The following is a 140,766-nucleotide window of genomic DNA, read 5'->3' as shown; positions in this document are numbered from 1 at the left end:
GAGTGAGGTGGCACAGGCCAGGAGTGGCCCCGGCAGCCATCGTCCACGGTGGGGCGGAGGGGGACGTGACGCTGTCCTAGAGGCTCAGGTGTGTCGGCCGCTGGTCCTGCAGCTGTGTCAGCCGCGGGGCTCGGAAAGTGGGTTCTGGTCACAGACGCGAGGCCCAGAAAAGCCCAAGTTGACGACACAGACTGTGGTGGCGGGTCCTACGGTGACATCCCGAGAGCAGGGACCATGTCTGATTCACCCTCAGGCCCCTGACACGGGACGGGCGCTCTGCCAACGATTTCTGCTCAGTGGCTCTAATGGTGACGCTGGTCGCAGCACCGGTCACAGGTGCCTCTGACTGAGCCCCGGGCCCGGGCTCCGTGCTGGAGGGACCACAGCCAGGACCGTCCCTCGGGCGATGGAGACACTAAGTGGGGATGTCTGCCAGGTCTTCCATCCAGAACCGGGGTCCTGGGGCTCCCAGGAGCCTCCGAGCCTCATCGACAGCCACGTCCCACGCCAGGACCCCGACACCCTCGGGCACTCGCCACCCCCGGGCTCTGTGGCTCTGTGAGGCCGTTTGTGCCCTGGTGTCTCCTGGCCGGAACGCCAGCCCCCCAGAGGCACCCGTGCTCGGCAGCCAGCCCAGGCCCCCTGTCCTTCCCGACAAACAAGACCACCGTCCTGGACAGTCACACTGCTCTCTGCTGAGCGCGCCCAGCGTCCGGCCTGTCCCGGCACCCTGCCAGCTTCCGCCTGCACTGCTGGCCCCACCGGCCCCGGGACCTGGCTCTCAGGAGGCCCTCTGTCACCCTGTGTCACAGCCACAAATCTGCTGTCTGCGAAGGACAGCGTTGTGTCTACCCTATTTACCGTTCATGCCCCTGTGTGCGCTCAGGGACGTTTGTGGAACCAATGAATGAATGATGCTTTGCGGAGGGAAGAAAAACTGCTTCAAGCAAACGACTGCTTGCTAACTCGTTGTTTATGGGAATTAGGATAGTTTATGTTGGGTTTCTTTTAAAGGGGACACACAGATTATACGACTGCTGGAATTACTTTTAATGAAGCAGACGCTCGTGCTGAAGTTGTTCTTGGCTTCATCTTTTAATGCTGCCCATTGCTCGGGAGCACCGCTTCTTGTGACTCCCTCCGGCGAGAGGGGACGCGAAGACGTTCACCAGGAGATCTCGTTATTGGCCCCCAAACGAGGCCAGCTGGGACTTGAGCAGACACCTGTCTCCGTGGCTCTCCTCGCTCGCAGGTGTTGGACGGGCTGGGAAGGCAGGGCGCAGGCCGGTGGGGGTGCCTCTCCCCTGGGAGCTGCTGGGAACAGGGTGGCCCCTGTCAGTGTCCTGTGCAAGGGCTTGTTCTTGCTTTGTCAGCTGCTCTCTGACCCATGTGGTCACTCACTGGCTCACTTTCAACTTGCTCTGGGCTGGCATTCGAGACCCATGACAAGCGAGACACAGCCCTTGTCAGCATGGAGCTTAGCATATCCTTCTGTGGTCCCCAAAGTGCTTAGCCCATCCACCTACTGCCCTACCCCATAGAACACACATGTGCACACACAGCCACACACATGTGCACACAGAGAACCACACAAGCACAACACAAGCTACACACATGCGCACATGCACACAAGACCCACATGAGCACAATGCATAGCCATGCACACACAGCACACACACGTGCACACAGACCCGCATGAGTACAACACACAGCCACACATGCACACCCACACAGAAGCTCACAGATGCACACACATGTGTACACACATACGCACATGCACAGCTCAGACCCAGAGCTGGGTGGGTGGGCTGCCGTCCCCGGGGACTCGGGGCTGCGGGAAGGCCCGTGCGGCTGTGGGAGCTGAGCCTGCAGTCGGTCCCACACTGGCCATCGAAGCCACGGCGACCACGAGCTCTGTGACTGTGACGTGGTGACAGGTCCCCGAGCCCGGCACTGCGTTCAGCACAGAGCGGAAGGACATTATCTGCTCTGGGGAATTTTGCCAAATGCTCTTCCTTCTCAGCTTCAAAGGAAAACGCAGGCAGCCCGCAGGCCACGTGAGCGGACCATCGGCTCTGCTCCGAGCCCCTTCCAGGAGTTGGGTACTGGGGGGGGGGGCAGGACCCCGGGCTCAGACTGCAGCCGTCCCGCTCAGCCCGCCTCCCGCGCCCTCACGCCCTTGGGGGCGGCTTTAGGCGCCAGGCGGTGAACAGTCTTACTTCGGAAACTAACGGAGGTGCCTTTCATTTTACGTGTTGAAGATTTTCCAGCGCAACCAGCCGAGACAGCTCTACCCTGAGACACCAAGTCACAGTTTCCAGATTAGAGAGCACAAAACACTGAGCGCCCTCAAATACGGGGCATGAGGCACACGGGGCTGCGGGCCCGCACTCTGTTCCGAAGGGTGACATTCTCCTCCTTCCCCCCAAACCACAAACAGCGGGTGACGAGGACAGGACGGGGTGTCACGAGGCCAGGAGGCAGCTGCGTGCATTGTCCCACGGGCCTGCCCCGAGTCCCCTCCACCCCCCGCCCCCTGCAGCTGCTGGGACCACATGATGGGCTGGGATAGAGAGGCCGAGACCCTCAGAATTCAACGCTGAGCTCCAGAAACGGAGGCGGGGAGAGCCCCTCACCCCCCCTCTCGGGGCCACCATGCTCTCCCTGAGCCAGCCCATGTGGTGTGGCGGCGGAGCCCTGAAGCCAGCAGGACGTTTCCCGTGGTCGTGGGGGTGGGGGCCGCTGTGCTGAGTGGACACATTCCCTGCAAATCCGCAGTAATTGATTTTTAAAGCTCCTGGAGAAATGGGATCTTCGCAGCTCGTCTCTCTGTTGTTAAGATACTGTTTCGTGCAAGCACATTTCTGACCCTGCCGCGTCTACTTCTGTGCAATAACTGATAATTTGGTCGGATTCCCCTGCCAGGATATGCCCTCGTTTTTCTTCACCCAGAGCTTCGTCTGCTGGCAGCAGGCCCCCCGGAGCAGGGCCGAGGGAAGGCAGAGGCCGTCTTTGCAAACGACGATTTCCAACCCCCTGACAGCTAACGGACGGAGCAGACGGCTCAGTCTACCCGGTGCCTCTCCGGAGCCTGTAACCCGGGACAATCCAGCTGGTCTCGGGGCGCCAGGACCCCACGTTAAACCTGGCGGCCAGAACAGGCTTCCCCAGGGGACCCGGTGATCCCAGGGTCCCCCCTTATGAGACGTGGGTAGCGGGGGATCCCCTCACAGCATATGTGACGCAGCATGACAGGACGATCAACTCTGATGGCGCCACCCGTGCTGCGGCGGCACCCACAGGTGGGAGGCTGCGCCTGGGTCCCTGAGGCCCGCGCGGCGCGGGCGGGGGCCTGCCTCCCTCCCGGGGAGCTCCGTGTTGGGGCACAGACAACCGATGCCATGAATGTAGGGCTGCAGGGCTGAAGAGCGACATTTTCCCAGCGGGAGATGTCGCCTCGCATTTCCGTTGGACCGGCATATTTTTAGGAAGCAACCCCGTTGGGGGAGCCCAAGCCCCGTGCTGGGCCAACCCATCCTGGCTTAAATTTTTAAAGGTGCTTGGAAATTTCAGCGCCAGTAGGATGTGGGAATCAGTTTCCAGTGTTTGGGATCTTGTTATCAGTCCTCCTGGGACCCTGTCTCCTCTCTCTTGACCTTGGTCACACTGTCACTCATCACCGCCTGGGTGCTGGGAGAGGCACACGCAGCAGCCCCGGGGCCGTGTTTCCTGACTCGGAGCGAATCGTTCTGGGGTGAGAACACTGACCGGGTCCAGGTCCCAGAGCGAACGCGGCGGCTCCGATGGCAGAGGCGATGCACATGGAAACAGCGGGTGGGCACGGCTGTCCCCCAACGGGAGGCCTGCCCGCCATTCTGCAGAGAGCGGACAGGCCCCTCAGCCACTGGCTGCAGCCCGAGGGAGACCGTTTCCCCTGCTGCCTGTCACTCGCAATTCTGCGCTGAGCGACTCTCACAGACTGGCTGCTGCTGTTCCTGACGCCTGCTATGCGCGGCCGTGGGCTGAGACGGCCCAGGTCGGAAGGAGGACTGGGGTCCGCACGTGGCAGAGCGGAGCCAGAGGCCACAGGCTCGGGCTGGGAAAAGCCTCCGTGGACGGGACGCTCGCTGCGCCCGGCTTCACAGCTCTGTCGGCTTCGATGTTAATAAGATGACATTGAAAACAAACCCCAATTTCTTCAAACACTGAGAAAATGACAACTCTCTCCTGATACTCCCTGACATAAAAAGGCCCAAGTGTTAGGTGAGGGGTGTGGGATTATAAACATGCCCTCCTGGGTCACCCTGCGGCGCGGAGCCCCCGATGGCGCAGCGGACGCGATCCTTTCCTGCCGGGCCCAGGAGACGAGCAGCAGGGTGGCTGGCCGACTGTCTCCGAGCTCTGCAGCATCAGGTGGGGAGGCGGCAGAGGCAGCTCTGGCCCAGACTCCAGCGATGCCACCAACTTGGGCTGCAATGAAAAAAGCTCACGGTGCCCTGGCTGGTGTGGCTCAGTGGACTGAGCACCAGCCTGTGAACCGAAGGGTTGCAGGTTCGATTCCCAGTTGGGCACGTGCGAGAGGCAACCACACACTGATGTTTCTCTCCCTCTCTCTCATCCTCCCTTCCCCTCGCTCTAAAAATACATGAATAAAATCTTTTAAAAAAAGAAAAAAGACAAAAGCTCACTGTGCAGGTGCAGGTCGGAGCTGGGGTCCCCCGTTAACAAGGGGTCACCAAGCCTGTCGCTGAGCTTGGCGCAGTCCCAGGTGCTGACGCTACGACAGGAAGGGGACAGTGAGACGCGGCCTCTGTGAGGGACGGGGGTGAGTCCAGCTGAAACCAGCCACCTGGCCCAGGTCACAGAGCTGGGACTCGTGGGGACAATAAACGCGTGACGTGTGAAGACAGAGAGCCCAACAACAACAGAGTCCTGTCCTCCCAGGGCTTACAGCTTCCTTTCCAGGGCGTAGAACCGCCAGTGGACAGGAGGCAGCAGGAAGCCGCAGTCCGCCCGCGGTAAATGCTACGGGGGAACTGAGCAGACGTGAAGGGGGAGAGCCCCGGCCGCCCGTGCACAGCAAGGGCTCAGCCCGGCTGAGCGGACGCCTGGTGACCCTGAGGGACGGCGAGGAGGCTGTGTGGAGCTGGACTAGTGGCGGGAGGGAGGGACAAGGGCCGGCCATGCAGGAAAGCCTTGGCCTCACTCTCGGCAGGACAGGTGCGTTTCTTGGTCTGTGAGCCCCAGGGGTCCCTGACAGCAGGTGGACATGTTCCCCTCTGGGTCCTCTGGGGCGCAGGAGCACAGGGGAAGGGCAGCCCCAGCTCACGCTGCACATCTGGGAATAGATGTGGTTTCATCCAGCATGTCTTCCCCTGAGCAAGGACAACAGCAGCCGGGCCCGCAAGATTTACGGCCAATAAAAAGCCTCATGTGCATAAAGAAACGCCGCCCGCTGCCCACAGTGCGCCGGCAGCGGGCGGTGGAGTGGGAGCAACGTCTCCGGACAGACGGACGGCGCTGTGTCCTCCCGCTGCCCTCTCCTCTCGGGCTGTGTCACTGCGTCCACGGCGAGAATGGAACCGCGTCATCACTCAGCCGGCCGCACTGGCTGGGGGACAGTTGAGGACTCCGGAGAGAAGCAGCTTGAGAAAGCAATAGCCCGACGCCGGAGGATGGAGAGGACGCCACGCGGTAAACCTTGGAGACGCGCTGATCCCGGGCAATCAAGACTGAGCGCACAGGCGTCCTGCAAGGTGACCCGCATCGCTCATTCGGAAGTAGGCTGACTCCTCTGCACCACCACTGAACGGTCTCCTGCAGCTCTGTCCCCACTCACGTGGCTCGACAGCACCCGCCCTGCATGTCAGCGCGCGTCCCTGTGTCTCCCGGCCGCCTCGGCTGAAGTGCCCTCCGCTGAGGGTCTAAAAAGACATGTTTCCAAGGCGAAATCCATGGCGATTACCAGGGGAGTTCAGTACAGATCCTGCCCCCGAAGGCTGGGCTGGGGCCCAGGACTGTGCATTCCAGGGTCTGGGCCGCAGCGGGCCACGGACTCTGTGCACAAGCGCTGCCCTGGGGGGGAGGGGCAGCCCCCGGGCGTCCTCTTCCCCACGTCTGAGTGCTGCCTCCCCGTGGGTGTGGGCGGGCCGAGGCCGAGGGCCTGCGCTGTCAGAACCGGAAGGAAGAGACAGCCGCCTTTGTGGGGTGGGCAGGGGGCCCAGCGAGGGGGCAGGAGGGGTCAGCGAACTGTCCTCACACCCGGCTCTTCGGCTCCTCCCAGCGGCCGCGTGGGCGGTGATGCTCGGAGACTCTAACCTGCGCCGTGGCGGGCGGTCAGCTGGTGTTCAGGGCGCAGGTGTTGTTGGAAGGACCAGTTCCGATTGTTCAGCAAATATTTATTCGCCGGCTTTTCTCCGCTTAGCTCAGCACCTGCGGCCGGCCTGGGAGGTTGCACAGCACCCAGCCCCACGCCGCCTCGTGTGGCCAGGCCTGGTGCCCCTTTAACACGGGCAGACCCAGCGTGGCCTCTGGCTTCTGCCGTCCTGTCAGGGGGCCCCGGCGATGCTCCTTCAGCAGCTCCTGACCCAGGCGGCCGGGGCTGGGGGAGCGGCCGCACTGAGGGCCGTCTCGGGCCACCCTGCAGGCCCGTCTCCTTGGAGCCTCCCCGGACCCCGTGTTACTAAACAGGGACAGCGAAGCTGAAGCACGGAGCAGAACTCACACGTAGGACGTGACCAACCTGGCACCTCGAGGACACTGTGGCGTTGGAAGTCCTGGCGACATGCCATCGGCATTTTACATGCCACCTGCTGAACATGTGTGCATCTGTATTCCCTGAAACATGCATTAGCATGCATGCAAAACCCGTGTTTCCCACAGTGACCCTAAAGAGCAGGACATCCATTTGCCATGCGGGACTGGGCCTAGAGGGTCACAGGCCACGTACCTGGTGTAGGAATGAGCAGTGTGGGACCCAAAGGGACCCTCTCCCCGCGATGACAGAGGCTGGTCCTCTGGGACAAGCTGGAGAACAGGCACCAAGTCCCTTGTCCCAGGGCCTGGCCGTGGGGAGGGGCCTTTACAGGCGTGTGAGGTTGCCTCCTCGCGGGACAGCAGGCGAGGGAAGGGTCCCTCCTAGGGTTCCTAGCCCACTGCAGAGGGTCAGACTCAGGACACACCGCCGGGCGTCCCCACTCTGAGACCCCTCCCTCGGCCACGGGACGCCCGTCCAGCCCAGCACCCATCTTGTTACCCTCGTCCCCACTGTCCTGAGGGTCCGCCACCCCCACCGCTCCTGTTGTTGAAAACTGAGGTGTGGTGGCCGTGTGCCGAGGCTGGGCCTCCCGGTCCACGTGACGGGCTACAGGGGTCAGGGCAGCTGCTCTTTGTCACAGCGGCCAGTGAGTGCCCTGGGGGGCTGGGGGGGACCATGCACAGAAACAGAGCGGCTCCCGCGCCCACCCGCCTCACACCGAGCCCAGCCTGCAGGCAGGAAGGACATCGGCCGGGGGAGGCCACCGTCTCACCGGAAGAGGGTGCTGCAGTGGCAGGTGGTGCCAGGCTTCCGACATTGCCTGGGGCCACTGCCCCGCCCGCCCTGTGGTGCCTGTCCACGCCAACGCCACAGCAGCCAGGACAGGCTCCACGACAAGCAAACCGGATGGACGCAGTGGCCCGGGCGGTGCTGCGTCCAGTCCGCCCTCTCCTCGGCCAGAGCAGCGTGACCTGAGGCCTGTGCAGGACGTGACACGTGGCAGAAAGCCACTGCAGCCACCCAGACAGGCGCACGAGTCCACACGAGGCCAGAAGGAGCAGGGCCACCATGGGCATGTGAGCGAGGTGGACATTTATGGCTTGAAGCAGCTGAGAGCGGAGGTCACGTGTCAGAGTGGACGCTCTGGTGGGAGGTAACTGAGGCCCAGGACGGTCTGAGTGGGCAGCTGCAGACACAGGCCCAAGGGGGCCTCTCCCCCGGGGGCAGGAGAGCCGGCAGGCAGAGACCTGCCTGGCTGGGGCCTGGATCCTCCACCCCTGCCCAGGACAAAGCTCAGAGGACACTCTATTGCTAAAGGGACAGGACGCCCCTGCAAGCCCTCTGTTGTAAACTTACGGGGGCTCCATGGGGAAAGACCAGCCAGGGGTGAATGTGCTCCCTTCCAAGACCCTCCTGGGGGAGGGTGAGGCCTGCCATTCCTTCCTGCGATGGAGCATCCGATCTCAGCACAGACGCAGCCGTGGGTCCGGCACGTTCCACGGAGCAGTGATATAATAATCACACCGAGAAGATAAAATGATGTATTTGGACAGTGATGAACCAGTGAAGAACAGGATTGGTGGAATTAAATTAAACAAAAATCGGAACCAGGAACAGGCAGCGACTTCCCATTATCTGAGCTATAGAAACATTCGTTTCTGTAAACATTTCTAAAAAGATTTCATCCCGTTATTCCTGGATCTCAATTACTCTTGAAAATGAGACAAGCTGGCAATTTAAACCAGCTTTCTTTTAACTATTCCGTGCCAAAGCAACCCATAAAAATGACTCTTTTATTGAGCAAACTTTCCATATGCTCTTGACCTTGCAGGAACCCGGGCTGTACAGGAAAGTCCGCTCACGGCGGCGTCTGAAGTGCGGGTGACGTTTCACAGTGCTTCTTGGAATCAGGAAAAATACTACACTGATCTTGCTTTTTCATAATCTGGAGAAAGAGTCAGTGACCATTTCTTACTGTCAAGGGGGCACAAAGTCAACCATCCCCCCTGGTGCCACTGTCCCTATGTGTGTGGCTCCAGTGGGAACCACAGTGGGGGAGGGGGCAGAGGGAGAGGCCCCACTGAGAGGAGACAGAGCCTGAGGAGGGTGAGCACCTGCTTCCTTTCAAGCAGGTTGCTGAGTGGGTGCAGGACAGATGCTTGTGACCTTGGGAGGCCCAGTGTGCAGCTCAGACACGGTGTCACAGGCCAAGGAGGCCAGTGGGGTGGACGATTGTCCAGCCCATGCCCTGTGCCCGCTGTCCACTGACTCACCAACCGTAGCTTTGCTGGGGTGCAATGGTGTCCGACCGCGGGCTGCCTGTCCGGCTCTGCCTGAGAGCAGGCTGGTCCTTATCCAACTGTGCTCTCTGCTGGGGGAGTTTTGGGGCCTGGATTTCTGCCTCTGCCCCTGCCTAGGGCCTCTCTCCCCATTTGGCCTCAAATTTGTGAGAACATGGGCCAGTTTCCCCAGTTCCTCCTCTGATGAAGAACCAAGTATCCCTGCTGTGTGCCTGTCTCAGACCCGTGAGCACTGAGGCAGAGCCTCTGCATCATCAGGACAGCAGCACAAATTCATCCATCCATCCACTCATCCATCCACCCATCCACCTGTCCATCCATCCATCCATCCATCCATCCATCCATCCACCCATCCTTCCACCCATCCATCTGTCCATCCATCCATCCATCCATCCACTCATCCACTCATCCACTCATCCATCCATCATCCATCCACCAACCATCCATCCATCCTTCCACCCATCCATCTGTCCGTCCATCCATCCATCCATCCACTTACGCACCCACCCACCCATCCATCCATCTATCCATCCATTATCCATCCATCCATGCATTCCTTCATTCACCCATCCACCCATCCATCCATCCATCCATCCGCCATCCATCCACCATCCATCCACCATCCATCCATCCATCCATCCACCATCCATCCACCCATTCATCCATCTGCCACATATGTAAGTCCCTAGTAGACTGGCCCTTACATCCCACTGACCATGGTTCAATATGTCCCTGCCAAAGTGACCCTCTGGTGAGTGGACAGGACACAGCTAACATTCACTTTCTGAAGGTGGGAGGAGCCGTGTTCCCCAAGTGCATTGCCACCTCATATCTGAGGAGGGCCAAGAATTTTGCCAACAAAGACTATGTGCAGAGGCCTCCAGGCTGCTGGGGAGACAACAGCAAGCTTCTGTACTATATGTCAGGTAAAGAAAAATGTTCCAAGCATTGAACGGTAATTATCCCTATGTTATGGTTATGGTTGAATGAGAACTGAGTTTCATTTTTGCCTTTATGGGTCTGAATCCTTACAAATATTCTTCATCACATGTGTTTACTTGAAAGTCAGAGAACTAGTAAAAGATCATTTGAAAAAAACTGAACATTTGTATGAAGAAGTCTGAGTAAGCGTGAGATTTGCGTGGACTGTCTGTGACGAGCCAGGGACAGTAGGGGAGGCGTCTCCTTGCCACCGGCCTTAAGTAGCTGAGCCAGTGGGCACGCTCTCTCTTTAACGGCGTCCGAAGACGGCGGGATAACGAGACGTGGTGTGGGCTGCCAAGGCCGAGACCAGATGCTGAAGTGACATGAATAAGGAGTGAAAGGAAAAATAACTTACTCATGCCATTACCATGAGAGTAAGAACGTGAATACAGAAAACCAGGTTTTAGAGAAAAATTAAAGATAAAAGCAAGGATATAGAAGTAAAATTTGGTGAAAAACAGGGTGCAAAACCAGCGGAGGGCTATGGCTTTAAAACTGAAATATTTCATGATTAGAAGTGATAATAGATAATTTTAAATAAAACACATGTAAATAAAACGAGTATGTAGTAAAAACATAAAACAGCATTATAGGATTTATATTCCAAGTCCATTCAGGGCAGATCAGCTTACGTAGACTCACCGCTACTCCACGAAATATAGGAAGCAAGATTTGGGAGTCTTTCATTAACGGGCAGAGGGGAGGTGAGCAAACGAGGTCACCCCAGTGACCGACTCATCCTGAGTCCCTGCGGGTATTGTGCAGCCTGGGGCACGCAGAGTGGGTCCTGGTGTGCCCGACAGCCTGGCTGGGGCGGGGACGCAGGCTGGAGCTCGGCAGCATGATGTGGCTGGGATTTGCAGAGCAGGGCACCAGAGAGGAGGAAGCGGGGCAGAGAAAGAGCTCCGGAAATTGCCGTGGGGTCCCCGTGTGCATCTGGCTGAAGGCTAAGCCGCACACGCACAGCGGAGAACGTCATGAAGCCAGCGAAGGGGTTTGCTGCATGGCTGTGCCATGGGCAATGCCCAGGCTCATGCCGTGGGAAGCTGTGTGGGTCCCGGCTGGCCAGACTGCGTGGCCTTAGTTCACGCCACATCATTCGTCAAAGTCAAGGGAAAACACGCACAGTAGCAACAGCAGCAGGGCAGTGCGTAGCAGGTCACGGAGTGACATGGACGGTGACAGAAAGGGCGGACAGCGAGGTGCACCGTTGTGAGTTTCTTACAGTAAATGTAAGTTGTATCTTAGCTGAAGGCTGGTCGGGATATTCTAATTCTGCGTATTTCTCAGCCTCACCAGAAACACAAAAAGGGGGTATTGCTAATAAGCCAGTGGGAGACAGAAAATGAACCCAAGAACTTCTCAGTCCAAAATAATGGCTAGAAAAGGAAGAGGAAAAGTACTAAAAAGTTAGGAAAGAGCAGGTGGGAAAAATAAAAAACAAATGACAAAATAATGGAGTTTGGACTTCCAGCCAAAGCGGAGGCTTAGACACGCTGCATCTCCCTCCACAACTAAGAAGGAACACAACTACCTCAAAACTAGACACAACCAGAAGTTCCAGAAAACGAAACTGCGTGGAAGTTCAACAAACAAAGATATAAAGAAGAAATACTCACCCAGACAGGTAGGAGGGGTGGAGCTGGGACAGAGAGGACACAGTGTGGTGGTGGCAGTGGTGGCAGCAGAGGTGGCAGTGGCAGGCCAGCGGAAAGCACAGTCACATGTTTTAAAAACTAGGGAGGGACACCTGGGGAGCGTTCCCAGCTCCTGACCTCACAGCTCATGGTCCCAGTGCCGGGGAAAATCAAGCCTCATTGCTTCTGACTGTGCAGACCAGTGGGGGTTGGGGCGGAGGCAGAAACTGCCGGTCTCTCAGCAGAGTCCGCTTGTTTAAAGGGCCCCCATGATCCTAGAACGTCCGCAGACCCACCCACTCTGGGAACGACAGCCAGGGCAGCAGCTAGAGATGTGCCAGTCCCATACGGAAGTGGGAGAAGTGCCTGGAAAAGGGGCAAGTGCTGGGCAAGCAGCATTGTTCCCTCTCAGACCCCTCCCCCACACACAGCGCCACAACGTGGTGAAACGGGTCACCATGTACTGACGAGTCCCTAAGGCTCTGTTGTTGCAGGAAGACAGATCTCTGGGTAGGGGCATTCTCATGCCCCACCACCCAGGTGACATCCCGTGACTCAGGAGACGATGAGCAACTCTCGTCTCCGCCTTCAGCTTTAGGCTGTCGAGGCCACTGAGTCGTGGAATCCTGGGTAAAACAGGTTCTGTTGTGTACTCCGTCTGCTTCCTTGTTAATGAAGTCTTGATATGGAGCTGGCTTTGAAGATTAGAGTGTCTGTCTGCCTTGCTTCCCTGATAGGTGCTAGACATATCAATGATACCATCACTTGTAAAATTCTCCTATTGTTGGCTGTAAAGCTCATACCCCCTGTTCTATTTTTAGTAACTTTTGAAACCCTAATAAAAGGAGGATGAGGCTTCTCGCTCTCCGCTGATGGTCTGAGCGAGCCACAGCCCTCCGTTCGTTACTGGCCAATCATCCTGCCTGCCGGATTTATTTCAGCGTCCGAAACCACAACCAAACGCAACATCTGGCGCTCGAGCACGGACCAGAAGGTAAAAACCGGGACGGGTAGGACCGAAAAGGAAATCGCACGGGTCTAAGCAAACTTTTCGGAAAAACGCTTCGGAGTAATGGGGAACAATCCTTCAGTTAAGGAAGAATATATTAGGCTTTTAAAGTCTTTACTTAGAAGTTCAGGTGTACAAATAAAAGAGAGTGCCTTAACAGATTTATTCTTGCAGGTCAAGAAACACTGTTATTGGTTTACTCCAGAGAGAAGAAATCAGTTAAGTTTAAGGGTGTGGAAACAAGTTGGTAAAGCTCTTAGAGGAGCTCATCAAACTGGTCCGAAACACAGGCCGCTTTTAACCAGGTGTCGAAGGCCTTACAGCCATTTCAATCGGACTTTGAGCCGCTTGGCAAGGAGGAGCAATTGCCTTCTCGAATTTATAATCAGCCCGAAATGGCTCAAAAGAAAAGTAAGGAGGCGGTGGCGGGAGGAGGTTCCCACTGCGGGCGGGAGCTCGAATACCCGAGGGGCCGGCGGCGGCGGCGGCAGCAGCAACGACTCTGGACACAAGTCGGGCCCTTCCTGTGGCCCTGGCTGTGGCGGGCGCCGGCGCGCATGCACGCGGGGGCTGGGGGTTCCCCCTCCGTGCCCCTCACAGCGCCGCCAGTTCCACCACCGGGGCCGCGGTTCTGCGCAACGCCTCCTCTCGGCCTGCGCCTAGCAGCCGACTTAAAACTGGTGCGGACCAGGGTTATCTAACAAACAAAAGATTTATTTTCGGTTGTTACAGCAACTGGTAAAAGGAACTAGATGCCAGATTAAAGAAAGGCATCTTGCTAATTTAATATATTACTCAAATACTTAATATCCAAAAATTCATGTTTCTCAATTCTAAAAACTGAATTTTTGTCAGTCTATATTAATATTATATACTTTTTATTATCACTTTAAAGTCAAATATTATTTCATAATATATATTCCTTAGTTGACAAGGTTTCCAAAATTTAAAAGTTAAAAAACTTCCTTGAAACCTTGAGGTATTTCAAAGGGCCCTTGAAATATCTCAGGAATTTATTATTTTCTTCTTACCCAAAAGAAGAAAACTAAACCAATCAGGCTTAATACATTTTAAAATACTTGGAAAGCTTTGTCAAATAAGAAAATCTTACAAAAGAACTAAAAAACAATTGGCTTTTAAAAATGCTAATAAGAATTACAAAAGGGCGTTGGCTCCTGTGAAACAAAAGGGTGGAATGGTTGAAGATTATATCAGAGCATGTAGAGAAATTGGATCTCAGACTTATGGTATTAATTTGTTAGCCTCGGTTATGAAAGAAAACTCTCAGAATTCTAAAATTAGGTGTTTTAATTGTGGTAAAATTGGGCATACTAGAAAAGATTGCAGGAAAGGAAAAGGAGAAAAGGGGGTAGAAAAATCCTCCCAGCCTCCGGGACTGTGCCGAAGGTGTTACAAAGGAAGGCACTGGACCAATGAATGCCATTCCAAAAAAGATAAACAGGGCAATCCTCTGCCGCCCCTCCCTTCAGCAGGGTCGGGAAACTGGCAGCAGGGCCCAGCTCGGGGCCCATCAAACAGTACGAGCCTAACTACTCAGTTTCCTGTCAGCTCGGGGCAAACCCATCAGCTGATGAATTAAAACCTAAATCTAAATTATTTATCTAAGTCGTATTCAGCAACTAAGTAATCTTAAGTTAATCATTATCCACAGTGCTCATTCTCCCACTGGGGTGTTATGTCAAGAAGAAAACATTATTGAATGGCTATTCTTACCGCACAAATCAACCAAAAGACTAGAGACTTATCTCAGTAAAATTGTTCAAATTATAATTCGTGGCAGATTACGTTTTAGACAACTTTGTGGTCAAGATCCTGATGAAATCATTGTTCCTTTTACCAATAAAGAAATTGCTAATCATTGGATATTATGTGAAAATGGCAAAATGCCTTTTCTGACTTTCTAGGTAAAATTCATAATTCATATCCTTCCTCCAAAAGGTTTCAGTTTTTAAAGCGGACTCAGTGGATACTTCCCAAATGTGTTGTCTCACAACCTTTATCTGAGGCAGAGACATATTTTACTGATGCTAATAAATTTGGTGTTGCTGGTTATAGTAACCTGAAAAATAACAAAACTATTCAAAGCCCTTATACTTCTGTACAAAAGGCAGAGTTATTCGCTATTGTTACGCTTCTAACTGATGTACTTTCAGTTCCTTTAAACATCATTACAGATTCACAGTATGCTGCCCATACTGTTCAAGCCCTGGAGACTGTAACCATACCTCAGAATGGTTCTGAACTTAATACTCTTTTCTTACAGTTGCAGTTCCTCCTTCGAACTTGCCATCATTTAATTTACATAACCCATATTCGATCCCATACAGGTTTGCCAGGACCCTTAACTGAAGGCAACAATTATATAGACACTCTAGCTGGTTCTGTTATCAAAGCTCAAGCTGAACATCAGCTCCATCATGATAATGCTCGGTCACTTAGACACCGGCATAACATTACCTGGCGTCAAGCACGTCAAATTATTAGGGACTGTTCTACATGTCAACTTATTAACCAACCTTCCTTACCAATAGGTGTTAATCCTAAAGGCTTGCTACCTAATCAAATCTGGCAAATGGATGTTACTATTGTACCTAGTTTTGGAAAGCTTAAATTTGTTCATCATTCTATTGATACTTGCTCTAAATTTTCTTGGGCTACAGCAATGTCTTCTGAATGTGCAGGATGTGTTTATTACACACCTCCTCGAAGCTTTCGCTGTTCTTGGAAAGCCAGAAACTATTAAAACAGATAATGCTCCAGCTTATCTCTCTAAAAAATGTCAGGAATTTTTTTCTCAACATGATGTTAAACATGTTACTGGTATTCCATATAACAGCACTGGACAAGCTCTCATTGAACGTCATAATCGAACATTAAAAGAGCTTCTTGAAAAACAAAAAGGGGGATATAGTATGGACTCCCCTAAGAAAAGATTAATGAATGCAGTATTTACTCTAAATTTTTTGCAAATTGATGATGATTCTCTCGTTCCAGCTCAAAGGCATTGGGCAATGAAAACTGTTTCACCAATAAATCAACCTGTTTATTATTATGATGTTTTAACCTCCAATTGGCTCCCAGCAACTGTTATTCGATGGGGCCGAGGTTATGCTTATATTTCCACAGGCACTCAGAATATTTGGATTCCTGACAAACGCCTTAAGCTGCATCATGTCCTCCCAGAAGAGGGGACAAGAGGACAGCGGCGAGGAGGATTGAAGGAACCTGCCAACTTAAAATCAAATTAAACAATTAGTAAATCAAGGAAAAGTATTAGTAAAAGCTAATCATAGCCCACTTACAGCTGAGGCCTTGTTTTTGGCAATGCTTGCAATTTTATCTATTCAGGCCCCTGGAGCTAATGCTGAAAATTATACTTACTGGGCTTATATTGCTAATCCACCTTTAATGAGAGGGGTCTCGTGGTGGGACCCTACTATTCCTATATATCATAATGAAACAGGTTGACTTCCCGGTCCTTTTGATATACGTGGTCCTTTAAAGCCTGATGAGGAAGGAACAGTGGTTCCATATTATGTTACAGGAGTTTCTGGTCCACCTATTTGTTTTGGTGCCGGTTATCACTGCTTTAATATTGGTCTCCAAAAGTGGCTCACAGTAGAAGGAAATACCACTGAATTATATAATAAGCTGTTAATAATGCTCTCTGCTTATACTCCTACTGGTTATATTCCAAATCATTGTGAGTTTTGTTCTCCATCGAATGAGCCACTCTGTAAAATGCCAACATTTCTCTCAGTAACTGATTGGGTCCATTGGGCTCAGTGCAGGGGAGAACAAGTACGAGTTATTGTTAATACTTCCTATGGAAGCGTCATTACTTGGAGTCCGTATGGCTCCGCTCGTACGGCAGATCCTAAGCAAAATATACAATGGACCAATAACATTACATGGATGACCAGTACTGCCAGAGATTCCATTGTTTGGCAAGAAAGTGGTTTTTCACCACCATTACCCTATATGAAAGGCTTTTATTCTCAATCTCATTTGTGGAAATTAAGTGCAGCTTTTGAACCTCTTAATGCCTGGACGGGACGGCTATATCAGGCCAATGGTTTTCATAACCTTACTTTTGTGCAAAATGTTACCAGATATTTTCAGGCTTGTGTTAAACTTCCCTATTTACTACTCAAAGGGAAAGTTACCTGGGTTCCTGAGACCGGCGAAATCTCTTGTTTTAATTGTACTCTGCATACCTGTATTAATCATACTATGAGTTTGTCTCCCAAGGAAAGTCTCTACCTCCTGAGAGCCCGAACTGGAGTCTGGATGCCTGTTCAGCTTGGCCGTGCATGGCAAGACAGCCCTGCCTCTGGACTCCTTCATAAGGTGGCTGAACGACTGCTTCGCCGGAGCAAGCGCTTTATTGGCCTCCTTATTGCAGTCATCATGGGACTAATTGCTGTCACCGCTACCGCTGCGACTGCTGGTGTTGCTCTTCATCAGTCTGTGCAGACTGCGGATTTTGTAAGGACTTGGCATCAGAATTCTGAACAATTATGGACTGCTCAACGCCAAATTGATGCTGAAATGCAGTCTGAGTTAGCTGATTTAAACCAAGCAGTTGTTTTAGTAGGTGATCAACTACAAAGTGTTAAAAGACAGTTATAGTTAAAATGTGATTGGAACCAATCTTCTTATTGTATTATTCCTGTTCCTTATAATGAAACTGAATTCCCTTGGGAACGGGTTCGTAAGCATTTGCTAAATCATGATAATCTAACCCAGCATATTATTACCTTACAAACTAAAATTCATACTACTTTTGAGAAACATTTAGAACAATTATCTGGTCAAAGTATTTTTGAAGATGTTATGAGTGGAATTGATAAAATGGATCCTGTTCCCTATATTAATGGGTTCATTGGAACTCATGTTGGAACTATTTCTTTATTCCTTATTTTCATTTTAGTTATTGTTATTGTGTTTTTGCGCTATAAGAAAAGACGGAAAGTTAAGTCTGCTATCTCCTCAGTCATGCTCCATAAGACGTCTGTAAAACAAAAAGGGAGAGATGTTGCAGGAAGACAGATCTCTGGGTAGGGGCATTCTCATGCCCCACCACCCAGGTGACATCCCGTGACTCAGGAGACGATGAGCAACTCTCGTCTCCGCCTTCAGCTTTAGGCTGTCGAGGCCACTGAGTCGTGGAATCCTGGGTAAAACAGGTTCTGTTGTGTACTCCGTCTGCTTCCTTGTTAATGAAGTCTTGATATGGAGCTGGCTTTGAAGATTAGAGTGTCTGTCTGCCTTGCTTCCCTGATAGGTGCTAGACATATCAATGATACCATCACTTGTAAAATTCTCCTATTGTTGGCTGTAAAGCTCATACCCCCTGTTCTATTTTTAGTAACTTTTGAAACCCTAATAAAAGGAGGATGAGGCTTCTCGCTCTCCGCTGATGGTCTGAGCGAGCCACAGCCCTCCGTTCGTTACTGGCCAATCATCCTGCCTGCCGGATTTATTTCAGCGTCCGAAACCACAACCAAACGCAACACTCTGTCCCTCACAACATAACAGGAGTGACAGCTCTACCTAAGACACAGCAGCAAACAAACACAGGAGCCTGTCAAGATGAGGAGACAGAGAAGTATGGCCCAAGAGAGGGAACGGATCAAGGTTCCAGTGGGAGAACTCAGCGACGAGGAGACAGCCAACCTAACAAACAAGGAGATAGATAACCTAACTGATGCAGAATTCAAAACACTGGTGATAAAGATACAGACTTGACAGATATGCCTGAGTATGGCAGATGCATAAGAGAAGAAGCGAAGGCTATGCTAAATGAGACAAAGGAAAATCCACACAAAACCAATGGTGAAGGGAAGGACGCCCGGGTTCAAATCAATGATTTGGAACAAAAGGAAGAAAAAAACAGTCAACCAGTGCAGAATGAGGAAACAAGAATTGAAAAAAATGAGGAGAGGCTTAGGAACCTCTGGGACAACTTTAGATGTGCCAACATCCGAATCCTAGTGGGGCCAGAAGGAGAAGAGGAAGAGCACAGACAGCAGTTTTCAGTGACATGCACCCAGTAACAAAGCCTCAAGCACTGGAGGGGTTAACACTTAGAATTTCATTAAGAAACAGAGAAATCAACAATTATAGTCAGATATTCCTCAACTTTTCCTCAGTTGTCTAAGAACAGGTGGATGGAAAATCAGAAGGACCCAGGAAGCTTGAACAACGTGAACAGCCGGGCTGACTCAGTGCTCACTGAATCCTCCAGCCAGCAATGGCAAAACACATGTTCTTTTCACAGAAAACTTCACCAAAATATACTATATACTGGGCCTGAACAAATAAAAATAAACTTAAAAGGACTGAAGTCACACAGCTTATCTGTTCCAGACAAACTAAAGTTAAATTAGAACTCAGTAAGAAACATATCTAGAAAATATCAAAATATTTGAAAATTAAAAATTTTTATTTCTGTGATAACACAACATATCAAAATTGGTGGGATACAGATAAAGCTGGCACAGAGATAAACTTAGAGTTTTAAATGCTTATATTAGGGAATAAGCAAGTTTTAAAATGAGTCATCCAATTATTTACATTAAGAAATGAGAAGGAAGAGGAGCAATATAAACCCAAAGTATGCAGAAGAAACGAAATACTGTAATGAAGAGAAGGGAAAAAGTCAACAAAATAAAAAATAAACAAAAACCAGAGGAAATCAATGGAAAGTGACATTTAAAAAAATCAATTGCATTGCCAAGTCTCTACCTAGGCTAATTTTTTAAGACAGAAAAATACAGATATCAGGAGTGAAAGAGGCGAGAACCGTATTCCTACAGACATTGACAGGCTAACAGGGGATTGGTAGGACAACGGTATTCCAACAAACTTTAAAATATAAATGAAACTGGAAGATTCCCTAAGAACAGTAACATACCAAAAACGAAACAAATAAATGTTATGTACTAATGTATTTCAATTTATATTTAAAACCCACCCACAGAGGAAACGGAGTTAATGGTGCATTCTACCAAAAGTTTAGGAAAGACGTTAATGCCAATATTACGTAATCTCCCTCAGAAAACAGAGGAGGAGGGAACACTTCCCAAATCACTCATGAAAAATATTGCAAGGAAAGAAAGCTATGGATCGATATTTCTCATGAATATAGATGTGAAAATTTAGCTCAGTATTAGCAATTCAAATCAAGCAGTATATGAAAGAATAACATTATCGAGTGGTGATTATTCTCAGAATGCAAGAGTGGTTTTTACATTAAAAATCAATTTTAATTTACCTTATTAAAAGGGAATTCTTTGAAAAGTGGCCTCAACCTACGTGAAAAATGGACTTGATGGAAGGCAACATGCAGCCCCAAGGGACAGTGTCCCCGTGCGTGACCGGACAGGCCTGACACCGACCAGGGCCCTCAAGTCACTGGAAGTTCTCAGGTTTTCGTCTCTTCTGAAATTATTTTGGCTCCTCTCGTTATTTTGAATTTCATGTGATCGTACCATCTGATTTTAAAGCTGACGCTAACACTACCTTAATCAGGAAAATGTGCAATTTGCAAGACAGATGAACCGATAAATGAACGGAATGTAATAAAGGCCAAGGCAATTCGGTGGAGAATAAACAAACACCCTCCGGGAAGCCACGTTTGGAACCTGGGGATCTCTGAATCCACGCTCCCCACGAGCCAGGGCAGCGCTGTGAAGAGGGGGCCACCCCCTGGTGCTCGGGGCTCTGGAAGTCAGCCCAGGATTGCAAGAGGCCGAGGAGCGCTGGTTCCAGAAAAGCAGCTGCATCTTGGAATCTTATGCAAAACGTAAGTAACTCACCCAGCGCAGCGAGAAGGCAAACCGGCTGGTGAAGGGGGCAGAGGCTGGGCGCCCGTGCCGAGAGAGGGCGTCTTGCTATGGTCATGGAACTTTACACTTTCAAGGGGGGCCTTGTATTCTTTGTAAATTAAATCTCCGTGGAATTGATTGCAAATTTTAATATTAAAACTCAGCAAACTATTTGAAGAGACACTTGACCAAGGGAGGAATGGCCACTGAGCACATGAGCAGAGGCCTGGTGCCTCCCAGGAACCGTCAGGAGGCACATCGAGCCCCCGGGCAAGGACGCACTAGCGTGGACGAAATTGAAAAATAACGACTTTAGGTGGATGTGAGAAGTGGCTGAAACTCTTCTGCATTTTCGGGGTGACTGAACGGGATATAATCACTTTGGAACACAGCTCAGCATTTTATTATAAAGTTACACATACACTTTCCCATAACAACCTATGTTGAAATGAAATGAAAATACATCCACATAATGACTTGCACACAGATGTCTGGAGCGGTTTCACTCATTTGCCCCAAACCGGAAACGTCTCTCAGCCCGTCATCAGATGAAATGCTAACAAGGCCTGGCTGCGTTCACTGCGGAGTATGACTTACTAATCGAAGGAACGCTTTTCCGGTCTCCTACAAATGGGCTTGAATCCCAGACATTATGCTGAGCAAAAGAACCAAAGTACAAATGTGTGAATTCTGCAAAAATGTTTTCACACGCAATTCTGGGACAGACACGAGTCCACAGGACAGAGCAGGCCAGTGGGTGCCTGGATCCTGGGTCGGGCTTACAGGGGGAGTTTGAAGGGCACTTTTGGGGGGGGTGGGCATGTCCAATATCTGGATTGTGGTGTGTTTACATTGTAAAGACATTTAAAGCAACTCCACTTTATTACATCGAACATATACCCCAGGAACATTTATTTAAAAAGTAAAAAACCCCAAAACTTCATATTAAAAAAAATTAGTGTTTCCCTATAACAAATTCAGCCACTGAAGAACTTTAACAGGAAAAATACCTGCGCTTCCCCGTCCTCTAAGACAGCGATGCCCAGCGGGGCGCCGCAGGCGTCTTTAACACGTGCGACGCCAAACACGCAGCCGGGGCCCCTGACCTCTGTTCCCTCAGATTGTCAAATGCAAAGTGACAGCAGCCAACACAACAATAACTGTCTGGGGGGAAGGAAGGAAAATTAACCCTATCTTTTGTCAGAGCAACAAAAACGTATTCCTGGTGTGCGGCGGAGTTTTAGCACGTAGCGTACGTGCACGTTGGATGGCCACGGCGGGAATGTGCTGGTCTAAGGGAAGCGTGTCTTGTTTGCCGAGTGTAAATGTGGGGGACAGTCTCCAGGTTGACGTTGCTAGTTGTCATCTAAAAGCCTCTTTCCTTCCTGTATATTCATTGAGTTTTGAGCTAAGACCCCCACCCCGGAGCCGGTTAGATCTAAACACTGCGTTTCCCAGAAACCCTTGCAGGTAGTTACGGCCACGTGGCTGCACAGTGGTGGCAGGCAGGCTCTCCGTGGGCGCGGCGGGCTGCGCGCCTGTGACTTCTCTTCCTCATCCTGCTTGTCCTGAGGGTGGGGCGCCATCCGGGACCGTCTGGGGGGCACATTCCCAGTGTCCTCTGGGAGTGCAGCCCCAGCCCTGGGTGGCATGCCTGCCTGTGCGTGAGACAGCCTTAAACATTCGTGTTTAAATGAAATACAGACAAAATGGACAGATATCTATTTTTGCTACTTGTTAGCTGATCCTAACCTTGGTAGAGAAGTACTTTCTTTTTTTTTTTTTAAGTATATTTTATTAATTATGCTGTTGCAGTAGTCCCAACTTTTTCCCCTTTGCTCCCCTCTGCCCAGTACCTTCCTTCCCACCCCCCTGAGTTCATGTCCATGGGTCGTGCATGTAAGTTCTTAGGCTTCAGCCTTTCCTGTATTATTCTTAATGTCCCCCTGTCTGTTTTGTACCAACCGATTATGCTTCTCAGTCCCTGCACCATTTCCCCATTTCTTCACCTCCCCCCTCCCAGCTGGTAACCCTCCAAGTGACCCCCACACCTATGATTCTGTTCCTATTCTGGTTTGCTTACTTGGATTTTGTTTGTATTTTTTAGATTCAATTGTTGATAGTTGTGAGTTTGTTGTTATTTTAGTGTTCATAGTTTTGATCTTTTTCTTAAGTAAGTCCCTTTGACATTTCATATAATAATGGCTTGGTGATGATGAACTCCTTTAGCTTTACCTTGTCTGGGAGGCACTTCATCTGCTCTTCCATTCTAAATGGTAGCTTTGCTGGATACATTAATCTATCTAGGTTGTGGGTCCATACTTTTCATCACTTTGAATACTTCTTGCCAGTCACTTCTTGCCTGCAGAGTTTCTTTTGAGAAATCAGCTGACAGTCTTATAGGCACCCCTTTGTGGGTAACTCTCTGCTTTTCTCTTGCTGCTTTTAAGGTTCTCTCTTAATCTTTCACCTTTGGCATTTTAATGATGATGTGTCTTGGTGTGGTCCTCCTTGGGTCTAGCTTGTTTGGGACTCTGTGCTTCCTGGACTTGTATGTCCATTTCCTTTGCCAAATTTGGGAAGTTTTCCTTTATTATTTTTTCACATAAGCTTTCAATTTCTTGCTCTTCCTCTTCTTCTTCTGGCACCCCTATGACTCAGATGTTGGCATGTTTAAAGTTGTCCCAGAGGTTCCTAAGCCTCTCCCCATCTTTTTCAATTCTTGTTTCATAATTCTATGCTGGTTGACTCTTTTTTTCTCCCTTATGTTTCAAATCACTGATTTGAACCCTGGTTTCCTTCCCTTCATCATTGGTTTAGTGTGGATTTTCCTTCATTTCACTTAGCATAGCCTTCACTTCTTCCCTTATCCATTTGCCGTACTCAAGCATATCTATCAAGCCTGTGAGCATCTTTATCACCAGTGTTTTGAACTCTGTGTCTGTTAGGTTGTCTGTCTCCTCATCTGTTAGGTTGGCTATCTCCTCTTCTCTCAGTTCTCCCACTGGAACCTTGATCCGTTCCCCCTTCTGGGCCATACTTCTCTGTCTCCTCATCATGACAGGCTCCGGTGTGTGTTTGCCTCTGTGTCTTAGGTAGAGCTGTCGCACTTGTTATGTTGTAAGGGGCGGAGCCTTAGGGATTTGTCAGTACAGGGCGACCCGTTTCACCATGTTGTGGCGCTGTTTGTGGGGGAGGGGTCTGAGAGAGGACAATGCTGCCTGCCCAGCACTTGCCCCTTTTCCAGGCACTTCTCCCACTTCTGTATGGGACTGGTACCCCTCTAGCTGTTGCCCTGGCTGTTGTTCCCAGAGTGGGTGGGTCTGCAGATGATCTAGGACTGTGGGGGCCCTTTCAACAAGCGGACTCTGCTGAGACCGGCAGTTTCTGCCTCCGCCCCAACCCCCACGGGTCTGCACAGTCAGAAGCAATGAGGCTTGATTTTCCCCGGCGGTGGGACCATGAGCTGTGCAGTCTGGTGAGGAGCTGGGAACGCTCCCCAGGTGTCCCTCCTGACTTTTTAAAATGTGTGACTGCACTTTCTGCTGATCTGCTGCTTCTGCCGCTGCTGCCACCACCACACTGCGTCCTCTCTGCCTGGCTCTGTCCCTCCTACCTGTCTGGATGAGTATTTCTTCTGTATATCATTGTTTGTTGAACTCCATGCAGTTTGATATTCTGGAACTTCTGGTTGTCTCTAGTTTTGAGGTAGTTGTGTTCCTTCTTAGCTGTGGAGGGAGATGCAGCATTTCTGTCTAGGCCTCCATCTTGGCCGGAAGTAGAAAAGTACTTTCAATAGAATTTCTTGGGATTATCTTAGCTACAAAGTACTTACATCCTGTGCACTTACACAGAACGCCATCTATCCTGCGGATGGAAGCGGTCAGAGCAACGAAGGAAGAGGGAGGTGTGCGGCCTCCCTGCAGAAGGCAGGGTGGCCCAGCCGGGGGGCTCCGCGTACCCCGTGTTTCCTGGGACGCAGGGGCTGCAGAGGCCTGCCCACATGCCCTGGAAGCGGGATGCTGATTTTCCCCGAGGGAACGTCGCCGTGGCTTTGCCGCCATCACTACAACTCAGCAAGGGAAGTGGGAGGGTGTCCATGCTCCCTCCTAGGGGCCCGGCGCCCGCCTGCGTCTGCACCAGTGGCTGAACCCCACTTAACCCAGACTCAGAAGATATCACGCCAGTGGCGTCCAGGCAGCCGGCGCCGCTTGGGGCTCGAGCGCTCGCTCGCTGAGGATGAAGGAGGGGGAGGCCCAGGAGCGCGAGCCAAGAAGGACGCCATGGAGAGGCCGCAGCCACGAGGCCGGCAGCTCCACCGGCATCGGCTTGTGCGCGTCACAGGGCAGAGGCCCAGAGGCCGGGGGAGGGAGTCCCTGCTGGTTAGGGACCCGGTCCGGGGTTGATGTGCAGAAATAAGAGCAACCCCCCACTCCGGCCACAAGAAACAACCCGGTTAAAGCACGGACCGAGGATTAGCACCCACAACCCGGCAGAAGAGGCCACGGAGGGCGACGAGCACGTGGAGACGCTGAACGTCGTTGGCGCGGGAAACGCAGGTCAGAGCCCCGGGGGGCGCCCTCAGCACCGCGAGGCCACCGCCGCAGGGACAGGCAGACTGGAAGTCAGGCCGGGCGAGGCCGCGGAGAAGCCGGAAGCCGCACGCACCGGGGTGGCGGTGACACAGCGCAGCTGCAGGGGGACCCAGTGGGGAGGGTCCCCAAAGAATTGGAAATCCGGTCACCGTGGGCTCCAGCACTTTGACTTCTGGGTATGGATCCAAAATAATTAAAAGCAAGTCTCCCAGCGATGTCTGCGCACCAAGGTCACAGCAATACAAGTCACAAGGAGCCAAGAGGTGGAAGCAATTCCGGGGTCTGCCCTGGATGAGAGGACAAACGAACTGGTGGATCCAGGCAACAAAATATCACTCAGCCTTAAAGAGGAACGGAATTCCGACAGGTCCCAACGTGAACGAGCCACGAAAACATTAAACTCAGTGAAACCAGCAGACGCGGAAGGGTGAGTGCTCCGCGGGGTCCCTGGAGGAGTCAGACCCAGGGCGACAGGGAATGGATGGTGGATTTCAGGGGCGTGGAGGGGCGGGGCGGCGAGGGGAGGGGCGTGGAGGGGGCGGGGCGTGGAGGGGCGGGGCGGCGAGGGGAGGGGCGGAGCTCCGGTTCTGCGTGGTGACAGCCTGCAGGGAGCGCCTGCCGCTGCGCCCCGGGGTGAGCGCGCTCTGTGCCACTGAGCCGCGCGCTCCCCCGTGTTTGAGACGCTGAAGGCTGTGTTCTGTGTGTTTTTACCACAATGTAAAAAAGTAAAATAAAAAGCATGAATGGCGGTAAGTGAGGCACTGGACCAGGGATCTCCCTGCGGGAAGTCAGAGGCAGAAAAGGGAAAAAGGAAACAGGTTCACGCGTTGAAGAACAGGCGAGGCGTGAAGCGCTTGCTTGAAAAGTACGGCGCCTCCAACGCATCTGCCTGCGCGGAGCTGCCGCGGGGGGAACGGAAGTGACTGTACAGATGACGCGATAATCGGCGCCCCTGCTCCCCCCCGCCCCCCCCCCGCTGCGTAAATGTCTTACATAACTTCTAGGACTGCGCACCGACCTTGCCCTTGTGCCCCTTCTTGGTGATTTGTGAGAACCGGTGGAAAGGCATGTGGGGGGTTGGTAATGCGTCTGGAAAGGTCTGTGCCCCGCACGAGGCACGATTCCCTCCCGTCAGCGCAGGGGGCGCGGGTGTGCTCCGCGGCACTGGCGGTGCATCTGGGGGCGCGTGGGGGGGGGTCTCAGCGGGGCTGGGAACCCTGCCACCTGCCACCCGGGCAGCCCGGGGACGCCGGGTTTGAAGTCGCCTGTCCAGAGTCGGTATTATTGTGGCGACGACGCGGATCTGGGCTCGTGGGGCTGGAATTGGTGTGCAGACAGCGAGGTTCAAAGAGGAACGAGCGCGTCCCGTCTTTGTTGAAAGTGTTCGCTGTTTTCTAAAAGAGATCTTGCATCTTCTTATTTCTAGGTAAGATGGCTGGAAGGGCGAGGGTGCGCTTAGCCAGCTCGTCCCGTATTCCAGTTCTGTCGGCAGAACGAGGTGGTCTCATTCCTCCCTCCATTCACTCGTTCTTTCACCCACGCATCTGCCCGGTGTGGGCGGATCATCTGTTTCCGCGGCGCTGCTCCAGGTCCTGAGGAAACCGCAGGCCCTTGTGTCTGGGGCGAAAGACCAGCGAGGACCTTCCATGGCCACCGGCTCTGTGAGCGCCCTGCCTGCAAGTGCCAGGTGCACACAAAGGTGACTTTGAGGTGGACCTTGGAGCGAGCTGGCGGGCTGACGTGGATGAAATAACTCCTTCCGGGAAAGGACAGTGAAGCCCAAAACCAAACCAAGGGGGTCGCAGGACAGAGAACTGGCCCCCAGGATGGCCCTGCAGTGGGCCGCTCCGCTCTCCTCCCTCCCGACTTCTCACCTATGAGGCCGGTCACCCTCCTCTGAAGAGACTCGTCCTCTGCTCCCCTTGGATGCAGGTCCTGTCCCCCGTCTCCTAGCCAAGGGGAGAAAGTCTTGTCCCACGGAAGGAGCGTCTGGAAGAGGGGTGGAGGAGGAAGCCACAGAGCTGGCTCAAACCATGTCTTCTCCGTGGCTTCCATGGCAGGCGTGCTCACGCGTGGGACTGCAAGGCATGCCTCTCCGCGGAGCCCCCCTGAGGCTTTCTCATCCCTCCTGCTTCTCCCCAGTAGGCATGGGCTCAGTCCCCTGGAGCAGCTGACCCGACACCCCGTCGGGATCAGGACAACTTGGTCCAGAAGCGTCCTCCTTCCTCAGCGAGGGCTCCCGGGAAGCAGGCACAGCTCTGAGGTTGGCCTGGGACAGGGCCGCATTGATCCCGGGCTTGGGAAGGTGCTCAGCTACCTGTGCAAAGCTCTGCCCCTCCCCCTCCAGCTTCTACTCAGCCCAGGGAGGACAGGGGCTCGGCATCTTTTATTCATAGGCTCTTCTCAAAGCAGGCTCCCCGGGGACAGCCGCGGCAGCGTGAGTGATGGCGTTTAAAAGCGTCGTGCCACTTGATAGCAGAAGTGGAATCATTCTTGTAGAACAACTCATCCATCTGTAACTCCGGCTTTTTAATGCGCGTTCCTGAGGAAGGCCAAGTGTGAAGCAAACAGCAGGAGTGGACCTGCGTGTTTACTCATTGCTTTTCCTTAAGGACTCTGGGCGGGACTTCTCATGGGATGTTGTCCAGGAGAGGGTCCTCCTGCTGTGGCAGGAGGTTCTCAGGGTTCCGAGGGGGGTTCCTCTGCAGAAGCCACGGAAGCTGCTGTTCGACCCAGCGGAAGGACAAGAGGACCGAGGCTGGGCCTCCGTCAAAGCTCAGCTGTGCTGGGTAAGACAAGGGGCGAAAGGTGGCCTCGGACCTAAGGCTCGTGTGCTGTTCAAACATGGGTCACAGTGACCCATGGGCTTCATGTAAAGGATGAGCCTCAAAATTACAGTAATTTGCTCTCTGAAAAACCTTGTTAGGAGGACGAAAAGACAAGGAAAACACCAAGAGGAAATGTTTGCAAACCATCTGTTCAACAAAGAATGTTTACCTAAAATATATAAAGCACACTCCAACTCAACAGTAAAGCCGCAGAGAGCCCCATTAGAAAACGGGCAAGAGACGTGAAGAGACACTGGAGTGAAGGGGACATGCGGTGGCTTCTGTAAGAACTGCGCTGTTGCGCGACCCAGAAGCTGCACTTCTGGACGTTTGTCCCAGGGAAACACAAGCCTGTTCACACAGAAGCTTGTGCGTGAGTGTCAATAGACGCCGCTTTCCTCCTAGCCAACCGGCTGGAAACGTCCAGAAGTCCTCCGACGGATAAGGGCGCAAAGAGATCGTGATCACTACTCAGCAAGAGGAAAGGGGCCAACTCCGAGTCAGGCAGCAGCCGGGGTGGGTGTCGGGTGCGTCTGCGTGAGAAGAGCCGCCTGTGAAGCTCGCCTGCCCACGGACCTCTCGGCTGACCTTTCCTCAGGACCAAATGCCAGAAACGGAGAGTGGGCTGATGAGCTGGGAGTTTCGGTGATGAAACGTCTGTGTCTTGACTCTCAACCCTGACATCCTGGGGGTGACGCTGCTCTGTGATTTTGTCCCCATCGGAGGACCCTGGGTCAGGACACAGGGCCTCTCTGTATTATTTCCTATGTGAGCACATGTGGAGGGACAACTTTTTTGGCATTAAAATTATACATCAGTTTGGGGAGGATTGACCCTTTAGAATATTGAGTCTTTCTAACCATGGATGTGGTCTTTCAAGACTTTAAGGTTTAAAAAAAAATGCCTAATGAGATTATAGAATTTTATGCATAAAGAGATTAGACATTTTTTATTGGGTTAGTCTTAGGGCCCTCATCATTTTTGCTATTGTTTGAAATACAATTGACTCTGGACCAGCATGGGTTTGAAGTACATGTGTCCAGTTTACGCAGATGTTTTTCAATAAATACTGTGAATGCATTTCTCTTTCTCATGAATTTCTTAATGACGTTTTTTGTCTCTCTCTTACTTTATTGTAAGAATGTAGCATCTGCTGCCTGTAACACACAGATTATGTGTTAACCAGCGAGGACGGCTTCCCATCAACGGTGGGCTCTTAGTCGTTACGCTTTGGGGGAGTCAAAAGTTACACATGGGTTTTGACTGTACGAGGGTGAGCGCCCCTAACCCCTGTTGTTTAAAGATCAACTGTATTGAATATTTTAAAATTATATGTTCCACTTGCCTGTGCTATGGAAATGCAAATAACTTTTATATATTGGTTTTTTAAAAAGCTTGTCACACTCTATTTTAATTTTTAAGTATTCTGTCTAGAAATTCTAACATGCCTGTTCGGTTGAGATGAGTTAAAATTGAATCAAATCTTTACAGCTTTCCAGATTTGCGTGCTGCTTTGGTCCAGCATGTGAGCCAGGGCTGAGGGGAGGGCCAAGTCCACCAAGCTGCCACCGGCTGCTGGCCGTCGCGGGGCAGGCGCGCACCTGCTTCCTCTGATCACTGCCCCTGCTGGTGACTCCACCTCCCTCCTGAATCGTTTACTTTCTGTCTCTGAAGCCTCATACTCTCCCCTCTCATGCGCGGCAACTGCAGCGAGGCTCTCAGATTTCATTAGTTCTCCCAAGTCTCTATTCTGCCCTGTCTCTGTGGTCCTTGGGGGCTGGAGCTGTGCTCCCTGTTTATCAGAAAAGTTGAACTCTTACCATCTTGTCTATTTCTTCCTTTTTTTAAAGTGTATTTTATTGATTATGTTGTTATAGTTGCCCCAATTTTCCCCTCTTTGCTCCCCTCTGCCCAGTTCCCCTGTTCCCTCCAGCAATCCCACCCCCCTTAGTTCATGTCCATGGGTCGTGCATATAAGTTCTTTGGCTTCACCCTTTCCTATATTATTCTTAACTTCCCCCTGTCTATCTTGTACCAACCAGTTATGCTTCTTAGTCCCTGCACCATTTCCCCATTTCTCCCCCTCCCAGCTGATAACCCTGCAAATGATCCCCACACCTATGATTCTGTTCCTATTCTGGTTTGCTTAGTTGGATTATTTTTTATTTTTATTTTTTAAATTCAATTGTTGATAGTTGTGAGTTTGTTGTCATTTTAGTGATCATAGTTTTTATCTTTCTCTTAAATAAGTCCCTTTAACATTTCATATAATAATGGCTAGGTGATAATGAACTCTTTTAGCTTTACCTGGTCTGGGAGGCACTTCATCTGCCCTTCCATTCTAAATGGTAGCTTTGCTGGATACAGTAATCTATCTAGGTTGTGGGTCCGTGCTTTTCATCACATTGAATACTTCTTGCCAGTCCCTTCTTGTCTGCAAAGTTTCTTCTGAGAAATCAGCTGATAGTCTTATAGGCACCCCTTTGTAGGCAACTCTGCTTTTCTCTTGCTTCTTTTAAGATTCTCTTAATCTTTCACCTTTGGCATTTTAATGATGATGTGTCTTGGTGTGGTCCTCCTTGGGTCTAGCTTGTTTGGGACTCTCTGTGCTTCCTGGACTTGTATGTCCATTTCCTTTGCCAAATTTAGGAAGTTTTCCTTCATTATTTTTTCACATAAGCTTTCAATTTCTTGCTCTTCCTCTTTTCCTTCTGGCACCCCTAGGATTTGGATGTTGGCATGTTTAAAGTTGTCCCAGAACTTCCTAAGCCTCTCCCCATTTTTTTCAATTCTTGTTTCATAATTCTGTGCTGGTTGACTGATTTTTTTCTTCCTTATATTGTAGATCATTGATTTGAACCCCGGTTTTCTTCCCTTCACCATTGGTTTTCAGTGGATTTTCCTTCATTTCATTTAGCATAGCCTTCACTTCTTCCCTTATACGTCTGCCATACTTAAGCATATCTGTCAAGCCTGTGAGCATCTTTATCACCAGTGTTTTGAACTCTGCATCTGTGAGGTTGGCTATCTCCTCGTCGCTTAGTTCTCCTACTGGAACTTTGATCCATTCCCTCTTTTGGGCCATACTTCTCTGTCTCCTCATCTTGACAGGCTCCTGCGTTTGTTTGCCTCTGTGTCGTAGGCAGAGCTGTTGCATCTGTTACACTGTAAGGGGCGGAGCATTAGGGATTCATCAGTACAGGGTGACCTGTTTCACCATGTTGTGGTGCTGTATGCGGGGGAGGGGTCTGAGAGGGAACAATGCTGCTTGCTCAGCACTCGCCCCTTTTCCAGGCACCTTTCCCACTTCCGTATGGGACTGGCGCCCCTCTCGCTGCTGCCCTGGCTGTCGTTCCCAGAGTGGGTGGGTCTGTGGATGTTCTAGGACCGTGGGGGCCCTTTAAACAAGCGGACTCTGCTGAGAGACCGGCGTTTCCTGCCTCCGCCCCAACCCCCACTGGTCTGCACAGTCAGAAGCAATGAGGCTTGATTTTCCCCGGGGCTGGGACCATGAGCTGCGTGGTCTGGTCTGGTGCTGGGATTGCTTCCCAGGTGTCCCTCCTGACTTTTTAAGACACGTGACTGCGCTTTCCACCAGCCTGCCGCTGCTGCTGCCACCACCACACCGTGTCCTCTCTGCCCTGGCTCCGCCCTTCCTACCTGTCTGGGTGAGTATTTCTTCTTTATATCTTTGTTTGCTGGACTTCCATGCAGCTCGATTTTCTGGAACTTCTGGTTGTGTCTAGTTTTGAGGTAGTTGTGTTCCTTCTTAGTTGTGGAGGGAGATGCAGCGTGTCTGTCTAGGCCTCCATCTTGGCCGGAAGTGCCCATCTTGTCTACTTCTTGGGTACACTTGCTGATTTCTGTATTCATTTGGCTGTCCTATCCATTACTAAGAGAGAAGTGTTAAAATCTCCCACTATGATTGCTAATGTGTCTACTTTTTAAAAAGTTCTGCTAGTATTTATTTTTTGTATTTTATGGTTATGTTACTAGGCACAGACGTTCAGAACTGTCGTGTCTTCTTGTCACGCTATTATGGGCTGCCCCTCTCTGATTTGTAATAAAGGTTCTTACCCTAAAGTACACTTGGATAGCAGTGTACCTAAATCAGCGTCCTCTTGGCTGGTGTTTTCCCTGGGCAAATATTTTACGCGAGGCCCTGTCTAGAGGAATAATTTGATCTAACAGCATATTAGAAAACCCACGGGTCCACCTGCAGTGTTGCGATTCGTCCATGAAGATTTAGAACAATGGACAGAGCAGAGGGACCGGGCAGTGGTGGGTTCTCCAGTCACAGGAACTCGTGGTGGCCTGCAGGTGCCATCTCTGCCTGTTCAGGTCCAGGAATCCTCTCTTCACACTATTTGTTGCCCAGTGCACCTGGCCAGTTCCCTCTCTCTCTGCGTGAGGAAAGGACGACAGAGCTGTTGTGACTCGCGGGGGTGGTCCCTGGGAACCTGTGCCTGGAAACCATCTTCTCGCCCCCAATGTGACGCCATGTGCAATGCGTTGTGAGTGCTGGTGGGCAGGGAGCCCTCAGGGCATGGCCGTGGGCCTCGTCAATGACGCCCCCACCCCCATGCATGCGGGACCGTTGTCCTCGCAGAGACTGAGGCTTGTCGTTCCCATAAGTTCTGGAAGGTGTTTGCCGTCATCACCCCGAATATCGCTTCTCTGCCTGCCTGCCCAGCACGGCTTTCTGGAGCTCTCACGAGACTAGAATCATCCTCCTTCCTCATCCTCAGTCCCCGTCACCCAGCGTGTTCCCTCCGGCGGTGTTTTCTGGGTGACGCCTTCATCTCTGGTCCGCGAATCGGCTCTTCAGCAGCGTCCCGCCTGCTTTTCAAGGCAAACGTTATGTTTTAAACCTCCAGCATTGTCTTTCATGTGCAAAGGCTTTATTAAGTCAGTTTAAAATTCACCTGTTGTTTTTATAACGGCTCATTCTTCGGCTGCGCCTTTGGTGCATTACTTTAAAATATTTTTTAAAAAGCATGCACTGGAATACTGGAGTTTTATTTGAAGAGATCAAACACACATATATTATATTCCATGTGCTATAATTCTAATACTTCCTGTCTTTTGGGGCTTGATTCTTCCGTTATAAGTTTTTTCCTTCAAACCTCAGCTGCGGTGGCCCCTTTCCTCTGGGCTTTCAGATACGTTCCCTCGTTCTTCTCCTGCGGCATCTCTCTGGGGCCTGGACTGACGATGTCTTCCTTCCGAGGGCTGCCAGGTGCTGGGGGCCGCCCCTCCTGAGGGACAGCGTCACACGCTTTCTGCGTCACACAGGTGATGAGGCCAGTCCGGCTGTCAGGGCCCAGAGGGGGCCTCTTGTCCCCGCCACGCAGAGTCACCTGCAGGACGAGCACTGCTCTGACCATCTTTGGTGGGAGGTTTCTGCTCGTTCACACTGAGGCAGCCACCTTCTGGGGGGACGAGCTCTACGGGGGCGGCACAAGGAAGAAGGGACATGTGGTGGTCGCCGTGGGCCGCGAATGTCCAGTCAGAGGGTGGCTTCAGTCCCATCCAGCCCTCATACGGGTGTCCTGGTCAGTTTTGGCCCCTCAGGAATCCCTCCCCTGTTTTTTAAGCTGACCGAGTCCTTGTCTTTTAGGCGTGATCTCCACTTCTTTCGGTCCCGCCTCATACTAGAAACTGTGTTCAGGGTGTCAGCCCCTCATTCAGCAGCTGTTGGGTGCTGGCCTCCTGTGTCCCTGGTCCGCAGAGTGTCAGGCACCTGCTCAGGGGAAAAGCGCTCTGGGAGCCAGTGATGACAAGGACAGGGGGTGACCCCTGGCTCTGGGACAGTGTGTGGGTGAAGGCCTGTGTGAACGTGTAGTCTCCGCAGCAGCTGGGGCTTTGGCACTGAGGGCCGGGCGGGGAAACGCCTTTGGGGACTGTGAGCAGAAGGGGAGGACGTGCTGTCTCTCCTCGTCCTGAGAACGTTAGGAGAGGAGGAGCGGGTCTCAGCGGTGTCACCAGGTTGGGTCTGAATCCGCTGCCGAGCTCAGGCCACGGTCTGCACACCTGGCCTCCGCCCGCTGCGTCTGTCTGCCGCGAGCAGGTCCCCGGCGGTCCGCGGTGAGCCGGCAGGTGCCGAGCGTGGGGTCCGGGACGCTGTGGCACTCTGTTCCAGCACTAAAGCCAGAGAGAGCAGCTCTGCTTCCGTCTGCCAGGTCTCCTCTGTCTCTGCCCCTGTCCCCCCGCCGCTGGCTTTCCGTGTTGGCTGAGCTGCTGTGGGACAGAAGCTGCAGAGGCCACGGGGGAGCCTCGGACCCCAGCCTCCTGGTGGCCGGTGCTTCTGCAGCAGGAGGCTCCCTTCCTGCCATGACTTAACAGTCACACATTTGAGGGGTCACGAGGTCAGAGGAGAAAGTGGGAGGGGAGGGGCCGAGGGAGGGAGGCCCCCACGCGGGCTCCTGGGGCACATTCTGCCTGGGGCTTGGCTGGCTCTGACAGGGCGGGACCTTTCGCGTGTCCTAGCCCCCAACGGCCCGTCCATCTGCAGCTCAGCTGCGTCTTGCTGAGAGAAGACATTGGACTGGGTGTGGGGAGCCAGGCTCTGGCCCCGCCTCAGCTGCTGGGGGTGCCGGGGCTCCAGGGCCTCCGTGGCATCTCCAGAGCGCAGGTGCTCCGGTGGGTGAGCCTCTGGGCGGGTGTCACTGTGGGTGCCCCGCAACCGCGTCTCACGACACAGCGGCCCTTCTGACAATACGAGGTCCTCGCATGGTGCGTTACGTACTTCGGGGCAGCGCTGGGAAAGCCTTGTGCCTGCGCGCTGGTGTAGTCTGGATGTTTGTGGCCGCTCCACCCCTGCTCCCAGTTTGTGTGTTGAAACCCAGCCCCCACGGGGATGGTGTTGGGAGGTGATTAGGGACCAGGTTTCATGTAAGCAACTCTATTTTACCATTTAGCTCCTTAAATAATAAAAACTTTTGCCCTGTGCGATTCTGAACATGGAAAAAGGGCAGAGGTCGGGCGCCCCAGAGATGGGCCCCAAAGCAAGTATATTTCACCATGTTTATTAATGAGCTGGGAGCCACAGGAAAGGTTAAGTGGAAGAATTGCTGAGCACATAGAATTACTTGGGTAACTCTTTGGGGATAAAAACACAGACTATCTTTTAACAAATTCTGTTTTTTTTTCTTATTCTAAGAATATTTTACCAAGGTAAAAAATATTAAGACAATGACGCACAGACATTGCCCTTTTTTTTTTCCTGTCAAAAAAAAATTTACAATCATGAGCAGAGAATTCAGATGAAAGGCTGATGACTCAGAGCTGTGACCCCTCGGGGGGTGGAGCTGGCTGGGCAAGTCCAAGGCCAGGGCCCAGGCGCCCCAGAGAGGAGGAAAGAGTGGGGTCGGGGGAGGACAAGGCTGGACGCCCACCTAGGTGCTCCCGGCTCCGCTGGCATGGACGCTGGGCGGACCCAGGTGTCAACAATCACGTCGCCCAGCAAGGCTGCGTGGGGGTCTACATCGGGCAGCTCAGATGCCCCCCCACTGGGGGAGGCTGCTGAGACCCTCCCGGTCGTGGTCAGCTCTGCAGGTGCGGCAGCCTGGCCGGCCTCCCCGCCCCACGGGCTCTTCTGCGGCTTCTCCACCGACGCCCTGGGCTCCAGCCTGAGGTCAGACCCCACCCTTGGCAGCCGGTGTGGATCTGAACTGGTCGGAAGCTGCGAAGTGCAGCCGGTGCCGCAGGAGGCTGAGGAGCTGGGAGGGGAACGGGCGCCTTCAGGGCTCAGGGCCGGGGTCCCAGCCGCTCTGCGGGGGGCTGAGCGGGGCTGCCCGTGACCTCCTGTTGCCTTATCCAGCGGGACGGCGCGGTAAACCCTCATTGATCACCTCCGCTCTTTCCCAGCTCAGACCCAGCCGCTCGCCTCGAATTATTGCCACTTAGTGGCTTTGTTGTCACACGTGTCCAGTCACGGCCTCTCTTACATGTCAGCAGGTGGCAGGGTCACGTGCAATTAGGCTGGGGGACAGCCCAGCGTGCCGCCGGCCGCACAGGGACGCGCAGGGTGGCGAGTCTGCACCGTCGTCGCGCCGGGGAGAGCGCGCTTGACGCGGGCCGCGCTGGAGCCGGTGGACACGGGGGCTTCGTCCCGTAGGACACCAACAGGCTTGGGCGGAATAAAATGAAACCACACATAAGTAAATACAAGGGTTTGTGTCAAAACCGGGCGTTTCCGGGCTGGCAGAGGCCTACTGAGCGCACGCCACGAAGGCTTTCTAGTGTTTGGTGGGCGTTGGAGAAAGTGCACCCCCTTTCACTTCTCCACGCCCACAAATCATGCCGCCAGGTGTGTGTGCTGAGGACAGGCAGATAAATCCTCCGGCTCCGAGGACGTGCGCTCCAGCCCCTCCGCTGCCGTCTGGGCTGGAAGTGCCTGTAAATCAAGCTCCGCAAGATGGAAGGCCCCGGCCCCTCCCCCGCAGCCGGAGCTGCCAGACTGCCTGGGACAGGAAAGGGCACCAGAGGAGCGGGCACGGATGCGGGGAGGGGGACCCACCACTGCAGGAAGCAGGTTCCGGGTGCCCAGCTCCCCCCGGGGCCCGACCCCCACCTCCCCGGGACTCCCTGGGTGTGCGGAGCAGGAATAGTGGGGGTGAGGGCCCCAGAGCGCGTGCTCGCCCAGGCCCCGCTCCCGCCCTTCCCCTCTGGACCCGGAGCATCAGGATGACCAGGGCCCACGGCTGTCCAGCGCCTCGTGTTCGGTCCTGTCCCCTCCCAGGCTCTAAGCTTCGTGGGGGACAGCTGTCTCACTCCCGTCGTTCTCCCCGCCCGGCTCCCAGGCTGCCTCTGCGTGGACACATTCGGCGCCTTGGCTGGGCACCGCCTGCAAAGCCTGGGGGACGAGACACGCTCAGCAAGCAGATCTGCCTTTACATCGGGGGGCTGAGCGAGGGGCTCCAGTTGAGCAGGAGGTTCTGCCGCCCAGTCCCCCGGGCATCTGATGTCTTACCAGGCGTCCTGGGAAAGAAGAAGGGACTGGAGCCTGGTTCCCACCACGGGTCTCTGCCTCGGCCGTCCCTGGGAGCCCAGCCCTCGTCTGTGGTGTGTGGCCTGACGCGACCTCGCTCTGCCCCACAGAAGCTCCGGGCACTCCAGCGTGTGGGGCGTGTCGTCTCTGCCTTAGAGAAATAGACAGGGGGACAGGGGGATGGACAGACAGATGCTACAAAACGTGGGACAGGCTCTTGATTGGTGTGTCCCCGACGTCGGTCCCACAGCTGGCTGCTGAGTTCCCACCAGGGGAACACGTACTCGAACTCCCAAACATCCTCAGTGAGGCAGTCTTCTGCTTTTGATATGGGGGGGGGCCCTCGAAGAATCTTTAATAAAGAAGAGAAACGCTACTGCTGTGATATCGAGTGAAAAATAAGATTTAAAGTTACATGTAGCACAGGCTGAATTAAAACTATTTATTATAAAATGCGGTGTTAGGAGCATCTGTTATAATCTACACTGTGTATTACCGTATTATACTCAGAGAGAAGGGACACGGGAGAAACACGGCCAAGGGACGTCGCTGCAGACCCCTCGTCTCCCTGGGCGGCTGGCGTTTGCCTCCCTGTGCTCCCAGACGCGCTCCAGCTCCGCACGGGTAAGAAAAGCGATCACAATGCCCTCTGTCGACCAGCGCACTCTTGTCCATCCAGGGTGGTGTCGTGGCCACTGCCTGCCTCAGTTTACCTTTCTGTGCTCCCATCACCTGACTCCACACATAGCCTCTCCACTTCTGGTCTGCTGGCCGGCCGAGCCCACCCACGCCTGGATCTCAGGGACTGGGGACAGCTGCCCCCACTCAGTTCTTGCACGGATTCCAGTTCTGTGTCCTCACCCATGACTGGACCTTGAGCCCCAGACCGGAGTTGTCAGCTGTGACCCAGACATCCTTCCCAGGGGCCCCAAAGTCTTCCTCTCTCCTCTGCTCACCCCACAGGCTGCCCACACCCTCCCAGGCCGAGAAGCTGTGGGGTCCACGTCTACCCGCTGAGTCGGGCACCAAACGCTGCTTCTCCGGAGCGTGCCATCTGCCCCACAGGCCCCGGCTCTCACCTGGCTCCCGGGCCGCAGCGGGCACGTCTTTTGGAGGGAGGGGCCCAGGGGGGCCAGCTTTTGTTTCGAAGGATGTTCTGGCCGTACGCGCGGGGCAGAGCGCTGCTGAGGCGACATCTGGGTCCCCCACAGCCTCTCCTCACGTTCCACTGGGTTACTTTTAACTCTGCAGGCCTGGGAAAAAGCATTTTCATCTCTCTCTCTCTCTTCTTCTATTTTGCTTAAAACAATAGAGTAAAATAATTAAAAACAAAACCAAAAACCAAACCTTCTACAAGCTACAAAGTCTTATGTTGTCGATCTCTCCCTAACACCCGCCATTATTCTTCCTGAAGGTAAAAGTCGTTGGCATGTGTGGGCATTTGCACCTTTCTCCTGGTGTGGGTCTACCCTTGCTCAGGGGCTCGTCTTCTTCCCTTAGCTGGGAATTTCTGCTGGTTTTGCCTGAATAATACGGACAGATTTGAGGTGGTTTTTACCGGGTCAGAGAACTTAAGGCTCTGTTGTGTATAAAGCCTTTATACACAATTTCTCACTGGTTTTTACAGGTGGGTAAAGAGACTGAGTCCATGGGACACCAGTCGAGTGCCCTGCCCAGGTCTGAGCCCTGGGGGCACTGATGGGTCAGCGGACCTGCCGGCCAGCAGCAGGTCTACCTGGGTGGAGCCTGATGGGGACCTGATGTGTGGTCCTCTGGGAGGACGGCTTCCTGCTCCCAGAGTCTGAAACCCCAGCTGGGGTGTGCGTCTCCCATCCAGGGGATGTAGGGCTGTTCCTGGGCTGAGTTGGGGGTTGGCCCTGAGATGACTCCGGCTTAAATGAGAGCTGGAAACGGTGAAGGCCATGCCTTACTGGTTAGTTCCTTTGGGGAAGTTGTCTGTGCTTTCCTGGCTGTGTCCCTAGAATGTAGCCCACAGCAGGATTTGGCAGAGGGGCTCAGCGCTCTCGCTTAGGTGGGCACAGCGCAGCGCGCGGCAGGAACTGGCAGAGGAGCCTGGCTGCCCGAGGTCTCTGCGTGGACAGTTACTCGTGACCTCCAGCTTCTGTTCAGAGTCCGGCGGCTACCCAGCCGTCTTGCCCTCGGGAGGCAGGGAGGCCAGGGCGGGGTCAAGTATCACCAGTTGATAAGAGCTGACTTTAGCAGACCCACTCTAAAGACGACGCTGTGTGGGAAGGGGGCGAGACCCCCCAGTGCCTGCAGAAGCACCCACAGATGGTTTCTGGGAGCAGCACAGCGTGAGTGGGTGGAGCGCTTTGTTTGTGCAGAGAGCAGTGTGCAAGCCAGACTCTGCCACGATGGGTCCCCAGGCCCAGCTTCCAAGTGACAGAGAAGGGCCCAACAGGGTGCTCTAAGGGGCCTGCGTTGCCTGCCTGAAGGTGCCTCCCCAGTACCTTAGTCTGGCTGTGACCATCACAATGAGGGGACATATCGCTGTGTGGGCACCTACAAATATATGCAAATATATGCGCATTAATTAAAAGCTTCCGCTGAATAGTAACAGACTTCATTTCTGCAGAGCTTTCTGATTTTAGGTGAGAAAAAAACAAAATCTTGCCAGAACTTTTGCATCAAAGAAAGAGAAATTTGCTAATTGAAAAAATGCTTTGCGTGGAGAAGACTATGGAGCTGCCAGCTATGCAGATTAACATATGCCCAGCTCTGAACGGGACACGCCAGAGCGGGAGAGACGAAGCTAATCCGTGGCGAGGAGACGACCCTGGCCGCACGCTCTCTCGCCAGGATGGTGCGGGCCAGCTCAGAGGTGACGCAAGCGCATGCTTGGAGAGCCCCAGGTGTGTCTGTGGGTGCACGTGGGTGGGCGCGCGCTGGCCCGCCCAGGTCAGGGAGAGCTTTTCCTACAAGCTTATACTAGCACCTTCGCCCGAAGCAGCACGAAGCCCCTGGGCTTGCGCTGCAGGTGGCTGGTCGGGCTTCCTCACCGAGCGACCTGAGGTCTTGATTCGCACAGAGAAGTCTCCGTCCCGCCCCCCGGCACGAGTTGCCCTCGGCTGAGCTAGGTCAGCACTGCTGTTGCGGACAGAGAACCACAAGGAGAAGACGACTGGGCGTCCCGGGGACCGGGTCTGTGGCGGGAGGGAGGTCGCGGGAGCGGCTGGGACGCACGCCGCCTGGCGGTCACTGCTCGTGAGCAGCGCGGAGCCAGGCCACGGGCCGAGCCAGGGTCCTCGGAGGCAGGGTCGGTCCTTGGCCCCAGGCAGCTCGCGGTGCCCCGCAGAGGCCGTGTGCGGTGCGGAAAGGGGGAGCACAGGTCTGTGCTTGTGGGAACTCAGGACCAGTTCGCAGGGCGCTGCCACGCGACAACTGGGACGTCCTGCGCAAAGGCTCGGAGACGACCTGCCTGGTGCGTCGCACCCCAGCCCATGGGGCGTGGAGTAGGGGCCGCGGGGAAAGAGGACCCTCTGGGGGCTTAGTAAAGTGTTTGGCAGATTTTCCCGGGAGAGAAATCTACCCGTCCCCCGCAGCCATCAGTGCCACCTAGCGTCGGGGTCTGCAACCAGCATCCCCTCGGGGGCCCCGTGCCCTTGACCCGAGTGAAGCCAGGCAGAGAGCGGACCTCGGACCTCGTGTGGTCCGGGCTGGCGCCCCCAGCCCCTCCCGGCGGCAGGACGTGCCGGCTCGTGCGCCACCACCTGGGCCTCCGCCTGCCGCCGCGTGTGGATTCCGGCTCCCGGGCCAGCCGTGTGTGCCTCCCGCGCCGTGCGCACCGTCCGCGAGGGCCAGGAGCTTCCGGCGGCCGCCCGGGAGTCCGGGGGCACGATCTGCGGGATCCCGGCCAAGCACGCCCTCAGCCCCCCCCCCCCCCCGCGCCCCCACCCTACCCATCTGCCCAGAGGCCCAGAGGCGCGGGCGCGCGGACCAGGGGAGGGTGCTCACCGGCGGGCGGGGCCGGGAACCAGGGGGCTGGGGGGTCGGTGCGGGCGGGCGGAGCCTGGGCTGAGATCCGGGGTGCGCGCAGGCCGAGCCCAGCGGGGGCGGCGGCGCAGCGTCTGCGCTGGGAGGGGAGGGCGGCGCGCGGGAGGAGGGGCTCCCCGCGCGGGGCAGGGGCGGAGCGAGTGGCCGCCTCGGAACCAAGTGAGTTCGCTCCGGAGCCCGCGCCGCCGCCGGCCAGCACCTCCGGCGCCCGCCGCCCCCGCGCCCCCGCCGCCACCGCCGCCCGCGCGGGGATGCAGGATGCTGGCAAGCGCCGGGCTCCAGCGGCGGCGGCAGCCTCTCCTGTGGCCGATGAATGCAGACCCGCCACCGCCGCCGCCCTGGGTCTGGATGGTCCCCGGCTCCGCCGGGCTGCTCCGTCTGGGCGCCGGGGTCGCGCCCCAGCCTGTGCTGCTCGCCATGGCCCAGCCCCCCGCCGCCCCGCTGCTCCCGGGGCCGCCCGGCTGGCAAGCGCCCGGCGAGCCACTGCTGCCGCTGGTGCCACTGCCCTCTGCGCCAGACCACGCCGCCGCCGCTGCCGCCGCGCACCACCCCCTGCTCCACGGGCAGGTAACGTGTCCCTGTCCCCGGCCTCGGGCTCCGGGGCTCCGCGTCCCCCTGCCCCTGGGCGCGGCCCTCACCAGCCCCGGCCGCCCCGGCCCTGGGGCTCCCGCTCCTCCGCCCCGGCGTCCTGGCTCCCAAACCGCCAGGACGCAGCAAAGGCAGCCAGGCATCGGCAGCAAAGTTCCTGCCTCGCCGTCCTGTTCTGCCTCCGGGCAGTTTTTCCAGTCCATTTCGCAGTCTCTCAGCCAAGCCTTTTAGAGACCCGCACCCGAGTTCTTAGCGGGGACCCCCCTGGCCGGGACTTGCGCGGGGGCCGGGGTCGCTGTCCAGAGCGCGGTGCTGAAGTCGCCCCGCCGGAGCCGAGCGCGGCCGCCGCGCACCGTGGCGACTTATCGCAGAGAAGTTAATACTTTCACAGTCTCCGCCAGACTTGAAAAGCGAGCTGGGAATCAATAGCTATTTCTGATGCTGATCTGGTGTGTGTCTGTGTTTTCATGTGAAAATAGGCTCAGGACAAGGCTCGAGAGAATTCAAACCAATGGAAGCCGGCAGGGAAACCCTGCCTTCAGTGCTGAGAAATGTTACTGGTGATAACCACTCACCCCCCCGCCGCCTCAGCCTGGGTCCGCCGGAGCCCCCCCATTAGCCAGCTCAGGCCACGCTGCGCTTCGGAATACCCGGGCGTTGGAAACCTGGAATTCGAAGAAAAAGTGACTGCACCTTCCATTATTGGTGCAGCCGAGCGAGGCAGGCTGGCGTTGGCAAGAGCCATTGTTTGCTCTCTAACTATGCAGATGCATGTAAATCGGGGAATAACATGCATTTTAGTCCAAGGGTAGTCGTCATTAGCATATCCAAGTGAGTGGTGTGTTGGAATACACCGTTTAATTAATTTTATTTCGGTATCTTGGGAGCTTTTCTAAAAGATGTGAAACTCCTACTCTGGTCTTTAGCCCTAACGCCACGTCGCCTATGCAGTCCTAGATATCGGGTTTTGAAGTGCGATGCGGTTCATATTGGGTTTTATTGAATAAACGTTGGGAGCTTTTTCAGTGTTTTCAAGGGGCTGCAGTACCAAAGCGCTGCCACTGGGGGCGTCGCGCGCCCAGGAAGCACAGTGTCCCCCCTGTACAGAACGCTGCGTTTTTTCTGTGTAAATTTAGAAGAGAAACATTTAAAAACCTTATTCATCTTTTAACTGTGTTTGTACTACATGTTTTCTGTTAAACGACAACATTTAGAACCAAAAGAACATTGTCACGCAACAGGAAAAATAAAACATCGTCTTTATGATTCTGAAAGAAATAGGCGTTGAAGCCTTCCATGCCGCTGAGCAATGGTTTTGTTAGTTCCCGACTGATGGAGAGTCGATTATTTTACTCAGGGAGACCGTCCCCGAGGGTCTGCGCCTTCCCGCACGCGCTCTTTTACTCTGTGCACCGGGGTCTTCAGTGAGCGATGAGCTCCCTCACATGTTCTGAGCCTTGGGCAACTTTCAGCCTTAACCCCTTAGCCAGTCTTATCTTGAAAATGCTGTGTTTGTCTTTCAAATGATAAGTATAATTCATACAAAATGTTACATTGAAAGAGCTATCACGACATACAGCTCTGTGCTTGCTTATGAAGAGAATTTGAGAACTGGAAAGAGAACACCCAGCCTTTCACCGTGTGGGTCCTCTCTTGTCTGGGACAGGACCCACTCCTTATGGCGTCCTCATGGCTTTGCGCTTAGAAGTTCTTTCTCAATATTGAAGGATACAGGGTGGGCAACGCTTTGTGATGATTCTGATGTGAAAACATAAATTTTTAAAATTTGTGAAAAATTGTGTTTTTTTCTTTTATTGACTGGGGAAAGGGAATTTTTCTCATAATCAAAATACATAAAATACATATATTTTCAAGTTCCCTTTGTTAAAAAAGCAGCCCCCCCCCCCAGCATCTTTTGGTACAAAGTAGAGCTGATGGACAGGAGCTGACCAGCACCCCTCTCTCTCCTCTTGTACCAGTGGCTCTTCAGTGGCCCCGCCCCACCCGTGCGGCTGTCCCCCTCGTCCACGGTGGAGCTGGTGCCTGTGCTCCCACATGTCTGCCCATCTGCTCTCCCAGCTCCTGTCGGGAAAAGTTGGATAGACAAACGGATACCTAACTGTAAGGTAAAAATGCGAGAGGTTTCATGGGGTAAATGGGCTCCCATTCCGAAGTTGGGGGATTTCCGTAACGACAGAAAACAGTGCGTTTTCTCTTTGTTAGCGGCACTGTGTTGACCGTCTAGGTTTAAAGAGAAATCTCTCCAGAATAAGGTCTTCCTGTTCAGAAGCACCAGCAGACAGCGGGGGGCCTTTGGTTTTAGTTTAAAAGATTTGGATTCCATAGAACAACATAAAATTTTCAATTGTGTATCAGAATCTACTTTTTACCATATTTAGTTTTTAAATCTGCAACAATTGATCAAAATGTAGCCTGAAGCATTACATAATTCAAGCGTAAAGTTTAAAAGTGAGCTGCTCTTGCTGTTCTTGCTTTAACTGTTCATCTTTCTGATGGTTTGTTTTGGATCTTGAATTCAAATTTATTGGCTACGCTTTAATTGGAAACTAAAGAAAATGAACATAGCGCCTTGTCTGCGCCGCAGAGCGCGCGCGCTGTGGTGATTCCTTCTTCTGTAAACCGGCCGCTGAGCGGAATTAATCACGTCCTTAGCCGAAGTCCGAGCAGACGACGTTAACTCACGGTGATTGTTATCGGAGCCCGTGGATCTTTAGGTCGGAGAACAATGTGTTTATAGAGTCCCCACTTACAGACTCTCCAATGTTTGATCAATGGGAGACAAGATAAATATTTTGCAGTGGTCTTTAGCCTTTTATCACGTGCCTGGTCTGAAATGTTATCCTTGCTTTCTTTGCGGACAGATCTTTTTAAACAATTCCTTCGCTCTGGACTCAGCCTGGATGTATCCTGAGGACTCTAGATGGTTCCCTGGGTATGAAAAGCCTCGTTTCCTGGCCAGCCCAGTGGCCCTGGCTCTGTCCGGGCCGGCTCCTGCCTCCAGGCCACTTCCCGCCGTGGTGTTAGCCCCGCAGCCTATACCAGGTTGGTGCCCAAATGTCGGTGAAAATCTGCTTTTTTTTTTTTTCATTTTGCTTTAGCCACAAGTTAGTTTTAGGTATGAAAACTATATTTGTCATTGTAATGAAACAGTTTTTAAAATTCCTTCAGTAATATGTTTCTTTCCATGGGCATGATTCCTTTTGATAAAGAAATTGAATTTTGAGTAACCTCTTCATTGTGTTTTGGGGGCATGGAATTTGTTTTAAGATGAAGTGCTGGCTGAGGGATTTGCCCAGAACTGGATTTTCGGTGCTTTATTTTTAGAATTGGACAGAATCTTCTGCTGGTAGCTCTTAATAGGGGCACTAAATAATCAGAAAAGTCATTTAAAAATGTTTCTTGTGTGGGGTGAGGTGCACGTATCAAAGCTCCCTGGTCTGCATGACATGGGAGACTTCTGTGAATTTTGCCGTCACATTGTGGGTGGTATTGGTTATGGCCTATAAAAATAGACTATTTGGAAGATGGATTTTGTTCTATCTTTGGGGTCTAGTGACCTGAAAGGACATTTGTTCTGGCAGAAACTCCCATGAAATAACCCCTGGATGAAAGAGTGTGTAATAAACCCATATAGTAACAGGAGAGTAAAATCATCATATGAAATTTTAAATTGATTTTTAACATCACCTTAACATACGATCCTATCATAGAAGCACATGTTGCCTGTGCCAGAATTAGCTCACAACACCTTCCATTATGGGATGTTTTACGACTTCAGAATGACATTAGCTTCCCGTAATTTCCTCCCTGCCACGCCTGTCTCGATCCGCGTCTCCGAGATGCAGGGACAAGGACAGGCAGCTGTGAAGGTGGTAAGTGCAGGGCGGGCGAGGGCCCAGGTCTGCCTGCCCCGCTGTCTGCGCGCCCTCCCCGCGCTGCTTTGCCGTGGGCCTCGTGTAGTGATGATGCGGCAGGAGGAACAGTTCCACTTCCTGTGTTGGTCACGGGCCTTAATGCTTCCTGACTGAAACCTGCCTCTGTCCCTGTCATCACGCAGTTACTAACATCTGCATGAGCACTCCGCATCCGTGCAGTTGTAAACACTTCACGCTAAGATGATCGTGTTTCCTGTTTCATGTAGTGAGGATAAAAGATGATTAGGGGCACGCATTATACACAGATTCCAGGCCACTTACATGGCTCTTCTGGTCTATGTAAGAGTAATATTCTGCAGTCCTCACGCATTGGCAGTAACTGTTGCCGGAATAATTGGGGATTTAGTTTAAAAATAGATAAACTGTTCAAGCAAATTCTCTGAGTGAACTTTTTGCCTCTCAGCCTGGTCTTGACCGTCACATACACGTTTTGCAGCATCCAGGGCTCCGCAACCCTCTTCTTAGAAAACTCGTACTCTGAACATGCTCAATCCCTATTTAGGTGAAGAAGCTGTCAGCGCAGCTAACGTCTAAGCCTGTAGAGAAATTTTAATGGGAATTTATTTGAGCCAAACAGATGACAGTTGCCGGGAACAATAGCTCCAGTGCCCCTGAGAATAATGCTTCTGCTGTGTCTTTTATGCGTTTGAAACGAAGGAGGGAACCTAAGGAGGCTGGAGAAGGCGAGGGGGGATCAGGTAACCAGGCCGTTAATGAGATTACGGGCTCTCTCAAGGGTGTAATACCTCCGAGGGGGATTAATTCTGCCGTTTCAGAGGTGTGTTCCCCTAGAGGCACAGGAACAGTGGGCGGGGCCGGCCTAAACCTCTCACCAAGGCGGGGTGGGGGGGTGGGGGAGTGAGTGGTGGTAGGAGAGATTTTACTTGGGGTGGGGACCTCAGGATGCCGTGTGCAGACGGTGTGTCATTGGGGTACATGTGAACCCTGTAGGGTTTACTAACCAATGTCACCCCAATATAGTCAGGAAAAAAGAAAAAATGGAGCTCTAGGGCGTGGCCACCCGCGGTGACCGGCCCAGTTAGGAGTTCTGGTCAGATCGCTGTGGGCCGTCGGTCACTTTCAGGAGAGCCCGTTTTTGTCCCCAGTTCTCTTTTTCGATTATAAATCCGTCTGAGTGAGGCGTCCATGGCCAGCCTTCTGGTTGGGTCGAGCGGCCTCCCGGGGCTTGGAAGGCTTATTTCTGGAAAGTCTCAGCATCGATGTCATCTTGTAGAAATGGCGCCTGATAAGGGCCCCTGGGGATGGGGCGATGCTGTGACCGTGAGACGTGAGGCTGACTTTCCCCTCAAAGGCAAGGGCAGGTGGATGGAAGGTATCGGGTCCTAAGGGTTTCTTCGCAAAAAAGCACCCTGGACCTTCCCTGTCCTGTGAGCCGTTGTGTGGGTTTTCCCCTTGGTCTCCCGTTTTCTGCATTTGGCACCTTCTGTGCCAGGAGAGTGTTAAGAGTTGTTTCCCACCTCTTCGGCAACCATGAGCAGGCGGACCACATGCAAACCCACAGACCCAGGGCAACTACTATCAGGACTAATGGCATCAGCAGACAGTAAAGACAACTGTGTTCTGCGTTAAACAGCAACCTGCGGGTCTACAGGCCTCGACGGTGTCTTGGCGGAGCTTCCGACTCTGATGCCGGCAGCTTCTCGCTCTCAAGGAGGCTTGGCTGTCTGTTGCAGCTGGAGGCGCGTGTCAGGGACAAGGGCAGACGTCCATTCGCGGTTAGGCGCCTGATAAGGTCCGTCCCAATGAGGTTGGAGGGTGTCTTTTATGTGATGTCCTTTCCAATGAACAGTCTTCAGGTAGCAATGAACTCCGAGGTCCCTGCCTCCTGAGAGCTCACAGTGAATGGAAGTGGTCACCTAGTTGGTTCTTTCTTGAAGTGACTTTATCAAAACTTGACAATAGCTAAGATGTTTCCTTTCAGCAATGCCACCTCATGAGTCTCTTCCTCCAAGGCCAGCTTAAATGCTCTGTGAAAACGGGTCTCCCAGGGGGCCTGGGAAGGGCCAGGTGGCTGTCTTGGGCTTCCTGTCCCCTGACCATTCACTTAATTTACAACCACTGTTTGCTCACACAATAAATGATACCTCAGACCTTTTCCATCACTTATTCTGCAATGATTCCCATGAAATTTAACGTACAAATAAAACTTTTGAGGTATTCCAGGAGCCCTTCCAGGAACTGCTAAGTTATTCCTCCAGGTATTGAGAGTTTAACCATTAAAAACCTCAATTTCTAATGAAAACTAAGAAGGAAGCAACTCGCATTTTTTAGCCTGGCAGACTTATGGAGACTGTTTATAACTTCTAGAAACATGTTCCATTGTCACCATCAAAGTCAATTATTAACATGGACTTTTTTGGTAAACCTGGGCAAAATATAAACGTTATATTTATTATCAATAATTCAAAAGATATATCTGTTCTTAAACCAACAGGTTTAAGCTAGCTTTTATTAATAAGAATTGATCTTAGATCATGTGAACTGGAAAAGCATTTGAGTTAGAGTCTATGTTTTTGAGAATTTTAGAATGCCCAATTCTTATAAGCACTCGTCTTTACATTAATTTTAACGCTATCATCTGGAAGTTGAGAATTATCTTACATTTACAACATTCATATGTAGATACACATAGACAGACAGAAACAGACCTTTTAGTCATGAGAAAAAATCGCTAGTTTATGAAAGAACAGTTGGATCCAGTTTTCGTTTTGCAGGCATCTATGACTTATATCTGTCCTTCACAAGTCAAATGCCAAATGACCACCCCCTCTGAAAACGAAGACGGCCACTTTGAACACCTTGAAGAATTGGGCTGACTTTTAATGACATCATAGTTTGAACTATCTATCTAAGTCTTCCTTTTGAAGCTTGGAGAGACCAATTAGATATGTTTTTCTAATTTGGTAGCCAGCTTTCCGACTGTGCGTGTAAAACCATTAACTGAGAAGTAGCACAGGGTCCCCGTCAGCTGTTCAGCATTAACGGGGGGCGGCGGGGGGGGGGGGGCTTGTTGGCCCTGAGGGCATGACTTCCCACCCAGCCTCCGTGTGCACGTCTCCAGGGGAGCCGAGTGTGGCGGAGACCTCTGTAGGCCTGCGTCGTGCCCTCGCGGGTGCCAAAGACTCTCAGTCCCCCAAGAGCACCTGAGCAGGGGCCCGGGGGACGAAGTTCCCCAAGGCGCAGCCCCTCCCTCAGGTGAATAGCCTTTCATGATTTAAAAAAAGAAAAAGCCCTCAACAGATTGGGTCGGGAAGAGACAGACCCAGCTCGACAAAGAGGCCACACAGCTGACAAAGCCGCAGCTGACCTCACACTCGGGAACCAGAATCTCCCCGTTCCCACTCAGCACAGTGTCGGACGTCCTCAGTAAAGCAACCAGGGGAAAAACTAAAGGCATCACACCAGGAAGGAAGAAGCAGAGTTGCCTTTATTGGCAGACGATGTGATATTACGTATCAGAAATCCTAGAGACTCCACCTACGCGCTGCTGGACGTAACCAGCAGATTCAGCAAAGTCGCAGGACGCGCCAGCAGCGTCCGGAAACCAGCCGCGTTTCTAAACAGTCACAGCAAAACACCTGGGAAAGGAACAGAGAAAACAAACCCGTTCCCAGTAACAGCAAAAACAATGAAATAGTTAAAAACACCTTGAAGCAAGGAAGGAAAAGATTTTTACACTGGAAACTACAAGACTTTCACAAAAGAAACGGAAGCAGACACAGGCAAACGGAAAGCCGTCCTGTGTCCCTGGGCCAGGAGAGTGAATACGGTTTAAGTACTCATACACCCAGGCCATCTATAGATGCAGTGCAACCCCCACCAGAATTTCAGTGGCATTTTTCACAGACATAGAAGCAAGAACCCTAAAATACTTACGGACCCCTAAACGACCCTGACCAGCCAGAGCGATCCTGAGGACTGGCCAAGCAGGAGCATCACACTCTGTTACTCAGGCCGCACTGCAGAGCCATGGCAAGCAAAGCAGCGCAGCACAGGCAGCGGCGTGGACACGCAGACCCACGGAGCAGGAGAGGCTCAGAAACAAACCGCACACGCAGGCAACTAACGTTTGACACGGGGGATGGTTCCTTTCATAGATGACGCTGGGAAAACTGGATCACCACACGTGAAAAATGAAATTAGACCCCTGTCTCTCACCGCTTACACAGCTTACCTCTGAGGGAAGGAAAGGCTTAACCATCAAATTGCCAGAACTAAACACGAAGGACAATCTCCTTGACACTGGTCTTGGCAACACGTTTCTAGTGACATCAGGGCACAGATCAACAAATGGGATTGCATCTGATTAAAAAGCTTCTGCACAGGAATGGAAATGAGCTAGAACGTGAGAGGTGACCTATGAAACAGGAGAAAATATTTGTAAATCATATACCTGAGAAGAGGTTAATATCCAAAATATATAAAGAGTTCATACAACTCAATAACAAAACCCCCAAACAAACAAACAATCTGATTAAAAACTGGGCAGAGAAACTGAACAGTTACTTCTCCAAAGAGGACACACCGACGGCCGACAGGCACGTGAGAAGATGCTCAGCGTCGCTCATCATCACGGAAATGCGGATCTGAACCCCAGCGAGTCGCCGCTTCCCTCCCGTTGGGGTGGATATTGTCAGAAAGACGCGTGAAAACAAGCCCCTGGCGAGGACGTGGGGAAAAGGGGCCCCCGCGCACTGTGGCTGGGGTGTCAGTTGGTTCGATCGTTATGGAAAACAGTGAAAAATTAAAAACAGAGCTCGCATAGGATTCGGCGATACCATATGTTGAAAGGAAATGAAAACAGGATATAAAAAAGGTGTCACGACAGCATTAGCCGCAGTAGCTGAGACGTGGGAGACCACCCTGGTGCCTGTCTGTGACTGAGTGAAGAAGCTAAAGTATATGTCACACAACTGAGTGTCATTCAGTCATGAGACAGAAAGAAGCCTACCCCTGGTGGCCACGTGCGTGGACCCTGAGGGCGTGGCACTGAGAGGAACCAGACCCAGGAGGACCGGGCCCGTGCCATCTCACGCATACGCAGAACCTAGAAAAGCAGACAGGGGGTGCCAGGCGCTGGGGGAGAGGAGATGCGGGCAGACGGGGACCCCAGGTGCAGACGTGCAGTTAGAGGACAGACACTTCCTGGAGCTCGGACCACAGAGCATGAGCAGAGTCCGCAGCGCTGTCCTGTCTACCCCAGAGCTGCCCAGAAACCAGGTCTCAAAGGATTTTACAAAAAAAACCCACCCCCCCAAACCCCAAAAATACTCACAAAAAAAGAAAGTTTTCAAAGCAATGCTCTAAGCTTCCGCTCTGAGAAACTAGAAAAGGGGACCTCATGAACCCGTAAGAAGCGGAAGGGGGACATGGTGACAATAAGAGCAGAAATCAAAGAACCTAAAACCAGGAAAATATAAAGAAAATCGTGAAACCACAGCTTTTTTTTCTTTTTCTTTTTTTCTAAGAAAGACCAATGTAACGGAAACCCCGGCTGCGGAGGAGACAGCGCCGGTGACGGACGTCGAGGACGAGAAGAAGGGCATCACGACGGAGCTGGGCGCCAGGAACGTCAGAGGCGTCGGACCCGCGGACCTGACGGCCCGGGAGGCGCAGACAGACGCTCTGCCGGCCCCCGGCCGCCTGCGCCCGCTCACGAGGGACCACACGCCGGCGCGGCGCGCTGTCCGTGCAAAACCTGGGGCTCGTGCTGCGCCTCTTCCCCCGGGAGCGCGCCAGGCCCCGCGGCCTCCCCGCACGCCCTGCAGACACTTCGCCAGGTGCTAGTTCCCCAGTTACGTGTTTACGTCGGCATCCCTCGCACACGAAAACTGGGTGTGCGTTACAGACAGGCGACGGCAGACCAGCGTGCTTCGCAGACACGAATGCAAAACTCCGCAGTGTAAGGCTGGTGATGCGCAGAATTGAGAGCGCGTCGCGGCCAGGCGGGGCCTCTCCTAGGGCTGTGGCGCCGTTTGGCATTAGAGAACGTGTTGTTTACTTTATCGAGATGACAAAGAAGAAAAAGAACATGAGCGTTTTCATAGATGCAGAAAACACATTTCTCAAACTCAAAATCTGCTCAGTTTTTTCCCCTAAAAACCTCTAATTCAACTCAGAGCGAAAGGGAACCTCATCAGGTGGACAACAGACACCCACAAAAGGGCCGCAGCTAAGACCGTACTGGGTAGGGAGCTCCCGCGGTCCCCGGGGTGCGGACGCCCCTGTGCGCAGTGGACCGGAAGGCCTGACCGCCAGTGCAGTGGGGGAAGGACAACATAAAGCGTACAGATCGGAAAGGAAGCGATAGAACCGTCCCCCTGAGCAGACAAAACGGAGGCCACACAGACCATCGCTGGCACCAGGGGTGAGGTTAGCCAGGTCGCAGGGCCAAGGGCCACGTGAAAACTCTACCGCATTCCTGTCTTTCCGTGATGAGCAACTGGAAGTTAAAATAAAGTGGTAGCATCATTAACGCACCCGAAACATAAAATGCTTACAGATTAAGCTGACGAGAGATGTGCCCAGAAAACTGGAAAGCAGACGTTAATAAAGAGAGGGCTCATTTGTGTTAATGATCTGAAAGACTCAGTGATGTTAAGACTGACCTACAAACTCCATGTGATCCTAAATAAAACCCAGTTTCATAGGGACTGACAAGCGAGTCCCATCATTGCTAAGGAAAGCCAAGGAAGTAGAGTGGCCACCGGTTTTGAGAAAGAAAACCGCACGTGAAGGACTCCTAAATAAGTGATTTGATTGCTTGTGATGAAGCTACAGGAGCTCAGGCTTTGCGGGGCTGGCAAAAGGATAGGAGAAGATCAACAGAAATAATAATAGACCTTCCAGAAATATACACACACACACACACGGTCAATTGATTTTTGACAAAGGTGTAAGGGCGATTGCTTTCCAATAAATAAATGTTTTGGAAACAATTGAGCTCCTGTCTTTGAAATAAACAAATCTTGATGAATACCTTGTATCATATATAAAAGTTAATGCCAAACAGGTTATAGATGTGGTTATAAAATCAAAAACCCTAGGACTCCTGAAAGAAAACATAAACGAAAAATTTGTGATTCTGAATTAGGCAAAGATTTCTTAGCTCTGACACCAAAAATCACGAACCAGGAAAGAAAATGCGTCACTAAGTTAGATTTCATCGACATTCAATGCTGTCGCTCTCGGGAAGCACTTTTAATTAAATGAAAAGAAAAGCCAAACACTAAAAGAAAACATTTGCAAAACATACATTTAATAAAGAATTGATGTCCAGGACATACAAAGACTCTCACACATCAAAAATAAAAACACAAACAACCGAACAAAAATGGGCAAAATATGTGACCAGAACCATCCCCGACAAAGATGTGTGGGTGGCCAATGAGCACAGGAGAATGTGCTCAGTGTTCTCCATCGTCAGGAAAACGCAGGCCGAATCCACAAGGAGAGCCCCGCACGCCTCTCAGAGCAGCTGTAACCCCAACAGTGAAGGGAGCAGCCAACACCCCCAAACCTGCTGGTGGGAATGCCACCCGTCACGGTCACTTTGGGGTCAGCGTGGCAGTCTCACACAGGCAGGCCCACCGTGTCCTATTCCCCATTATTTACCCAAGAGACACAGATGCGGCCACACCAAGACCTGCACACAGACGTTCGCAATGGCTTTATTCATAAGCAACAAATCCCAGGGCCATCTGAATGCCTGGGACCTGCTGTGTATTGACAAACGTGGGCACAGACAGACAGTGGGCCCTGACGGTGATAACAAGGGGTAGGCGCGGGGTGCAAGCAGCGAGCGACCGGGTCCCGAAAGCATGACGGGAAGCAAGACAATCCAGGATGAACGTCCCTGTCCACAGGATGCCCTCCCCATGACTTGAGACCAAAAACAGATCAGCGGTTTCCAGGGGACGGTGCTGATGCGGCCGAAGGAGGGGGAGGCTTAGGGGTTGTAGACGGTTACCTGATTGTGCTGGGCAGTTTGCGGCTCTTGGCATTTGTTGAAAGTCGGAGAACTGGACACTCCAAAAGAGTAAATTTTGCTGAATGTAAATTTACGTGAATGCACCCAACTTTCATTTTTTTAAAAGAGAGACTTAAGAGACACACCCGGGAAAAGGTGTGAATTTTTCTGACTCTGGTTTGAAAGAAAAAGTTGCAAGGTAGCTGGAGAAATTCGGACACCGACTATGTATTGAATTCTGTCAGGAGACTGTGATCAGTTTGTAGGTGTGACAAGAGCTCTGTGCTCATGCTTTTAACAAGGACACTGGCACTCTCGAGAGACAGCTGCCTCAGCCCAGGCAAGGAAAACAGAGTGAAAAATAACTCCATGAAACGCACTCCGGGAAATCACAGAGCGACTTCTGGCCAAGATGGAGGTGTAGGTAGGCACGCTGCGTCTCCCTCTACAACTCAGAAGGAACACAACTACTTCAAAACTGGACACAACCAGACCCAGAAAATTGAGCTACATGGAAGTCCAACAAACAAAGATATAAAGGAGAAACACTCATCCAGACAAGTAGGAGGGGCAGAGCTGGAGCGGAGAGGACGTGGTGTGGTGGCAGCAGCAGCGGTCAGCAGAAAGCACAGTCACAGATTAAAAAAAGTTAGAAGGGACACCTGGGGATCATTCTCAGCACCAGATTACACAGCTCATGGTCCCAGCACCAGGAAAAATCAAGCCTTATTGCTTCTGACTGTGCAGACCAGTGGGGGTTGGGAAGGGAAGGAAACCAGGGTTCAAATCAATGATTTGGAACATAAGGAAGAAACTGCCAGTCTCTCAGCAGAGTCCGCTTGTTTGAAGGGCCCCCACGGTCCTAGAACATCCACAGACCCATCCACTCTGGGAATGACAGCCAGGGCAGCAGCTAGAGGGGCACCAGTCCCATACGGAAGTGGGAGAAGTGCCTGGAAAAGAGGTGAGTGCTGAGGAAGTAGCATTGTTCCCTCTCGGACCCCTCCCCCACATAGAGTACTACAAAGTGGTAAAACAGGTCGCCCTGTACTGACGAATCCCTAAGGCTCCACCTCTCACAACATAACAGGTGCAATAGCTCTACCTAAGACACAGAGGCAAACAAATACAGAAGCCTGTCATGATGAGGAGACAGAGAAGTATGGCCCAAAAGGTGGAATGGATCAAGAATCCAGTGGGAGAACTAAGCGACGAGGAGATAGCCAACCTAACAGATGCGGAGTTCAAAACACTGGTGATAAAGATGCTCACAGGCTTGACAGATATGCTTGAGTATGGGAAACACATAAGGGAAGAAGTGAAGGCTATGCTAAATGAAATGAAGGAAAACCCACACAAAACCAATGGTGAAGGGAAGGAAACCAGGGTTCAAATCAATGATTTGGAACATAAGGAAGAAATAGTCATCCAGTACAGAATCAAGAAACAAGAATTGAAAAAAATGAGGAGAGGCTTAGGAACCTCTGGGACAACTCTAAATGTACCCACATTTGAATCATAGGGGTGCCAGAAGGAGAACAGGAAGAGCAAGAAGTTGAAAGCTTATGTGAAAAAATAATAAAGGAAAACTTCCCAAATTTTGTGAAGGAAATAGACATACAAGTCCAGGAAGCACAGAGAATTTCGAAGAAGTTAGACCCAAAGAGGAACACACCAAGACACATCATAATTAAAATGCCAAAGGCTAAAGACAAAGAGAGAATCTTAAAAACAGCAAGAGAAAAGTAGAGACTTACCCACAAAGGGGTGCATGCCTGTAAGACTCTCAGCTGATTTCTCAAAAGAAACTTTGTAGGCAAGAGGGGACTGGCAAAAAGTATTCAATGTGATGAAATCAACCTACAACCAAGACTACTCTACCCAGCAAAGCTATCATTTAGAATGGAAGGGCAGATAAAGTGCTTCCCAGCTAAAGGAGTTCATCATCACCAAGCCATTATTATATGAAATGTCAAAGGGACTTACTTAAGAAAAAGAAAGTCAAAATTATGAACATTAAAATGACAACAAACTCACACCTATCAACAACTGAATCTAAAAAATAAAAACAAAACCCAACTAAGCAAACCAGAATAGGAACAGAATCATAGGTGTGGGGGTCACTTGGAGGGTTACCAGCTGGGAGGGTGAAGGGGAGAAATGGGGAAATGGTGCAGGGACTAAGAAGGATAATCGGTTGGTGCAAAACAGACAGGGGAAGTTAAGAATAACATAGGAAAGGGTGAAGCCAAACAACTTGTATTCATGACCCATGGACATGAACTAAGGGGGTGGGATTGCTGGAGGGAAGGGGGTACTGGGCAGAGGGGAGCAAAGGGGAAAGAAAGTGGGACTACTGTAACAGCATAATCAATAAAATATACTTAAAAGCAGAATCACAGGGTGAACGCCGGGCTGTCACCTGCCAGCTATGACGCAGTGACACCACAGAGTGAGGATGAGTCATGACGTCACGCCCAGCAGCCTTGACATTTAAAGACAAAAGCCAACGAGCGGCGCACACACCGAAGTTACAGAACAGACCTTTCCTGGAAGGACCGCACAGGGAGCAGCGTCAGCGTGGACAGTCGCACTGAGCGGCAAATCTAAAGCTCAGAGCGAACTGAGACGTCGTGGGAGCAGCGTCAGCCGGCTGTCACCTCCAGGCGTCCGGGAGTCAGAGGAAACCAAGGCGCACTCCAGGAAGCACACGATCCAAACCAAGGCACCGTTATCGTTTTAGACCCCAAAATAAATTAACTTGATTAAAAATGCTTTCCTCCCCCACGTCCAGAAAAAAGAAATGCGTTAAATGGAGACATCTCTGCTCGATATTAGTAAACCGTTAAATTAAAATTAGATGAGCTGTTTTCTGGGAGGGGGTGAGCTATTCCGCTTGGATGAAGACGGGGCGCCTGCGTAAATGCCCCCCATCTCCTACCTCCTCGGCCTGGCCCCGGGGGCCAAGGCCCCGCCCTCCCCTGTCCCTCCGCCTGAGTCCCCTCCACACCCTGACCCCGCTTCAGCGCCACCAATTAAGTCTCCCAGCTCCAAGGAGAGCCCTGGTGAGGTTGTTTACCCATGTTACCCAATTTATTTTTTTTAAATAGAAAAAAACCAGGACAGGCCAATCACGTGGGACGCCGAGAGGTATCAGTTCTTTCCAAATTAATGTGGGGACGTGGTGCAGTGCTCACTACGTTACCTTTTTGATAAGAAAATCAGAAGTGTTGCTCATGACATATGCCCCTGAGATAAACGAATATATTCTTCAAGAAACGTACAGCAGGGCTTTAGCTTATTCTAAAGCTGCATCGGTTTCTAAAATGTGGTACCGACGTACTAACCTACATGTAGTTCAAGGCAATAAGTTTTTAGAAGAATTGTTATGGAAGACAATATTCCAATACCATAATAAAACACACATGCACACAGATGACTCACAGAAAATGATAAATTATTGTTTGTGATTATGATTATTATGCAAAATGTGGTTCGCTCACCAGTGAGTTCGGAAATGCACATTTAACCAGCACATGTAATATTCACGTGTTACGTTGGCACAGGCTTTCCAAGGCCCCGGCCCGCTCAGGGGTGGCAGCGGGGAGGGGCGTGCGCTCTTCCATGGCTCTTAGAGGCAGGGAACAGTGGGCCGGGCGGCCTGGCCTTCGGCTCCTTTCAAGGGCTCATATAATTCCGCTCCGTGATGCTCTGTCCATGGTTGGTCACACGTGACAACATCTATCCCCAGGGGAGAACCAAATCTCAGCTGTCCCCGACCAGTAAGTGGGTTGGTGCACTGTGATGAGCCGCTGTTAAAAACGAATAGTCTTTAACTGCTAATCCAGTCACCCGTTGCAGATGATCTAGGTGAAAGCAAATGCTCTTATTTTGTCTTAGGACGTCTGTAAAAGCGGAACAACTGTCTGAACCGAATGAGCCACGTTCTCTGAGCACCGGGCACCCTCACACCCACGCATGTGCCCCGGTAACGACGGAAGGAAGAGGGATGCTTCTATTTCCAGCTCTGCGACAGCTTTTATTTTCCATTTTTAATGAGCATGTATTGCTTTTACAGTCAGAAAAAAGCCATAACACCATGGAAACACTTCTCTCTTTCTCATGCCGTTGAAAACAGGTGTGTTACCTGCTGCCGGGGCCCTCGTCCGCCTGTGACGCTGACGGGGGGGTCATGGGGTCAGGCCCGCTGTTCCGCAAGGGCCACACCGCACATGGGTGATGCCTGATCGTCCCTCCGACCACTGGCCACATCTGGGCAAGGGGCAGGGCCCTGAGGGGAGCTCTTTCATTTCATCCTCGCGTGACCTGGGGATCCTCGGGGCCCAGCGGAGGTGGCAGCGCCCACCTTCCCTGACAGTGAGCGTCCCCACAGAGCACTGTCCTGAGCGGTTGGTCTGTCCCTGCCTAAGATGGTGTCACAGCCGGTGGGGGATGGGCTGAGCAGCCGCCTGCCTCTGTGAGTGGACCTGGGGTTTGCAGACCGGCCTGGGATGTGGGGCCAGGCAAGGGGTGTCCGCGCCTCGCCCACATGGGTTTCGTGCAGGTGATCGACAGCAGAGAAGACAGCCCAGGGGGTCTCCCCGAGCAGGTCATGTCCGAGAGAGCCCAGCCCTGAAACAGAGAAGCTGTCCAGCTCACGCGACATGAACTGAACACGGACTCAGTACTGCTTCCAGAAAACAGCCTGCGCGCAGACACCAAGAGGTCACCCCGTCAAACAAAGTTCAAACAGGCGTGTGGTGACCTGCACTGGGTCGTCCCTCAGACGTGGAGACCCATCACCAGTCCCCAGGAAGGACTGGGTCAGCGACGCTGCTTTCCTTGTCCCTGGAGCTGTGCGCCAGGCCGGGCATGACACCGTCAGGGGACAGGAGGGGAGGACGGGCCTGTGCGTGACGCCAGTCTCTGCAGTCGGACCCCTGCCCACTGCGCGCCAGACCCCACCAGCCGCTGGAGACCCCAGGCTCGCCCTGGAAACCGTGGCGTGGGCACCACGTGAGCCCACGTCTGTGTGCTGACCACCGTCACCTCTGCAGAAACAACGGCCAGTTGGTGGACCCCAGCCGGCAGGCTCCGCCCGGAGCTGACGTCACGTGCTCGGCAGACACAATAAACTAATGGCTGGTTATTCGAAGCTGTGGCCCAGCACGGTGGGCACATTCGTCAGGTGAGGTCTGCCTCGTCAGAGGTCCCTCTGGGCCAACCCCGAGACCCCCCGTTCTCCCCTCCATGTGGCGACCTCAGACACCCCGACTGGCGGAGGCCTCCATCTGTCCTCTGTGGAGTTGAGTATTTGATGTATGCTGTAGCCCCACCTCAGTGTTTGCTGACTCCCCAGTGCCACAGCATCCCCCAAGCTCAGCACGTGCCGGCACAGTGGGGTGAGGGTCTCCCCAGTGCCATCCGCCCTGGCAGTGAGCCTCTGGGCCAGGAGTAGCTGTCCTCTGGGGCCTGCCCAGAGCCAAGGGACTGGGGACAGGCAGAGCCCCCCTAGCCACTGAGCGGCACCCTGAGCGGGGACCCTGAGTGGGGACCCTGAGTGGGTGCCCTTGGATGTGCATGGTGCTCAGCGTGATGCTCGCTGGTTTTAGAGCCCCTGGCAGCCCCACTGTCCCAGGTCCCATGGCTACTGGCCTCTCTCTCTCTCTTCTGTGTTGAATCCTGGGAAAAGCCACCAGGGCTGCTGTCTGGGTTCCAGCTTTGAGGGCAGGTTCTGGGAGGGTGTCCGTCAGCGGGGTGCTGTGAGCACGGGGGACGACGCAGTGAGCCCCCCCTCCCTCCACACCCCCCCCCCCCCACCATGGTGCCGCGGCTGGCGGAGCTTACATAAGTCAGCGTGCCAGCCGTGGGCAGAGGCCCTGTGCAGAGGTTCCCCCAGACGCTCTGGTGGCCCAGGGGTCCCAGACGGGAGGGACCCGCCGGCCGGGGGGACAGGGTCGGAGACCAAGTTCTGGCGCCGCACATCCACGGCCTTCCTCATGTTTCTTAAGCCTCCCCAGACCTGTTGTCTTTTATGGCAAACGGGGACACGTGGCTCTCGGGGCTCCCGGGACGCAGCGTGCAGACAGCTCTTTGCAGCTGGGGGGTCGCAGCAGGTGGACGGGGCTGGCACACGGCAGCAAAGGCCCGCACAGAGCGAGCTCGGGCTTCCGCGCCGCCTCCGCAGGCCGCCTCCGAGGCAGGCGCCTGGTTAATTACTGTTTTGCTTAAAACACTGATTTTTCTAAGTAACCCTTGTGGGGTAGCATCTCTGGCTTATCTCTTAGCTGGCTTAGCAGGTTGTTTTTTTTTGGCTGGACCTGTCTTATCTCACTGTTATTTACTGAACTCAGGGCTTCTCTGCCGCCTTTGGGGACAGTGAGTGACGATAATTATTTATCAGGCAGCACAGTCTCCCGAGAGCCTGCTCCCCTCCCGAGGGTCAGCTCGGGCGGCCCGCCGGGGAGCAGCTGGCGTCCCGGGGGGCCCTGGGCTGCGCGGGCGGCTCACACCTGCCGGCGCGCACCTGTCTGCCTCGGGCCCTCCCGGCATCGTCTTTCCGTCCCCGGTGTGTGCGCCGAGGCGTGCCGAGGTGCTGGGTCGGTGCCCGACCATGGGGGTGGGGGTGCCGGGCAGAGGATGGTCAGGAGGACACTGGCCCCCTGTTTGATTCTTGCGCACCCGGAGCGGAAGTTCTTCAGCACGCACCCCCACGTGCGTGGCGCCCCCGACAGTGTGCGCACGTGTGCGAGCTCCCGTGTGCTCTCCGTGGGCCGACGCTCTGCTCCCCAACCGGGTCAGCCCCCAGCGCGCCCTGCCTCCTTCCAGCGCACCCCCGAATCATGAGAGTAATTGTTGATATTGGTTATGGACGTTCTCTCTCCACGGATAACCCTGAGTCCATTTTGTGGACTCGCTGGAGAGGGCGCATTTATATTTACAACCAAATGAATTCCAACGTTAGAAACCGTCTTCCCATGTGCTTTCTCTCAAACAGGCAGACAAGTTTACTCCCTATTTTCCTTTGCAGTTGACATATCATTTTTGACAACAAAATCATCACACTGGGATAAAAATGTCCCCACACTTCCGTTCGCAAAGCAGCTTCTGCCTTAGCCTCTGTTTCTTTTAGAGCACCGGTGGGAGCTCCTTCAGCCCCCCCCCCCCCCCCGTGGACGGCAGGTGAGGTTCATTAGCTCAGCTCCCCAGGCTGCAGTCCCCGCGGTGCTGGGTCGGCGCTATCCTGTCGCGGACGAGGGATTGGGGACAGCGCTCCCCCGGCGGGGCCGCACCAGCGGACCTGGGTCTGTCTGAGCAGGACACAGCGCGGGCTGATTCTGTGAGGACACCTGCGGACAAGTGACGCGCGCGGAAGTCCCGGGGGAGAGAAGCCAGATCGAAGTCCCCACATTCGTACTGGCTCCCCTGGGTGCTGACTTGCACAGTCACGGCACCGACTGGCACCCACACCCCAGGGGTCGCACGGTGGGACCCTGGGCATCCATCCCAGGGCCATGCACATTGTGGGCGTCACGGTTTTTACCACAGACGGCGGCACCCGCTGTGACGGGGCTGGTCAGGTGAAGGTGGGGTTCCCGGGCTCTGACTCACCGGGGGGCCTGGGAAGGCCATCTGGTGACAAAGGGCCGTGTTTATTTTGTAACATCGTGTGATAAGGGCTTCCTGGCCGCCCCACCGAACGCTGAGACCCGCCTGCCGACCCCCCATCCTCTTTCCCCGCTGTCACTTTCCCCGCGGTGCCGTCCGCCTTCCCAGAAAGCGAGCCGACGAGGAGGGTGTGGGCCGAGCCCGTCCCGCGGGCTACGCGTGCCTGGCGTCCAGCCCCCCGGGCGAAGTGTTGTTGGCCGGGGGCCCCATGGTGTAGGCGGTGAGGCGGGTGTGCCCTGCTGTTCACGTGACACGGTGGCAGTGGCTGCCGAAGCCTCGCCGCGCGGACGCCCCCCCGTGTGCAGCCACGTGCCCCTCGCCCACGCCCCCAGGTTCTCGCTGTGAACCCCGCACGGGCGGGGGAACGGCAGGGCGCAAATGCCGCGTCACGAGCTGGGAACTGTATTAAGATTAAAAGGAAACCATTTCCTCATCGTTTTCCAAAGCCGGGCAAGGACATTTCCACCATCAGTATAAGCTGGCACCTACCAGATACCTTAGAAACCACCACCATTTCAGGGACTGGGGATCCTTTTGTTTTCTTCTTCTCTTTTTACTTAAGTTTCACAGAAAAAGTCGAGGCAAATGCAGGCTTTCCAATTCCTCTAATCGGGCCTCGAAGTCCCAGCCGGAGTCTGGGTGGAGCCTGACCCCTGCCAAGGAGCTGAGTTGGGTGTTGGGCTCTCCACTGCGGTGGCCTTTCCGGGCGGCAGCCGTGACGTCAGGGCCCTCTCTGCGCGAGCGCAGCCCCCGCCCCGATCCCCTCCCACGGTTTGCCGTGTCCCTGGGCCCTCGGCAGCCCCCGCCGCCAGCAACGGCACGCTTTCCCCGTCGTCTCTGGTTCCGCACAGAGCGCACGAGCCCTCCAGCCCCGCCCCGCTCTTTGAGGAGCAGGTGCTGGTCAGCGCTGTGACTTGCTGACTGTCCCACGGAGGTGTGTCCTCCACGCACCCGTGGCATTCGGAAGACTCATCACCCTTGCTTCTGGGAGAGCGGCGCGTGGTGTGCGCGGCCAGGAGGGGTTGGCACTGTGCCAAGCTTGTTTCCTGTGCTCAGTGCGCCACAGTCGGGGGGCATCTGTCTCCTGTGGCCCCGGGGTGGCCCCACGCTGACCCCTGTCCCTCCTCTGCAGGTGGTTGCCACAGCCGCCTTAAGCCCGTGGGCAGCGGCCCTGCGGTCACCATCGCCACCGCCGCCGCCGCCGCCATGGTCTCCGTGGACACCGAGGGACCTGCGGGCCCGTCCCCCGCCAGCGAGCAGCCCTGCCACTTCCTGACACTGGCACCCATCAAAATACCGCTGCGGACCGCCCCCTTCTCTGGTAAGCCGGAGCGCGGCTCTCAGGGCCGGGAGCTGCTCCCAGACCCACAGCGTGGAGAGCGAGGAGGGGCCAGCCAGGCCGGCCCGGCAGGGGTGGGGGTGGCGGGAGGGGACCCGCGTTTGCGCACTGCCAGTCTGAGCACCGGGGCTCCATCCAGTCCGTCGGGCGTTTGCCGCCCCAGAGCGACGCTGACGGTCTCTGTTTGAGAAGTGACCTTCCCTTACTAACTCCTTGGGATGGGGATGCTGTGCCGACACCCCGAGAAGCGCGTGGTGCTTCACATGGCGCGTGGGGGGAGCAAAGGCAGCGGCTGGAAGGCGGGTAACTGTCCCAGCTGACGCAAGACAAAACGCCCGTTGCGAGTCTCAGGGGCGCTGTCCACGCCGTCCACCTGCTGAGGCCCCCCCGGGGCCTGTGCCTGTCAACTGGGCCCGTTAGCCGGGCTGGGCCCCGTGGCAGCCGCCACAGCCTGTGGTCACGGGTGGTGGGCACCAGTGGCCACGGAGGTGTCTGAGTCCTAGCGCGTGGGTGGGCTCTTCGGACGGTCCTCAGGGTGGTGCAGGGCTGGCGTGCGTCCTGGTGACCTGGGTGGTGCCGGGTGCACGGGGCTCGGGTGGGGGAGGGAGGTGGGGCCTGGGCCGTGGCCACTCTGTGGTCCACATGTTCACAGCGTCCACCAGTGGCCGAGCCTTCCCTGTGAACGCATGTTTAGGTCTCTCCCCGACACGCAGCAAAAGCCACATTAACTTGGCACGATATTTGTTTTAGCAAGGACTCAAGTCTGTGGGCTGGTTGTCTTAACTTTAATTTTTATGCAACACGGTAAGACCTGAACAGGAGTTCTGCAGAACTCTAACACGAAGGCGACCCTGGAATCAATGCCGGGATTCTGACCCTAGCATGAGGGGCATCGGTTGCTTGGTTATCGGTACCAGGAGGCCTCAGCAGGCGGCTGCACCCATGAGTTCATGGTGGAAAGAGGAATAAGCTCGCCGTTTCCAGTGTGGGGAGGGTTTCGGTGCGCTCACCTTGTTTCTGGTAAACCTAACGTGTCTTCCCGACACCGGCCCTCTGGCTTCTGTGTTTGTCTACCGGTTGATGAATTAGCTGGTCAGCGGAACGTGGTATTCTCAAGAACAAGATTGCATTTCTAGTTCAGCACGCCTGCGCACGTGCGTTCCGGGTGGGACGGGGCGATGAGGGAACCGCATAGATAATCTTGTGTGTGGAACATAATTTACAGCTGTGTCAGGATTTCGGTTCAGATCCATCAATCCGTTGGCGTTTACTAGGGATGGCTTACTATTTTTCAAGAAAATTAATCTTCGGACGAACCAAATACCCTGGAGCCCAGGGTGGCTTCGCCTTCCGCATCTCCACAGGCTTTATCAGGCGAAACCCTCATTAGGCGTCTCTCTGTGTTGGGGTTTTCAAAGGCCCTGCAATCAAATTTGCCATAATGCGCACCCAGGTGGAAAGAGCCGGGCGTCGCCGCCCGTCCTGCTGATGACTGCGCGGCCGCCGGGAAGATGGGAGGGGCGGGCTCAGCGGCCGCTTCTCAAACTGCCTTCGCAGCGCCGGCCTCGGCCCCTGTGCGTGGAAACCCTCACTTTGCTGCAGGGGCTCCGGGCTGACGTTGAAATGCAGGCCAGAGGCTGGGTCTGGGCTGATGACCCAGCCCCGTGGGTGGCTTCTGGGCTTGGTGGCCCATCGCAGGCGCCTGTGGCGATGGGGTTCTGTCCCTGTGAGCCTGGCGAGGGGTCCTGGGTGATGTGGCCTCCCGTCATGTTCCCTCCTGACCTCGCAGGTGAGGGAGTGGGACCGGCCGGGGTCACAGCAGAAGCCTCTGCAGAACTTGTGTCAAGGTTTCTGAAAACCAGGGCTGGAGGGGACTGAGGGGTGATGACTCTCTGTCAGGGGGACTTTGAAGCACTCTCAGTGGGGCGTCCCCGAGCCCCCAGCACGGGTGGACTGGAGTGGGCGGGGGTGGGGGGAGGGAGCACCCCTTCAGGGCCAGGTGGCGTGGGGTGGGGCAGGGGACAGGTGACCAAGAAGACGCGGCTCTCTGTGGAGTTTGCTCCGTGTTCACACTGATTCTGTGAAAGCGTGTGGACTTTTAGGTGCCTACGGCTGAACCATCCTCTGCACTTGGCAGGTAACTCCCGTTTAGTGACATGAGCCAGGTAACCGTGCAAGCCCCACATGCTGAGCTTATGGTTCCCAGCGGGGGCCGTTTGCCTCGCTGCATGTTTGGGAACGGCTGGAGGCGTTTTGAGGGGTTGCTGTTGGGGTCTTGTTCTAGTGGGTACAGACCAGGGGTCCCGCTGTGCCCAGGACAACGCCCCCCAGCTGCGGTAAAGAGTCATCTGGCCCACAGTGTTGGCGCCTCTGCCGAGACGCCCCGCCGTACATTCTAGAATTCCACTAACTCTGTGGGGCCTGTATCGGTGTGTGGACGGCCCACCCTCACCGGGAGGGTCAGGGACCGGTGGCTGAGGGGCTTTGAAGGAACGAGGCTCAGTGCTGGACGGGTCAGCCCCGAGTTGTGCTAAAATGTACGCCTTTAACGTGGTCCAGAGTTTCAGAGAAGATCCGTGTTCGAAGAACCCGTGGCCTTGTTTCACCAGGAGAGTCTTCTCTGTCAGGGTGTTGCCGGCACCTGTGACCAAGTTTGTCCTTGTCGTTGCTCTTCTAAAGGCCCTGGGCATTCCTGGGGACCGCGGGCCTAAGCTCACCGTAGTCTGTTGATACCTGCGCCCTCCCCCCTTCTCACAGGTCTGCTCCTGGCTCAGAGGTGCGGCCGCGGGAGGTGGCAGCAGGGTCACCTGCAGGTGTGGGCTGGGACAGGGAGCGGCCGATGGGAATGGTGGTGGCCAGGCCTCCCCAGCCTCTTCCTCAAGTAGGCTCCAGCTACAGCCTCCCTCATTTCCGACCGTCCCTTTAAGCCTAAAACTTAAGGTCCAAGAACAAAGACTTCTGGGGTAAAAATCCACCCGTGTCCTGTGCATTTCTTAGTTTGTAAGGAGAACGTGAAGTTTATGGAGGGGGGAGAGAAAGACCTGGGGAAGGGTTTGCTGCAGAGCACGGACGGCTCTCCTGCTCTCTGGTGAGGCCTCGACCTGGGTCTTGGCTGTGCGTAGGGGCCACAGCCCCTGTGTGAAGTGTGCAAAGGTGCGAGGTGGGCACAGGTGCGAGGTGGACGCAGGTGTGAAGTGGGTGCAGGTGTGAGGTGGGCGCAGGTGGGAGGTGGGCACAGGTGTGAGGTGGGTCCAGGTGGGAGGTGGGCACAGGTGTGAAGTGGGTGCAGGTGTGAGGTGGGCGCAGGTGTGAGGTGGGCGCAGTTGGGAGGTGGACGCAGGTGCCAGGTGGGTCCAGGTGGGAGGTGGGTCCAGGTGCGAGGTGGGCGCAGGTGGGAGGTGGGTGCAGTGTGAGGTGGGCGCAGGTGTGAGGTGGACGCAGGTGTGAAGTGGGCACAGGTGTGAGGTGGGCGCAGGTGGGAGGTGGGCACAGGTGTGAGGTGGGTCCAGGTGGGAGGTGGGTCCAGGTGTGAGGTGGACGCAGGTGTGAAGTGGGCGCAGGTGTGAGGTGGGCACAGGTGTGAGGTGGGCACAGGTGCGAGGTGGACGCAGGTGTGAAGTGGGTGCAGGTGTGAGGTGGGCGCAGGTGTGAGGTGGGCACAGGTGTGAAATGGACGCAGGTGCAAGGTGGGTCCAGGTGGGAGGTAGGCGCCACCTGCGGGAGGGTGGTGATGGCTGCCCACTAGCATCTGCCCCGTTGATGACATAAGTGAGGCTGCACGTCGTAAGAATGATGGTAGTTGTTTTTACACCTTTGCTGCCGTTCGGTACGCATTCAGGAGAAAAGGTAGGACGTGAGGGGCACTCCGGCCACTAGCAGAGCAGATTCGTATCCAGTGCGAAGATTAGGAAACGCCATCTGTCCGCGAAGCCATTCGCCACCTGTCCTTTGCTTCCGCAACTACTGAATGGTTTAAATTTAACATTTTGTCCTGCCACAGAACAGCTGGGAATTGACTATTTTTTTCCCTCCCGCCAAGTGACAGAACAAGTCAGGGAAGTCCTGCCGCCAGGACCCCTGCGCGCAGCCTCATTACAGAAGCCTGCGGTTGGAAGCGGCTCCTAACGACCCCAGGCCAGCCGCTTGGGGATGCAGTCTTTCCTTGTTTTCATCTGCAAATTGTTTTCTCCTCCAGTGTAATGAAAAATGTCATAATACATATTAACATTTCAGAGATTTTCAGAGACAAAAATACTGGAACAGCATAATTACTTACACTCCACAATGTTGGAGCCTCGGCTGGCTTCTGTGGGAAAGACATATGTATTTCTAATACAGGGAATCAGCAGCTTTCTGGAAGAAAAATATTGGATTTAAACAACTAAAGAAAAAAAAGACTTCCTATAGTTTGTCACCCACACGTGACCTTGTATTAAAGACGCAGGCCACATGTAGCCGGCTGGCCTCCTGGACCCTCCACACGGAGGCGTGGATGGTGTGGACCGGCCAAACGCAGAGCACACCGCTGGGACCTGAGGGGCCGGGTGGGAGGGGCTCCCACTGCCGCGGCATCGGCTCTAGGTCGCCCCCCTAGCAAGGCCCCCTCTGCTCATGGCGGTGCTTGCGGGCTCCGCTCCTCGCTGACCTCCCTGCAGCATTAGCTCCAGCGCTGCCCCGGGGGCTCAGCTCTTCTCTCCGTCCCTGTCCTCCTGCAAGATGGGGATGTCTGGAACCCCAAACATTTCTCCCTGAAAAGGCCCTCGGGCCCCAGGCAGCCAGTCCCATCCCTCGCGGTCGAGAGGCAGAGAGGGGGCCAGTGGAGACCTGCTCCCCCAGGCCCGAGGGTCCGAGGGCGGAGTGCAGCTACCTCTCAGCCTCCCTTTCCCGGGCACTGGCACGTCCCCCTCAGCCCCGTCCGTTTGTCCCCCAGCCACAGCTGATGTCCTGGGTCGGGCCATTGTGCTCACATCAGTGACCCACGGCCAGAGCCAGCCAGGCTGTCAGAGCTGCAGGGACGTTGCCAAGATTCAGCTCTGGGGCCAGGCGGCCAGGCCACACGCACATGCCGTGACAGGGGTCCGATCCCTGCGTGGGGCCCAGGCTGTTCTCCCGTGCGTATGAGTTACATTTATTTTAGGGACTTGGAAAGTTCCAGAAGAACAGAACTAAGCTATCCAGCATCATTAATTATCAGGACATGCCAATGAAAGTCACGACCAAGCCCCGCTTTGTACTCTGCAGGGGGTTCAGGTAAAGAAGAGGGACAGTGACCAGTGCTGGGGCACGCGTGGCGACGCCAGACCCTCCCTGCAGTGCTGGTCGCGTGTGCAGTGGTGCAGCCGCCATGGTAACCGGCCAGGAAGGTCTCCAAGTGGTTAAGCGGGATTCCCGCGGGAGGCCTGGGAGTCCGCTCAGGAGAATGCACCCCAGTGCTCACGGAACGTTATTCCCAGTCACCCCAAAGTGGAAGCCACCCCAACGCCCCTCAGCTGCGGAGGGGTGGGGGCATCAGTGTAGGGGGTCGATGCACTGGAGCGTGGTGAAAGGAAATGGGGTGTTTGCACACATGCCCTCCGGATGCACCTCAGACACAGGCCCATCCCTGGGGACAGAAAGAGCAGAGGTGGCCCAGGGCAGAGGGGCAGGGGCGGGGCGGGTGCAGGGTTTCCTCTGGGGTGACATGTGCTGACATCGACGTGGTGATGGTGAGAGCCACTGCCACGTGCGTGTCACGTAAGGGGCTTTCTGGTCTGGGAGCGGCATCTTCATGGAGCCGCGACAAAAACCGAATGCATGCCAGCAGTTCCGTCCCCGGTGCACGTGCGCAGCCTGTGGCGGTGGGCAGCCTCGCCCCGGCACGCGCTGGGACCGCGTGGGAATAGTGCCCAGCGGGAGCCACTGCGGCCCAGCAGTTCAAGTGTCCCTCCCGCCCGGGCGGGCCATCCCCGGGCGCTCAGCAGGGCCAAACCCTGAGAACCGAGCTCGCGATGGAGGAAGAGGGCCCATCATGGGGGGCGGGGGGTGCACCAGGCCGGAAGAACGGGGAGCTATGGCTTAAAACTGGACTGCTGACAGCTTTCAGTCGAGGGGAAGGGTCAGGGTCAGGGTCAGGGGTCATGGGTGACGCTGATGGGCTGGTTCTGCGCGGCCTCAGCTGCACCTGCCTGAACGAGCTCAGTTTCAGAAACATGCAGGCAGGTGCCCCCGGAAATGCAGCACTGCTCGCTGCTGTGCGTGTGGGAGCCAGACGAGCCGAGGCCCCTGGGGCCCCCACACCGCCCACACGGGACGCCCCCCTCCCAGCCCCGCCTCGCACAGCACCCCCCTCCCGGAATGGCCCAGGCACGGTTCCCAAACCTGACAGCACGCACATGACCTCCCTTCAGCCCCTTGAGAGGGCGCGGGGCTGACTAGGAGCAGGAATGCCTCGCCGGCCACTGTGCAAGCCCCACCTCCGGTCCCTGAGGCAGGGGGTCCTCTGGGCAGGGCGGCTGTGACCCGGGCAGCAGTGGGGGGCCCTGGGGTGAGAGCCCACACCGAGGGGGCGGCTCCCCCTTCACAGCGAAGCGCTGGGGACCCTGCTGAAGCCAATGTTGGCCTCTCAGTGTTTGCCCCACTTATTAGTTAAGCCGATTAACACGCTATGATGTTGGCTGTTATCTCTAAAAATAATTAATCAGAGGCGAAGCTGGCGGGGCTGCCTGGCGGGTCGGACGCTGCAGTTAACACCGTCGGCTCAGCCCCTGTGATGGCGACGCCTGCGTCACGTCTCGCCGCCGCCTGTGTCGGGCCGCGGTCCCTGCTCTGCACGTGGGGGGCAGTGACAGCAGTGACACCCCTCCGGGAGCGTGAGAGGTCCTGCCAGCCCCTCCGCAGCACAGATACGGTCCGAGAAGTTCTGGTCCTGCCGCGGGAGGAGGTGGCACAGTCAGGCGCGTTTCTAGGCACGGGCCCCGGGCGCGGCGGACAGCGACGCCACCACGGTGTGGCCCGTCTCTCGGCTGCAGCCCAGCGACCGGGCCTGGATGGTGTTCCCTCCACCCCAAGCCTGCCAGCCCTCCCCACCCGGGTCCCTGCAGAGCCAGCCTCGTCCTGCGGTCACCTAAGCCCTGCCACGGTGCTGCCCAAGGTCACAGCGTCCTGGGCGGGGAGATGCCTGCCCCCGCCTGTGCTCACGAGAAGGGGGTGCGCCAGGTCTTCTGTGGTCTCTCCTCACCTGGGGGGGGTGGGAATGGCAGCGGAGCGGCGGGGGGGTGCTCTCGGGGCCCGCGAGTCCGTGAGTCTGTGCAGTGGAAGCAGGTCCGCACGGTGATGTGGTTTGATGGCCATGAGCTGGGGGAAGAACCCGCCTCCCTCCCCGCCCCGGTCACCTTGCTGGCCCCATCAAGGACACCCCTGACCCTGAGGCGGAGTCCTGGCTGGGCGGGCCATCTCCTCTCGAGCCAAAGTTTAATTTTATCCCCCTCCCCCCAGTGAGTCTTGGCGACACTAGTGTCCCGGTAACTTCCTCCCTCCACACCTTCACTGGTCTCTGCTGTCGGCCAGGAGCGCCGTCCCATGACCCCCAGGCTGCCCGGCCACTTTGCGTGGGTCGCTCCCTGGGCTGGCCGCCCTGCACCTGAGTCTCCTCGCTCACGGCTGGGAGCCCGGCCGTGGTGTGGGGTCAGCGCCGGCCCCTGGGCTGTGTGCCTCCAGCAGCTCCGGCATCATGCCTGCCCGCGCCCGTCCTCATTCACGTGCCTGTGCGCCGGACCCTGCTCCAGGACCTGGGGACCCGGGCCCCCACCCCAGAGGCAGTGTCTTTAATGGCTGCTACTCTTAAGAATTAAAAACAAACCTCATTACGCTTAGTTTATTTGACTTTAATTTTTTTTATTAAAGTATAGTTGGCATACAGTATTATATTAATTTGGCGTGTATAGCATAGTAATTCCACTCTCATATACCTTATGGTTGGTGTGATCACCAGATACATGCAAAAAAAAAGAAAGAAAGAAAGAACCTGGACCCTTTCCTGCATCACACGTGGGAAGAAACTCCAAAGGGGTCCCAGACTTCAGTGTGCGGCCAGAGGGGTCCTGGAAGCCATTGCAGGCCGCGGGCCTTTGGGTCGGTCCTAGCGGCCTCGTTTGGATGCGTCTCCTCAGGCCGGAGCCGCCAGAGCCACACGAAGCGAGCGGGAGCGCCGTCCAGGCCCGGCCGGGCCTCCTGCCGCAGCGCCGCCGTCTCCGGGAGTCGCGCTCTGCGCCCCTGTGGCTGGGCCACCGCCAGGCTGGCTGGGACTCGGGGGAGCCTCGGGCTTAGGGCCCGGCTCCCGCGCCCGGCCCCGCGCACGGCCCCCCTCTCCTGGAGCCCGACGGCAGCAACGTCCCAGTGAAGGAGGCTTCCAATTTCTCGGGTGTTTAAAGTTCTCATTTGCCTTCAGACTTGACAGAGAGCTTGTCACGTTGCGCCATATGGGCTTGAATTGTTTTTTCTCCCCAGAAATGGCTCTGTCGTCTCCCGAAACCTGAACTCACGGAGAGGGAGACGCCTGCGGGTTGTGTTAGCTCATGGGGGGCCTGTGCTTCCTTCTTGGAAAACACTGTGGGGATTGTACTCCTTGTGTCTTTGGTCTAAAGTGATTTTCTAATGGTATCTGCACATTGAAAACCGTGGATTCAGTGGAAAGTTATTTGGGCTCCTAAGTGGTGGGACCCCCTCCAAGGCAGGGGCCGAGGCCGCCGGGTCCAGAGCAAGGTCACCCGGTCACCCCGGCAGGTGCGGCTTGGCGCCCTCTCCTTTCCTGCGCCTATGGCGTCGGCCCGGCGGAGCCTGCGCGCCCGTCCCTGCGAATGGAAGCCGCTGAGAGCGGCGTCGGCTGACGCCTGATTATCACCGGACTTGTCCCCCGTGGGAGCACCAGTCCTGTCTGCGAGAAGCTCTCTTGCGAGATAACGGATAAACACGCATGTCTGACTGGCCTTTATTCTTAGGAGACAAGAGGTGCACTGACATCGCTGTTCGTTCTTACTCTGGGCGCCGCGTGGGCGCTGCATCCGCAGGCCTGGGCTCGCTGCAGAGCTTTGGTTTCTGCCCCGGCCAGCGGTTCACGGGCTGTTATTTATCGTCCTGTGTCCAATAAAAGCTGCCTTCAAGGGAAGGCGTCAGATTGCCCTTCACAAGGCAGCTGCGGATGGGACTTCTGTTCTGGGCGAGAGGGACAGGCTGTGCCCACGCTCAGCCCGGGGCCCCCCTCTGTCCCGGAGCCACACCTGTCCTCTGGGAAGAGCACTGTGCTTGGCTCCAGCAGGTGCTCCGTGGGCATCTGCCTTTATGTTCTCAGAGTTCAAGTCTGCAGCAGGCCGGGAGCGCAGGCACCGGTGCCGGGTGTGTGGGCTCTGCCAGGACGCCCCGGTGACCAGGAACGAAGGCTCACGGCAGCCCACATGCTGGCTCCCAGAACCCCCAGGCAGAGGGATGCCGCAGCCAGGCCCCCCCTTCCCTCCGGCCCGGCCCCCCTGGTGGGAGCAGGTGGGACCGTGCGAGGGGGCGTCCCGGGCCGTGTCCTGAGCTTGTGCTGGGGGCAGACTTGAAGGGCAAGGCCGACCGGGACGGGGTGGCAGGGAATCAGAGAGCCCCCATGGGGTGCCTTGGTGTTTCCAAACGGAAGAGGATTCTGAGGAAAACAAAGCAGTTGACCATACGCTGCTTGAGTTCAGGAAGCCCTGAGCTCGGACTGCTCCCAAGGAAGGGGCCCTGGCAGCTCCAGCCTTGTGCGTGCTGCGAGGGGAGGGCGTGGATGAACGTCGGTGCCTGGGGGGGCGCGCCCCCCGCCGGGGCCACGTGGAGAGAAGCAGTGTGACTGGCGTTTCCTCCCCGGGCAACTGGGATGAGTGTCAAGCAGAGTGGGGCAGGCGGCTTTCCGCATCACGCAGGGTGGTGAGCTCCTGCCCTCAGGCCCCTGCCTGAGCCGCTGGCATTTTAAGCTCCCGTTGGGTGGCACTGCGACCACGAAGTGGCCGTGATGCAGCCCTGTGTGTCCCCAAGGCCAAGACCAGGCAGAGAAGGGGGCGCGCGGCTACGGGGAGGTCCTCGGGGACGTCTCTGCAGGCGAGCCGGGCCATTTGCAGGGCTTGGAGCCAAATGCTGCCACGGGGCGTCTTCAGTTAGGAGGGGCCACTGGCTGCTCAGAGGAGGACTTTGGGGGGCAAACGGTAAAGCAGGGGTCCCGTGAGGAAGTTTAAGAACAGGGGGTTGATCCACGTCACACAGATGGGTGAGTGACCATTGCTTCAGCAGCCTGTGGGGACACACAGATGTCCCCCTTCTTCCCCTCCGACGGTCCTGCTCGGAGTCCAGGCTCCTGGTGCTTCTCGTCACGGACCTGGTGGCCTCCGTCACCACACTCCTGGGCGGTCCTCTGATCCTGGCCCCTTTGGGTCATCCGTCTTCAAGCCTGGAGCCCCGCTCTCTGAGAGCTTCCCCAGAAAACATTTTGTATCCGACAGGCTGCGTAGGTCCCCCCATTATTTGAACAACTTGGTAGTGACCAATTGCAAAAGTGTAGCATCGTTCACGCAGCTGCATTAGGAAAATTGCGTGTTTTTCTGTGAGGTGCGTATCCAGCAGCTCGCGTGGGTGGGACTCGGGGTCCCAGGGGCCCGGGCTGACGCGAGGTGGGACTGATCACATCAAAGCGCCGGTGAGCTGCTCGCCAAACGTGTACGGGATTAAGTGATTTCTTAAGAGTTTAATGGAAAGTAAAATGACAGTCTCTTTTAGTGCGCTTTGTATTTGATGGTTTCAAAATTTATATTTTAATGTAGCATTGAAGTGGGTTATAAAATTACATATAAAAACAGTGCTAACAAGGGAAAATATCTGGACAGAAAAGGGCCAGTGAGCTGTAGAAATGAGAGAAAAAGTCACACAAAAGACTTGAGACATCTGAGTGAATAATCTGAATTTTATGTGTGTGTATGTGTGATGTGTATGTGCATACATGAATACCTATATCACACACACATATATGAACACGTGCTCTTATTTTAAAACATACAATACTGTGAATAAAGGGAAATACACGCGAACGTGACGGTGAGCCCTCTGCGTGTCCCGCTGACCCTCTTCCCCTCCCCCACCACGTGATCTTGTGTCACGGAGGCTCAGGCTCACGCCCTGCTGTTAGGCACTTGGGGTTGGTATCGTCCTCCTTCCACACTGACACCCCCTGAGCAGCCGCTCTCCTTCAGGGAACTTAGTCTCGGGCCACACGAGGTTTACTTTGGGTAGAGCCATGTGTGATGCTTCAGGAGGAAGCCGTGACTTATGTCTCTAATGGTTTTGTAGGTAAGGTATTCTTGGAGTGATTCAGTTTTTTCTTCAGGATTTATTTTCTATGTAGCTTTTTAAAACTCGATTAGGAAGACTACAGAGTGCCATGGGCGGCTGAGCACATGGCATGTTTCAGAGGTAGAGATGAGGAGGGCGGGGAGGTGTTCATGAGAAGGGACTTGCTCCTGACCTTCTGTCTCTGGGAGCCGAGGGGCGTCTGTGCGGTGCAGCTGGGAGCCGAGGGGCGTCTGCGCGGTGCAGCTGGGGGCCGGGGGGCGTCTGCGCGGTGCAGCTGGGGGCCGGGGGGCGTCTGCGCGGTGCAGCTGGGGGCCGGGGGGCGTCTGCGCGGTGCAGCTGGGGGCCGGGGGGCGTCTGCGCGGTGCAGCTGGGGGCCGGGGGGCGTCTGCGCGGTGCAGCTGGGGGCCGGGGGGCGTCTGCGCGGTGCAGCTGGGGGCCGGGGGGGCGTCTGCGCGGTGCAGCTGGGGGCCGGGGGGCGTCTGCGCGGTGCAGCTGGGGGCCGGGGGGCGTCTGCGCGGTGCAGCTGGGGGCCGGGGGGCGTCTGCGCGGTGCAGCTGGGGGCCGGGGGGCGTCTGCGCGGTGCAGCTGGGGGCCGGGGGGCGTCTGCGCGGTGCAGCTGGGGGCCGGGGGGCGTCTGCGCGGTGCAGCTGGGGGCCGGGGGGCGTCTGCGCGGTGCAGCTGGGAGCCGGGGGGCGTCTGCGCGGTGCAGCTGGGAGCCGGGGGGCGTCTGCGCGGTGCAGCTGGGAGCCGGGGGGCGTCTGCGCGGTGCAGCTGGGAGCCGGGGGGCGTCTGCGCGGTGCAGCTGGGCAGTGAAGGGTGCAGGTACCTTTGCAGCAGCTCCTGGCAGGCAGCTGACCACACACAGACTCCTGGGGAGTCGGCACTAATAGAACATAATAGCTTTGCTCATGGCGATTTCTCTACAAACCGCAATTTTATCAAGAACCACTATTTTAAAACTTATTACAGGATTCAGACACTTCTCTTACTTTTTGTGAACCAACTGGGCCAGGGACCAAAGCGCACAGGAGCCAGGCAGTGACGGGCTTCCTTAAAGCAGGTGCTCCGCCGCCTGATGTCCTGGTCGCGCTGCGTGGCCACCAGCGAGCCTTGGCAGCAGGCGCAGCGAGCGCCGTGGCCGTCCGCCTCAGGCCTGCTGGGAGCCACTCGCCTCGGGCCGGCGGTCGCGAGGCCCGCATGGCCCCAGGAGGGACAACGGTGACCCTCTTGCTCTGCACACGCCTCATCCTTTGCCCGGCCCGCGCACCGGCCCAGGGGTGTTGGGGGCGCAAGAGGAGCAAGCCCACGGTGCCTGGGCTCCGGGCCACGAGCTGCATCACATCCCCAGACACGCCGCTGCCCTGTGTCACTGCAGGAGAGCCAGGTGGGGTGAGCGTCCCGGGGGCCCTGTGGCACTCGGCACGCGAGGGTGTGAAGCATAACGCGGGGGTGCGCCACCCACCGCCGAGACTTCTTGCAGAGGCCTCGATAGTCTATGAGGAAGCATTTAACTCCTCAGTCCGTCCATTTGGACAGAAGGAAAAACTCCTAATGGAATTCTGAAGGAAGAAGTAGCCCCAGGGCTCTGTCCCCCCGTCCCCCGTGTTGTGCTGGGGGAGAGTGGCCCCAGGTCCAGCCTGGTAACCAACATCTGTGACCCAGTTACACGTGGGGAAGGGACGCGCCGGTCACCATGCGGCGCCTCTCCCGGGCTCCGGGCGTGTGGAAGCCGCTGGCATGAATAGTGCTGGGTGCTCCAACCGTGCCTGGGGCCTGGGTGACAGAGGTGGCCCGGGCAGCGGGGACAGGGTCACAGCCAGGAGCTGGGAGACCGATGCACAGGGGCCCGCAGCGAGGGCAGAGGCGGGGACCGGAAGACCCCGCCAGTGGAAGGCTAATGAGCGGGAGGAGGGGCTCCCGCCGGCTGCTGAGCATTGACCTCAAAGGTAACGGCACTCCACGGCACTTTAAATGTTAGACACCGTGAGGAGGGGTCCCCTCTTCTGTTCAGGAACGAGACACAGGGGCCATCATTCCTCAGCGATCGCTGCGTGAGTGAACGGCTGTGACTTTCCTGCAGGCATCCCCGTGCCGACCGCAGGCCCTGACCTGTGTGGCACCCGTCTGAGCGGCCGGTCCACGGCGGCCGGGTCGGCGAGACAGCCGGCTTGCTGGGCGAGACGCGTTAGCTGCTCCGGCGGACGGGCTGGGCTGAGAGGTCCGTTTGACGGGAACCGCAGGCGTGTGTGAGCGCAGAGGTTTCCGTTTCCCCCCTGAGCAGCATTGAGGACCCGGGGGGCGTGTGCCATCTCAGGCTGCGTTAGGCTGTGTGTGTCAGGGGGTGGGGGTGACCCTCCTGCCCAAACAACAGGTGGCCAGGCCGGCCTGGGACAAGGCAGAGCCGGGGGCCACTGTGTGGAGCCGACTCTGCCCACCTCCGCCCACACCCCACGGCCCCCAGGGTGGTTCTGAGTCCCAGTCTGCGGCCACAAGCCGAGCCCTGGAGGGTGAGGAATGGCGGTGTGTCCCCAGCACCGCCGTGCACAGACACAGTGAGGGGAGCCCCGCCGGGCCGGGCACTGGGGCGGCTTCCACCAGCCATTGCACACCCACAGCAAAGTGCTGCTCTCTCCTGGGGCATTGAGAGCAGAAGGCCGGGCCAGTTCTCAGCATCGCTGCGGGGAGGAGGCAGGGGCAAGGCCCGCACCTGGGAGAGAGGGGCGGGACCTCGCGGCCCTGCAGAGCCCCCGGGCCAGGCGGGGCAGGGTGGGCCCTGTCCATGCTGGGTTCGGACCGGGGACCCACAGGGGCAAGAACCTCCGCATTCAGGACTTTGCTTTGCGTCTGTGCTCTTACTTGGGGGCAATTCCTGGTGTCACTTTGTCGGGAGGCTTTGTCACTGTGGTTGGTGATCTGACAGGCTGAGGAACACAGATTCTGTACAACGTCCCGTGGCGGTGTGTCAGCGATGCCGTCTTCAGAGAGAGAAGGCAGACACCGACCGTCTTGCGCCCGTTATGGTTTAAGCTGCCACCACTCCACGCCTAAGCAGCTGCATTCTTCTACCCTCCCCGGCAAAGTGTCCTCTGAAACATTTTTCCTGGAACTTGACGTTAGGGAGATGCTTTAGAATCTTGGATTCGAGGCTACGTGCCATCCGAAGCCACTGCCACATGGAGCGGAAGCCTGCCCCGGCCTCTCTGTGACCCAGTGCCCACACGTGTGCAGCGGGATGCCGGTCACATGACCTGGGGGCAGGGGCTGCAGGGAGAGCCCCCTCTGCCGACAGGGACGTGTGCCTTTCCCAGAATGCTGACTTCTGTGTGAAGAATCGGCTTGTTTTTCAGCCCCGTGCCCGATACAACAGCATAATTCACACCGGAACTGCACACTGCTCAGAGTCTAGCCGTCACTGTCCAAACAAAAACGCCCTCTGCAGGTAATTTTGAAGGCTTTGCCGGCCGTGGGCACTCCGGGCGCCCGGCTGCGTGCCCATCATTCCCTGTGTTGACGGCCCGTCGCTGTCGCCCGCACGGGCGCGCTGCGGAGAAACGGCCGTCTCAGTGGCCTGGAACCCGGGAGGCTGTGTCCTCTTTACTGCGTCATACGTTACCCGGGTTTGGGTTCCTGACAAACGGGGCTTCTCCCAGATCGGAGGGGTTTCGTGTTGGTGCACGTTCCCTGCAGGAAAGGGGCTGCGGCGCGCAGCTCGCCACTGGAAACAGGCGGGCATGAGGACGCCCCTGGCCTGGGACCACGCTGCCTCTGCCGTGGGCTGCAGGTGAGGGCTCGCTGGCTGGGGTGGCACACAGGTGCTTGTGAGTGGCCACGGTGACTGTCGCAGTCACAAACCCCCTGCAGACGGGTGTGTCCTTCCTCCTGAGGATCTCAGCGCGGCAGGGAAGGGCGCCCAGACCGCCCGTGTGGGCAGACGTGTCCTCGTGTCTGCGCTTTGAGGGCCCCGCAGCACCGCGGGGAACTCGCCGGCTCTGGAAAATGGTGCCAAACAAGTTTGTTTTGCAAAGAACTCTAATGTGTTTTTAATGAATGATAATAGCACATGTAATTTTAACTGATGTGTGGTATATTTCAGAATGTATTACTTTCAGATGTGACATCCCTGTTACCATCCTTCGGGAACTTCCCATTTGGAGACCCAGGCCGCGGCCGGAAGAGCCGTCTCTTGTGGGCGGGTGGCCGTCCACTCGTGGAAAGAGGGGGTTTCCGGGAGAGTGTGCCGACTGGCACCTGGGAAGGGTCTCCTGTGGCCCCCACCCCAGGGCGCCTCTGGGTGGTTTCTGTAGAGATGGCTTTGGGAGAAAAGTCCTCGTTCTGTTTAACGGGGTCTCTTCTCTGCACTGGGTCCCTTTAGCACCTCAACTCCCTAACGAATAGCAGGCTGCTGCTTAGAACAAACAAAGCTTTGTGCGCACAAGACTACACTCAGTTAACACAGGAGAAGAGACATGGTTAACTTTTTAAATGAACAAGAAATGTGTCCTTTGAGAATCTGTGTAAATAAAATGCAGATAGCCGTACAATTACCATTACCGACGAAATGTGTCTCTAGAAGAGAGACGGTTTCCTTGATAAAATGCTAAGACGCTCTCTGCCCGGCGGTCTCTGAGACGCACAGGTCTGAGAACGGTTCTCGCTCCAAAATCAGGTGATGAACGTTGGAAACAGCACTTTCCTGAGCTGTAAACATCCTGCAGAATCAGGTGGGACGTTTGGGGCTCACACACAGAGGGGAAACCACTTTCTAAGTCCCTGCCTGCTCTCCGTGGGACACCAGGGGCTCCACCCTCACCTGCTGCCGGGTACAGGTGAGCAAGGGGGCCCGGCAGCTGCCTCTGCACCTGGGATGACCTGCCAGTGTGTGGTCTCGCCCCCAACCACGCTTAGGTTTGAGGGTCCCTTTTCTAGTCTCTGCAAAGTGGAAGGCTGTCACTCAAAGTGACCTTGTCTGTCCATTCTCTGACTGGCCCAGGCCCACAGGTAAGGGTCAGTGGGCAAGACGCAGGCCTCTGTGCCGGCTCAGTGGCTGCAAGAGGCCACCGGTGAGGGGCTGGAGCTCTGTCCTGCGAGCCGGGCACGTCAGTCCGAGGGCTCTGAGCTCCGGGCCAGGCCCAGGGGCAAAGCAGAGGAGGCAGGCCCGAGGCCACCAGGCTCTGGGCGGTGGCTCCCTTCGCGCCCCCAGGGAGGGCCGGGCGGCCGTGAGCCGTGTTTCAGTGACAGCGTTTCCCTGAACAATGGGCTCTAATTGTGCCTCCCCGTCCGTCACACGCTCCGCTTGCTCTTCACCAGCCTGGCTGGAATCGCAGGGGCAGGGACAATTCTGGTTGATGAGCCTCTGCTCCGTGGCACAGAATGCGTCCTTTATAAAGGCCATCAGGATGTACTTGCTCGCCGCGGTCGGCGGAGGTGAAAGCCGGCGTCCGGGCTCCCTGGCAGGCGGCTTCCTGAGCCCCCGTCCTAGTCGTTGTCCTGCCATCTGCGCCGGAGCCCCGTGAAGGGACGAGGCTGTGAAATATCAGAGAAGTTGGTTCTCACCCAGTCTGTGCATGTCCGCTTTTGCCAAGATTCTCAAAACCACCCCAGGAAGAGGCAAAGGGCTGTCCGAGGTGAAGCCGCGCTGCGGGGCGGGAGCCGGCGGCCGCTGGGCCACCCTGGCAGGTGGAGGGAACCCGGAGGCCGCATGCTCCCAAAGCGCCCGGGCGCTGTGAGCTCCCTGCGCCCCAGTCCCCACCGCACCCTGAGGCCTCGCCCCGGCCACTCTGGCTTCGTGCATCTCCTGGGGCTTGTGTGGGGCTGGCACTGCATCCGCCGTCCCCTCATCTCAGCCAGGGCAGAGGGAGCAGGCCCTGACTTGCCGATGACTCCTGGCTGGATTTTGCCGAAGTCAAACCGTTTCACTCAGAATAAATTGGCCTCTCCCGGCCCACTTCCACCTGCGAGGCTGCCGCAGGGACAGAGCTACCTGCTCCGTGTCCTGCCCGTCCCTGTGGCCTGTGCAGGTCTGCGTCTTCACAAGGCCGGTGGCACCAGCTCAGCCGGGACAGCAGCCCGGTCACGCGAGCGGACACAGAGCGTCTGTCTGCACCAGCAGCCGTCTGCCGTGGCTCTTCGTGCCGGAGGCTGGTCACTCTTCTCCCGGGCCGTGTAGTTCTGCTGCGGCAAACGTTTCTGTTTCCCTGCGACGCGCTGGTTTCTCCTTTTCTGGGCAGTTTTTGGTCCCTGATGCACGAGAGGCCAGGGGTCTGCTCGGCCCGGGACCACGCCCTCCCCTGGACCGTCCATGACGCCCCTGCCCGTGGCTGCAGCACGTGCCCCAGAGGCTGCGTCCCCCGCAGGTGCCCCTCCAAGGCCTCGGGCAGGTCTGCACGCCCGCCTGGGTCCCGCTGCCCAATGGCTGACCCTTTATGTCCTTGACAGACAGACCCTCCGGGACCCGAAGGCTGTGGTTTCGCCGATGATGCTTATTCCTTCCCCTGTTGGAGTTAAAATGTCCGGTTATGGTGACATGTATGTTTCAAGGCCGTCTCCTCTCCGCAGTTCCCGTGCTTGCCTGGTGGGGCGTCCCCATTTAAAACGCTGCAGTAGACGTAACAGCCACCGTCTCTGAGCGGCCGCTCATCTCTGGCTCCCGTGGGCGACGGGCCTCCACCCGGGGATCAGGGCGCGGCCTGGAGGGTTCCGTGAGGCAGAAGGCGTCAGTGGGGTCTGTGCCTTTACACAAAGCAGCCCCGGCATCGGCGTGGGCAGGTGTCCCACTCAGAGCCGACACGGGCGTGTTGGGTCCAGGGAGGACGCTGGGTGGAGCGGCCCAGCTGGGTCCCGCCGCTCGGACCACCAGCGCCAGTGTTTGCAATTCTTCTTTGCGCTGAACGGAAGCCTGCCCGCCCCCCTGGTTAGGAGCTGGCACTTCCCGAGAGCCCGGAGCAGTGATCAGCTCTGCGGGGGACCCTTAGGTGCAGGACCCAGCGCCTCTCGCCCGGACACGCACTGTTCTGGGACTGTAGGAGGGGTGACAGGACTGAAAGCCCTTTCTTAAACAACACATGGAGAGTCCCTAGTTTCCTAAAATGGGGGCCCTAACTCGGGAGGAGGGGCGATTCCAAACCAAGAAGCAGACATTGTGGGGAAGTTGCCGAGACAGACAGGAGAGGAACCCAGACGCCCTCAGGTGAGACCAGGCCCTGTGGGAAGGAGAGAAATGAACGGGGACGTCCCCCAGAGTCCCCTGTGCGGTGCGCGTCCCGTTGCAGCCGGCCGCTCGGGTCCCGCCTGTGTCCTGGGCATGCAGAGGCTGCGTGGTGAAGACGGGAGAGGCTCAGGCAGGACGAGTTGGCTTCACACGGGGAGCTCAGAACCTGCCGGGCCGGCCTTGGAGCCAGCCCCGCGCCCAGTCTAGGCCTGGGCTCCCAGGAAGCCCGGGTTTTGCAAGGAGCTGCGATTTCACAATGGCACGCCTGGTGCCCCAGCCTTTCCTTTTGTTTGTTTTGCATTAAAAGCGGGTGCTCGTCCTGATACCCAGGGGACCTCCACCAGGTTAAGTGAACTCACCCATTGTCGCCAGCGACCTCGCCGCTGCCAAGTGCTTCTCGGGACCTGGGAGACATTGGCTCTCTCTCCGCTGGGTGTCTGGTGTCCTGGCGTGCGGAGCCTTGTTCCTTCCTGCCTTGTGCCCAGCACAGCCAGCAGCAGCGCTGGCACCTCAGGGGCCCCGAGCTCCGGGGACCCGCGTTCTTACATGGAGGCGTAAACTGCTCCCTCAACCAGGCTTTGCTTCGGCAAACCGCAGAGCGCAGGGCACGCAGAGCACACAGGCTCCCGTTTGCTCGGGGCTTACCTGGGGCCAGGTGCTCTTCCCAGTGCTCTGGACACATAAGTGAGCTCAGGGAGCCTTCTCCGCGGTGCACGCTGGCGGCCCTGGTTATTGTCCCCGTTCCGTAGACAGGGACAGGAGGGCCAGCCAGGCCAGCCAGGCAGAGGGCGGCCCAGCGGGGCTGGAGTCTGAACGGTGGCTGCAGGGCTCCTGGATCGGAGTGCTTAGCGGCTCTCTGACTTTTTCCTCTGCGTCGGAAGAACAGCATCATGTTTAAGCACCTTGAGGGAGTTTACAAACATCTGGCTCCAGTGAAGAGAGTCATTTTATAACAGGAACCATCATTCCAATTGTATCTGTTTTGTCTGTTTGAATTTCTGTATCAATGTCCAACAGCCGGGCCACCTGGGTTTCAAGCTCTCCAAGGTCACGGGAAGGTTGTTGTGAAGGTGTCGATTCTGCAGAGAGTCTGCGTGCGCCTTCTTCCCACCTAGAACTGTACTATCTTCCCAGGTGCCGGGGGTTGCACCGGCCGTGGGAGGAGCCCAGTGGCCTCCGGGGGCGCCGAGGGCCAGCCCCGTGCATCTCCCGTCGTGCGCTTGGCTGGAGGAACACACCCCCTCATTGCTGATGCAGCTGCTGATTGAAGCTGATTAGGAAGTAGTTTTCTGGGTCGTCTGCCTTGCAGCAGCAGAGAAGGGCATTTTGAGGCTGATTAGTGATTAAAGTCTTCAGATCCAACATGCGCTGAAGGTCACACCCTCCCGTGAGAGCCCAGTGCATCTGGAACCTTCTGTAAATGGAGCTCAGAAGGGTGGCCCGCGCCGGCACCGCCGCCTCTGCTCCAGCACCGGCCACCCGGGGTCGGGCCCGACAGACCCGCCTGCAGCCACCCCGGCTGCCCACGTCTGAGCTCTGTTCAACTCTTACCATAAAATGAGCTTTGAGTTGCATCTGTGGTCGCTCACAAACATTCATAAGTTAATTAGTTGTGTTATTAGCCACCAGTAAATAGGCCTAATTTGGTAGCTTCGTGTGTAATTAGGAGTGTTGGAATAGCAGATCCTGTACGTACAGAACAGAGGGCGCCTGGGAAACCCCGAAGCATCGTCTACGTGCATTTGTCAAGTCACCTGGAACGTCCCTGCTCTTATTTATCCTTCCACTTTGGAGTCTAAACATGATTACGGGCTCATTAGGTGAAGTCTAATAATTTTGATCTTACAGATGCCAAATCTAAGTTAATGGAAGTTTCCATCATGCATGTAGCTGGATGAATGAAGCTTCCCATCATGCAGTTAGCAAGATGTATGAAGTTCCCATCATGCCTTTGGCTGGATGATGGACATTTCCCATCACGTCTTTGCTTGGCTGACTGGCGTTTCCCGTTATGCATGTGGCTGGAGGATTGACGTTTCCCATCATGCCTTTGGGACACCCTGAACTTCAGGTCATGGATGTGGACGCTGAGAAGGACGTCGGGACCTCGCGGAATGACCTGCACCTGGGGCGGCTTCCTTGGCCAGCCCCGAGTCGGCAATTGGGTGGTGTCAGGGGGCAGAAGAAGGGACTCGGAGGCAGACACACCTCGGCTGAGCCTGACCACACTTCTGTGCGGCCCCGCGGCTGAGACAGACGGGCTCGTGCCCCCGGAGAGAGGAGGGTGCCGTGGCCACACCACCCCGGAGTCACCAAGTCGCGTGCTGTGTGCCTGGCTTTGCTAGACGGAGGAAGAAGTCACGACGGCTGTCCAGCTGAGAGATCTTAGCAGCGGGTGCAGCTGTGTGCTTCCCGCCTGGAAATCAAAGCCCCCAGCCACTCGGGACGCCGGACGGCTTCCTGGCTCTAGGTTTCGCTTGTGAAAGGTCTTACGGCCCCATCCGGGAATCGCCACAGTAGTAAGAGCAACCCTGTGCCTGCCTTGGCGGGCAGCGTTCCATGCCCTCAGCCCCCTGCCCTCCCTGCGCCCCGTGGGAGGGCGCGGTCGGGTGCTGTAGGGACCCCCTCTCCCGATGACGGTGACGGAGCTGAGGCACAGAGAGGTGGCGCCTCTCCCTGCCGCCACCCGGCCAGAGGGCAGAGCAGCTTCTCGGTGGCGTCCCTTCCCCGCTTGCCCGGCGGGGGCAGAGCACACCTGTCCCCGAGTGTGCGGTGAACGCATCTGTGCAGGACCTTCGAGACGCTGTGTTTCCTCTCTGTCACTGCTTCTTAGCTGGGGAAAGAGGGACGGTCTGCGACTGCTCCTGTACCCTCTTCACAGCAGCCAGCGACGGGTCGGCCAAGGCTAAAGCCAAGGCAGTTTCTGTTCCTTCGGCTGCTTGGATGTCTCCCGGTTCCCGCGTCAGCCTTTTCACCCAGAGGAACGGACCAGCTGCTGCGCTTTCAGGAGGTGCCTGCAGGCCAGGGGCCTGGCGCCAGTCCCGCTCCTTGGGCGGGAGCCATCGCCAGCCCTGAGGCCACATGCTGGGGCCCCGTCCTGTGTTTGTGTGGCTCCCCCGCTCTGCCATGTGGTTTGGAGCTCTGACTGCTGACGGTGTGCACGGAGGCACAGAGAAGCCGCCATCCCCATCTTTCTGGTGGCTCCCTCCTCTGCTGGCTGAGACTCGGGGGCAGCCCGGCTGGGGTGGGGGGACGGTCTGTGTGCAGGGCGCCCTTGTCACGCTTCTCACAGGAGCTTCTAGGGAGGCTGGCCCCTGTCCGGAAGCTCTACCACCAGGGCCCCCATCATTCTGCACCTCCTCCCACCCGGACCCTAGTTTAAGGGTTTCACCTGCAAAGGAACCATCAGAGCCCTTGCTCCTACTTCACTTGTCCCTGGTCTGATTAGAACCACAGCGTTACTGTCCCCGTGCCGGGCCCCACGACATGGGACACCGCCCGCGAGACCTTCGCTGCCCCTGTGGCCTCGGCGCTCTGGCTCCTCGTGGAGGACCCCTGCTCTGTAGTCTCTGACTCCCTAGTGCTGAGGAAATCCCTGGGGACCGAGTGGCCGGGAAGAGGAGCGTCCCAGCTCTCCCGGTGGTGCTGAGTCCACGGTCACAGCCCTGTCGTCAGTGGGCTGGCTTTTCTCCCAGAGCAGGTTTTAACTTGTCTCAGTGGAAGAACTGCTGCGGTTCCTGCACCGCTGTGTATGTCAGCTGACTTTATCCTGAGACTGTCCCCTGGCTCCTGGGTCGTGGCAGGCTGTGCTGGGGGTACCCGCCTCCCAGCTGTCTGCTGTTCTGTGGTGCTTTTGTGTCCACCTGTGAGCTGGAGGGGTGGGGAGACAGACGGACAGGAAGACAAAGGGACAGAGACAGAGAGAGACACACGGGCGCGGGGGCTGGGGGCGCAGGAGAGGGAAACACAGAGAGACGGGGAGAGGGAGGCTCGGCTGGGCCCGGGGGACCCAGGGACCTGCCTTCTGTGCATTCCCCTCACTCCAGCGCGTGCTGGGCCCTGGTGGAGGGGGGCTCCTCCTCGGGGCGCTCTGGCCTCGGCCGGCCCGACCCCCAGGCTGACGCTGTGGCTGTCCCCAGCTGCGCCTGTTTTCCTTTGGCCCTGGAATGCTCTCCCCACCCTCGGCCTGTGTTGCCCCTGGGGACCTCACTGAGGGTGACAGTCGTGTGTGCTGGGTGGAGCTCAGGGAGACCCGGGAGGCCGGGGGGCGGGGGATGGTTCTGCCGATTTGTCTCTGTCACTCTGGGGTGCCACCCATGACCCAGGGGACAAGAATCTGCTAGCACAGGTCCAGGATGCAGCGGCCCAGAGCCAGAGTGGAACGGTGGCCCCTGGCTGTGAGTCCAGGCCACCGGCAAAGGGAAGTCGGGGACAGCCTCACTGCTGGCCGCCAGGGCTGGTATTAGAAATGAGTTGTCTGGCCAGAGGTGTGGAGAACAGAACAGTGAGTCTGGGCAGCGCCAGGGCCCAGCCAGTGGCTTAGGGCTTAGAAGCTGTGGTCCAGGAGCCAGTTCAAAATTAAGCTTCGTCACATAAAAGCTGTGTGATCTTAGGAAAGTCACTCAGCCTCTCTGTACTTCAGTTTCTTCACTGTCAACAGTGGATTAAAAGTGTGGCTATTTATAGTGTGGAGGGAAGATGGAAGAGTTAAATGAAGTACTGGGTGTCAGGATGCTCAGTGCCGGGCCTTGGACAGAGGGAAGCTCTGGGAGTATCAGTGGTTGTAGTGAGGGTGGCAATGGTGATGGTGGTGATGATGGTGACAGTGACGATGATGATGATGGTGATGGTGGTGATGGTGATAATTGTGGTGGTGACAGTGATGATGGTGACGACGATGATGATGGTGATGGTGATGGTGATGATGGTGATGGTGATGATGGTGATGGTGATGATGATGATGGTGATAATGGTGGTGGTGGTGATGCTGATGATGGTGGTGGTGATGATGGTGGTGATGGCGGTGATGATGGTGCTGGTTGTGCTGGTGGTGAAGGTGGCAGTAGTGGTGGCAGTGGTGGGTGACATGGGGCAGTGGTGGTAGAAATGTTGTAGTTGAGGGCAGGGCCCTCAGCACAGTGCGGGACCAGAACAGAAGGAAGCCTGGGGTGTGGTGAGGGGTAAGGCAGAGCTGTGGTTGCCTGCATGTCCAGGGGCCTGGTCTTACCCCAGGGTCACCAGACACTGTCCTGATCTGAGGGGTCTAGTCTAATCCTAGTCCTACGTACTGGGGGCCCCATATGGCGCCCGGCCCCCGCCAGCCAGCCTGGTGCTTGCATCTGCAGGGGGCGGGCCGGCCACGCTGTGCCTGCCTGGGCTGTGCCCCGCATCAGCACGGCCAGCCCGCCTCCCCGCCCCTCCACGGCCCCTGCTGTCGTCCCCAGCGCCCCGCTGTGCATGCCCTGGGCACTGTCCAAAAACAAGCATGCGGAAGGTCCCCAAAGCGAGTCTGCGTCAGAAAGGGAAATGGAACAGAATGTCTCTGGACGTTTTATTTTGATTAAAACGTTAAAGTGCACAGCAGCTCCTTGTGGAAATTGTAAATCTTTACCAGAGGAAACTGAGAAACGAGGACAGACGTGAAATAATGGCTTGGTGTCTGGGTGGCTTGCAATGCCTCCTGATCTTACGTGGGGAACTGCTGTCGCTGCCAAATTAATTTCTGGAAAATGAGTTATTGACTGCAGTTATAATTTATTCTAATAAACAGAATATGTTTGCGACCTGGACCCGATGGTGTACTTAGCAAAGCAGGCGAGGGGAATGGTAAGGGGGGGGAGGGGCGGCGGGAAGAGCCACCAGGAGGGGAGGGAGCCAGGAGACCTGGGAGCCTCCTGGTGACGCGGATTTAATCCTGTGGCACTCTGAGAGCTACGATGCGTTGTTTAGTGTTCCCAGGTGACCGTGGAGAGATTTAGGGACGTGGCAGAGCCCCGCCACATTAACGCGGACGCCCCCAGTGTTAAGTGCTTCCCGGGTGAGCCTTTAGCCCCTTTGCCACTGAGTTAAGGCCATCTGGCTGTGTCCCTGCGGAGGGGGCTGGGCAGGGAGCCCGTGGTCAGAGGTGGCTCGGGTCCCAGCAGGGGCTAAGGAAGGGGGGCGGGCGCTCAGCTCTGCCAGGGGCGGGGCTCTCGGGGTGCTGGTGCCGGCCCCTGAGCTGACACTCCCTGCGAAGTGGGGCCCCCGGGAGAGCCCTCCAGACACAGCCTCCTCGTCTGCAGGACGGGCACAGTGTCAGCCCCGTGTCCTTCTGGGAGTTCTGCGACAGCGAGAGGGAGAGCGGGTGAATATCAACATTTTTGAAAATTGACGGCGCCGCCCTGAATTTTGGGCCCAGCCTTTGGTTTTCCCCAGAGAGCCATTTTCTCACTGGCGTTCCTTGCTTAGCCGAAAACACATCTGAAGACTCATGAAAGGAATGGACCCTCTTGACTGCGAATCCTCCCTTTCGTTGGTCTGAGCCGCCGGGGACGGTTAGGGCAGCTCCCGGCGCAGCCTGGCCCGTGGCCGCCGGGCCCGCAGGTGCGGGTCTGTTTGTCATCTTGCTACTCCGGTTATTTCATCGTTAAGATTCTGATATGCTAGACAGTCATATTTAGAAAGCATTTTTTTGACAATTAATATTATAACATACAGTCTTCTTTCAGCTTAAAGTGATTTAAGTGCATTGATTCAGAGAGTTGCAAGTGGTTTAGGCCATACTTTATTTTAATGCATATTTAAACGGTGACGATAATGATTTTGGCGGCGGCGCGTGCTGTGTGGTCACCAGGGTGGGGGCCCCGCTGGCCGCTGAGCTGCCTGTAGACCCTGCGGGTTAGAGCGCCTGTTCAGAGAAGGGGTGGGCGAGGGCGAGGGTCACGTATTTCACATTGACCCCTGCGTTTGCCTCGGCCATTTAATTTGTGGTCATGGACTCATTTTACCGGGCGTGCCACATGCGGGGAAGGGGTCTGTTCATCGTAGCTCTGACGGTGACTCCTCACAACTGGACCTTCCACTTGGGGAGCTGCCTCCATCCCACCCGGAGCCCAGGTTTAAGTGGGGTCCCAAGTGCGGGACCAGAGAGTGGGGACCTCCTGGCAAATCACCGTGGAGCTAGCCAGCTCCGGCCTCTGACGGCGGCCAGCCCACCAGAGGGACCCTTCCCATGGTCATAGGCCAGGACCGAGCACACCTTCTGGGAGACCCCAGCATCAGGCTGAGCATGGGTGCAGACCACGGGGTGAGTCACAGGGTGCCGCACGAGGCCTCCGGGCGCAGGACCGTCTGCCCGGCCCCTTCCCGGCCCCCAGGGAGTGTCATCAACCACGTCCTGGGCTCTGTGTCCCGAGCTCCCACTGCCTCCGGCTGGCGTGTACATGTTAGAAGCAGTCATGGCTCTGCCGCGCTGGGCCTGCAGGATGCCGTCCTCAGCCAATGGGTGCCGAGGGGAGCAGCACCCATCCGGGCGGCGGCCCTTCCTAAGCTCACACGTGCACAGCGAGGCCTCGGAAAGCGGGGCCCCTGCAGCTGGTGCTACCTCGCAGGAAGGTGTCATTTTTTCTCAGCCACAAGCGTGTCAGTGGCAGGGACAGGCTGGCAGGAGGCAGCCCATGGGAAAAGCCACCAGGGACCAATTCACACCTAATGCGGTTTCCTGAGGATACCGCTCGCTAGTGCCGCTCCTTCTCCCCTTTTCCCTCACTTTTTGATTTTATTGCCATTTTTTGACATTAGAAGAAATTGAAAACCTGTTTAGATTTCATAGCTTCACATTTCAGGAGCTGGCAATGCAGCCGGTAGCGGGGATGAGTCTAATTTATGCTGCGCGACTTGCCTTCTTAATTCTGCAGCATCCGCAGACGGGGTCTGCAGGGACGGTCGGAGGGGAAGTGCTCAGATGAACGTTTCCATCCCCTTTTTAAAGGAACCACTTATCAGGCACAAAAGGCCATAAAACCAGGTGTGATGAAATCGGAGGGAGCGAGGAGGCTCCTGGTTGTGGAATGAGCCATTTGATGGGTCAGCGAGGCTGAGGGAAGGGGCCAGTTCATGGCCCTGCGCCGGGTCCCAGTGCAGGTGGCCAAGCCCTCGGCGGCAGACGTGACCCTGGGCTCCGAGGCCATGATGTCTCCCACCTGGGCTGGGACTCTTCTTCCACCCACGCACGAGGAGGTGGGGGAGACTGTTCCCCAACTTCCTCTTGGTGTAAAGGACCAAGTGACATTCACGCCTTTCAATGCCTCGGTGTTTCCATCTGTGGCCGGCCTTGGGTGCGGGTCAGCTGGCCTTGGAGAGGGCTCAGCAGGTGTGTTGTGGCCCCTGGGATGGATCCCGCCACCTGCACCTGCTCGTCCGCGTGGGGTCGGGGGCGAATTTAGATATTCTACTGGAAACACGGTGTCCTGCCTAGGGTCCTCTGTCCTCAGCCTTACTGGGCACTCCGTCCCTCGCGGCAGCATGCTGGTCTGAGGCACTGTGCCCATGAATGGCACCGCGTCCTGTGCCGAAGGTCATGAAGGATGGCCGCTCCCTCCCCTGCTCTCATATAGGGTGGGCTCTGCGCCCTCCGTCACCCGTGGACCCGAATGGCCTGCTGACCCCAGGCACGTGGGCGAGGCTGCCGCGACTCACCGTCCCACCAGCAAGGCTGTGCCCACGGCCCTGGGGCTGCGTGACCCCCTCCCTGTGCTCACCGTGTTGTGAAGTGAAGGTGCAGGGCCCGGTCATGGGGGGACCAGCCAGAAGCAGAGGATCTGGGTTTCCTGGGGCACGTGGGGCCCGTCCCATGGGAGCCACTGGGAAGGGCCCGGGAAGACGGTCGGGGAGGGCATCCCCAGAAGTAGGCTGGTGTCCCTGTGGCCCTTCCAGGACAGGCTTCTGGGCACTGATTAACCTTGAACAGCGGGACTTCCTTTCTCCGGTCTCAGTTGGGCATCGTCTGTGGGGTTCTGGTCACGTTCGCCGTCTGAGATGAGGGACATCCTCAGCTGGGCCTTTCTGCCAGCACAGGGACCTAGGGGTCAGCCACGCCCACGCCGAGGGCAGCCACGCCCACTTGGTCCAGACGGGCTGCAGTGGGCTTGCCCTTGGTTCACAGCTGCAGGCTCTGGGCTGTGCGCGCTAACGCATCCGGTGCTGGAAGGAGCGGGTCCCAAGCGGGGCTGCACCTGAAAGCTGGCTTGGCCGCTGGGACGAAGGCAGGACCCCTGACCCCGGGAGGGCTGCCCTCCGGGGTCCCTGCCGCTTTCCTTGAGAACCTGGGTGGGTTGGACTTAGTAACACATGTGCATCACCAGCCACCCCTCACCTGACATTTCTCTGCTCTCTGCTCTGAGCAGTCAGTATGTGATGACAAGTGTGACGTCCAGGACCAGGCTCTCGCGCAGGGAAGAAGGCCCTTCGTGCAGGGTGATGGTGTGGAGAAAACAGGGGAGCCACCCGGTGGAGGTAGGGGTGTATCCGTACCCCACACTGTCCCCTGGACAAGTCCAGCTGGGTGTGGGAAAATAACGCCCTGGAACCTGCAGAGGAAACTGGCAGAGTCGCCAGGCCCTGGGCAGCGAGGGGGCTTGTACCTCATGCAGCAGGGAACCCGGGAGCCCTCACAAAAAGGAACAATCAGTCTGACCCCTTAACAATAAAAACCTGGGGCATGAAACCGCGGTCCCGACGGAAGTCAGAAGGACGACAGCACCCTGTGGTCCCGGCCCGGCCGGACGGGCCTGTGAGCTGTCAGACGAGGACGGGGTCCGGGTGGCAGCCGGAATGCCGAGTCCGTGGGAGGAACTCGGACGTCAATGCACCGTTTCCGCGTTTCCACGAGGTCACAGGCTCCGCAGGCCGGGAATGTCGTCTGTTCTGTTCCTCACGTGCCCCTCCCGCCTCCCTGACCCAGAACAGTGCCTGGCACACAGTGGGTTCTCAGCAAGCGTCTGCTGAGCGGAAGCACCGAGAGTGGAGCGCGTCTCTGACACGTGCATGGTCGCCGTCAGACTGGCGCCCCCCACCGCCCCAGGGCGGGAGCTGCGCTCAGTAATGAAAATAAAAAACGGGACAGTCAATCTGTTTGGCAGCATTATCGCACCCCAAAGCTGTGCAGCCCCCAATGCAGCCAGTGCCTTGTGGGAACCCACCCTCATGTGGGTGTGGACTCCCCGGGGTGCCAGCCCTGGGGGCACAGGGCTGCTCAGGGCAATGAGAACTGTGACAACAAAATCTAGAGCGACCTTTGTGTCTGTTCTGGGGGGGCGGGCGGGGCACGCTGGTCACCCCCGCCGCGGGTGCTGGGAGCCGTTAAAAAGGACCATGCTCGCTTTACGGACCTGGATCTCAAAGTCTAGCGTTAGCTGTTTGACAAAGGGCGACGCAAGTTTTATCCAGTTGGTACGTTTGTACGTATACCCACAGATGTTTGTCTGTAAATGCATAAACACCTCAGGAAACGCACAGAGCAGCGCTGCAGCGTCGTCGGTCAGGACAGAGGTGGGTTCCGCGTTCGGAGGGGAGGGAGAGAGCGCACCTCGTCTCCGTCCACCTGCAGTTTTTGAAATTTGAATAATTAACAATGGACGTATTATCTATTAAAATGTAAACCAAGTTAAAAAGACACTCACAAAGACACGTCCTATGTATGTGTATGACTCACACATGCAAACAAGTCCAAAGGCAAAACCATCGAGGCGCATGTGTGAAGCATCTTTTGAATTTTCTGTAATCATTGTCCAGAATCGATGTGAATTATGTGTGCCTTACTGATCGCAGGAGTCACTGAGACGTGAGGTTCGGCTCTGTTTTTGCAGAGCTAATGAGATGCTGGGCCGCTTCCGAGGGGAAGTGCTTTTTGTAGGTATTTGCCTTTGATTTCGGAAGCTCGCCGGGCTCCGACGTGGCCTGGCTACTTCCACTGTGGGTGAAGGACCCCAGGCACGAGGGACCCCTGATCGCCTCGAGAAGTGTCGAAGCCTGTTTTCCAGGTGGCGGGCAGGATGCAGCGCGGCACCTCGTTTCTGCGGCGTTCTGTCTGTCAGGCGGGCTTTCCCACCGTTTCAACTCATCACCCCTCTGTCAGGGAGCTGATGGCATCAGAAACAGTTGGGGAACCTCACCAGCTTCAAAACACATAAATGAGGCCACCGATGAATGACCGGACGGCCAGGCCCCCGTCTTCCTGCCAGGAGTCCAGCGCTCCTGTCAATGGCTGCTCCGGAGGCTGGTGACAGTGGGACGGCCCGGCTCCGGGCACACCGTGGCAAAGGAGGGGCTGCCTCCAGGACGGAAGGAGCATCCCCAGACCCAGAGCCTGCACTATGCCCACTTCCACACGGGCCCCTTTCCATTCGCGGGAGGCAGACTTGGGAAGGCGCAGAGGTCGTGCGGGCACGGAGGCTGCGTGCGGCGGCTCTTCCGCAGGACGGGGTGCATTCTCCCCCTCGCCGCCTGTGCTCCCGACATCCCCCGGAGCAGCGGGACGGGCGTGCTGTGGGGCATGGCTCTGGCCCGCAAGGCAGCTCCGCAGGAGGCCCCAGCGGCCCCAACATCGCCCTTCGGGCGGCAGGTGTTTGAGGGTGACCGAAGGGGCCGGGAGGAAGCTGGGAACTGCAAGGCCGGAAGTGGGGGACACAGATACTCGCTGTCGGGGCAGGTGATCTGAGCCTCTGGTTTTCCATCAGGGGTTCAGGACAGACCTGACCGGGGGTGTGCATCTGTCTTGGGTGAGGCCATGGGGTTGAACACCAGCAGAGCAGAGTGCCCCGGGGATGCTCCCTGCTGGGCCTCTTGGGTGTCCCTTGGGTGTCCTTTGGGTGTCCCTCCCGTGTCCTGGTCGAGGCCAGGTTCCAGGGCAGCTCTGGATTAGCCTGGACCGAGACGGAGGCTGCCCAGCTCTGGCAAGTATCTGCCACTGAGTCATCACTCCTTCACAGAGCCCTCTGCCCCGGGAGCTGGGGTGGGGGCAGGGGCAGGGTGACAGTGAACTTGACCTATGACCCTTGCCATCACCAAGGTCACTGTCCTTGGTAACTGGAACCTCTACGCTCTGTGTCAGCTTTTGGCCTGTGCTTCTCTGTTACCCTTGAGCTAGTCATGTGTCTCCTAGTTAGTCACCGTGACTAACTAGTCCTGCTTGGAACACGTGCCGACGGGTGTGGAGCACCTGCCTTCAGGTGTCACCAGGCAAACTCTGGGCTGTACGGCGGGGGCCGTTATGCACTCCCACCAGCAACCTGCAAAGATGCCCCTTTCTCCACGTCCTGGAGTTACTTTCTTTGTTAACTGTCCCCGTCTCGTAGGCGGGGTTGGGCTCCTCTCACGCTTCTGTTTGCACTCCCAGCTCCGGCTGTTGAGCACGTCCCCACAGCTTGTTGGCCGCTGTGCGTCTTCTTTGGAGAGGTGTCTGTTCTCAAGTTCTGTGCTCATTTTTTTTTCATGACATGCCCTCATCATTATTTCAGGTATCATTGGTTCACTCACAGGCCACTTTTATGGAGTGAGACATATAGTTACTTTAAATAATGCAGTGGGCACCTTCACACCGCGTCCGACGGAGCGACCCAGGCGGGTCTCCGAAGCGCTATGCTGAGCAAGTAAAGGGCACCAGAACCAAAGATACTCGCTGTAGCGTCCGTTTGTGGTAGAGATCCCAGAAGAGGCAAGACTGTAGGGACAGAGAGCAGGTCACTGGTTGAGGGGCCAGACAGCACGCAAGCAGGCGGGAGGGAAGTGCCGGGGCCGTGAACACGCCCGTATCGCGATTGTGGCGGTGGCTTCATCACTGCAGATGTTTGGCAAGGCTCATTAATTTTCCATTAAAACCAGGGAATTTTGTTACGTAAATTAATCTCAGGAAACCCACGGCAACAGCGAGAATCCTACGGCAGAGCGGGAACCCCCACCCAGCAACGCCTCATCTGTCACCCCGGCCGCACTGCAGGCCTCAGCCGGCCAGCGTCCCGAATCCTCCATCGGTCACGCCTTTGCTGGCTTTTCCATAGGGTTGAAGTCACCTTCCTGTGGTTCTTAAAAAGCGTATTTAAATTCTTTCGTTGTTCTTGATGCTCATTCTTTAATGGGGCTTTCGTCTTCTTTCTGAACTGTCAGAGCTCCCGCCGTTGTCTGGAGGCCAGGCCCTGCGGAGACACGTGACTTGTAGGTATTTCCCCCTGGTCTGCAGCTGCCTCTTCCCTTCCTTGATGGTGAACTTGGAGGCACAAAGTTTTAAATCTTGAGGAATCCAACTCACTTTTTCTTTGGTTTCCCGTGCTTTTCATGTCAAAGAGTTCATTGCCTCGTTCAAGATCATCCTCCTCCTTTTAAAATTTTTATGACCTTCTTCTCTATTTTGAAACACTTGAGATTGCCTTTCAAACTCCCATTCATTATAAAAAATTTAGAATACCTATGTATATAGGAGAGAATAAGGAAGAATTTTGTGAAATATAAATTATACATAAATGTCATTGGATCTAGCCATCTGTCTATAAATTCCTGGAGCATTTTGGGTTTTTGAAATGTTATTTTTGGTAGCATTTTATCCTTGTTTCCTGGAGGAAGCACGTGCTCCCGCCCCCTTGAGGAGCCACCCTGTGTGGGGCATGGGGGACCCTCGTTGGGGGGCTTTACCGCTTCCTCTCCGCTGCATGAGGACCGCTGTCGCTCACCGCCCCGCGTCCTACAGCTGACCTTGTTCGCTCAGGCTGCGGACTTGCTCAGGTGTCTGGCGCCCTGGGCTGCCCGTTCACACGTTAGGACCAGGCAGTAGAAAGGCCAGCTCCACCGTGACCCGAGCGTCCGTGCAGAGCTGATTGCCTGGAGGCTGGGGGAGCTGGGAGCGCACCCCTCGGTGGGGGACCCCTGCTGCAGAGAGAAGCCCCACTGAGGCCACAGCCCTCGCCGCGCAGTGTGTCCAGGGTCTCATTTGCCCTTTCGTGCCTCCGGGGTATGCCTGCTGTGCACACGGGAGGGACGTGGGAGGGACAGGGTCACAAGCCGGCTGACGTCTTCCAGGGGTGGCGGCTGTTCACTCCCTTGTGCGTGTGGTCGGCCACCCAGCGTTTATTACCGCCCACCGGTGTCCGCCGCCCAGCTGGCGCAGAGCAGAGGGAAGGATGGGACGCTGGGCTCTGGCTGCAGGATGCTCCCAGACACACGATGAGTCATTAAGCGTGTTCTGCTTGAGCAGAAATGTGCATAATGCATTTTACACACAGAGGGACAGAGGGGTCTGGCTCCGCCTGGCGGGGGGCCTCTGTCGGGCAGACAGGGAGGCCCATTTTAGGAATGGGCAGCGTCCAGTGTGGAGCTGGTGAGTGGGAAAAGCCAGCCCCAGCTCAGCCAGCCAGCTGCAGAGGGAAGGAGCGGCCATCCAGGTGGGGAAGTGAGGTTGGCCCACGGCGTTAGCTGGTCTTCCCTGAATGTTGATGCTGAGTGCGTACGAGGTGGACGAAATACCGAGGCCGTGGTTCCTGCCTTTCAGGAGTTCATCTGCCAAGAAGGAGAGATGGTGCATGAGCGGAGGGAAGGATGGGACGAGAGGCGGCCGGAGGGGAGGGCAGAGCATGGGTGCTGCCACCGCTCAGCATGGGGGTCACGGCACAGGGTGGGGGGCGACGAGGCACGGAAAGCTGGACTGCGTGCCGGGTTTGCGGAGGGCGCTGCGGCCGTGGAGAATTCCCAGAGAGCAAGGTACCTACGGGGAAGGGGGGTGGTTAGACTCTGTCCACAGTGGGTGAGGGACACGGACAGGCATGGGGGGGGGGGGGTCCAAGCGCGACGGTCAATGGAAACGCCGGCTTGTGGGCCAGAAACCCCGATCCGATAGAACTGGGGGAAGGAAAACCTAAGGCGGGGCCTTCGTCTGTGACTTTCCAGAGCAAAGGGCCTCTTTGCCAGGTGCTCTGTGGTAAGTGTGGGCTTGACTGTTTTTAATTTTTAATACCTTTCAGAGGAAACAGTCATGAAAAATGTAAGTCCCTTGGAAAATTTCTGCTGTATTTTAAGGCCGAGCACGAGAGACAGAAGTCAGACCGGTCAGGTCGCCGCCTCCCCGTCATCCAACAGAAGACACGGGACCTTGTCATAAAAATGCCCTGCGCACACACGGGCGGCGGCAGCCTTGGCGAGGGGTCCCTCCGCCGGGTGACAGGTGGTGTGGCTGACACCAGGCCGAGCGGGACCGCCACGAGGTCACCAACCAGCCCCCGAGCTCCGCCCTGCTGCTCCGCTCAGCACACAGCCCGCCGCCCCGGGCCTGCGTTTGTTAACGGTTATTACCTGTTAGCTGTGTTTGCCTGCAGCTAATGAAAGCCGTTTGTATCAAATGATGGGAATAGCGTCCCTTTTGAAAATAAAGAGAATCTCTGAAGAAGTTGCTTTAAGGGAAGTCTGAGCTCAGACGAGCCCAGGTCACCTTGGCATCAAAGTGCAATCCGCCCGGCAGCAGGACCACACAGTGCCCGTGTCCCAAGGACAGGGGCGTCTGCGCTCCGGGCTCGGGTCTCGCTGGTGGCCGGGCTTGAACGGCGTCCTCTCTGCTCCGGGCTCCCCGCCTCGGCGGCAGCCAGGCTCCCCTTGCACCCCGCCAGCCCAAGCCCCCCGCCCCCCCGGCTTCTCTCGGTTTGCTGTGTCTCTCCTGACTCCGTGGGCGCCCTGGGGCGGCAGCCTGTGCCCGTTTCCCACGCGGACAGTGCTGCGGCTGGACCCCGGCCACCGTCCGAGGAGCCGTCTCCCTTCACGCTCCGGACCTCACAGAGGAGGCGGGCTCCGAAAATCGATGCGTTCTTCAGGCCTCATTGGCAGCCAGATTCAGGGGACCTGAGTGTGTCGGTTTTATTACCTTAAACATAAATTGCATTTTCTCCTTATTATCAAATTTTTCAAAGGAGCCCAATGCTGCTTAAATTGACAAATAATTTTCGCCCTCTCCAGTGGTTTGTTCTGTAATCTGGGGAGCGGCTCAGCTCGTCTGTTTTTCTTTTGTGTCAAATACGATGGCTGTTCCTGCCTTTCTGGGGCGTTGCAAGGCGGGGCTCGCGGGGAGACCGCTGGGTTACGACGCCACCCGCTCTTCGCCCTCAGACGCTCCTGCAAGTGGGTGGCTCGCGATTTGCTCTTGGCGGGGAGAACACTCACCCATAGAAATGGGGCCGCTGGATGGCGGCCCCTGGAAACTGGAGCCCCAGTGACTCTGACATTGTCCCTTACCCCCTCCCCCACGTCCTGCATGGGCCTCCCCAAGACTGAGGCCACTGGAGAGTCCTCTGTTTCTGACCACGGTCCCCCAGTAACGGGGGGTCTGCTGAGCTTGTCCCCTGGTCCCTCCCGCCGGCCGCCAGCCGAGGGGCAGCTGTGTGGGTGATCTTTGTAAACCCTTCCCGCCTTCCCACAGTGGCCAGTGGTCTGCAGCCACCGGGAGCTCGTCACCCACCGTCCCCTCCAACCTACCAGCACCTCTGGGTCATGCCATGTAGACTGCCTGGGGGTCAGGGGTCCCCTCGGCCTCGGAGGAGATGTCCCCTCCAATTACAAAGTCTTTAGAGGAGGTGGGTTCCGAGGAAGAATCCGTCAGAGGGCGACTGGCTTTTCAGAACAGAAAGGGTCAGTCTTCTCCTGCTCTGTTCTGGGTGGCCGGTCCCTGTCCCTGGGTTAGGAGAGCGCCCTCGTCCCCAGCAGGAAGCTGGAAGAAGATTACTCCCACCGGCCGTCCAAGGTCGCTACTTCTGTCGTGAATTTCTTTGGGACAGACGCCCAGCAGCTGCGGATGTCCTGTGACTGCCGGACGCCCAGGACTGGAAGACGCTTCGGACACGAGCTGATTTTATAGGAACTGAGACCGAGAGACTAAGATACTTAGTAAATTAAAAACAGGCTGGATTTCAGGGTCCCTCTGAGTGGGGAGACGCTGACGTACTTCTGAGTTAGGCCAGGCCCTGCGGCATGACTCTCGGTGGCAGTCACAGCTGCCCAGGAGCGTGGCGGCCGCCGCTGTGTGGAGAAACAGTCTGTGTGCCACCAGCCGGGCTCAGGGCCCCTTTAGCAGCTGGGGCAGCCAGAGGGCTGCCGGGGGAGCCCACAGGGTCTTCCGTGACAGCCAGTGGACAGACAACACGTGGTCACAACACCCGCTGTCCATCCCTCCACGTGACATGTGGAGGGACCCGTGGCTTTGGGCGCTTCTGCCTGTCCAGACACAGCGGCTCTGTGGCGACCGGACGCTTGGTCGCAGTCCAGAGCCGTCCCCTCGGCACTGCGCAGCGCAGCGTTCCAGGCACTGACGCCCCACGGGGCCCTGGCCGGCGCGACCCCTCCCTGCGAACCCTCCCGTCGTGGGGGCAGCGGGGCCAGAGCTGGCAGTGACTTCACGAAGCTGCGTCGCAGGTGCAGCGGCCCGGGCTTGGAGGGGACCTCGCGGCGCCTTCCCGCCACTTCCTGTGTGTGCGAGCTCGCACATGTGCATACACACGAGCGCACACGCGTGTGTGCAGTGGTGCCAGGGTGCATCTGTCCTCCAGGGACCTGCCTGGGACCTGCCGGGCCGGCCAGGAGCTCCCAGAGGGTCCCCACCTGGTTTCCTCGGGGAAGGGGCCCGTGAGGCCGGCGTGCGTGCGGACGGCTTGGTTTCCCTTCCAGCTCCCGGCACCTGTTCGCACCTGCCCGCCCTTGCGGTCTGTGCGGGCGCCTTAGACACGATGAGGCCGAGCCTGTGTTTGTGTTCAGGACCCACGTTTGGGACATTGTCCCCCACTTCTTCCCAAACAAGTACTTTTCGAAGCGCTGGGGTGGCTGGTCCCTGGCAATTCAGTGCCCCCGTCCGGGATGAGCAGACAGAGGCGGGCCGGGGCAAAGATGGCCCGTGGTGGCCACTAGCCCAGGAGTCTCAGAAAGCCTGGTCCCACGTGGGCCCCTGTCCTTGCCAGGGGGCTGTGTGTCCCCTCAAGCCATGGCCCACGTGGCCTGGTCCGCGAGCTGCGGCTGGCGGCATGTGGAAGGGCTGTGATCAGACACCAAGGAACTGCTGGAGGTGCCGTTGGAGGGACCTGTCATAAGACCACCATCCAGGCCGTGTGACGGCACCGTCCTTCGGTGGAAGTGGCGTTTGAACACTGATTGCATTTTCAAGGTCGCGTTTGCACTTGTTTGGTTTCCCAAAGCGACGTGAGCGGTGGAATGCTGACGACAGTTGCTTTGGTCCTGCAGGTAGAAGCAGGGAACGGGCCCGCGCCCCCTGCCCTCCTGCCCTGGTGCTGCACGCAGACGGGAAGAGCCCGGCCAGGAACAAAGGCGACAAGGTTGGTCTCGGGGCGGGAAGCCTGGCGGGGAGGCCTGGGCCACACACCCACGCCCCGGGGCCCTCGGGCAGGGACGGAGCGAGGCAGCCAAGCCCAGAGATCGCAGGCAAAGCCTGCGGGGGACAAGGTGCCTCAGAACCTTGACAGGGCAGCCAGCCTTCCCACCAGGACCTGCGGCCCGGCGCCCGCCGGACAGCTCTCTGCTCAGAGGAGCCCCGGTGTCACCCTGGCTCTGTGTCCTTGTCCCCACATTTTGGGGGAACTTGTGGACGCAGAGCAGCCAGACTGTGGGCAGACACCCTGGTCGGTGTTTGGTGTTGACTTTTGAAGAAAACCCAATGCACGTTTGATTTTTTGTTTTTAACACATTCTAGTCTTAGGCCTTATCTTTGCCCGGCTGCCAACTGGCATTTGAAGGACCAGCTCTGAGTGCGTTGGCACGTGGCCTTCACACGGATAACCCGAGAGGCTGGCTTCACGGCCACACTGGGAGATCACAGATGTAGCTCGCGAGCCCCGAGCAGGGTCTGCTCACACCCCCTCTCCCTTCACCGCTGTCAGCCCGTCTCTGCTCTGTGACGTCCCCTTTCCCACCAGCCCTTTGCACCAGTCCCCAGCCGCCATGACATTCCTGACAGCATCGCGGGTCCACGACGTCCTCTCTACGTGTGTTGACGCGGTGCAAGCTGACCACGGATGTCAGTGCGTGTTACGGCGGTTTCTGGGCGGAGGACTTGTCCGCGAGAGGCCAGCTCTGTACTGAATGACATGTCTGCTGCTCTCGCAGTCTCTGCAGGGCCGTGGCTACTTTACCCCTCGGCGCTGCGTGTCTGACTCACTTTATTTCCTGAGCGGGGGAGGGGAGCTTTATGCCTCGATTAGCCGTTTTTATCACCAACAGGAAATCATCACCTACCTGCGTGGCTGCACGGAGAGGCCCCCGTAATGAGCGGCTCAGGGTCCCAGCCTCGCCAGACTAAGTGTCTGTCCTGTCACAAATCACAGACCGTGTGTCTCCGCGAATAATGAGCGGGGTAATCTACGACTCGGGGGCCCCGCGTCGGGTCGCTACTGTTCAATTAGCCCCATGGTGAAAATTTCCCCTCGTTTTTCTAATTGGATTAGTAATATAAGCACTGGTCTTAATGTGTTTTTCAACACGAGCCTTTCTGAATACTCCCTGTTATGTTCATTATTCTTCCTGACCTTGTTTTATTACAGGAAGCAAAGACATTTTCTCCCACCCAGAAATTCTAAAAAGGATTGCTCTTGAAAACTTATGAACTGAGGGGTAATTATATACATTGCAAACATTTATTTCTCGTAGTTACCTGTCACAGTGAAGGCGGGGCTGTGGGCAGACCCAGGTCCCTGGTACAGGTGTGCACTGAGGCCTCATTTCCGGGGCCACGACATGGTGTCTGACGGTTAACAGACGCCCTGTCCGGTGCGCCCGTCCCCGCAGCCACGCAGGAACTTTGCCAGGTGACTGTTTTCACCCTGGGGCTTCTCGTCCCACCTCACGGCCGTCCGCCTGGTGACGTGAGCCCTCTCGGTCCTCCGCTCATGAGTGGACGGTCACCAGGCCGCAGCCCCTCTGTCATCCACAGTCTGAGCAGAACACCGGTTTACAGGTTCGGGGTTTATCTCACCTCCGGCTGCCATAGGCACGTGGGGTTCTTTTCTCTCTTTGATTGGAGGGGATGCATCGTCATTCTCTTCTGGGGGCTCCAACACTTTATTTTCTAAATGGAGAGACAGGCGCACAGTGGCTTTCAAACCCAGCTGTGCACAGACTCGCCCGCACGTTGTCACAGCCCTGGAGGTCTGCCCCCAGCGAGGCGGTGCGGCCACACCCTTCGAGGACATGCACTTGTCACTGCCTCCTGCCTTCAAGGGACCGGGTCAGGCCAGCCCAGCTGCACCCGGGACCCCTTGTGGCTTCAGGTTTCTCTGCCACTGAACGCAGTGTTCCGGGGGCGGCTCCGTGGCCAGGTCCACCGGGTGCCGGGGATGAGTCCAGGGAGCCTGTCTGCGCCCGGGCGGGTCCGGCGTCCGGGAGCAACGCAAGCCCTGGCTTCGCTGCCCACCTCGCGTCTGCGGGAGCCGGCGGGCAGCTCGTTCCGGATGATTAGCGGACGCCTTTGTCAGAGTTGCTCCCCACGGTCTCTTACACCGCAAACTCCATATTCTCAGCATAACTGCCTGGCCTTCTGCTTTGCTGTTCTGAGCGGGTCATGGTCTCGCGGCGCCTGTAGGCGGGTCTGTCTGCAGGAGACTCGCTACTTGGCTGCCTGTGACGATGATGCGCATTTAAATGCAAACATAAAAGGCACTCACTGTCCTTCTCTTCCTGTTGAAAGGCGCCTCCATCGATCCTGGTGACGGGAGAGGACGGTGCGGCCAAAGGCAGCAGACCGGTGGCCTCCACCCCTGTGCCCGGCTCCCCCTGGTAAGTGGCCCTGACACCCAAGGGCCACGAGAAGTAACCTTGTCTTGTCGCCAAAGAGAAATGCACGCTCCTTAGGTAGGAGGGTGGCTTCAGAATGGATTTGCAGCTCACGGCAGGTACAGTTCTGCGCCTGGTCCCATTCTGCAGGAAGGAAAACAGCTTTTCAGTGACGGGATTCTGCCGTGGTGCGTTTGCGGGTGTTATAATGATGCCGGTGTGTACGCATCAGACCCAGGGTCTGCGAAAGACGAGGCGAGCCCCAGGCTTCAGAGGGTCCCCTCTGCCGCAGGGAGAGTGGCGGGTGGCTGTGGGCGAAGTCACCCCGGCTCTCCCCCGCTGCCCTTGTGGGAGGCACCGCCTTCGAGAACGCCACACCCCAAATACCCTTTGTGCGCAAGTCCTGTCTTTGGTTTCTTCAAATGTCCTTTGATCCTGGAGTGATTTGGAAGCAGGATGGAAAGGTTGTTACAGGGAAAGTCAGCTCCAGGGCCCGAGGCTCAGAGGAGCCACGGCAGGCACGCCAGGTACCGGCGGCGTCCCGGGAGCTGCGCTGCTGAAGGAGCAGGCGGGGCGCTGTCCTGCCTGGTGGTTCTGCCCGAGGACCTGCTCATTGTCTAGAGCGGCGGGTGTACCCCTCTCTGTGGGGTCAGGGGTCAGTGTCCGGAGCTCCTGTGCCTCCTGCTCTCTGTCCCCCCCAGAACCGCTCTCTACCCTGGGTCTGCCTCCTAGGGAAGGGCCTCCCTACCCTCACACGGTGACAGCCCTGAGTTTCCTGCATCCCTGTCCCTGGTGACCCCGCAGACTGAGGGGCCGGCCCCCCAGACGCCTGCATCTCAGACCCAGCCCCCCACGGGGTCCTCAGGCTGCCTGCCCGCCTGTCTGGCTGACTGCAGATTTGGGGCCCCCACCACCTCCCTCAGGTTCCATAACTTGCTGGAAGGACCCGCAGAACCCGGGCAGGGGCTTTACTTATGATTCCAGTTCTATTAGAAAGACACACCCTGGGGAGCCCGATGGAGGAGACCCAGGAGCAGGGTTTGGGGAGGGGACAGAGCTGCCCTGCCCCCTCCGGGGCCGCCACCTCCCAGGACAGTGGGTGTTCACCAGCCTGGAGGCTCTGCACCCTGCTGTGCAGGGTTATTTTTGGGGGGGGCCTCATTCCTCAGGCGTGATGGATTGCATCCCTGGCCAGTGACAGACTGTCTCCAGGCCCCTCCCAGGAGGTGGGGGCGGGGCTGAGGGTCCAAGCCTCTAAGCCGGTGGTTGGTCTTTCCCCCGACTCACCTCATTGTAGGTGCGATCAAAGGGGCTTGTTACTTATGACAGACTCTACTGTCACTCAGCAAATTCCAAGGTTGTTTGGGATTGGGTGCCAGGAACTGGGGACAAAGACCAAATATTTACTTCTTTGTGCCCAAACGCTGTTGGGGGTCTCCTGTGACAAACTCTCTGGGACGTGTCTCTAAGGCTGGTTCTTTCCAGCAAGCCCTGAGGGCGTTGGAGCGCGCCCAGCGTGGGCCCCGTCCTGCTGCACCCACGATGCTGCCTGGGACTGGACTCGGGTGGAAGGTGTGGCCTTCAGCTCAGAACCTGCTGATTGTGGAAGCTGCGGATTTCCTCTCTGGATGGACCTGGTTCCAACGCAAAGTGCTCAGTGGGATCCCGGTGATCACACGGCCTTCGTGGATGCTCCCCCCACGCGGGCCTGCCGCTGGGGAATTGAGATTCAGCACGTACTGCACGCGGACCTGCTCCCTGGCAGTCTCTCTGCTCCGCCACCAGCAGGAAGGGGCCAGGAGGCCCTTAGGGAGGGCCCGCTGGGTGGCGGCACGGAGATCCTGCTGGGGGAGAGCGGCTAGCACCCGAGGGTGCCCGGAACAGCTGCTGCCCACAGGCAACTCCGGGCCTCAGCGCTGGGCCGGCCCGCCGCTCCCGGAGGGGCTGGAGGCGCTGCACCGAAGCCTCCGTTCCTGCCTCTCGGAGACTCGGCGCCGTTGAAAGATCGCTTTCTGGCCGCTTGAGGGGCACCCCCAGTCCCCGGCTGCTCCTGTGACTGTGGACTCCTGTGCGCCCGAGTCAGAAAGCTGACACCTTCAGGGGGTGCCGCTTCCCCGCAGAGCTGGGTAGTGACCTCACTGTACACACGGAGGGGGCGCAGGGGGCGTTACCACATGGCCTTGGGGGGTGCTGCAGGTATGAGTGACTTTGTTGTCACTGAGAAGCGGTGGCTGGCTTTAGAGTTCTGCCCTGGAGGTGAGAGGGTGGCAGTCTGTGCCCCCTGAAGACGGCAGGACGTGTGCGGGGCAGAGCTGCTGCCGCGGGCGGGCGGTGACCGGGCTTTCCCGTCCCAGGCAGGTGCTGGGGTCCCCCAGAATGCCTTTAACAGCCCCCTTTCCATGCAGACTCTGTTTGGTGCTTTAATTCCTGCAGATATCTTTTTATTCATAACCATTTATTGAGTGTGATATTTTAAAGGTAGTTTCTCTATATTTTTCTAAAAATGGGTATAAAAGAATGAATATCAAAAATATGTCCTTGGAAGAAGGAGGTAGAACTTTTCCAGAAAGAGGAGAACCTCCCCAAATGTTCTACATACGGAGGATGTTCCCCAGGAGAACGGTAATCAGAATCGCAGGTATCGGGGGGCTGTGCTGGTCACACTGGGGACGTCGTGGGGCCCCCCAGGTGGCTGCTGTGCCCGCTGAGCTCGGAGCCATGCAACGTCACGCTTCCGTGAGCACACGCACCTGCAGAGCAGGTCTGTCCCCTTAGCGCCGTGGAGTCTCCCATGACGTCACAGAAGAGACAGGGGAGACATTCCTTGTTGGGAGAGGACACTAATGTGGAGCTAAATGTCCCAGTGGGTGACGGAGGCGGACGGGGCTGCGTGATGAGGCTGCCGCATGGATCGCCCCCTCCCCCGCCCGCGGTGCCGCTCCCCTGAACAGCGCGCTGTGCGCTCCCAGCGCCGCTCTGTGCTCATTGTGACCCGCCTCCGGCTGGCCTGGACTCCTGGGGCTTGGAGGCACCCCTGCCCGTCACGGCCCTGCGTGGGCTGGTGGGCGACGCTGCGCACCTCGGACGGGCCGGGTCTCCCGGGGCTTGCACGAGCCAGGACACGGACGGCTGCCACAGGGAAGCGGGCTGGCCTTGGAACCACTGCGAAGGCAGAGTCTCCGGAAGCCCGTGACCACAGTCAGGGTGCGTGCCCGGGAGGCCGGTGTGCTCCGGAGACAGTCCGGGTCCAGGCGTCGTCCTGGTGGGGAGCACAGGCCTCCCCCACGCGGGGGCCCGGCTGCGGCTGACCGCTGCCTGGCGCTTTTGCGCGGCCCGTTATTTAAGTATGGAGACGACCTTTTATTGGCAATAGCAAAGGACTGATCTATAACCTCTCTCCAGGGCACAGACACGAGTGTGATGGTGGCCAGGCGCACAAACCGTGGGCGCAGGTCTGGCCGCGTCTCGGCCACTGTCAGCAGCGGGGCCTGGCCCGGGTCTGGGGCGAGGACTGTCTGAGAGCCGTGAGGAAAGGCTGCCACCCTGCCCTTCCTGCGTCTCCTCGGCACCCAGCACGGCCCGCCTCCCACAGGGGTGGGGGCTGGGAGAAGTCCCTCCCCTTGGGAAAACGGCAGAATGGATGGCGCCTGGACTTCGTTTCAGCCATGTGCGCTCTGCGGGCCTGAGCCCTCATTGCCGGCACCGGGGCCGCCCACCGTCGCGAGGACCTTCCGTCTGGAGCGGCAGCGTGGTGGCGCCGGCCCGACCGGCCTTCGGAAGCAGAGGGAGGCGCTGTCACGGAGCTGGGAGCTGGGCGCTCCAGGAGGCAGCTGCCCGGCACAGAGCGGCCTGGACACAGCCTCTCACATCCTGTCTCCTCCGCCCTCCCCGGCAGCACAACCTCCCTCCAGACTCCAGGGGCGCGGGTTCCACACAGGGAGGGGTCCTTCCGCACCGGCCGGGCGCTCCAGTCCCACTCGGTGTGACACCGTCTGCCCGGGCCGGCGTCAGACCCCACAGTCACGGGCTCGGTCTCACAGCCCTGCCCCTCACACCGGCCTCAGACTCCAGTCAAAGTCCCCGTTGTCCCCCGGGCTTCTGACCCGCAGGCTGTGGGCCGGAGGTTCTGACACCCCACCTTGGGTCTGGTTAATGTGACAGAGAAGCTCACAGAACCTCAGTCCAGGGATGGGACCCCAGGACGCCGCGCTCTGTGCTCTGCTGGACGCCTCCCCTGGGACAGGGCACGCAGGGGTGAAGATGGTGTTTTTGTGTGGGGGGGGGGCGGGGGGAGGCACGTTCCCCCTCTCCCTGCGGGGCCGAGGTCAAAGCTTGGGGAGAGGTGCAGGAACACCCCCCCCACCCCGCCACCAAGAGCCTCACAGGCTGGCTTTGCTGGTGGAAGGCCACCGTGTAGCTCCTGCTGTGGACTGACGCGGCGGGCCCCCTGTGCGTCTGACAAAGCCCAGCTGTCACGTCCTAGGGCCGCTCAGCGTGGACGCTCTGTACCAGACTGGAGTAACCCCGATGCATGCATCGCATCCTCCGGGGCGTGGGGACAGGTAGAGGGCGGGTGGCCACCATCCAGAAATCACACAGTGACACTAAAGAAGGGGAACATCTACGTATTACTTAAAACGGGCGTAAAAAGATAAAATTAATTCTGCCCGTGGTCTAGCTGAAACGCGCTGGGGCAAGCAGACAGGCTGGTTTCCCCAGGGACGTCCCGTGCGTGCGTTTGCCCCGCCACCAGCCATCGGCGTCCCTGCGGCACGGAACCCGGGGCTCCACGCCCGAGAGGGAGATGGGCCGCCCTGAATGCCACCACCCGCGCCCTCCCGGGGGACGTCCCCCGTGAAGCCCCTGCCCAGCCGCCGTCTCCCCTTGCTTCAGGGGCTCGGAGGCGTGGCAGTGAGGCGGCTGTGCCGGCTTCCTACCCTTCGGGGCCCCCCGGGCTTGGGAGAGCTGTAGCCCCGAGCGGCAGACGGACAGCCGACGGTCCAGGATCGAGGACAACTGGGCCCAGCCGTCCCCACGTGCAAAGCCTCTCTCTCAAGTTAAACGAGCTTCCCTACGTTAACTCGAACCGGCGGGGAACCCCCACCCCCCACCCCCCGGGGACGCAGTGAGGGAAGGAGCGGGTGCACCTGCTGAAGGACGTTGGGGGCCTCGCCGTCAGGGGCCCTTTGGGGACAGGCGTTCCTGGTGTCTCAGCACCTCCCGTTCCTCGGGGGAAGGGCAGGCGGCTGGGGCCCCGGATCTCAGTCAGCGGCCTCCGCAGGGGCTCCCACGACAGCCGGGCTCCCCTGACGGGCTCTGTGGGCGGAGCAGTGGCCCCTTCGCTTTGGGAACCGGGCCCCTGGGGGGCTCCCGGTGGGACTGACGGGCATGCGGACTGCGCATCCGAGTGTGACTGAGGCGGGGGTTTCGTCGGGACAGGTGTGTGGTCTGGACGGGTGACGACAGGGTCTTCTTCTTCAACCCGACGACGCAGCTGTCCGTGTGGGAGAAGCCAGTGGACCTGCGGCACCGCGGGGACCTCAGCAGGATCATCAAGGACCCGCCCCACAAGCGCAAGCTGGAGGCCACAGCAGGTAGTCGAGCGCGGGCCGCGTCCGTCCGGGCGGCCCCCTCCACCCCAATGGGCAGCGCCGGAACGCGGGGCCCTCTGGTTGTGGGGCAGCCGATGTCTCAGGAACCGGGCTCACTCTGTCGGGACACAGCGATCACGTCATCAGGGCACTTTCTGCGGGAACACCAGCCTCCCAAAGGGCCGGCGCTGGCTTCCTTCCGGGGCCGGGCTTTTAACTCCGAGAGAGCCTCTCGCTCCGCCAGCCTCTTGCTCCTGCCTTGCCTGGGCCTCGGACCCACGCTCCAGTTCACTCTATAATCACGAGTATCATTATTTTAAAAGTATATTTTATCGATTATGTTGTTACAGTAGTCCCAGTTTTTTCCCCTTTGCCCCCCTCTGCCCAGCACCCCCTTCCCTCCAGCAACCCCACCCCCCTTAGTTCATGTCCATGGTGCGTGCATGTAAGTCCTTTGGCTTCACCCTTTCCTACATTATTCTTAACTCCCCCCTGTCTCTTTTGTACCAACTGATTATTCTTCTCAGTCCCTGCACCATCTCCCCATTTCTCCCCCTCCCCCTCCCAGCTGATAACCCTCCCAGTGACCCCCATACCTATGATTCTGTTCCTGTTCTGGTTTGCTTAGTTGGGTTTTGTTTTTATTTTTTAGATTCTGTTGTTGATAGTTGTGAGTTTGTTGTCATTTTACTGTTCATAATTTTGATTTTCTTTTTCTTAAGTAAGTCCCTTTGACATTTCATATAATAATGGCTTGGTGATGATGAACTCCTTTAGCTTTACCTTGTCTGGGAAGCACTTCATCTGCCCTTCCATTCTAAATGATAGCTTTGCTGGGTAGAGTGACCTTGGTTGTAGGGCCTTGCTTTTCATCACATTGAATACTTCTTGCCAGTCCCTTCTTGCCTGCAAAGTTTCTTTTGAGAAATCTGCTGACAGTCTTATAGGCACCCCTTTGTAGGTAACTCTGCTTCTCTTTTGCTGCTTTTAAGATTCTCTCTTTCTTTAACCTTTGGCATTTTAATCATGATGTATCTTGGTGTGGTCCCCTCTGGGTCCAGCTCGCCCGGGGCTCTCCATGATTCCTGGACTCGTATGTCTATTTCCTTCCCAAAATTTGGAAAATTTTCCTCCATTACTTTTTCACATGAGTTTTCGATTTCTTGCTCTTCCTCTTCTCCTGGCACTCCTATGATTTGGATGTTGGCACATTTAAAGTTGTCCCAGAGGTTCCCAAGCCTCCCCTCATTTTTTTTTCAATTCTTGTTTCCTCATTCTGTACTGGTTGACTGTATTTCTTCCTTATGTTCCAAATCATTGACTTGAACCCCGGTTTCCTTCCCTTCACCATTGGTTTTGTGTGGATTTTCCTTCGTTTCACTTAGCATGGCCTTCACTTCTTCCCTTATGCCTTTGCTGTACTCAAGCATATCTGTCAAGCATGTGAGCATCTTTATCACCAGTGTTTTGAACTCTGCATCGGTTAGGTTGGCTATCTCCTCGTTTGTTAGGTTGGCTATCTCCTTGTCGCTTAGTTCTCCCACTGGAACCTTGATCCGTTCCCCCTTTTGGGCCATACTTCTCTGTCTCCTCATCTTGACAGGTTCCTGTGTGTGTTTGCCTCTGTGTCTTAGGTAGAGCTGTCACTCCTGTTACGTTGTAAGGGGCGGAGCCTTAGGTTTTTGTCAGTACAGGGTGACCCATTTCACCACGTTGTGGTGCTGTTTATGGGGAGGAGGAGTCTGAGGGAACAATGCCGCTTGCTCAGCACTCATCCCTTTTCTAGGCACTTCTCCCACTTTTGCACAGGACTGGCACCCCTCTAGCTGCTGCCCTTGGCGTCGTTCCCAGAGTGGGTGGGTCTGTGGACGTTCTAGAACCATGGAAACTCTTCAAACAAGTGGATTCTGCTGAGAGACCTGCAGTTTCTTCATCCGCCCCAACCCCCACTGGTCTGCACAGTCAGAAGCAATGAGGCTTGATTTTCCCTGGCGCTGGGACTGTGAGCTGGGCGGTCTGGTCTCGTGCTGGGAGTGCTCCCCAGGTGTCCCTCACTAGTTTTTAAAATGTGAGACCTCGCTTTCCGATGGCTGGCAGCTGCCACCTCTGCTGCTGCCGCCACCACACCGCGTCCTCTCTGACCCAGCTTCGCCCCTCCTACCTGTCTGGATGAGTATTTCTTCTTTATATCTTTGTTTGTTGGACTGCCATTCGGCTCTGTTTTCTGGAAATTCTGTTCGTTTCTAGTTTTGAGGTGGTTGTGTTCCTTAGCTGTGGAGGGAGATGCAGCGTGTCTGTCTGGGCCTCCATCGTGGCCGGAAGCCTCACGAGCATCTTTTTTTTTTTTTTTTTTAATTAAATAAAGGAGATTCCAGAGTCCCAACTCTCACAAACACAACCAGAAATACCCAGTGAGGTCACAGCCGTGGAGAAATGGGGGGAGAGGCGGCTGAGAGGCCGGGACGCCTGAGGGGGTCGTTCGTGCCCAGGTCCTGAGAAACAGCGCCCGTCCCCTCTCCCTCCCGGAGACAAATATGAAGCACCTTTTCACTTTTTCAACCCAGAAGCTCGTCCAACATCTACAGAGCCGACCTTTTCGGGATGGAAGGAGGGGAGCTGTCTTCTAAATCAGTTTGGCTTTTGAGTAGATACAGAGTCAGCCGTGAAGGGCACAGAGCCTGCAGGAGAACCTGATTATTCACGGCGGGGGATGGAGGAGGGGCCGGGGTTGGGGGTTCACTCGCCAAACAGGGACACCAAGCAGACGTGAACAGAAGGGCGCAACTGGGGCCCGCGTCCGGAGGCACGAGGGGGGGTAGGTGCCCCCTCCACCCTCTGGCCCCTTGGAGGGCCTGGCTGCATCTCGGTGGCCAGCTAGGGAGGACTTCTGTGCCCAGAAGAGCATGAGGTTTCTCTCAGCTGGAATTAAGGGAAGGGCCCGAGAGGAAGCTGGTTGCAGGGTTGGAGATCGATGTCTAGGGGACCTCTGTTTCCTTCGTCCTGGGGAGCCTGTAGGGCGGCTCCGGGTGCGTTGCCGCAGCGCTGGGGCCGGCGCTCCATGCACCGACCTGACTTTCTTTCAGCCGACCACGGCGATGGCTCGAGCTCCGAAGATGGCCACGAAGATGCAACCCTGAAAACCAAGAGAAACCGGTAGGTGTCGTGTCTGGGTGCCGGGGGTCCCCTGTGCTGGGCGAGGGGTGGTTTTGGGGTCAGGCAGCTCTAGGGGGACATTCCAGCTCTGTTGCTTGCTTGGCGATTTTGGGCAAAGTCACTCCACCTGCGCCCAGACTCTTCCTCTGCCCGGGGAGACGGCAGCCGGTGCGACAGATGGATGCGGCGGCCCACGGGGCGTCCCGGCGCACGCGGGTGCTGGCTCGCCGTCGGAGCACGCCTGCCGCCTTTGGCTTGTGGTGGTGGCAGCGCCCAGGGGTGGGAAAGCCGCCCTTCCGCTCAGGTCCAGGGACCCCCACCACCCAGAACCCTCCCGCAGGCCTGTGTTCCACACGAGGGGTGACATTTGGAGTCTGTGTGTCTGAGTCCCCCAGGAGCAGAGAGACAGGCATGGCCTGGTCGCTGGGCACCATCCTTGGCAGAGAAGAGTCAGGGGACCCTAAAACCAGCCCCTGGGGGCAGATTCACTGGCCACCGCCTGAGCCCACATGGCGCCCAGTGTCCCGTCAGAGCTGGCCCTCGCCGTGGCCCGAGGGTGCATTCAGTCCTGTGCCGGGAGTCCGTTTGTCCCCCTCTGGGGGACAGCCTCGGCCTGCGACAGGGTGGTCGTGAACGTGAGCGCAGTTTGCACTTTTCTTTTCCAAATTGCCCCTCAGCAGATGCAACACTTGTGCACCATCAAAGGTTCGCAGGCACGAGGGAAAATGGAGTCCTGCCTTTGGACCTGTGCGCTCTCACCTCTTCGGGTCTCAGCCCGAGGCTGCCAGGAAAAAGGAGGGCGGGAGAGGGTGGGGGCGAGGGCCCAGGCCCGCGCGTGCCCGACGGCAGGGCCGGGAGCAGGGCCGCCGCTCGATGGGCGTCCACGGCGCTGCCAAGCTCCACAGCTAGACTGAGCAGCTGCACTGAGGCCTCCAGTGTCAACCCCTCCGGCCCTGTCCCACGATGCACTTCCTAGAAATTATTTTGCTGGTCTGGGTCCGGAACTATTGTCATTTTCATTGAGAACAAGCAACATCCCAGAACTTCTCAGAAACAGTGCGGGGCCGGGTAGGCGCTGTCCTCCCTGACTCTGGGCGCAGCCCCGTGAGAGGCGGGGTCCCCTCCTGGGGCAGAGGGCCCCAGGGCCACCGGAGGCGCAGCAGTGAGGAGGCCCCTGTTTTCATGCCCCCAATCCTCTCCTTAGAAAGTCGCTCTTGGACACGGAGTGACGTTATCGGGGTGAAGGGCTCCAGAAAGGGGGTGAATGCGTGTCCTCTTGCGTGCGTGTTTTCACCGTGGGGATCAGCTAAGCCGGGCTCTCTTGGTCTTCGGAGACATAAAAATAACTTAAAAAACAAGACGAACTCTCTGAGGCCCAACAAACATGGAAATGCCGCCGCTACTGGGTGACGCTGAACCTGCGCAGGAGGAAACGGGGCGGCCGCCTCCACCGCCCAGGCCGCCGGTCTTCCCTGGGCTGGCCTTGGGTTCTCGACAGTGAGCACCTTCAGGACGCCGAGACACTCATTACGTTTCCGGTCACCGGCGTGACTTCTGTGGCCGAGCATGACCATGGGGAGGAACGGGGGGCTCTGCAGGAAGCCCCCGAAGCTCGGATCCGTCCCGCAGAGCTGCGGGCCGGCAAACGCTCCAACCGCGCCGGTGTCCGCCACGTCCAGGCGTCGCTGTCCCGGCGGCTCTGCACCGCCACGGAGCTGCGGGGAGGAACTGCCCTGGAGGCGGCCACGGAGCCAGGCGAGGGCCTGGAACGTTCCTGCCCTGTTTGTGAGCCAGCTCACCCGCCGGGCGCCTCTCCGGTCTGGAAGCTGCCCCCAAGCTCCCTGCACGGCTCCCGTCTGCCTGTCGTGTGTCTGGCGGCTGGACGCGGCATTTTTGTGCGTCTGTGATGGGGTTTTGTCTGTCAGTCCAAGGACCGCTCGCGCTCCCGTGCCCTGAGCGGTACGAGACCAGACTCCAGAGGGCCCGCCGGGGTCCGTGCCTTAGGACCGCCACTTTCTGTATAAATAGTGGAATTGTTCCTTGGCAGAAAGCACTTAACGCCCTCCTGCGGTGTGTGACGGACCGGCCGCTGGGTTGCCGTCTAAGAAACGGGGCCTGAACGACGGGGACCGTGTGGTGGGATGCTGCCCCCCTGCGTCCCCTCGACCCCCACGCAGCTCATACCCACTGGGGAAATCTCACGCAGACGGAACAAAGTCAGTTGTGCACATGACCCAGGTCCAAATGAGACTTTTCCTAAATGTCACAGCAACCAGCTTTCAAAGGACTAAAATGTCTTAAACTCCCTGGTGAGCACCGTTCTGAAGGGCTGGCTCGTGGCTGTTCATCAGCTCCCACGCGGGCCTGGGCCGGGAAACGGTCTCTCCCCTCCGCGGGGTGCCCCGAGGTTTGGCCTCTTTCTGACGTGCGGTTCTGTTTAGAGTTCAGACCTGCTTTTCAAATGCACTACGTTAAGAGCCTAGGATTTATTTCAAATAATGGAATCATTTTAAGCGTTCAGTAGAGTGTGTCACATGGTGTGAAAACCAGAATGAAATTAGGCGTAAAACACACGAGGGAGGAGGTTGCCTGCAATGCCATGGATGGAACAAACAGAGAGCTGCGGTGGACCCACGCTCCGAGAGCAGCCTGACCGGTCCCACCAGCCTTGCCCTGCGGGGACAGGGCCTTCCGTGGCCACGCTCCAGCCCAGCCACCCTGGGTCCCGGCGGCCACCGGCCTGCTGGTTCTCAGCCGCTCAGCCTACGACGTCCCTCAGTTCTCACACTAACCACCTGGAGGCGGCATCACACACCCCAAGGCTAAAGGGCTCAGTCCCACGAGACCTCCCCGACCTCAGACACCAGCTCACGTGGGGACCCCCAGGTCACCGGCCCTTCTGGTCAACGTGGCTATAAATTCAGGACTGCCACGGCCCCTTGGGTTCGATGACTCTCTGGGTGCCTCCCAGAATGCAGAGAGCACTGTACCAACGTCACAGATGCGTCGTAAAGGGGGCAACACCGGAACAGCCACGGGCGCATAGGCTGCAGCCCAGCAGGGGCCAGGGCAGGAGCCTCCGTCTCTGTGCAGTGGGGTGCACCCCCTCCTGGAACCCCAAAATGCTCCCCAGCCCCCTTGTGCTGAGTTATTATCAGGGTGTCAGTATGGTTGATATGCAGGCATGATTGATCAAACACGGTCACATGACAGCACTCAGCCTCCAGGCCCCGCCCCTTCCTGGTGGGCTGTGGGTTCCAGTCCGCAAGTGCAGCGATGTTCGCCCCCCAGCTGCGCCGCAGGTGTGGCCGCGGCGGGCGACACCTGACCACTTAGTCAGGGGCACTGGCCTCTCATCCCTTAGATGGCAGATAAAATCGTGACAGCAGTCAGCACAGCGATAGCCGTCCCACATGAATGAATCAAAATTACACCTACTGTTTTTATCAGAGCGGCAAAAACTATCACGTGTGTTTTGGCGTGCTGCGGAATTTTAGTGATTAGTGTCCGTGTGCCGTGAGGTGACCATGGAGGGGAATGGCTGCTCCCGACGGTGGCGGACAGAGGTAGGCGGGAGCCGCCGTTGGGTAAAGAGGCCCCAGCCTGCAGCCCCAGCCTTGGGGGCCCCTGCGGGGGTGGGGAAGGCTAGACAAGAAAAAGCCCCTCCCCACCCCCACCCCCACACGCAGCTGGGACATTTCCCAGAGTGGCGGGTCACTCTGTGGGGCTCTGCTGAGCATGAAACTGTCCCCCCCACCCCCCAGGAGGCCGGTGTGACTGGGTCCCCAAACAGCGTGACCGAGGGGACGCTGCCTCTCGCCCTCAGATGACCTTGGACTGAGCTAGCTTGATGAAAACTATTCACATTTACTTTTAGTTGAAGGTGCCAAAGTCATTCAGCCGTGAGAATGTTAAAAATATATTTAGCAAGTTTGCACTGGCTCCTGCCCGCCTCTCGCTGCGCTACGGCCCCGCAGTCTGGAAGGCACCCAGGGCCTCCGAACGGAACACTGTGTGGGATCAGCTCACGGCCTTCTTATTAATCTTATTTCAAGTTACAACAATGCAAGTCTTGTTTCCACATTTCTATTTTTAACTAATGAAAATTTATTACAAAGAAATCCTAATTATACTCTTTGGAATATATAATAGAAAAATCCACTGGTAATTTTCTTTTTTAAAAATTCCACCTAATCACATAGGAAGCAAAGAATGTACGTTCTCTGGAAACAGTGGGCGTCTAAATAAGGTTTCCTAATGGGCTGAGCAATCAATTTTTATTTTGCACGTTTTGTATTAGGTTGGATTAATCCACGTTACAAGCCTAGGGCGTGAAATCCCTTGTTAGACACAGACCGTTGGTGGACACAGGTCCCCAAATCGGTCTAGCGAGGACAGACAGGGACAGACAGGCCACGCACTTGGCCGGTTTTAGGAGGTGGGGACACTCCTGGTCCTGGCCACCAAGTGACCAGGTGGCCTTGAACAGCCCCTCTTCCCAGAGCAGCGGCAACGCACAGTCACCCGCGTCCGAGAGCCGCAGGCAGGCCCACCCGGCCCCGTGGTCCCGCCTGGGGCCTGTCCCGTGTGGGGCGCAGGGTCCAGCAGCGTCCCTGGCCTCTGCTCCTGGGCACTGGTAGCACCTCCCCAGCTGTGACCATTACAGATGTCACCAGACGCTGCCAGACGTCCCCAGGAGCCAGTCACCGCCCCAACCCCCCACCGTGGGAACACAGTGCTGGACGGACGGACATCAGCCCAGAGCAATGGTGTGAGGGGCTTTGAGCCCCCACCCCTCGGGTCCCGCTGTCCCTGTTGTCAGTGAGGTCCCCGCTGTGGGCGAGCGCTCAGGACAGCGCTCTCTGCCCCCTGCCTGGTGCTGGGATAGTTCCCCTGTGACTGTCCCCAACGCACTTGCTCAAAACCAAGGCCTCCCCCTAAGAGCAGGGAACCAGGTGTGCCGTCCGATGATCCGTGCCAGTGAAAGGCTCACCCCTGTGCCCGGTGACAGCCACCTCTGGGCGCTGAAATGGAGACGCTCGGCTTCCTTCCCTGTGGGCCCTGGGGGCAGCGGGGCTCCCGGCCACAGGCGCCCCTCCCCCGCCCCGCCCCCAGGGGTGCCCGCGGGTTGGGGGCTCTGCCCTCCGACCCCGATGCCTCTGCAATGCGGTGTGCACCGTGTGAGCAGAACCTCCCCGTCTGCCGGGTCCGCTGCACCGGGGTTTCAGAAGTTCCCAGAGAATAAGCCTCTTTGCTTCGTGAAGTCGCCCAGCGGGTTCTGCAGGCTGCCGTGAAAGGCAGCTGGGCCTCGGGGGTGCTGAACTCTGTGTCTTGTGCCCCAAAGGACTGAAGGCCACGCGGGTCCTGGGCTGGAGGAGGCGGAGAGGAAGGACGAGGACGCCGGTACGCCGTGCCCCCAGACCCCCCTGCCCCTGGAGGAGCGGGTGACCCACTTCCGAGACATGCTTCTGGAGAGAGGGGTGAGCCCGGCGCGCGCGGCCCAGGAGCACGTGGCTCCCCCAGTGAGTCCGTGGCAGCAGGCCACGTGAAGTCCGCAGGAGCAGGAGCCCCGCTTCCTGTCTTGGAGGAGGAAGGGGCGTTTGGGAGGGTGGGGGTGTGGCCGGAGCCGGGAGGGGAGCAGGCCGGGGCTCCCGGAAGGTGCCGTCACGGGGCAACGTCTGTGCCGAGACTCCCGCTGGCACCCGGCCGGGTTTCAGGGGCCGCCCTCCCCGAGGGATCCCCCTTACTCGAGTAGCGGCCCCCGCCCACGGGTTACTCCGACTGTGTTTGGTTTCTAAGGGCCTTCGTTGCCGCTGGCTACGCGATCTCATTTTGCACTCAAAGGGGAAGAAAGCACATTTTATAACTGAACTGCTTTCCGGTGACTGTTATTTCCTGCTTTGGCTTTTGGGTGGAAAAGGAGCGGAATGGATAGATGAGCCCAGTTGGATCTCTTAACCAAATGAGACTGAACGCAGAGGCAATATCGGGGCCCCATGTGGGGTGACAATGGTAATGGGAGCTGGCAGTGACCCTGGGGATCCAGAGGCAAATTCCCCACAGTCAGCACCCCGGCAGGTGCCGTGGAACTGGGGTGTGGGCCATCGGGAAGAGAGCTCCCCCAGAACAGGGGCCTGAGCAGGGCTCCACAGAGCCGCACCTGCATGGGCGAGGCTCTGGGGGTATTGGGGGGGTAGGTCGCTGAGAGGGCCCTGGCTCCTGCAACTCGGATGTGGGACTATCTCTGTCACTGTCCCCAGAGCCTCGGCTCCCTTTACCGTCACTCACCCGGAAATAAAATGCAGCACCGGCCACAGGGCCTGGAAGGGGAAGCCGACCTGTGAACCCCAAGCCTCGGGCAGTGCAGCGGCTTCCCTACGTCAGCACCAAGCCACTCAGAAGCGCAAAGTAGGGGACCCTGGGGGATGCCAGGGACACACAGGACCAGCTCCTGATGGATGGAGGTCACCTTTTCTTTGAAAGACATGACTTTAAAGCTAGATGTGTTTATTCAGTTAGAAAGTTGTAGTTTCCCTCCACATGGCACTTGCTTCAGTTCTCAGGTCACTGTGAGGGCTCGATGTAACCGGTCCTGCTGTGTGGCACGGCCTGTGGTCTCCCCGGGCCCACGGAGGACTCCAAGGTCAGGTGGGGAAACGCGGGCGGGGAGGGGCCGCTGAGCCCCCCCCATCCCCTGCCCTCTGCTCTGCCCCAGCTCTGCCCCCACACCACGCGGCCTCTCCCTCATCAGTGGCAGAGATGGGCCAGAGGACCCACTGATGACAGTGTGCCGAGTGCCAGCCAGGGCACAAAGGACCAGGGAAGGGCGGGTGGCGTGTCAGGGGCTGCTGTCACCCTGCCACTTCTTGCTGAGCCCTGGCTCCCTTCTCTGCACGTCCCAAAGGCTGTCCGCATGTAAAATCTGTTGAGACACCCTCCCTGCCACCCAGTGGGGCTGCGCACCCTGTGGCCATCAGACTGGCCTCGGGGTCCTGGAGGCTGGTACGTGATGTCGCCGCTGGCCACCCCCATGTGGCCGCCCCGCTCTGCCTTCTATCCGTGGCGCGGGGTCCCTTCCCTCGGCCTGCTGCCTGCGCCCCGGCTGCCGTCGGCTGCAGGCTCTGCATCCCTTCACGCTGCCCAGTTACCGAGCGAGCCGCAGGTCCTGGAGGGTGGGGCCTCCGGACGCCCCTTCAGGTTCCACCTAAGCTTTGATCTTTCTGTCTGGGAATCAACCATCACGCCTCAAACTGACGGCAGTGAGGTCTGGCTGCTGCGGGGCCCTGCTCTCCTCCTGGCCGCTGGCGGCTGAGTCTGCGTGGTCTCTGAGTTCCCCCGGGGCCCTGCTGGAGTGGTTCTTCTAATGGGATTTCAGAGCCTCACGGAGGCGGGACGTTCCTCTCAGCCTTTGGTTCTCACGCGTGAGCATCGGGCAGGCGCGTGGGAGCATGAGGGAGGGAGGGGCTGGGGGAGGCCCGATGCCCGGCCTCCCGAGGGTCTCAGGGGAAGCCCACACGCCGCTCACAGGGAGCAAAGACCGACCAGAGCGTCCCGAGGACGTGCCCGCGAGCTCCGTAAGCTCCTCGTGCCCGGCAGGGCGTGGCAGCCAGGCCGGCACACTTCCCAGTGACTTAGGAGTGGGGCCCGGAAGGTCACTTTCTTCATGAACTGAGTGATGAATGAGAGTTTTTACCACATTTGCTCAGGAAGTCACGTACTCACGGACCGAGGAAGGAGGCGCCGGGGGTTCCCAGTGGTTGTCAAAGGGCGTGGGCTGAGCCGCCCCGCGGGCGTCGGGGGGCGCACGGCCTTCAGGGCTGAGGTTCTGCAGCACGTTCTGTGGACCCAGGGGAGGTCCGAGTTCATTTTGTTTTACTCCAGAATCCGCAGTACGGCTCTCCCGCCAGCGTCCGTCTACAAGGGGCCGGTTTATTGAATAGCCGGTGACTAGCCTAGTCCTGCCTGTTTGGATAAAGGCAGCAAGACCCTTCCTGAGAACTCCCCCTTCTGCAAAGCGTCCTTGGAACTGGGTGTGACTTTCCCAGGAGACAGGGAGTGAAAAGAGCCCAGCTCTGCATTCGGGGACTCAGGGGCTGTGTGTAGTGTGTGTGTGGTCCTCCCAGGGCCCCTCTGTGAGGACCCTGGGCCCATGTCCCGGCAGTGGGCAGCCCCTGGGGGCTCGCTGACCCTGTGGCCAACTGCGGAGGTGAGACCCTGGAGTCTGGCTTTGACCTTGGCACATGCACCCCAGGGGCCACCTGGGCCTCACCTGCACTAGGACCACCACTGACCCCGAGGTTGGGGGGTGAACTTGGTACTAAGGAAGCAGAGGCTCCTTGCCAGGGTTTCTGCGGCCAGTGGACGGGCGGCACCATCCGCCGGCAGGAGGGCCCAGTGTGGTGAGGGAGGGGTGAGCTATGCCGCCGCTATGGGCTGTCCTGACACCTGGGCAGGACGCATGCTGAAGGGCTCGGCCATCCTCATGTGCAGGTAACAGGTGGCAGGAGCAGTGGCCCCGGACGTGAGGGAGATGAGAGGTGAGGGGCTTGAGCCCCGGGCACCCGCAGGGTCCGTGCCACACGGTGACTCTTGGCTCCTTGAGAAGTTAGTCTGCCTCACGTTCCCATGGCAACGCCTCAGAATCTCACAGGACACATACTAATACTGCTGATACAATTATGCATGGAAGTAATGCAGGCTTATTATAGGAACTTTGCAAAATATTAAGAGTATAAATAAGAAAAAAGTCCCTGACATTCTACCCTTAGAGACAGTTATTATATCAATTGGGCTCATTTTCTTCCAGTCTTTTTTTAAAAAACAGACTTTTACAAAATACCCAAATAAACATTTTTATCTTACTGTGTAATGAATAAACATGGCTGAACAATAATTGTTTTAATATACAGTAGTCAATTTCATAGGTTTAACCTAATTTATAAACGTGTATACTATCTTCTCCTTTTAAGCATTTTAAAAATAATAATATAATTTTTTTTGAAAAATGATTTTGCTGAGGGCATAAATTATCAGTTCAAAAATCCTGCAATTCTCATTTATTTAGTCTATTTCCCAATTTTGCCTTTTTGACTAATACAGTGGCCCCTCTATATCACGGTTCACTTATCACGGCCTCACTGTATCGCGGGATTTTTAAAAATATTAGATTTAATTATTTATCGCGGATATTTCACTATATCGCAGGATTTTGCAGTGCCGTATACATATGTTGTTGACTACAACGTCAAACCGCCTGAGGGACTCCGGCTCCGGATTTTCTGTCGGGGTTTACTCCCTTAGCCTTTCCCCTGAAGAGGTATGCCGCAAGGCAGCGGAGGTTTTTTGGAGTCAGAGTTTTCCTTCTCTGATGTGCCCTGACTGGAAGATCGAACCAGAGACACTTAGCTCGCAGGCCGACGCTTAGTCCACTGAGCCAAACCAGCCAGGGACACTTGGGTTATGGGGTGGAATGAAGTAGAGTGGAGCGGGCCAAACTGGAATGTCCATTTCACATTCCTTTCTTGCTCAATGATATCTTCATTAAAAAACTTCTTTCACACTGAAGTAGAAATGACTGATGGCAGTCAAAGAGTTACACTTCCAAGGAAGATATTTATGAAGTGGAACAGTCAACACCGGCAGCTCCTGCGGCGCACCTGAAGCCAAGCTGTATTGACTCCGTCTTTCCCTTGGACCCTTCAGCTGCGAAGAGAGGGGGGGTCTGCTGCATGGGCAACAGCAGACCCTCCATATCACCCTGCCCAGGCTCTGTAGCTTCAGCTTCACTGGAGAGGACACTCCAGCGTCATCGCAAGATGTCGATTCAACACGGGAGGAGACAGATACCGTGTCACTCCCGAGTCGGACTGCACAGCCATTCTCGGCGGTGCAGATAGACTCTTAAGAAGCTACACCATCGTCTCTCGAGACGGACGGCTGCCGACGATACATATGTTGTTAATGTTACGTAGGTTTAAGAGCGTAGAATATGTTTAAGAACACAAGTAGTGTTTATAAAAGCGTGCAAAGGTTAATAAGGGAGTGGGAGCGGTTTATAAGTGTGTGGGAAGGGTTTATAAAGCCTTAAAATATATGTAAATACTAGAATAAATGTAAGGTTCCTACTTCGCGGATTTTCACCTATTGCGGGAGTGGAGGGTCTAGAACGTCACACCCGCGATACGTGAGGGGTCCCTGGACTCCGATGGTCCTACCGACGCGTGACCTTCTGTTTTGGGGTCGGGTCATTTCCTGCCGCCTATAAGCACCGGCCCACCCCCCAGCTTGTTTCTGAAGAGGCGTTTTGGCAGCTGGTGCCTCCCAGGAGCAGAGTGTCTGACAGGCCCTGAGAACGTGTTTTGCGGCCCGCTCGCCAGCACCGATTAGTGAGGAGTGGTGGGAGGTCTGCTGTTCACTGTTCCTTGAATCTCCTCGTTCTTTTCCTGGGACTGACGTCTCTCCCAGCTTCTCTGCTGTGCTTCCTCCTTCCCAGATCGGCAGCCACCCGGGCCCTCGGGGATTCAGCTTGTCAGACAGTGTCACCCCTCTGTTCTCATTAGACACAATCCACTCATGAAGATGACCCACCAATTCCTAGGATGGGTCACAAGTATCCCTAATGTGAAAATAGCTCTCAAAGCCCATTAGATCAGCTGAGTATATTGTGGAGTAACTGTAAAATTTAATTTATCCATCAAAATAGAAAAAAAAACCTGCTGAAATGGGTAAAACACTGTGACAGGCCCCTCGCTCGCCTCTGCGCTCACCTTCGGGACTCCTGGTTCCTGTCTCTGAGTTCAGGATTTCATATCCCCAGGGGCCATGCTCATCCCAGGAGGGCTGGGGACCAGGATGTCACCCCATGCGTGTCCCCAGGGACAAAGCTCAGGCAGGCTCTCCATGCCCCTCCCCAGGGCCCTGCGCCTTCTTGGCCTTCTCCTCCCACGTGCCAGGCCAGGGTGCCCACAGTCCCCTCCCGGGCACACCGGCCACCCCCAGGCCCCTGACTTGGGGCTGCTTCCGGGGAATCCAGACGATGCTGTGGCCTCACTCTCAAGGGCAAACCCGGGGCAGAGCCCCGCCCACCAGCCTGGTGTCCTTGCTCTGGGCTGCGTCCCTCTCCAGCCGCTTTAACTGTCAGGACCCTTTGGGTGAAGAGGGCGATGGTGTGAGTGCTGATGCCCCAGAGCAGAGCTGGTTGTCAGCCTGGGCCTGTCGACTGGAGGGGAGGTCGGGGCGGGGTTCAGGGGCAGGTCAGAGGACACTTGGCCGCGTGCCAGAAATGGTATATGATGGTATCGGGCCGTGGGCAGTGGCTGCAGGTGCTTGGCAGGGGGTCCCAGAGGGGAGTTGGCGGTGGGCTCGGGGGGGTGGGCTGAGCTGTGGAGGGATGTAAGTGGTCCCGGGGCTGGAGATGGAGGAGCTGGCGGGCAAGCCGGACAAACTCAAGAGTCAAGGGCGCTGGTCAGTCTCCAGCCTCTGAGCCTGGAGGTAGAGGCAGTACACAGATCTGTGCCGGGAGCAGAGGAAGCCAGAGGGAAATGACAGCCTCGGTCAGGGGCTGCTGCGTGGGCAGAATCCCACAGAGGCCCCAGGACCTCGCCGCTGGGAGCAGGATGGGGACCGAGGGGGGAGCATCCTGGTGTGGGTGGACCAGGGGCCCCTCAGAGCTCAGCCCCGCCCCACGGAAGGAACTTACGTGCAACATGCGGGGCCACGGGCCTGGGGGGACCGGGCTTTCATCCCGAGTGACTGCAGGACAGGGCGTCACCGATGATCAGGGGTCCGTCTTCGGGAACAGCAGCCACAGATGGGCCGTACCTGCCCACGGGGCGTGGGGGCCCCTTCTCACAGCTGTTCGCCCCCCTCTGTCCTGGTCCCACACGCAGGCCTCCGCCTGTGGGACGTGGGGGCCCCCCAGGAGCGTCAGCCAGCGGGGCTGCCGGGCGACATGACATCTGTGTCAGATGTGGCCCATCCTGCCCATCGCAGGCGGTCAGTTCCACTGGAGGCAAGGACCATGCACCGCTCCTCTGTAAAAGGATGTGTGTCATTATACACCTGGACTCCAGAGAGTCTCAGCGAACTGGCGGGGTCGGTTATGTAACACGAGGCCCTGGAGTGCGGGGACCCCCTGGTGGTCACAGCTCCCGGCAGGATGGACAGGTGCCCATTGGACGGAGCTGAACGGCACCGGCCTGGCTGCCGCTCCTGTCCCTGCTGCCCCCGTGGTCCGCGTCCTCGGCCGCAGAGCAGTGGAGGGCTCCTGCCGACTCGTCCCCGAGTCCCCATGCCGACCCCTGGGGAGACCACCACTTACCCAGCCCCCTGAAGAAGTCCCCGGGGGGAACTGGGTCGTCCTGCTGATAAAAGCATCTGTGCATACGTAAAAAGGCGTTGATCTGATGGTTCAAGATAGACATCGTCCACTTAAAAAGTTTCTGTCACGACGTACCCAGCAGAGCACGTGTTGACGCAGGGTCTCTACCAGCGGGAGTTCGACCCGTTCTCAGTGCGAATGTGGGGGCTTCCGTGGCACTGCCGGTCAGCTTCCCGTCCCCTGTGCGCAGGCCCCCCGGCCCTTCCCGACGTGCAGGCCACGCAGACCCTCCTCCCTGCGGCGCTTGGGACGGGCCCAGGTGCTGACAGCGCCCCCGTGGCATGTCTCCCTGCAGGTGTCTGCGTTTTCTACCTGGGAGAAGGAACTACATAAGATCGTCTTCGACCCCCGCTATCTCCTGCTGAACTCCGAGGAACGGAAACAGGTGACGGGGCGGGCGGCCTGGTGACAGCCTCAGACGCAGTGTTAGAATGGCGTGTCCTGGGGCCGCGGCGGGCGGACGGTGCTGTGCTCTGCGGGGAGGCGCCGGCGGGCTCTCCAGCCCGGGGGTTTGTGGGCAGCGCGTCCCCGCGTGCAGGAAGGGTGTCCTGGTCACTTGCGTAGGGCGCGTGTCCCGGACGACTGTGTCAGAAAGGCCAAAGCTCGGCTGCACGGACGGTGACACGGGGCAGGACCCAGGGGACAGTGGTCGCTAAGTAAAGGAAGGACATCCCCAGAAAAGCCAGGACTGGCTCGCAGGGTGCTGGCCTGGGGCCCGTTCTGAACACAGGCCCCGACAGCGTCCGCCCTGGCTTGTTCACAAACTGGGTCACGGAGCCGGTCCTGTTTCCCAGATAAGCAGACAGACAGAGGGACAGGCTGTGCTAACTGGACTGGTGGCGGGAGGAGGGAGTCACACAGCCAAGCCGGGACCCGGTGATCTGTGGAGCACATTTGAGAAGGGGCCCGAGATAAATTCTGGAATATCGGATTTCTGTGTCTTCTCTTCCTGCCCCTCCCTTGGTGCCTGGAGTTCAGAGGGAAAGCGGGGCAGGAGAGTCACTTCGGGGAGGGCCCCGTGGCCGTGGCCCTGCGGTGACCACAGGACCCTCGGACAGCGGGGCACAGAAAGCACAATTTTGCTTTAATTTTGTCATCGATGGTGAACGGGCCCTGGCGGCAAACACCAGTGTGGGGCCAGTGAAGCGAGCCAGGCAGGGCCTCGGTGTGAGCTCCACGTCCCGTGGTTTCCTGTGGTTGGGGAGAACAGAAGACTCTAATCGGTGATAATTAATCCTCTTGTTGGAACATTAAACATGAGAAGCCCTGGCCATCCTGCCACGAGGCCGCATGGTAGAGAGCCCGTCTGTTTGTGAGGAATCCTTTATGCCACCGTCACGACTCTCCGGCAGCCGGCACCGTGGACACCGGGATGAGGCGCTCGCCCGCTGACCCCTGTGCCGTGGTCAGCACAGCCCCCTGCGATGTTTCAGTGGCTCTCGGTTCTTTCAAAGGGAGCGGAAGGAGCCAGACCCCTCCACCTTCAAAGGAAAGCCCAGGGGGTGACTTCAAGTCACAGCCCTCAGAGCGGCTGGCATCGCCAGGGGCTCCGTGTGCGCGCTGAATTCAGCTGGTTCCTGCTGGGGTGCGGTCCCCTGCTCTCCTGAGGTCTGGGGACAAGGCCATCCTGGACCATCCCCGGGAGCTCGGAGTGGCTGGACTTCCCCAGCCGTGGTCCAGGAAGGCAGGTGCTGACGGGCATGGGGCGGGGCCTCCTAGGCCGGGACACCCCACCGGCGCCTGGGTGTGTGCTCTGGGGACAGGTCAGACTAGATCAACGCCTCACACCAGGAGTGCGCTGCGTGGGGACAGCCTTCCAACACCCCTGAGCAACCCCCCAGAGGGAGCCGCAGGCCCGGCTGCAGACTGCAGCTTAGTCCTGAGGCCCAAGGAGGAAGGGCAGGGGTGGGTGGCCGATGCACTGGGCACGCGAGTCCCGACTGTCGCCCCCGGCGTCTGGGAGACACCGCCCCACCCGAGGGGAGAGGTGGCCGCGTCCAGGAGGGCTGGACCTGAGGCTGAACTGATGAGGGAGACAGCAGCTGCCCCCGTTAAGAAAACACAGTCCGGGGTATGAATAAAAGCACCCAGCACAGCACCCACGAGGGGCCTCCTGCCCACAGCGCCTTGGGGCGAAGGCCGAGGCTCCTGGGAAGGGGGGGCAGACGAGCCTGGACAGAGAGTGGGGGTCAAGCGCAGACAATCAGACCTGTTTCTATGGTAACACGCAGTGTTTCCTCTTGTTGTGCTAGAACATACCGTAATGAGATGGGAGCCAACAGTGAGTCTTTGAAAAGTCACGCTCCACTTTGACTAAACCCCGTGTCATTTGTTAAAGGGGGAAAAACCGGTGACATTAAATTACAGCTGCAAAATAAACCAACAGAGCCAAGGGAGAGGAAGGAGAAATCTGATTGGTGGCTGAAGGGTTCTGGGCACAGAGAGAAGCAGGTCATTCCGGCCGGCTCTGCCCACCCCGGCCCCCGCCCGCCCCCGCCCACCAGGGCTTCTCTCACATGTAAAATTAATAGACCAGCCCTGGCTGGGGTGGCTCAGTGGACTGAGTGCCAGCCTGCAAACCAAAGGGTCACCAGTTCGATTCCCAGTCAGGGCACTTGCCTCGGTTGCGGGCCAGGTCCCCAGCTAGGGGCACATAAGAGGCAACCACACACTGATGTTTCCCTCCCTCTCTTTTTCCCTTCATCCCCTTCTCTCTAAAAAGAAAAAAATAAAATCTTTTTTAAAAAGTTTAAAAAATTAAATAAAATTAATATATCAAAACTCTGACTGACAACGGAGCCACGTGCTTCCCCTCGGACGATAACCCTGTGCCCCCCCTTTAGATGAGATAAGTTAGGGGACAGCTGGGCGCTCCCGGTACCACGTGCTCTGAAAGGCCCATAAGCCCATCAGCCTCCCGCTAAGCGCATCCGCACGTGCTCCCTCTTTAAGTCCCGCTCGTGGGATTGGATCTGAGTCTTCAGGGGGCGCCGGCAGCCTGGATGTCTAACCCTCCAGAGGCTTTGCCGGGACCCACGGACTCCGGGCCCAGCGACCACGCTGCAGAGCCAGAGCGCAGGGCTCCCCGAGTGCTCGTGAGCAGGTCGCGGGTCTGCCGCAGCCCCCGGTGGGGTCGGCGCAGGACGGCTCCTCCGTGGCCCCTGGGCTCCTACGTGGGATCCCCCGTCTCTTACCTGTGTCGGCACCGCCTTCGAATGAGCCCCAGCTCAGCCCCTGTTCGTGTTCTGGAGGTTTGTGGAGCGTCGGAAACCGAAAGCTCTCGTCGCCCCGCCTGGGCTTCAGTCTCCAGCCACCCTCTTCCGGATGTTAGAACAGCGAGCCGTCTTAGTCTCTCACAAAGTGGGGACCGTCCAGAGGCTGCCACGCCAGAAACTCACGGCAGGGGGGTGCTGTCGGCTGGGAGGGGGCTGCCTGCCGGGGTGGCCACGGCCTTTCTAAGAAGAAGCAGGGCCCCCGACACGTGGCTAGTCAAATGGGGAGCGTGCAGTGTCTGGGGACCGGGCCCGAGGCTCCGTGACACCCCCAGGAGAGGTGGCCTCGCCCCACGAGGCCCCCATTCACAGTGGGCCTTCTCGGAGGCCAGCATGTGCAGAATTGGCTGCTGGGTTGACTTACAGGACTATGGTGTTGCTGTAAGAATTGACAGGAACCAAGGACGTCCTCCGTGTGTTCTTGGGGCCGCTGGCGCTGTGACGTGCGAGTTGGCGAGATGTGACTGAGGCCCGCTGTCTGGGTTCCCAAACAGAAGCCCGATGGCCCGGCACTGGCGCTGCCACACTGCCAGCTCATCACAGCGGCGGTCACTCCTGGCCGTCTCCGTGTCTTCCCGGGACGGAGTCTGGGGCGGGGGGTGGTGGCGCAGGCTGGCCTCCTGGGAATCCAGGCCGAGTCCCGGGCAGAGACAGCGCGGAAGGGCAGTGGCTTGCAGCCCAGCCCTGATGAGGAAGGAAGGGCCACCCTCCGGCCCTCACGGTGTCCCCCGCGGCATCTGAAACACGAGGTTTAGTTTTGGATCCGCGGCCTCCTCATGCGTTTCTCTTGTGTGTGTTTTCAGATATTTGAACAGTTCGTCAAGACGAGGATAAAAGAAGAATACAAGGAAAAGAGAAGTAAATTGCTGCTAGCCAAAGAAGAATTCAAAAAGCTTCTAGAAGAATCTAAAGTGTCTCCCAGGTACAGAGAGAAATGCGCCCGGCAGGGCCTGGAGCTGGAGACGCCCAGTTCGCGGGAGGGGGCTCGTCCAGTCTGTTTGGTTAAGTCACGTAACCTGCAGGCCACAGACGCCAGAGGAGGGATTTTAGGGACCCCCGGGGAGAGGCTTGCTTCTACCTGTGTGGTCAGCCGGTGACCCCCGGCCCCCCGCCCGGTGCCCCCGACACGTGGCCCTGCTGGCCAAGCAGACGCACAGACCTTCTGTGTCCCGCCCTACGTATGGGGGTCCGGCGAGGGGAGGTGTAGTTTCTGGTCTCGTGAGCAGGAGTGAAAACGCAAACCAAGGTCAGCAAAACACACCCCCAGCTCCCCCGGCTCCTGACGCCTGAGCGTAAATGGAAGATCCGAACCCCCGGCAGTTCGGCTGCCAAAACTCACCCCAACTTCTCAGGCGTGGAATCTGACGGAGAGCAGCCGTTAATAACCAGAAAAGGGCAGAAGGTTGACTCCTCTGAAGCATCAGCTTTAAGTGACTGATATTTAAAATAATGACCACGTGCTGCTTCTAGAATTCTAAAGCCGTAATACGATGAAATGCTTGGTTTGGATGCATTTTTCAGATTGGGGTATGATTTTTAAATGGACACGTTAGTTTTTAAGTGGACACTCGCGATGCTGGCTGCCTGTGAGTACAGGTTTCCGTGCTTTATTGGTCAGTGGGCCGTCCGCCAGGTCAGTGATGGGGCGGCGTGGCTAGTCTCGGTCGCTTAGTCCTCATACAACTCCACGCATGTAAAGGCAGAAACTCTCCGGGTGCGGGAGGAGCGTGAGTTACCTCTGTTGCCAGATGCAAACGTAAGTCACGGTTTTCTGCAGGGGCTGGGTTCTGGCTGTCGCTTCCCTCAGTCCCCTCCCGTGGTGACCCGAGGGAAGCAAAGGATGGCGGGGTCAGGGAGGAAGCCGGCTCTGGAGCCCCCGCTCCGGTCACCGGCTGGCCCTGCCCCTCCTAAGTCCTGACCAAGGGGTGAGGTGAGGCCTTGACCTTCATGAGCTTCAGGTGTCATTTTCTGAATGGGGGACAGTGGCGGCAGCCCCCCAGGGTAACGCGGAGGTGGGGGTGGGGGCTGCAGGTTGGGGGGACACCGTGCCGGAGGACAGGGGGAGATGGGTGAGGAAGCACCCTCATCCTCTCTGCCATTGCTGCTGGTGCTGCTCCAGACTTCTGGCCGATACGCTCCATCCACTGGTCAGGTGTTCACAGGGGCCAGCGTGTCCCGCCCCCCGGCAGAGGGAGCAGCCGACGCAGAGCCCGGGGGCAGGCAGTGACCAGTGAGAGCCGGAGCCGCGCCGGGGGCGCGTGGGCAGTGGTGGGCCCAGAGCCGGAGGAGGGAGCCCGGCTCATTTCTAGAGTCTGATTCGTGGGCTGACGGGGGGTCTGCACGTGGCCTCAGGGCCCTGCCGGCCCCAGTGGGAGTAGCGCAGCCCGGGGGTGCAGGTGGAGACCCAGAGCTGCGCCCTCCAGTCCAGCAGCACCCCTGTCCCCTCCTCGCCGGTGCTGCTCCCTGGCCCGCAGCCGCAGCTGGGGCTGGAGGAGGAGCGCTCCGCCCTCTCGGCTGGGCACCCTCCGGGAACCCCAGCCCCCGCGGCTCTGCGGGAGGGGCTTAGACACGGCTTGCTTTTCAGGACCACGTTTAAGGAGTTTGCCGAGAAGTACGGCCGGGACCAGAGATTTCGACTTGTTCAAAAAAGGAAGGACCAGGAGCACTTCTTCAACCAATTCATCCTTATTCTCAAGAGACGGGACAAGGAAAACAGACTCAGGCTGCGCAGAATGAGATGAGTGTGGGAGATGCCATCCGACGGGGCGGGCGGGGCGGGGGCAGGGCGGGCGCGTCATGGCCGCTGCCCGTTCTCAGAGGATTACTGTTTCATATTGAAGCTCTTTTGTACCACGCCGTGCAGAGTTTGATGCATTTCTAATTGCCATGATATGCCGATCCCTTAGTCGTTTTAATTATGCAAATGACTTGTAATGGATACAAATTGTAAACCACCGCAGTCTGTCACTCAACAGAGGCAGACGCCATCCAAAGCCATCCCAAGGCATTTTCATGAGTTGAGCCGATGACCTGAAACTTTTCTGGAAACCTCTGCGGGTCCCTCCGGGTCCTCGGCAGTTCCTGGTGTCTCCCTCCAAGGTCCTCGCGTCTCGGCCTGGTTTTCTGAGTAGTAGCAATAGAGTCCTTTGCCATTAACCATAGTGACACCTGTGAACAGCAGGACCGTGGGCCGTGGACCCCCCACCCCCACCCCCGGCGTCTGAGGGTGACCGCCTCATCCCCCGGGGCGCTGGGCCTGGAGCGGGGCCTCACTGCCCATCGGAAGTCCCACTGAAAAAGATTTATTTTATACAAAACCATCAAATGATATTTGAGTTATTTTTATTGTATGCCCAGAGTGTGCATGAGACTTTTCTCATCATCTTTGTATAAAAAAATTTTAAATTTTTTTGAATTAATAAATATTTTAAACCAACGTGTTTCTGTGGCTGAGACTTCCAACACCACCTGAAGCAGCACCATTGTGTTATAACTAAAGATGCTCTGTTTTGAAAAATTCATGAACACACTTATGATTGGGCACATGGGCTAGGTAAGTCCTCATCAAACACAAATCTCACTTTTCAGCTGACTAGTCCTGGCTGGAATCATGTTTGGTAAAACCCTGGATAACCGATTGTATTAGTTATACCTTTGAGCGCCCATTTGTCCATTTCAGGGTTTCCAGAGGGCCCCTCGTGCACAGGGACACCTCCCCTGCCTCCCCTCAGTCGAGCCCCGTAAGACCACTGTCTGCCACACTCACTAGGACAGGGCCGGGCGAGGTGGGCCTCTCTCTGCTGAGGTGCGCCCTGGTCCTAACGCCAGGACTGTTGACAGGCCACTTCCCGTGCGGTGGCTTCTGTGGGCTCAGGGGCCATCACTCGGATGAGGCCATGGCCCGGCGGGGTGGCATCTCACGCGTCACTGCTGCAGAAGGCAGCCTCCGGGGAGGCAGGCCCAGCCGCATCACCAGGCTCGCGTCGGGAACGAGAAACCGCCCTGTGATGGGAGCGGGGACCGGCGGTGGGAAGCAGTACTAGCTGCGCAGATGACGGAGACGAGGCCTGTAAGCGAGGGGGCCTCTGGAGGACAGTAATGGACGGGAGGTGCCGCTGTGGCCCTCGGGGCTCAGAGAAGCGTCTAGGGAAGGTGCCTCCCCCACCGCCCCAGGGCAGAGGCCCGGCCTCACTGCCGTGGGCACAGCTGGGCTCAGCACACAGCGGGGATGCCACTGCGGTGCCACTCCGTGCCGGGAAGGCCCCTCACGCGGCCGAGTACCCTTGCTGCCCTCTGCCCAGCGCACCAGGGAGGTACAGGGCGTGTGGGGGTGCTGGGGAGCTGCAATGAGGGGCCTCTGGTGGCCCTGGGCTTTGGCATGAAGCCAGCGCCCTCCTGGCCTTCGGTACCACCCCCTGGAGCTCTGCTGGCTAGTGGTGGAATCGCAAACGGCCGCACCCCGAATGGCCCTCCCGGAACTGTTCTCGGAGCCCCGGGCGTAGCCTTGGACGTGCACGCACTGCTGGTCTCGAGTGGAAAGACTGCAGCCCTGACTGGGTCTGTGCAGCTCTGGAGGCACGGGCCACCGCGTCCTCCCCTGCCTGGGCCTTGAGAAGGGAGGCAGCCCCCAAGACGAGCTTCCGGTGGCGGCTCACTGGGCTCCAACTGAAAAGCAGGGCCTCGCAGAAATGTCTCACGGGGGCCTCTCACACGGAGCTGCCCGCCCGCCCCGTGTTCCTGCCCCCACCCCGAGTCAGACTTAATAAAGGAGTCCCTGGAGCCCTATGTCAATCAATAGGACTGAGGCTTTCGCTGTCCAATCAGAGCTGCCCGGCTACATCCCCATCAACATCTTCAGCGACCAATCAGAGAGGCTCCCTTCTGCCCAATAAGGGCAACGCTTTTTGGACCAATCAAACTGTGAGGATTTGGAGCCCTCATTTGCATGAGGATGGGCTCATCAGTGACCAGGGGTGGGGACCTCTGTCCATATAAGTCAGCAGGGCACACGCTTCCCCTCTCAACCGAAGGCCCAAGATGCCGGAGCTGAAACCCCGAAGACAGAGCACCCAAGGGCTCCGGCCCGAGCAGAGGAAAGCAAGCAGCGCGGAGCTGAGCCGCTCGCCCCGGGGCCTCCTCGCGGCTGTGCCGTTCTCCCAGCTGCACTTCCTGTGGGCATTGGGTTGACGCCAGCGAGCACTGGGTGACACCTGGTACCCGTCCCCCTCTCGGTGTGTCCCCCGCTGCGTTCCCCGTACCTGCAGCCCCCACGGAGCACCTGGCCGGCACTGCCAGGAGGGACGCGCAGGTGTGCAGGGGGTCCGGCCTCACGGTGTGCCGGCTCCGGTCACGGCACCCAGGATTTCATGACGCTCTCACTCCCTCCTTTGTTCAGCAGATGCGGGTGAGCTTCCCCCAGGACGTGCCAGATGTCAATGCAGAGGACAGAGCAGGAAACCTGACAGATGGGACCCCTCCCTCTGGGAACATGACTTTGGAGCAGGAAAGGCAGATGCAAAGGAATGACGTGGTCAAAGTGGGGAGGGTCGCCAAGGGGACAGCGGCTGAGATGGAAGGTCCAGGGGTGTGTGCTCGGTGAGAACAGTCAGGGGACCCTCGCTGGGAGCCACGACAGGCACCGAAGGGGCTGGAGCACATCCCGCGACGGGGCCTCTGTGGGGCCGAAGCCCGAGGGACAGCAGGGCTGGCAGGGCTGGGAGGACTGCGGCTCGGGGACCTGCCGGGCAGGTGTGCTTGGGAAGACGAAGCGAGTCCAGGCCCTCGGAGGACACCCTCGCAGACTGCAGGGGGTGGCCTTTCCCAAGAGCCTGTGGTCCTCAAGGTCATCTCGAGGAATCTCCAACCTGGGCAGTAGTTCCGTTGGCGCCATCCGTGTCCGCCCGGTTCTCCCAAACCTCTCCGTCCCCGAGCACCTGCCAGGCCCGTGCAGCCATGCCGTCCAGGCCAGCAGCGCCCCCCAGCAGTGACGTCGGACACCTCTGATCAGCTGCACGGAAGTTCACTTCCTGTCTAACTTGGGGAGCAGGCACAATTGCACTGGGTCCCTGCCGCACCTTCTGTCCCCCAGGATCGGGTTCCGGGGGCTCCGATGTCACTGGGGAGTGGCTGACGGTAAGTGGCTTGATCATCCTGGTGGGGTGGCAGCAGCTGGCAAGTGCTCAGCTCACCTCTGCTCCTGTGCGACGGCCCGCACATGGCAGGTGGGTGCTGACGGCCAGTCAGCCGAGGACCAGCTCCCGTCCACGCTCGCACAGGCGAAGGTGTGCGCTGTGGGAGGCACCCAGGCCCTCCCGAGCGGACAGAGCGCCTCCCGCCGCGTGTGGGGCCTCTCCACCCGCCCTGCCTCAGTCCGCAAACACCAGCGGGCGCAGCTGGTTGGCTCTGGGCTCGGCTCCCCCACGTGCAGTTCCCAATCAAAGGGCTTTGCCAGCTCATCCCCGTCAAAGCCCGGCCGGCCATCCTGTTCTGGTGCCAGCAGCACCTCCCACGGTGCAGACGGGGTGGCAGCTCCGTGTCCGTTGCGCCTTAGCCATCAGGATGCTGGGCGCTGGATGGGGAGCTCACGCGCTCTCTCCCCGGGGACTCCCAGCAGCTGCAGGAAACCAGATGGCCCCAATGGCTGCACACGTGGGCAAGGGGCGGAGGGGAAGGTTTGGGGGGCATGTGAGTCCTCCGGCAGGGGCAGGCCAGACCAATCCCAGAGGTGCAGGGTCCGCCACCACCCCCCCCACGCCCCGTCCCGATGGCCCTGGTGACCCCAGGCAGCAGGATCTGCCTCTGCAGAGGCCAGCCCCCGGGACGGCCCACTCCCCCTGAGGAGCTCACCAGCTTCCTGGCAGGATTGCAGCCACTGTCCCAGAGGGTCACTGGAGGGCCGCCACTCCTCACACCCAGCCTTCTGGGGGCCCCTGGGCAGGCCCCCTGCTTCCCCTCGGCAGGTGCTGCTCATGGCCGGGGCTGCACCGCGCGGTCAGGCCGTCTGCCAGCTGCGCACTCACTCTGGCACAGAGCCAGCCGCGCCCTCTGCACCCCTCCCCTGACGCCCCCGCAGCACGCCCCTCTAACACCAAGCCTCCTAGCCCCCCGCATGCTAGCAGACTCGCCCCGCACCCCAACACAGCGCAGTGGCCTCTGGGTGTGAGCAGGGGGCCCTGGTCTCATTGGGGTCCACGTGCAGAAGTCAGCATGTTGCAAACCCACCCCTTCCCTGGGTTTCAGGAACTGTCCCCAGCACGTCCCCCCTCGGGGGCAGCGGTGCGGGCACATGCTGGCCGCGGCCTGGTGTCGTCAGGGAACGCGTCACTGTAGCTGAGGTTTACTGCCACTAAGTTTTGGCCGAACCACCAGATCGGGGCCGTAATGGGAAGACATAAAAGGGGCCTGCAAAGCACTCAGGAGTTTTAGGTTTTGTGTGGGATATAAAAGCAATATTTATGACGGTTCTACACGTAATAAGTATGTCTTGCCACAAACATCATCGCTGTGCAGCTTACACCCTGTTTTAGAAACGGAACGACCCACAAAGGCCCAACGATTTGGCCGCCAGGGCCGGGAGGTAGGACGCGGGCTGCTCTGCCTGGTGGTGGCCTCGGCGTGGCGGCTGGCAGGTGACTGTGCCCCTCCACGCCGGCCTGACACTGGCGGCCCAGAGGCCAGGGTGGTGAAGCCTGGGTCACCGACGTGGTGCGTCCTTCGCCCAGAGGGGTCACTGCTGCCGCGTCCCCTGCCGACACCCCTCGTCTCCAGCTGTGGGGGCAGAACAGCAGGGCCACGTGTGGCACCTGGACACAGCAGACGTGGAGCCGCCCCCAAGGCCATTGCCCGCCGTGTTCTGGGGGTGGCAGTGAAGAGACACAGAATGACCCTCCGTGTGGAGAGAAGGCAGAGTGACGCAGTGGACCGTGCTGGCCGGGGGGGCACTCCCAGGGTGACAGGCAGCTCGGTGTCCTCGAACGGACACTGGCCAGACGTCCTCTGCCGCGTCAGGCTGCCCTCAGAGGGACCCCAGGGCAGTCACAGGGATGGCCCCATGGCACGGACGGACGGACACGCAGGCCGGTGGCCTGGAGGACCCGGTGCCCCACAGCAGCCGCACTGGGTGGGGGGCCAGGGCAGGCTCCGTGCTCCGTGCCCCCATGCCCAGCCCCTCTCCAGGGCACACGGAGCCCTCGGGGGCCCGTCCTCGTGCCTCCTGTGGCTCAGGGGTGCAGAGCATGCACACCCTCACCCCCACTTCTCTCCAGGGCTGGCCCGTGCTCAGCGAGTCTGGCAGCCAGCAGGGGAGCCTGGGCTGGCCTTGAAATGGGAGATTCCTCTGTTACCGAATAGCCCTTCCCATCTTTGGGGGTGCTGACGGGGAGCAGGGCCAGGGGAGACGCGGCTGCCCCAGAGCGGGCTGGACTGAGGCCACAGGCATGACATCCTTACGCTAGAGAACGGGCCGCGGGCAGGGCAGTCCCGGTGTGACCGGTGCCTGGGCCTGTGGGCGGAAGGCGGGGGCGTCAGGGAGACGGCAGGTACGGGGAGGGGGGGCCCCGCCAGCGGGAGCCGGGAGGAGGGCGGCCGAGCCCGGCGGCCGCGTGTAAGCGCCTGGCAGAGGCATCCTTACGATCTCTCCTCCTTCAGCTCAGGCTGAGGCAGGGGGAGAATATACAGCCTGATGACGCACCATATAATGTGTTAAGCCAGGAAGGTCTCAAAATTAAAACATTTACGAAGAGCTATCTGGGGAGGTAGTTAAAATCCATTTAAATCCTTATCAAATAATGAAAATTCCTTCAGAAAAAAATAACAGTCTTAGCTCTGTGTTCACGTCCACTGTCATTTGCAATTTCAGTGTCAAGTGTAAAGACACATTTCCGTGAAAACAGTTAGGAAGTAAAGGTCCCTGTGGCCACCTGCTGAGAAAACAGGACAGGGACAGGGTGGCCTCCGTCAAGTGTCCCTGACCATGTGGGCTGTGGCGGGGTCCTTGTCACCGACCTGCTGGCTCACCTGTGGGTGCCCCTGGGCCAGGCACCTGTCAGCTCCGTGCCCAGGTACACAGCTCACCCGCGCTGTCCCGGTTGGAGGCTCAGAGGTGGAGAGACGACCATCCCCCGGGTCCCGCTGGCCCTGTCCCATGCAGGTCCAGCCCCTACAAGGTAACCTCCTGTAATAACTGCCCCCTGCCCCATCACCCTGTCCCAGGTGTTAGCCGTCACCGGTCAGAAGGGACAGAACTTGCTTCCTCCGCTCAGAAAGCCCAGAGCCCAGCCCACCCATCACTGGTCATTCTCGGGAGAAGCCTGTGTCCCTCCCCAGCCACATAGGCAGCCAGTTGGTCCCTTACTGAGCACCCCAGGGTGGGGTGGGTCAGAAGCCGGACCCCAGGGGTCTGCCACCCTGTCCGCCCACACTGGGTCCCTGCAGCTTGGAGGGACCCCAGAGCTGTCTCAGCCTCCGAGGCCCACACCCAGGCTGCCAGCTCCTCCCTGTCCTCCCGTTAGGAAACAGCCTCCTTCACCTGATTTCCTTTCAGTCCTCACCCTGGTGCTGTGGATGAGGCCCGCGAGGAGGGGGACAGTCAGGACAGAGGTGGGCACAGCAGGGAGCCCACTCCTGTGGCTTCTCCCGCCCCCTGCAGACCCCTGTGCCGACGGCTTTGGAAATGGCCCGCGGGCATCGCTGCCTCAGGCGGCCTGGCCACAGGGGGCTGGTAAGAGGGGCTGTGCGGGCGGCTGCTTCCTGGGGAGAGGGGGGTGAGGACCCCGAGAGGCCCTGGGAGCACTGAGCCCCTCCCTGCCCCCATAGGCGTCTCCTGCGCGAGTCTCCCCAGCAGCCCTGGCGCCAAGCAACCAGAGCGGTGAGGGGCCCCCAGGTCAGCCCTGGCCACGCGGGGCTGCAGCCCCAGCAGGACTGGATTAGCTCTCCAGGCGGGAGCCGGCGGGCGCAGAGGAGGAATCAGCCTGTGACCGGTTGGTGAGCCATGACACCTGCCAGGCAGTGTGGGCCGAGCGGGTGGGGACCCGGGACGGAGAGCCACTCAGGGAGACCCGGGCTGTGGGGGGCGGGGCGGGGTCCACGAGGGGACAGGGCTGACGCGGCACATGATGTCACCAGCTTGTCAAGCCCACAGGCAGGGGAGGTGGCTGGGACCCTCCGGGTTCTCAGGCTTTGTCCCTCCTTGTTTCGGAACAGGGCTGACCTGTGCTCAAGACGTGGACCTGGGGGGAGCTAGGCTTTCAAAAGATTTTCATGATGGAATTTTCCAGATGTGTGCACACTGGGAGAGAGAACAATGACCCCCAGGCACCCCGGAGCCTCATCAGGAAGCAGGCCCTGGAGCTGGGTCCTCTGGGTGCTCCCCACCGCTGCCCAGTCCCAGGTGTCAGACCCCACCGGAGGCGCCTGGGCATCTCGGCGCGGAAGCCCCTGCCCCTGCAGGTGTGACCGGAAGAGAGAGAGTTCTGTGGGAGCCCCTGGAGCCCCCGCGGCCGCCACTGGGCCTTGGAGCAGCCCGGGAGCCAGCGCGGTGCTAGGGGGCCAGAGCCCAGACTTCCTCTTTAAGGCGGCAGCAGGGGCTGGCTGCAGGGCTGGGTCCGAGCAGAGACCGTGGGAGCCCAGCTAGGCCTCCAGGACGCAGGGCCGCCCCCACGGGAGCCAGGCTGCGTGAGCTCTGGATCTGAGAGCACGGATTCCGTGTGGTCTGAGCATGAGGGTGAAATGTGCACCATCCAGTGAGAAACCCTCAGAGGTAAGGGCTCATGTGTGCACATGTGTGTGCATGTGTGCATGTGCATGGGTGCATGGAGCGGGGGAAGAAGAGCAGCTCATGGTGGGCACCTGTCCGTGACAGGCTCCCGGCCGTGGGCTGCAGGCTGGCCCCTGCAGGACCCCGGGGTGCGTCCCTTCAGCGGGAGACCCAGGGTGTCCTGCTTCTCCACCAGCTGGGAACCACAGTGCCAGACAATTTGGGGCGCAGAAATTATTAAACACATCATCTGCTTTTGAAATATTCATTTTATTGTGCTATAAACCTTTTCGGTATGAGCACATAAACATCGCGTGTCCTGGAGCCGACACACGAGCGGGGTCTGAGTGAGGGGCTCCTGCTGAACAATATTACGAGCATATTTTTAAGGAACGCGGCTGGGGAAAGGGGGTGTTTCTGAGGAACCTCTGACCGTGCATTGGAGACAGCGCACACAGCCGGGCCTGCTGAGGCGGGGCCGGGGCTGGGGATGGCCCGGCCCACGTGGTGTGTCCCTCTCCAGGGGTGGGGTCGGCCATTCCACCAAGGGGCCCTAACACCTTTCAATGGACGGGTAGAGCAGAGTATACATAGAAACAGACATTTCATTAGGGAAAGGTGGGATTTTATATTTTTAAATATTTGATCATGGGTCTGCAGTGACAACCCTAATTCAGAGCCAGCCTCGCGGGTGCCTCCACGCCTGCAGTGCTCAGCGTTGTCCCCCCCCCCGCCCCCCTCCAGGGAGCCCCCAGCCCAGTGTCACCACTGGGACAGCTCACCGGCTGCTCCATGATGCCTTTCGCATTTCCAACAGACCTGAGGAAAATTTAAAAGTTTGTCATTGCGGCGCTCAGAATGTATCCCACTACGGCAGACACTCGGAGTGTGCTGTCTGAACGCTATTTGGATTGATTGTGTGATTTTCACAGTAAATGTGCCCTATACTCGAATCCAAGTACTGTATTTTCTGCACTACAGGACGCACCTGACCATAAGACGCACCTGGGCTTAGAGGAGGAAAACAAGAAAAAAAAATTCTGAACCAAATGCTGTACTAAAATACTTAATAAAATAGAACAGAATAATATTTCAACCATGTAAAGTGAACCAGTCAACAGCGGTATTCAGAACCATCATCACTGTTGTTAACAAACGAGGGGAGACTTTAAGGTTCAAGTGCTCTCTAGTTTCCTGGGAACCCCAAGAACTCATCGCCACTAGTGTCAGAATTTATGAAGCTCAGGTGCTCACAATCACTGACATCACTTTCTTCGCTGTCTTCGTACTGACCGGACGCCCTGAGATTCAGCAGGAAAGTGGGACATGTGAGTGTCCCCAGGGGTTACGCGTGGGCCCACCGCTTCCTCTTCTAACAGCTGCCGCCGCTGCTGACAGGCCAGGTGATACCCATCACGGTCTGTGACGCAGTATTCGCTCCATAAGACGCACAGACGTTTCACCTCACTTTTGGGGGGCGGGGGGAGTGCATCTTATGGAGTGAAAAATACGAAGTTCTCTTTGAATTCAATGTTATGGCTTTTTTTTCTTCTCTCGTTTTCTCCCCTGACTTCTGTTCGTTGAATGTGGAAGAGTCAGACGGTTGAACAGCGACATCACGAAGCAGACCGACGGGAGGGCCCTCACCCCGCGCCTGTCTCCGTGCCGGGCCCACCTCGCCACGCTCCCGCCCTTTCTGGGCTTCTTCCTGCGACAGAAGCGACCGTGTACTGGGCACGTTCGTTGTTTCTTCACCTAAAATCGATCAGGCCGCCCCTCCTTCTGCTGCAGCCTCCTGGCCACGCACCGCCAGGAGGGCCCAGCCCGCGGGGTCCCCACCCGAGCCGCTTCCTGCCTTCCCAACATAGCAGTGCCACCGTCATTAAACGCTGCCAACGCCAGCCCCTCCCTGGGGCGCCTGCCTTTGAGGGGCAGTAGGCCCGGAGCGTGTGCGCTTGCCCTCTTCTGGGGCGTCTAGTCCCCTCCAGGGGGCAGGGACTTTCTGTTCATCCACCAACGTTGTGGGGGTGTCTCACCCCATCTGGTCGAGCTTATGAATCGTGTTAATGTTAATGGTGAGAAAGGGGATTAACGTTGACACTTGCAGATGCCCCCATCCCCCCACTTTGCTCAACTCCCCCCGGCCGCCGCCCCCTCCCTGTGGCCGTCCCCACACTGTTGTCTGTGACTGTGGGTTATGCTCACGCCAACATGTAACTGTAACATGCTAGTCTTCATTGTGAATGAAGTCGTAAACATTTTCTCACCGTCAGCTACTTATCTTGAATTCATTTATAGTGATTTGTACCAAACAATTTAAAACGTCTGCCATTTTGCTTATCAGCCTTCATTTGTATTGCTTCTAAATCTGAGTTCCAAGCAGAAAAGCGTTTCTCATTTCCGGTTGGAGTGTCTCCTGCGTCCTCTGCTATTTGTGCGTTTCTGTTTTCCCCTCCGGACCCAGTGGGGATGCGTTGTGATGGACGCTGTGAGGGGTGGTCCCGCTTTCCAAGAGGCTGCCAAGCTCCTGATGCCACGGAAAGAAGTTTATGTTTTTCCCAGAAACCTGAGAGCTGCTCTCTTTCATATACCCTCAATTTCCAGACGGAATCGAGCATATTTATAGGTTTCTGTTTTCTTCTGTTGGTCTGTTGATTCATGTCCCAGTATCACACAGTTTTAATCATGGAAGCTTTATCATATTTTTAATACCTAGTAAGGCTCCCTTGATTGCTCTCCTTTTAATTTTTTTTTTTTTCTATTTTGCAGTAGTTTCCATATGAAATTTAGAATCTACTTGTTTGGATTCAGGAATAAATAAATTAGCCTTTTAATTGGTATCACAGGACATTTATACATTAACCTGAGGAAACTGGCCTCTTTATAATTTTAAGTTGTTCTGTCTAAGAACAGGAGATGCCTCTCCATTCAGGGAAGTTTAATTTATTTTTAAAAGGTGTATTTTAATGTTTTTCTAATATAAGTTTATAGTTTTTTAAAGTTTATTCCATGTATTCTTTTTATTTCTGTTAAATGATGCTTTCTTATCCACTCGTGTCTGATCATTGATTGTGTAAAGGCTGTTTACTGTTCTGTTCATTTTACACCCTGGTACTTTACTGAATTCTTTAATTTGTTTTACTTTTGTACATGTAGGTTTTAGTTTTAGCTTAATTCTCTATTTAATCCTGATTTTCTTGGAGTTTTAGGGACACTCACATATCGTAGCACACAGAAAGGTTTTCTTCCTGCCCTGCTATTATTTTTTCCTGTCTGATTGCATTGGCCAGCACCGCCACAAAAATGTCCCACATGCGTGGAGATGGTGGGCACCCCATGTTACTATGTTTTCTGTTTAGGTAGGAGCTTGGCTTTGGGACTAAGGAATATTTTATCATATCGAGGATGTTTCCAGAAATTCTTTGGTGTTTTTGGCCTCCTTCAGTGCAGTGTGACTCATGCTGCTCTTCATTTGAGGTTTTTCCACTTGGGACTGTCACAAGCCACATAGAACCCCCTGCAGAAACCAGCCACTGATGGATTTACTTACTATCTCCTGTGCTTAAAGGCTGTGTAAGCTTTATGTGTCTATTAATAAAGCTTTGGTTATTGTGCACGTAATGTGCTGTGGAAAATAAGGAAGCATGAAAGACGTGACAAAAATCAAGAATAAATGTTTAAAAAATTAAGACAGGATGTTTCCCTCAATTTCTACATAATTGAGCATGTTTGTTGTTACTGCTTTGATCAGAAAATGGGTGTTGGGATTTTATGTCTTTTGTTTTCTTTCCT

The 140,766-nt window shown here is 57.0% G+C and overlaps 1 protein-coding gene across 1 annotated transcript; it reads left to right on the top strand.

The window, feature by feature from the left end:
- Nucleotides 1-41,227: 41,227 nt before the first annotated feature.
- Nucleotides 41,228-128,980, top strand: TCERG1L (transcription elongation regulator 1 like). Its single transcript, XM_090278806.1, has 12 exons — nt 41,228-41,536; nt 43,537-43,683; nt 44,440-44,620; nt 62,304-62,492; nt 99,286-99,377; nt 101,741-101,829; nt 107,266-107,420; nt 110,501-110,570; nt 115,915-116,050; nt 123,245-123,334; nt 127,025-127,143; nt 128,806-128,980. Exons 1-12 carry the CDS (start codon nt 41,228-41,230, stop codon nt 128,960-128,962), a joined length of 1,734 nt encoding a protein of 577 aa, XP_090134932.1. The 3' UTR covers nt 128,963-128,980.
- The last annotated feature ends 11,786 nt before the right edge of the window (nt 128,981-140,766 follow it).

This window comes from Furipterus horrens, unplaced genomic scaffold (genome assembly GCF_987537825.1).
Source record: "Furipterus horrens unplaced genomic scaffold, mFurHor1.1.pri manual_scaffold_5, whole genome shotgun sequence".
In the NCBI taxonomy this organism is placed as follows: Eukaryota; Metazoa; Chordata; class Mammalia; order Chiroptera; family Furipteridae; genus Furipterus; species Furipterus horrens.
This window is presented reverse-complemented; position numbering and strand designations above follow the sequence as displayed.

What these genes read in the sequence shown, in the direction of transcription:
- TCERG1L (XM_090278806.1), top strand. Translation starts at nt 41,228, where the DNA reads ATGCTGGCAAGCGCCGGGCTCCAGCGGCGGCGGCAGCCTCTCCTGTGG. An exon ending in ACCCCCTGCTCCACGGGCAG is followed by an intron (nt 41,537 to 43,536) that starts GTAACGTGTCCC and finishes CTCTTGTACCAG; the next exon opens with TGGCTCTTCAGTGGCCCCGC. An exon ending in CTGAAAACCAAGAGAAACCG is followed by an intron (nt 110,571 to 115,914) that starts GTAGGTGTCGTG and finishes TGTGCCCCAAAG; the next exon opens with GACTGAAGGCCACGCGGGTC.